The following is a 101,177-nucleotide window of genomic DNA, read 5'->3' on the forward strand; positions in this document are numbered from 1 at the left end:
AAATTTGCTGCATGACATGGTGAGGAATGGAATAAAATGAAGGATAAACAAGTAGACAAGGACAATTCAAAAAATATAGCGTCTTCATTTCCAACCACTAGCTTTATTTTGAGGGATGAATTAAAATGTTTAAATCAGTGGTTTGTAATTTCAACAGAATTAACACTCTTTTTCTTAATAAATATTTTATAACATTCTCTTTACTATCCTATAATGAAATGTATTGATCACATAACCTACCTACACATGATATTAAAACTTTAGCTATATTATACTAACCATAATATGAAGGAAGAATGGAAGTCATTATATCTTTAGTCCAAATATGCACATTGGTGGGCTTGACTGAATTAGGCAACATGGAGAAGCTGTTAGATGCAACGGAACACAGAGGAGTCTGTAACCTGGCAGTGTGAGTGCAGGTGAACAGTCTGTGTCTCTCTTGAAACTCAAATGTCATTGCTTTCAATGATGTGATTTCATCCTGTGGTGAAAATCTTTTTAAAGTTCCAGAAAATATAAAGTTCTACTTCCCCTTAATTTTCATTGTAGCTGCATTTTTGGAAAATTCAATACATACTAAAACAGTACAAAAAGTACTTTGAGTATCTATGAAAAACAGAGTCATGCTCCAGGGCCAGATTTTACCTGCATTTTGGTTTGATGGAATATTTGAAAGCTTTGTAGAATGGAGGACAGTTTCTTGTGCGGCACTGTCCTGGTGACTACAGAACCTCTAGTAGCCTCAACTTCTGTCCACCAAATAAACCACATGCCTGAAACAGACAACCCCAAATACTTCTACCTGTACTTAGAACTTCCCTAGTGTCTGTCCCACTCCTCTGTAGACCCCTATCACACAGGCATGGGTTGGAAGGGCCCTCAGGGGTCTTATGTTTTGCTGGTTACCAAGTGTTTGTCTGAGGAGCAGTTAGCAGCTATTTAAACATACAGATGCCCAGGTAAAATCCAGAGAGTCCATTCAGGAGGTAGAGCTTTAGAAGGTTCAGGAGACTCTTCAGCAGAGCCTGGTATGAGGGCCACTGATTCAGCCATTTCTCTATCTGATTCATAACGGGGGTTTTCCATAACTGGGACTGGTGGATTTGAAGGAGGAGGTTTTTAGTGTTAGTTCTTTTCCCAGTTCATTTATTAGCCCAGAAAGCAAGCCATGAATTTGAGCAGGTGGTCTAAGCTTCTACATAAATCCTTCTTCTGGGTCTTAGGTGGGCAGCCTGGAAGATGATTGGTTGGTAGGTTGGACTTCAGCTTTCTCTGCTTTCCTTCTTCTCACATGCAGACCCCCAACTTTGTCAAGAATGAGAAACACTTTCTCCAGCTCTCCATCTTTTGATATCCCATTAGCTTATTCAGCTTTCCATCTACCTTTAGAAGGATCCAGGACAGGAAAGTTGTCCTAAAACTAATAACCTGCATATATGCATGGATAGGGCATGGTGAGACAAAATAAAAATGGGTGAGAGAACAGATAACTGTTGTGAAAAAGGGTAAAGAAGATAAAGTGTTATTAAATGGAAAGGATAAAACATACTGAAATTAGTACAAGGACTTTCAATGTGCAGATTTAAGTGATTCATTCATTCATTTAGTCAGTCAGTCAGTAAATAATTTAAATGCACTTAGCACATTCAGGCTTTCTTGTAGACAGTGATAATATAGCAGTGAACAAAACAGGCCCAAACTCTCCCCTCATGGTGCTCACATTCTATAGAGATAGATAGTTAATAAACAAGAGCATAAAGTAATACAGTAAGTTAGATGGAGACACATGCTATGAAGGGCCAGGAAAGACTTCAGATGGGGATGTTTGGGCATGTGCATGTGAGTGCACATGTGCATGTGACATCTAATGGCTTGTGATACCTATTTGGCAATGAGGAAAGTAGTTGCTCTGGCAATAGCGATCTGAAGTTTAGCAGTGTAGAGGGATCCGGGAAAGAGATATTGCAGTTGTCAAGACAGGAAATGATTCAAGCATGGGTAAAACTTTTTAACAATGAAAAACAAAAAGAAACAGAAGCACTGTGACATGGTAATAATTAAATTTCTGCATTTGAGTAAGGAATGTTGAGAAACTTCTGGTTGCAAAGTGACCTTTCATTTCCTCTAAGTCTCTCATTACCTCTGAGTACAGTTCAGATTTCAGTTCCAGATGGTCCTTCACAATATTGATTAAGTTCACTGTCCTATCACACAGACACCAAGTTATTTATACATTTTACACTTGGTTACTTTAGACTTGAGTGTTTGTGAAGAAACACCCTGATGTTTAAAAGTGGTTTTGTTTGGTATTTTTGGAATGATGAATTTATCAGGTGTGTTGACTACTGTAACTCTTTTAGCCAGAAATACTGATCCACTCTTTACCAGAAAAGTCCCTATTCCAAAATGACATCACATTAAGAGTTTATGCCTAATAAAATTTCTGTAATATTTGCTTATTTTCATGTTACGCAGTTATAAATACTGGGCAGTACATTGATTATCTGTAATTCTCTCAATAACTCTCCAGTGTAACTGGGCAGGAATTTTTATACCTTGAATAACTTACCCAAATAAAACTAATGTATGAAAAATAATGATCATCCCTGCCCTCAACTATGTCAGACAATGTTTAAATGTTTTTTATATATTAACTTATTCAATCCTCACAACAATCCAATAAAGTGAGGACTACTAGTAACATTTTTTACCATCACGGAAACTAAGACATAGAAGTTAAGTGACTTGCTCAATACTACACAACTAGTACATGTAGAGCTGGGCTCCAACCTGCTGCAGCTCCTATATATTTTAGGGTGTTTTTTTACTTTACAAACAATAACACCACAGCTGTAGAAGGCAGCTGTGTGAGTGGGAAAGACAATCAGCTTTGGAGAGTGAGCTGAGTTACAGTTTGGTTATTTAACTCACTGGATAATCTGAGGCAAGTTCCTTAAGGTTTCTGGAATGTCTGTTTCTGTCCGTAAAACAATGGGATAGTGATACAATTTGTAGTATGGTGACCATGATACAAGATGTCCTATTAAAACATCTAACTTCTTACCAGATATAAAGTAGGTGCTTTGTATTTTTATGTCTCTTCTTACATAAATGATCAATTATTACCATGGGTCAGGTGAATAGTTAGGAATATGTGGTAAAATAAACTAGAAATGGCACTGGCAGTTTTGCACAACATTTGAAAAATTCAGGTGGGACCTGTGCTACAAAAAAGAGCAGTTAAGATCTCCGTGGTGAATTAGGGCATAATCCCTTGTGGGTGAGGCTTATAGGGGTTGCTGTTCTGTGAAACATCACTTCAGAGTCCGGGTAATAGATGAAGCTGCTGGTGTTGGAGTATTCAGCCTTTTTGATTTGCTCTTTGTCCTTGCTCCTGGGAGGATGTTTCCATGAAGTACAGTGGTCTTCAGAGGACTGCAAAAACTTTTTGTAGAACAGAAGTTCTCACACTTTTGATCTAAGAACCCATTTACACTCTTAAAAATTATTGAGAGCTTTAAAAAGATTTGTTTCCATGGTTAACTGTATTGATATTAACTAAATTAGAAATGAAAACAAATTTAGAAGTAAATGTTATTGATCATTTAAAATAACAATAAATTCATTACTTTGAACATAACACCATTTTTATAAAATATGTATTTTGAAAACAAAAAATTAGAAAAGTGCTTCTGCATTCAGCCTTTGAGATATGTATCAGATAGTCTCTGAAAATGACACTTGTGAGGGAATGTGCAGGACGAAAGCACATAATATTTTTGAGTCATTATTAAAGTAGTTTTGACTCCTGGACCCTTGTGAAAGGGTCTCAGAGACCTTTGAGAGCTGCTCATGTAGAACATCTTTTTCTTTTAAACGCTTTTTTAACATTCTTAGAATTTCCTCTCAAATTCTCCTTTTGATGGTTGTATTTAACCAACTAATCACAGTTGCTAGTAATTTGTTCTTCAAAAGTCTTAGGTTTGGCAAACCTGGAGACAGAGGATTGTGTTCTTTGGACTTCATATGTCTTCATCCTTCCCCCCTTTTTCCTTTCTTCCCACCCTTCTCCCTTTCCTTCCTTCCATCTCTTCTTCCTTCTCAATTATTCTTCCTTCCCACTCTTTGTGGTGCACCTCGGGCACGTTTTCCTCCAGGCTGGTGCCTCACAGTGGGTCCCTCTTCCTTTGGGGCAGTTGCTAGGCTGTCTCTTACCTGACATTATTCTCATTTTATTTCCTCAAAAGTCTTGGTCTTGGCTAACATTTATTAATTCTGGGTTATGTTTTATAAATATTTTAAAAAGTTTTCCAAGAAAAATTAAAAGAAACATTTTTTGAAATGTGTAAAGAATTTTAGGCATGTTTACAGACAACTTTGGAAACTATGTAGCCGAATTCTGTTGCCAGCCAAAATTGAGTAATAGGGCCTGGATTTGCTTTCTTACCACAGACAGCCTCCCAAACCATATAAAATACATAGAACTAGAGTGTTTAAGATGCTGGAAATCAGCCAATGAAGGACAGTGATCCCTAAGAGACAGGAACCAAATGAGGTGAGCCCTACTATTGCTCCTTCTTACTGACTTAAAAGAACGTCCAGGCCACGAAAGAGTGTACAGCCATTTCCACAGGGAAGGGGGACCCAGGCACAACTGAGAAATCTTCCTGAATTGATGAGACAGAGCTGAGAGCCAAGGAAGACCAACTGGCTCCAGGTCACAGGATGTATGCTGGATAGGAGAGAGTTGCAACTAGAGAAAACTTCACATATGTAGAGGGTCTCCTTTAAGAATTCAGCAGTGTACCAATCAGTACATGTGGGTGAGGAAACTACCTGAGGCCAGAAAAAGAACTACCCTAAAGGATCAGATAAAATAGCAGACAGTGTACTAGGCCAAGAATAATTTCTATTCCTACCTGCCAGACCAGAAAAGTTCATAATTCACAAGCATTTGGAAGAAAACCAAGAAGAATCATGTTTCAGCAGTAAGACAAAAATGAGTCCTAAAATGCATGCTGCTGTGGGCCTAAAAAATCATAAAAGCAAGGCACAAATAATCATAGTATTTCTAAGAACTCAAATGTATCCCAGAACACAAAAATGTCTACATCCAAAAAGTTAAAGTCCGCAATGTTTGGCATGTAATAAAAAGCTACCATATGTGCAAAAATTGGGAAAATAAGGAGAAAAATCAATCACAACCAAATAAAAACACACACGTGTTAAAATTAGCAGATGAGGACATTAGAACAGTTATTATAATTGTATTCCATATGTTGAAAGAGATAAAAGAAAGATAAAAAACCCTAGACCCACATCTAACTTCTAGAGATTAGACACTGCAGAAGAATAGATTAATAAATTTAAAGACACAGCAATAAAAACTATCAAAATGAAACACAGAGGAGGAAAAAGAAAGCATCAGTAAACTGTAGAACAATTTTAAGCAGCCAAGTACACATGTAATTCAAGTCCCTAAAAGGGAGAAGGGGGAGGTGACAGAAGAAATATTTGAAAATAATGGCCAAAACTTTTCAAATTGGATGAAATTTATAAACCCACAGATCCAAGAAGCTCAATAACCTTCAAGAATCAGAAAGAAAATTACACCAAGCTTCATTATAATCAAATCACTGAAAGTAATAAATGAAAAAAGTCTTAAAAGCAGTTCGAGAAAAAACAGAAGCAGGATGACAAAATAGAAGATTTCTCATGGAAACAATGCAAACTAGAAGACTTAGGACACTTATCTTTAAAGTACTGTAGGAAAAAAATTAGCAGTCTAGAAATCTACACACAGTAAAAATATCCTTTAAAAATAGGGCAAAGTTAAAGTGTTTCAAATATTAAAAAGCTGAATTCATCACCTGCAGATCTGTACTACAAAAATATTAAGTGAAATTCTTTGGCAGAAGAAAAATGAAAAAAGCTCTGGTTCTATCCAGAAGAATAAAAAGCACAAGAAATGGCAATGACATTATTACTTAAGTTTCTTTAAAAGAAAATTATCTCTTTAAATAGAAGTAACAATAGTATAATGTGAGGTTGATAACTTATGTAAAAGGAAAATGAATGACAAAAATAACACAAAGGCCAAGGAGGGAGAAATGGAAATATGGTATTGTAGGGTTCTTATATGTGAACTGATATATCACTAATGGAGAAATTTTCAGCACTAAATATCTAGTTAAAAAAGCAAAAAAGTGTCAAATCAGTGACTTCAGCCTCTACCTTAAATAACTAGAAAAAGAATACATTACACCCAAAGCAAGCAGACGAAAGAAAAAATAAAGACCAAAGAAGAAAGCAATTAAGTAGAAAATAGAAATACAATAAAGACAATCAATGACCAAAAGCTTAATCTTTGAGAAGATCAATAAAATTAACAAATATCTAGGAAGAATGTTTAAGACTTAGCAGGAATTAGGCGATATCACTGCACTACCTACAAATATTAAAAGGATAATAATAGAATCTTAAGAATAAAATTATGCAAAAATATTGAAGCTGAGGTGAAATGGACAAATTATTTGAAAGATACCTAACACAAGAAGAAATAGATAACTTGCATAGCCCTCTATTGATTAAAGAAATTGCATTTTATTTAAAAATCTTCCTGCAAAGAATACTTCAGGCTCAAATAATTTCCTTGCTGAATTCCACCAAACACTTAAGGAAGAGGCCCTAAATTGTCCAGACTCTATTCTAGAGCAACAATGTCTCTTAGAACAGTTGGCAGTGGTGGAGACGTACAATGGTTGTACTGTTCAGTATGGTATCCACTAGTGATGTGTGGCTAGTGGAATTCGGGAACTGGATTTTTAAATTTTATTTAATTATAAATAATTTTTACAGCTTCATGTTTCTAGAGGCTACATGAACAGATAATAGATCTAGAGGAATATGCCTTCTGATAGCCTATACATAAATCACACTCAGGAGAACTAGTGTATTTCCTGACCAAAGTCTGGTCCAATCTGGATCTTGAATCTTTCATGCCATTATTGGGGAATTGTGATCTTAGGCTTTTACTATTGCTGCTCCAGTCCCAGTGGCATTGGTTTCATATGCCAGCTATGTTCTAGACAGTAAACTGGGCTCATCAGCAGATCTAACTATCCCAGAGTAGGAACAAATCATCATCCACCATTCAGGATCTTAATTCAGTGAATTAATATGAGGATCCTGGAGGTGAAGAAGGAATCACTGGTGCCCTGGCCTCTTCTCCCAACTCTTGAAAATAAGATGGGATTATACTCTTGTAAATAACACTGCAGTGAACATAGGGGTGCATATATCCTTTTGAATTAGTGTTTCAGGTTTCTTTGTATATGTTCCTAGAAGTGGAATTGTTGGGTCATAAAGCAATTCCATTTTTAATTTTTTGAGGTAACTTTATACAGCTTTCCACAGTGGCTGTATCAATCTGCATTTCCACCAACAGTGCATTAGAGTTCCCTTTTCTCCATATCCTTGCTAGCACTAGTTTGTTGATTTATTGATAGCCATTCTGACAAGTGTGAGGTGATATCCCATTGTGGTTTCAATTTGCATTCCTATGATGATTAGTGACATTGAGCATCTTTTCATATGTATATTGGTCATCCATATGTTCTCTTTAGAGAAGTGTCTATTTAGGTCTTTTGCCTATTCCTTAATTGGATTGTTTGTTTGTGTTGAGTTTTTTAAGTTCTTTATAAACTTTGGATATTAAGCCCTTATCAGGTGTATTGGCCCATTCTCCTGTATATGTTCTCCAGTATATTCTCCCATTTATTGGGCTGTCTTTTCATTTTGTTGATGGTTTTCTTTGCTGTGCAAAAATGTTTTAGTTTGATGTCTCATTTGTGTATTTTTTGCTTTGTTTCCCTTCCCTAAAGTGATATATCAGAAAAATTATTGCTATGAGAAATGCCCAAGATTTTACTGCCTATATTTTAGGTTAAGATTTTTATGGTTTCAACTCTTACATTTAAGTCTTTATTTTGTTGTGAGTCTATTCTTGTGTATAATGTGAGAATGTGGTCTAGTTTCATTTCTTGCATGTATCTGTCCAATTTTTTCAATACTATTTATTACATAGACTGTCTTGGCCCCATTGTATGTTTTTGCCTCCTTTGTCAATACTAATTCACTATAAAGATGTAGGTTTATTTTTGAGCCCTCTATTCTGTCCTATTGATCTATGTGTGTGTTTTTATGCCAGTACCATGCTGTTTTGCATACTATGGCCTTGTATATTTTGATATCAGGTAGCATGATTCTTCCAACTTTGTTCTTTCTCAAGATTGCTGTGGCTATTCAAGGTCTTTTTTGGTTCCATATAAATTTTTGGAATAATTTGTCCTAGTTCTGTGAAATATGGCATTGGTATCTTGATAGAAAGTATGTTGAATTTGTAGATTGCTTTGGATAGTATGGACACTTTAATGGTGGTATTAATTCTTCCTATCCACGAACATGGTACATGCTTCCACTTATTTGTATTGTTTTCAATTTCTTTCTTCAGTGTCTTATAATTATCTGAGTACAGCTCTTTTACATCCTTGGTTGAATTTATTCCTAGGTATTTTATTCTTTTTGAGACAATTGTAAATGGGATTGTTTTCTGAGTTTCTCTTTCTGATAGTTCATTATTGGTGTGTAAAAGTGCAACTGATTTCTGGATGTTTACTTTGAATCCTGCTACTTTACTGAATTTATTTATCAGTCCTAGTAGGTTTTTTTTTTTTTTTGTGGAATCTTTAGGGTTCTCTATATTCAGTATCATGTCTTCTGCAAATAATGACAGTTTTACTTCTTTTTTTCCGATTTAAAAGCTTTTTATGTCCTCTTTTTATCTGATGGCTGTGGCTAGCACTTCAGTACCATATTGAATGAGATTGGTCAAAGCAGGTATTCCTTTCTTTTTCCCAATCCTAATGGAAACACTTGTAGCTTTTGCCCATTGAGTATCATGTTGGTTCATACTCAGTGGTTTGTCATATGCAGTCTTTATTACATTGAGATATGTTCTCTCTATTCCCACTTTGCTGAGAGGTTTTATTATAAATGGGTGCTGGTTTTTATCAAATTTTTTTTTTCTGCATCTGTTGACATAATCATGTGATTTTTATCCTTCATTTTGTTTATGTGGTATATAACATTTATTAATTTGCAGATATTATACCAACCTTACATCCCTAATAGAAATTCCACTTGGATCATGGTGTATGATCTTTTAAATGTATTGCTGGGTTTGGTTTGCTAACATTTTGTTGAGGATTTTAGCATCTATATTCATCAAGCCTATAATTTTCTTTCTTTGTAATGTCTTCAACTGTTTTTGGAATTAGGATAATGTGGACACATGAAATGAGCTTGGTAGGCTTCCCTACTCTTAAATTTTTTGGAATAGTTTGAGAAGAATAGGTGTTAGTTAGTTCTTCATCGAATTTTTGGTAAAATTCACCTTTGTAGTGATCCTGTCTAGGAAATTTGTTTGTTGGGAGTTTTTTGATTACTACTTCAACATCACTAGTTGTAATTAGTCTATTCAGGTTTTCTGTTTCTTTCTGATTCAGTTTTGGAAGATTATAACTTTCTAGAAGTTTAACCATTTTGTCCAGATTGTCCAATTTGTTGGCATATACTTGTTCATAATATTTTTTTACATTTTTTATTTCTTTGGTGTCAGTTGTTACTTCTCCTCTTTCATTTCTAATTATTAATTTGTGTCTTCTCTATTTTTTCCTTGAGTCAGGTTCAATGTTTGTGAGTCTTATTTATCTCTTCAAGGAACCGGCTCTTGGTTTAATGGAATATATATATATATATATATATATATATATATATAGCACTCTTTTTGTCAATTTCCAATCTGATCTTTATTGTTTTCTTCCTTCCAGTCACTTTGGGCTTTTTTTTGTGTGTTGTTCTTTTTCAAGTTCCTTTAAGTGTAAAGTTAGATTGTTTATTTCAGATTTTTCTTGTTTCTTGAAATAGTCCGGTAATAGTATGAATTCCCTTCTTAGGACGGCTTTCACTGTACTACATAGATTTTGGGTTGTTTTGTTCTTACTTTTATTTATTTCAAGGTACCTTTTGGTTTTTTCCTTGATCTCATTGTTAACCCATTCATTGTCCAGTAACATGTTATTTAGCTTCCATGTCATTGTATGTTTTTCAATTTTCTTTTCCTGTGATTGATTTCTAGTTTCATGCCATTATGATCAGAGAAGATGCTTGGTATAATTTCAACTTTTTCAATTTTGTTAAGACTTGTTCTGTGTTCTAACATGTGATATATCCTAGAAAATGTTCCATGTGCATTTGAAAAGAATGTATATTCTGCTGCCTTGAGGTGAAATGTTCTGAAGATATCAATTAAATCTACCTACTCTAGTGTGTCATTTAAGGCCACCATTTACTTGTTGATTTTCTATTTGGAAGATCTACTCATCGATGTTAATTGGGTGTTAAAATCCTTTATTATGAACTGTATTACTGTCAATCTCTTTCTTTTTGTTCACCAGTATTTCTTTACATATTTAGGTGCTCCTATGTTTGGTGCTTAAATGTTTACAAGGGTTATAGCCTCTTATTGGATTGTTCCCTTTATCATTATGTAGTGTCCTTCTTTGCCACTTATTATAGTCTTTGTTTTAAAGCCTATTTTGTCAGATATACTATTACTACCCCAGCTGTTTTTATTTCCATTTGCATTATATATCTTTTTTCATCCCTTTACTTTTATTCTGTGTGCTTTAGTTCTGAGGTGGTCTCTTGTAGATAGCATATATATGTATCTTACTTTCTTATCCATTCAGCTATGCTAGGTCTTCTGATTGGAACATTTAAGTCATTTACATTTAAGGTGGTTATTGATAGGTACATATTTATTGCCATTTTATTCTTTAACAACTTTCGTCTACTTCTTCTTCTTTTTCCCTTTCCTCCTCCTCCCCCTCTCCTGCTGCTTCTTCTTCTTCTTCTTCTTCTTCTTCTTCTTCTTCTTCTTCTTTCTTCTTCCTTTAAGAAGGCTCTTTAATATTTATTGTAGTTATGGTTTGGTGGTAACTAACTCCTTTAGCTTTTTCTTGTTTGGGTAGCTCTTCATTTCTCCTTCAATTTTAAATGATTGCCTTGCTGGGTATAGTAGTCTTGGTTGTAGGTCCTTGCTTTTCATTACTTTGAATATTTCATGCCAGTCCCTTCTGGCCTTTCTGTTGAAAAATCAGCTGACAGCCTTATTGGAACTCCCTTGCAAGTAACTAACTGCCTATCCCTTGCTGTTTTTAATATTCTTTCATTGTGTTTAAGCTTTGACATTTTCATTATGATGTGTTTTTGTGTGGGCTTCTTTGGGTTTATTTTGTTTGGGACTCTCTGTGCTTCCTGGACTTGTGTGTCTTTTTTACTTCAGCAGGATGGGGAAGTTTTCAGTCATTATTTCTTCAAATAGGTTCTCAATCATTTGCTCTCTCTCTCTCTTTTCCTTCTGGTAGCCTTATGATGTGGATATTGTTATGTCTTATGTTGTCATAAAGGTTCCTTAAACTATCCTCATTCTTTTAAATTCTTTTTTCTTTTTGTGGCTCTGATTAGGTGCTTTTTCCACCTCATTTTCCTAATCACTGATTTGATATTCTGCTACATGCAACCTACTGTTTATTCCTTTCAGTCCATTCTTGATGTGAGATATTGTATTCTTCATTTCAGATTGGTCCTCTTTTATGATATTTATGTCCTTTTTCATGCTGTTGTATTTCTCACTAAGTTCCTTGAGCACCTTATAACCATTACTTTGAATTCTATATCTGATAAATTGCTTGCCTCCATTTCATTTAGCTCTTTTTCTTGAGATTTCTCCTGTTCTTTCATTTGGGGCCTGTTTCTTTGTCTCCCCATTTTGGCTGCCTTTTTATGTTTGTCTTTATGTATTAGATAGATCTGCTATGATAGCCAATTTCATGGGGGTGGCCTTACATAGTGGGTGTCCTGTGGGACACAGTGGTGCAGTTTTCTGATCACCTGAGCTAGGTGCTCCAGGAATGTCCCTTATGTGGGTTATATGGGCCTTCCTGTTGTAACTGAGTCTTGATGGCTATTGGCCCATTTGTGTGTGGGATCGACCTTCTGGCTGGCTGACTGTGAGGCTTAAACCCAACCATGGTATGTGAGCTGAACACCCAAAGTGGAATTCACTTCAGCAGAGTTTGGTGCCTGCCAAGATCTTCCTTTGGATATGCTACTTGTGAAGCTTATTGGATTCTGCTCTGATATTGTCTGAATTTGGCCACTGGGTGTGTTGGTTCTGGGACACTTAGGAGGGACTCTGGTGCAAGCCAATGTCAGATGCTGTCTGTACCTGCTACAAGCAGTCCACAGTTTGTGGCTGCCTCTGCTGGGCTTGGTTGCATTTGGGAAGAACCAAGCAGCACACCTAACCTAACACACCAGGTTTGGGAGCAGCTCTGCAAAGGTCCCAAGACACTCCAAGATCTGCCTCTTGCTGCCTCTGGCTGCCTCTGGCTGCCAGCTGCCTGTTAGTTTCTGTTACTAAAAGAGCCTCTGATGGAATTGGGAGGGTGAGGCTGGTGGATCTCCCCTGAGGGGAGGTGCTGGTCAGGCTTCAGGGAAGGAACTGGGTGTGGTCTTCACCACAGAGCCACACAACTCAAGTCTGACCTAAAATTTGTCCAGGCCTCTGCAGGGCAGAGCTGCTAGGAGTCAGGCAGCTGGGGTCTCTGTTGTTTGGAGGCTGATTCTACCAGATGCCAGGATGGTGGTTCTGTTGGATCTCCCATGAGAGGAAACTGACAGTCAGGTTCTTAGGAAAGTGGGGAGCCACAACTCAGTCACTGACATCCTCTGAGTCTGCCCAGACCTCTAGAACCTGGGCAAGACAGCTGACTCCTCAGGAGGGCCTAAGCTCTTTAGAGTGGGGTGAGAGGGAATTCAGATAGTGGGGCTATTGCTTTCTCCCAGGCTGATGCCACAGAGAAGGGAGTGCTCCACCCAGGAAAGATGGTGACTGCAATATAGAAAAATTACTCAGCACAGGGATCTTGGTCCCTCTAGGTTTGTCCCCAGAGCCACAAACCCAATACTCTCCTCACGCAACGCTAGTGTGCTTTGTCCACCCCATGCTGGGACCCAGGGTGAATGGTGGAGAGCCATTTAGGGTGAAGGGCCAACAAAATTTTGTGTGCTGGCCCTTTAAGAGGGTGCCTGCGTCTCCAGTGGACTCCTTTCACTTTCTGGTGGATAGAAATCCTGCTGCTTTTCATAGCCAGATGTTATGTGGATACCTCTTCCTGGCTCTGGTACTCTGGGCTGGGAAGGCTAGCTTGGGGTTTAGGCCCCACACCTCTCAGGATATCCCCTGCAGCTCAGATACTCCTCTGGAATCTCAGCTGCTGCTCATAGAGCAGAACCAGCCTTTTTCAAATCTCCACTCTTCCTATCAGTCTCAATGTAACTTCTTCTGTAAATACTTGGTTATAAGATTCCTCTTCATCTAGTCTTCAGTTGGCTACTCAGGATGATTGTTGTTTAATTTAGTTGTAATTCCAGTTTTGTCCTGGGGGAGGTAAGTGAAGCTCCCACCTACACTGTCACCATCTTGAAGAAGAAAAAAATAATGGCTCATAAGCCTTTTGGATGGCAGTGGATGATTTGGTTATTTGTTCTTTTCATTTCATGTGTTGAAGCAATCGTTATATCAAAGACATTTGACAGAAGAGAGGGTCTACCAGTCCGGTTCTGCTAGATGCAGCAGTTCTTAGAAGTTACTAATTCAGTTTCCTCTGGAACTTGCTGTGCTATTTCTGTGTTAGCGTGGGACAAAATCAGGTGCAAGAAGCCTCTTCCAGTCATTTGCCACATTGAGCATGATTAAAGCTGTAATTAGAATAACATATTATCTGGGCTTCCCACCATGTCCATCTTTTCTTCCACTGCTCCCAGAGGAGGTTAAGAAAAAGTTTATTGCCCATGGCATTCTTCTCATACTTTATAGTTCCTCAGCAGCTCTCACCTAGTTCACATGTGATTTTCTGATTTGTTGAGGTCTTGACAATCAGAAGAGCCTAAATAGAAAGATGATCATAGAAGCACACATACAACTGCTTAGAGAGAGGGAAGGTGATGAGCTGATTAAAACTGAGAATTTGCAGTGATAAAAAACTAATAAAAGGCACAGATTCAAAAAGTGGCTATTTGGAGGTCAGCAGATGGAAAATGCATGAAAGGAGCAGAAAACTAGGCTGTAGAAGGAAGTCCTTCTAGGACAGTGGTTTTTAAATCTATCTCAGGGAACACTGCAGCTCTGTGAGTGGTTACTAGCAGTCCCATAAACAACAAAAAATAGCTGTAGCAAGAATCACAGAGGCCCTATGAGCAAAAATGTTATTTTTATTTTCCACAATTAAAGGCAACTTGGCTCATGAATCTTCATTTCCATCTGGTGCCAGGAAAAAAAATCTTGCCTGTTCAGAATTGTTTAGACTCCACTGGTTCAAGACCCAGCCTCCTTAGGGCAATATCACAATCTATTCAAAATTCTTTCCTTTCCAAATGCCTTCTTCCTCTGGATGGTAACTAGAGTTCTTTGTGGTTGGTGGAAGAGAAGGGCATAGTCAAGGCTTAAGCCTTGTGCTGTCTGGCATCCAGGGAAGGGTTATGTTCATAGGTCATTCTCTGGATTTACTGACTTCAGCTGATATCACCATTGTCCCTAATATCACCATTGCCCTATAGTCCTCAACTATAGGAGCTCCCCTTGGCCTTCTCAGCCCCTTTGCAACCCCTTTGAAAATTTGGGCACTCTGAGTACTCTGGGATGCGCTCAGACTCCAGCAGTTCTGTTGTCAGCACTGTGCCTTTGCATGGGCCATGCTGGACACAGGGCTTTTGTATGACATTGGTGGTGTCTAAGACTACATCCCGGAAGCCCAGCAATGCTCCTCCCTTCCAAGATTCCCATTATTCCTCCCTCTCAGGAGAAGGCCAGTGTTTCTCTTATTTGGTGGTGATGAAAAATGAGGGAACTATGCCACATCTCAGACACCTTCTGGGGTCAATAAACACTAGTCATCTCCCCTCTGCTTTTTTCCTCATCCATTGGTCAACTCTGCTCCTTTGAGTAGGAAAAGCAATACCTGTACATCAGCATACATTTTTCTGAAGTCAATAGTTTATGATATAAAGTCGAAGCTCAAAGTTCTTCAACACCTGGCTTTGGGGAATTCAAGGAAACAAGCACAGCAATGTTTCCTCTTTAAAGTTTTCAAGCCAGTGTTCATGTTTATAACAAACAATCCTTCAAAATGTTCTGCTACATAGACCACAGGAAATGTTTTATTTTTCAGGTCGTCAGATCAGGTGGTACTTGTCAATGTGATTTTATTTCTTTTTTTCTTAATGGTTAAAATCTGTAATTTATTTATTTATTTTAAAATTTGTATTGTTATTCAATTACAGTTGTATGCCTTTTCTCCCCATCCCTCCACCCCTCCCCAGCTGAACCCACCTCCCTCCCCCACTTCCACCCTCCCCCTTGGTTTTGTCCATGTGTCCTTTATAGTAGTTCCTGTAATCCCCTCTTCCCACTGTCCCCACCCCACTCCCCCCTGGCTATTGTTAGATTGTTCTTAACTTCAATGTCTCTGGTTATATTTTGTTTGCTTTTTTCTTCTATTGATTATGTTCCAGTTAAAGGTGAGATCATATGGTATTTGTCCCTCACCACCTGGCTTATTTCACTTAGCATAATGCTCTCCAGTTTCATCCATGCTGTTGCAAAGGGTATAAGCTCCTTCTTTCTCTCTGCTGCGTAGAATTCCATTGTGTAAATATACTATAGTTTTTGGATCCACTCGTTTGCTGATGGGCACTTCGGTTGCTTCCAGTACTTGGCTATTGTAAATTGTGCTGCTATGAACATTGGGGTGCACAGGTTCTTTTGGATTGGTGTTTCAGGATTCTTAGGGTATAATCCCAGCAGCAGAATTGCTGGGTCAAAGGGCAGTTCCATTTTTAGTTTTCTGAGGAAATTCCATACTGTTTTCCACAGTGGCCTCACCAGTCTGCATTCCCACCAACAGTGCACTAGGGTTCCCTTTTCTCCACATCCTCTCCAACATTTGTTTGTGGATTTGGTTATGCTGGCCACTCTGACTGGTGTGAGATGGTACCTCATTGTGGTTTTAATTTGCATCTCTCTGATGGCTAGTGATGCTGAGCATCTTTTCATATGTCTCTGGGCCCTCTGTATGTCTTCCTTGGAGAAGTGTCTGTTCAAGTCCTTTGCCCATTTTTTAATTGGGTAGTTTGTCTTCCTGGAGTGGAGTTGTGTGAGTTCTTTATATATTTTGGAGATCAGGCCCTTGTCTGAGGTATTATTAGCAAATATGTTTTCCCATACTGTTGGTTCTTTTTGTAATTTGGTGCTGTTTTCTTTAGCCATGCAGAAGCTTTTTATTTTGATGAGGTCAATGTGATTTTATTTCATGTACATTATTAGGTTTCCTCCCCAAAAGGGTTCCATGATCTGAGCAGCTTGTCAGATGAGAGATAAACTGAAAATCCTTAGGGAACACGGTCTCTCTTAAGGAATGTAGTCCTAGGGATGGCAGACAATCAGGTCTTCCACTTGATTAGAGTTTCAGAGGTGGGAGAGTAGTGAGGAAGACACACTCCAGAAGGTGTCCCAAGGCTGTGGAAACTCTTTCTGTTTCTTGTAAGTTTTTAGCAAACACATCTGTCACCATCTTCATGAAGTGGTGTGTTTTACGCAGAAGCACACACTTGCATTCAGAGCATTTGTGCAGTGCTGGAAACACAGCAGAGAGTGATATAGGAGTGACAGTATGCCCCTCATGAAACCTCCAACACAGAGGGTGGAGCAAGGCAGGTGGACACCTGTGTTACCTAGGAAAGGAAACAAAGGGAGGAGAGAGGGAAAGTGGTCAGCATGGCTGAGTAAGCGAGGAGGTAAATTCGAGGTCTCAAATAGAACAGTGGTAGAATGTGAGAAGGGGAGGTCTTCATATCCTGTTTCTATATCTGGGAGTGTTTGAGAGTCCTACTTGAATCTAGGGGCCCAAATGTTTAGCGGGGCATTTGGGGTAGGGGTAGGTGGTAGGTGTCAGAATGAAAAGAAAAATGAAAGTATAATTTCAACATTATCACACAAATCAATTTTACTTTCTACTTGTAAACTTTTCAAAAACCTTCATTACATAAATGGTAAGACCAATGTATGTTCATCATCATATGGCTTCCAGGCTAGTTCTGCAACATGGAGCCAGGCTCACCTGTTTCAGGGTTCACTGACTGCAACTTGGACACACATGCTGAGGTAGCTTCAGGTGGAGGGTTCTGAGTAAGGGTATCACTAGGGAGCTTATAGGAACAGTTGTTCACAACCCTGGCTGGACTGTGGAATCTCCTGGGAGCTTCACGAACACTGATGTGTGTGCCTCAGTCCCAGAGATTCTGAAAAGACTGATCTGGACATTGGTGGTCCAGATCTCCCTGGTGCTTCCAATGTGTAATCAAGGTTGTGAGAACCAGCATTCTAAGAAGGGATACTAAGAGATGATACTTCTGATGAATTATGATAATATTGTATTATAATATAATATGATAGTATATTATGGCTTCAGATTTGAGCCTGTTCCCCTGAGAAAGAGCAACCATACAAGCTCTGGAATCAGATTTTTAAAACATGGGAAACTGTCATTATGCCAGGCTACACAGCAGTGTTAGGGCTGATGAATTACTGCTGCTTGTTCCTTTACATTTTTCTCCAGCCCAGAATTTCTGGGGCAGCCAAGGTTAAACTCAATTCTTGAGTTTCTGATGGGGATATCAAGGCGTGGGGTAGGAAAGCAAGACCCTGCCCAGCCTGGAAAGGATACAGGAAGGGAAGGTGTACTGTGTTAGGAAGGAAGCAATCATTTACTCAGTGCCTCCTGGGAAGATGGCCCAGTAAGCCCTCAGAACAAGCGGGGCTCCAGTCACTTGCTGGAGTGGCCTGAAAAGAGCAGGTTTCAGGCTCTGCCAAGACTCCAGCCCTTCCTGCTCTGCATGGAGTTTTTAGGTGTGACCTTGGCCATCCTTTGCATTTCTCTGAGTAAGAACTTCCTTTGCAAAATGAGTCAGTGGGAGTAAGTGGGTTTTAAGCTTAAGAGAATACCCGGTCTGGCAGAGAAGACTGGTATGAAGACTGTGCCACCTGCAAGTTGCTTTTTCATATGGAATATACTCATAACAATAAAAGTATCAAGTGTGTGTAATAACTGTTTGCACAGGTTTACATTAGTTGCTCATTAAATCTCTCCAATCGCTCCGTGAGATGGGAGCTGTTAGGATCCCTTTTCACAGAAGAGGGAACGGAGTTACAAAGAAGTTAGTGACCTATCCAAGTTCACAAAGCGCTGGGGACAGGCTCTCCCTCAGGCTCCGGGAACAAAAGTGTGAGTTTTTCCCTTCGGCCCGGACTCCGGTCCAGGGGCCTCTCAGTTCGGTGGCAGCCCCATTGCGATTGTCTAGGTGAGAAGTCCCAACTCTCTTTGATGGGGGGCACAGTCGCTGCCCTCCAGGCTGTGGTTTGGGAAAGCGCAAGCAGCCCCCCACGGTCCCGGCAACCGGAGGGGTGCGGGGATGCCTGTGGGGCGGTGGCCGGAAGGGGTCGGTCAGGGGGTGTGGCACCAGGCCACCTCACTGGCTGTCCGCGGTCTGGCGGGGCCTTGCAGTCTCCGCCTTCCGCCCGCCCCCGCGCCTGCGGAGTTGGAACCGTAGTCGGGCCCTGCAGTCCCGGTGGGCAGGTTGAGGTCAGCTCGTCCCCTCTGCCGGGAATCTGCCCGGAACTGGCGCGGCGGCCGCTGGAGGAGGGGTGGGTGCCGGTCGGCGCCTCCGGGAACGGCGGGAATGTGACTGCCCTGCGCTGTGTCCGGAGCACCCTCTCTCTGCTCTCAGGGTGCCCAGCAGGGCCGGCCGCGACTCAGCGCGCCCCACGAGGCTTGCTCAGGTAGGAAGCTGGCTGGGCGGGGGTCGCAGGTGGAGGACAGTTTGTGGCTTCGCTGAGTCACCTTTCCTTTCTGAAGTGTGGGGAAAGCGTCCTCTTACCCTTGGTCTTCAATTTGTATCAGTGGGGTTCTTCTTTGTTTCTATTCCTGTCTGAAGCAGGATAAAGGTTCAGATCCCTTTTGGGGGAGGGGACTTGCCGATCTTTCTGGAATATTGTTGTAGGTATCTATGTGAGGGGCGTGTGTGTGTGTGTGTATAAAAACTGCTTCCAGGCGTTGTAATCCGGCCAAGTTCAACTGGTTTAGGAGTGTCCCTCTTAGGGGTACAGGAGTTTACCTCTGAAGCGTTTTTAGGATCAGAATGATCAGGCTCCTTAACAAAATGAGGGATGAATGCCCTGACCACAGTGGGGTAGGGTAACTTGTGCATCTTCCAGATCAAGGATGATGCTGGGTGATATAGCTATAGACACCAAGAAGACTTTCATTATTCACAACAGGCGTGTCCAGCACTAAATTTTATAAGGCCCTTTACACTTGTTGCTCTTTAATCCTTCAAACAGTTTTGTGAGAGAGGTGCTGTTAACAGGAGAATGGGCACCCAGGAGAGAGAGAATTCTGAACTTCAAACACCATGCCCTCTACTTTATGGCAGAATGCTTCCCAGTTGTTCCTGTTTACCAGGCTTTTTCCTCTGTTCAGCTGGGAGGGAGGAATGCTGCCAGCAGGGTATGCAGATTCCTGCCGGGGACAGTTGTCCGCAGAGTTTCCTAGATTCAGGGGATGCTGGTCAGATGGGCATGTTCCAGTGGTTTTAGCTCCAGAGCTTAGAAACCGAGTAAGGGCCACTGATGCCATGGAGAAAAGATAAGCTGAGATGCATCCAACATGGAATGTGATGTCTGGGTCACCTGGCTTGGTGCCAAGCTTCTGGAAGGTGCTTGCTGGAGTGTACAAAATGGGAGACCCCTCTGTGCTTATTGATGAACTGAGGAAAGGCAGGAGTGGTGCTATGGAATTTGATTACCCTCCCCCTCTCCCAATTGACTATGCAGATATGGGATGGGGATTTGATGGGAGCAAGGATGTGGACCCCTGGTCTGTTTCCTGTCTCATTTGGCTCACTGACATTCGGCTCTGTGTGAAGATCACCTGGACCTGTCCACCTTTGGGTCACCTCCATGTGGTCCCAAAAAGGATAACTGACTGGCATTCTCACATAACCAAACACTCCATTTATAGTAGGCTTTACTGAGCCTGGTATGGCACAATATGGCAACAAGTCTGTCTTTATGGCTTTGAGACAAGTACCATCTTTTGAGTAATTCCTTTATTATTAGTGAAACACTTCTTAGTATTAGAATCATTTATTTATTTAACCAATGCTTATTGAATGTCTGCTATATGCCAGATACTGTTTGAAGTGCTGAAGATAGAGCAGTGACTAACATAGGTGAAAATCATACCCTCTAACAGACATGAGTGCTCTGGGTTAAGTCACAGGACATATGCAGTTGCTCTGCATAAGGGGGTGCTAAGAAGTTTTCCCCTTTGAACAGGTTGTGGGTATACTAGAGGTTCACAGGCAGGATACTACTCAGCATCTCCAGTGGAGAGAGCAAGAAGACAATGGACAGATAGCTCCTTGATTCCCTAAAAAAACAAGAGGGATATTGAGACAGACTGTGGCTTGGCTGTACACCTAGGCCAGGACAGATGGGAAACCTGTGGCTGGGATGTACCAGGGGGAGTTGGGTTACCACCTGGAAGCAGGTAGAGATGTTGAGAGAATGTCCCATTTTCAAAGTGGCAAAACTAGATAATTGCTGTGAAACTGCCATAGCTTTGTGGGTATGGAGGTACAGAGATTTTATTATTATGCTACATGACAAACCTACTGTGTACTTGTGGCTTTCCAGAACAAAAGTCATCGGGGTGCACTGTGACTTCCTGGCCATAGCCCAGCCCCATGTTTCCCATCTGTTGCTATCCACAGGTGCTTGGTATATGTTTTCCTCTCTTTGAGGCTATCAGGTGGGCTGACAGGACCTGCAATGTCAGCAGCTTTGTTTCCCCTACTGACTGCAGGCTGTGGCCAAAATGAGCTGCTGCAGCCTCCTGGACATGCCAAGCACGTGGGAGCATGCAGAGGGGCTCTGGCACCAGAATGATCCTACCAAGTATGAAAGGGGCTGTGGTTACTCAAGGCCCCTGGTCACCCACATGCCTTTGGATTCTACACTGTCTCCTCTTTTCATGCACGTGGTGGAATAATGGAGACAATTTTTTTATTCCCACCTGTTCTGGGAGGGATTTAAGAAATGTCATAAATGGATGGAACTAGAGAGCATAATGCTAAGTGAAATGAGCCAGGCAGTGAAAGACAAATACCATATGATTTGACCTATAAGTGGAACCTAATCAACAAAACAAACAAGCAAGTAAAATATAACCAGAGACACAAATAAAGAACAAACTGACAGTAACCAGAGGGGAGGGGAGAGGGCAATAATGGGGAAAGAAAGGGGAGGGTTATCAAGGAACATGCATAAAGGACCCATGGACAAGGCCAAAGGGGGGAAGGAGTGAGGGTGGGGGTTGGGGGTGGGTGGGGCAGGGGAAAGTGGTGGTGGGAAAATGGAGACAACTGTACTTGAACAACAATAAAAATAAATAAATAAATAAATAAATAAATAAATAAATACAATGAAAACCAAATCAAGAGTAGAGACCAAATGGAAACAAAGGGTAGAGATAAAGCAGAGCCTGAGTCTAGGAATGAATACAGTAGTCCACAGTTTTACTCTTCATGGTTTCAATTACCCATAATCACCCACAGTCTGAAAATATTAAACGCAAATTTCCAGAAATAAATTTTAAGTTTTAAATTGTGCACTGTTCTGAGAAGCATGATAAATCTCTCACCATCCCACTCACTGGGCTGTGAATCATCCCTTTGTCCAGTGTCTCCATGCTTTATATACTCCATGCCCATTAGTCATAGTCACTTATCAGATTGACTGTCATAGTATTGCAGTGCTTGTGTTCAGTTCATCCTGATTTTACTTATTAATTGCCTAAAGCTCAAGAGTAGTGGTGCTGGCAATTTGGGTATGTCAAAGAGAAGCCATAAATTGCTTCCTTTAGGTTAAAAGGTATGTATGTAGAGTAAAAAACATACTGTAGAAGAGGTTTAGTATCATCCACGGTTTCAGACATCCACTGCGGACCTTGGAAAGTATCCCTCATGGATAAGGGAGGACTACTGTAAAGTGTAAACCTCACTGACTGAACTATGTATGTTGCCAAGTGGGGCTACAAATGAGGAGACGAACCTGGTGCTCCGATCCTGTCTATCTTGGCACTCTGGGAAATGCCAGGGCTGGATCACAGAGGAAACAGATTAACATCTCCAGGGGTGTGCCCAGGCGCTGGTATTTTTAAAGCCCCCAAAAGGTTCTAACATGTACCCAAGGTTGACAACACCAATACACATTCTTGTAGGCAGTGGGAGACAGGAATCGTGGCTGGGTACAGTTGTGGTGTTTTCAAGATAGAAAAGAAGTACTCAGGAGAAGTGAAAGCATTCCTGGTACAGAGAAGCCAGAATTTTCTCCTGAAGGTCCCCTTTTGAAAACAAGTTTGAGTCTGCCTCCTGGAATGACTCCCAGTGAAAGTAGAGTTTGGTAACTGCATTTCAGCTAGAAGCAGGGTGCTAATGTGGGGGGAGGGGGCTGTCGAGGTCCCCTGGGCCCTGCACATGTGACTTCCCAAACTGGAGAATTTGTGATCCTTGAAAATGCAGCCACTGATTCTTGACCAGGAGTTAAATTAAGAGTTAGATGCTGTCACTTTAGTTTAGTGCTGTGCACCTTGTTCAAAACCCAATACCCCCTTTTAATGCAAATATTTTAAAACACCATTGTAAAAATTCTGAAGTAATGTAATAAAACTTAACTACAATATATAATTAATATAATAGCTAGACGTAAAAAGTATATAGAAGTAATTTGTATTGAAATTGTGTATTTTGGTGTGTGGATGCTTGGGCTGAGCCAAGCTAGAACCGCACGAGATCACCAGGTGCTCTGTGTTGACTGATTGTAGGATGGCCACAGTTGCAGTGTGAAATAGATGAGTCCTGGTTGAGATCCAGATACCACTGAATGATTAATGACTCTTGGTCAAAGTCTTAATGGTATTCAAAGACCAGTGTCTCAATTTTCACAGTGCATTTTTGAAAGGTCAGTTTGTATGAAAAGTGTGCCAACAATACAGGGGTGGGCAAAAGTAGATTTACAGTTCATATGGCAAATACAGTTATTAATTAATAATACAAGATTGAACTCCGTGTTTCATGTACTCACAACTATAAACCTACTTTTGACCTACCCTGCATATATTTTATATAAGTGTAGGATGGAGTGAGCTGCTGGGCTCAAAAATGATAAATGATGTTTTCCATTGGCATGAGTGTCTGTGCGATGCCTGGAGTCATTCAGGATGAGGGACAAGTCTTTACTGGGCAAAACTGCCTTTCCGTTGTTCTAGAAATGTAGCATCCCTGGCTTTCAGCACCAAATGCATTGTTGTGATGACTCTTCCCTACAATTTCCAAAATGCTTTCTCAGGGGCCATACTGGCCCTTTGAGAACCAGTGCTTTCCTCACATCACTTGCTAGGAAGTGAGTAAAGCACTAACCAACATGTGTGCCTTTAAGAAGCAGGGTATGGATAGGGTGTAAGCTAGTCCAGGGTGACTCATGTTCATTGTCAAAGTATCATGAAAATAATGATGGAAATGAAAACAGTGGGGGTCAGGTGCAATGGGGGTGACAACTAAGGCTCACAAGGTAACTTTAGGGGGGCTGTAAATGGTTTATATCTTGAAAAATATTCCTGGTGTATACAGTTGTCACAGTAAATGGAATTGTGCACTTGAGATTTGTTGTGTGTTTACTGTATGCATATTTTACCTTAATAGAAAACCCACAGAAATGAAAACAATAAAAAGGTTTTTTTGGAGGATGCCTAGGTTTTTGAGATTACCTTAGATCTACTGTTCTCACCTGATGGAGGGCAGTGCTTGGGGGAAATTCTGACAGTCAACTGTTTGACAAGTCTTCTATAGCAGGGACCTTGAGTGGAGTTGTGTGGAGGGAACAAAGGAAGCTGTAAAGGGCAAGGCAGAACATTGAAAAAAGGACTGGAAACCAGAGACCAGAACTGTTCTTGTCTCTCAGTCCAGTTCCTGTTGGCCAGGGGCCCTAGGAGGTATCAAGGGGCAAAATGGGGACCTTGTTGAACTCCAGCCTCGTAGTTAAGAGGCTTGAGTGTGCCTATTCCTCTCTGTATCCCTCTTGTGACAGTAATCCTCTCCCTCTGAGCTTCATTTTCCCCTGTGCACTTGAAGCCCATGTGAGACCACCCATCTGGTGGCTTCATGCCTTCTAATACCTGAATAACTTAGATCTCATGGAAGCACTAAAAGCTCTGTGGCTATCTTTGCTTTGTCTTAATATCCTTATGCATACGATCCTTTGATGACTAACAAACACTCTTTCCCTCATTTGTACAGGTAAATGGTCACATCAATCTACTGTGAGCCAAGCTTTGGGATCCATCTGCTGTTGGAAGATTGCCAAGCTCTCAGTATTTCTTGGGATTTCAGGATTTCTGAGATATTGAATGTTTCTCTTGCTTCTGTCTTGGAGTAGTTTTGTTTGCTCATATTTCTGTAAAGTTATTTCTGCGGGGAAAATCAGTGAGAGCTGGTGAATACACAGTTGGATTTTAGGATGTCTGTGTGGTGGAGTGTATGTTGCTCATCTCTGCAGAATGGAAACAGCCATGTCACATTTGGAAACTCCTCTAGGGTCACTTCAATGTTCTCCTTCCCTCTTTTCCATTCTGGAAGCCTCCTCAGTAGTTAGGGTTAGGTGTCCTGTCTGTCTGACCTCATGGATGTGAGTTTGTGGGACCCTGGTGCTAACATTTCTCACAATTGAGACAAATAGAGATGACTGAGTGTTGACAGAAGGCAGTGCTTCTCAGATTTTCCCACCAAAGCACTCCTCTTGGGAAATGAAGAATAAATGCTCAGCTGAGTACCTCACTTTAAGAGCTGTTTCTTTGATGGTTTATGTTTTATCTCTTGGAGACTTTTCTTTTCACTTCAAAATATAGCCAATATATCACTCAATATAAAAGTGATAACTCTCCCCAGAAAATCTTTGGGTAAAGACACAGACTCTGAGTTCTCTGGCTACCTATAATTTCTCCTTGGAGATAAGTACAGAATTCTCAAATGTTTTCTTCAAGAACTTTATAAGTAAGTTTCTTTATGCCTACTCTTTAAAACTGATATTTTGGTTTTAACAATATTGGAGACTGTTTAATAGCTGTTTCAATCCTTGTAACAGGTGAAGGTCATAATTTTGGGTATTGTTTTAATGCCATAACCTATTCTCCATACATGTTTCCACTGATTCTTAATGGAAAATGGAGGTTGTGACATTTCATAAGCTAAAGAACCTGCTTCAGTCCTTGCTTCAGGGACTCATCCACAGTTACTTCTCAGTTACAGTCAATCAGTGGGAGCCTAATTTTCTGAACATTTCTTCATCATGCCAACTATACATATATGCACATGCTAATTAATGTTTGAGATGTGAAGCTTATTGAACTATGCTGTGTATTTATTTTTGAGGCACTCAGTGTAAAGAGTGAGTTGGTATAAGGTGGAGTATGGAAATTACCATTAGGATTTCCTTTTTAGTTGCAGAGGTTGGACTCTGCTGCTTCTGGCTCCTGGAAGAAGGAGGAGTCACCTACTATTGTGTCTCTCTTCTTGGGTTTCTACAGAGGTTTGGCTGCTTCACCTTCCCTCAGACCAATGTATGAGAGGTTCCACCCAGGCCCCGGAGGGTCCTGCCCTGCTCTTTAGCCAGTTGCATGCCTTGGCATGCCAGGAGTCTGAAGGTAAAGAGCAGGTGCCCACTTGGAACCCACCGGCACCTCCCTCTTGACCATGACCCATGGACACAGAGGGACAGCTGGAATTCCCTGCTCAAAGAGCCTGGACTCTGATTTTAGGACCTCTGCAGGCCTCTGTCCTGGGCCATCCCTCATGGAATCCACTGTCTGTGTGCCTCTCTGATATGCGGAGTGGGCAGGGCCTTTTTGGGGTGATGGATGTGGACATGTGGATTTGGATGTCTACCTCTGCATGCTCGAGACTACTCATTATGTGGGATGTAGCTGGAGGCAGGCTGAGGCATCAGGCTTGGGGGTCAATGTAGGTAGAAACAGCATGGGACACTGCTGTGTGCAGATGCATTGTGGAACAGTACAGCCTGTGCTCACTCGGACACTGCCCCCAGTGCCAGGTGTCTCTGTTGCCACTGGCCCCACACTTGTGCTACCTGTTCACACATCCACAGGATGTTGGGGGTATGTCTGATGTGTGCCACTCTGTCCCATGCCTGGCTTCTGTCTTGGAAGGCAAGATTCACAATGTGGGGGAAATTCCTCAGGCATAAGAAGGAAGTTCCTCAAGGTTGTTGGAAATTCCTCAAGAATAAGAAAGAGAGAATAGGTGCCATATAGTCGCAAGGAGGAACAAATGCCCCATCCCCCTGCACTGGGGCCCTGGGGTCTTGAGGAAGCTGCCTGGGTTCTTGTTACACTACTCTGTTCCCCAGCGGTCACTTTTCATGTGTATGCACCGAGTATTGAGTTTCTTGAAGAGTAACAGGACAGTGCTATAGATAAAGTCAGTCCTTCCTGGAAGCGGGGGCTTCTTTTGGGGGCCAGTTTGTTCATTGTTAATTCTTTTTTTTTTAAAAATTTTTATTGTTATTCAATTACAGTTGTATGCCTTTTCTCCCCTTCCCTCCCCCCCACCACAGCTGAACCCACCTCCCTCCCCCACCCCCACCATCCCCCCCCCCGATTTTGTCCATGTGTCCTTTATAATAGCTCCTGCAATCCCCTCTTCCCACTGTCCCCACCCCACTCCCCCCGGCCACTGCTCGACTGTTCCAACCTCAATGTCTCTGGTTGTATTTTGTTTGCTTTTTTCTTTTGTTGATTATGTTCCATTTAAAGGTGAGATCATATGGTATTTGTCCCTCACCGCCTGGCTTATTTCACTTAACATAATGTTCTCCAGTTCCACCCATGCTGTTGCAAAGGGTATAAGCTCCTTCTTTCTCTCTGCTGCGTAGAATTCCATTGTGTAAATATACCATAGTTTTTGGATCCACTCGTTTGCTGATGGGCACTTGGGTTGCGTCCAGTACTTGGCTATTGTGAATTGTGCTGCCACGAACATTGGGGTGCACAGGTTCTTTTGGATTGGTGTTTCAGGATTCTTAGGGTATAATCCCAGCAGCAGAATTGCTGGGTCAAAGGGCAGTTCCATTTTTAGTTTTCTGAGGAAATTCCATACTGTTTTCCACAGTGGCCTCACCAGTCTGCATTCCCACCAACAGTGCACGAGGGTTCCCTTTTCTCCACATCCTCTCCAACATTTGTTTGTGGATTTGGTTATGCTGGCCACTCTGACTGGTGTGAGATGGTACCTCATTGTGGTTTTAATTTGCATCTCTCTGATGGCTAGTGATGCTGAGCATCTTTTCATATGTCTCTGGGCCCTCTGTATGTCTTCCTTGGAGAAGTGTCTGTTCAAGTCCTTTGCCCATTTTTTAATTGGGTAGTTTGTCTTCCTGGAGTGGAGTTGTGTGAGTTCTTTATATATTTTGGAGATCAGGCCCTTGTCTGAGGTATCATTGGCAAATATGTTTTCCCATTCTGTTGGTTCTCTTTGTGATTTGGTGCTGTTTTCTTTAGCCATGCAGAAGCTTTTTATTTTGATGAGGTCCCATTTGTTTATTCTTTCCTATATGTCCCTTGCTTTAGGGGACATGTCTGTGAGGATGTTGCTGCGTGGAATGTCTGAGATTTTCCTGCCAATGTTTTCCTCGAGGACTTTTATGGTGTTACAACTTATATTTAAGTCTTTTATCCATCTTTTTTTTTTTTTATTTTGTGTATGGCATAAGTTGGTGATCGAGTTTCATTTTTTTTCACGTAGCTGTCCAGATCTCCCAACACCATCTGTTGAAGAGGCTGTTTTTGCTCCATTTTATGCTCCTGCCTCCTTTGTCAAATATTAATTGACCGTAAAGCCTTGGGTTTATTTCTGGGCTCTCTGTTCTGTTCCATTGGTCTATGTGCCTGTTTTTATGCCAGTACCAGGCTGTTTTGATTACAGTGGCCTTGTAATACAGCTTGATATCAGGTATTGTGATCCCTCCTGCTTTGTTCTTCTTCCTCAAAATTGCTGCAGCTATTCGGGGTTGTTTATGTTTCCATATAAATTTTTGAAATGTTTGTTCTATATCTGTGAAATATGTCATGGGTACTCTAATAGGGATTGCATTGAAAGTATAAATTGCTTTGGGTAATATGGCCATTTTGATGATGTTAATTCTTCCAATCCATGAACATGGTACATGCTTCCATTTGTTTGTGTCTTCCTAATTTCTTTCTTCAATGTTGTGTAGTTTCCTGAGTACAGGTCTTTTACCTCCTTGGTTAGGTTTATTCCTAGGTACTTTATTTTTCTTGTTGCTATATCAAATGGGAATTTTTTCCTGATTTCTGTTTCTGCAGTTTCATTGTTGGTGTACAGGAATGCTTTTGATTTCTGAGTCTTGACTTTTTATCCAGCTGTTTTGCCAAATTCATTTATTAGGTCAAGTAGTTTTTTGGTGGAGTCTATAGGATTTTCCATGTACACTATCATGTCATCTGCAAACAGTGACAGTTTCATTTCCTCCTTTCCAATTTGGATGCCTTTTATTGCTTTTTCTTGTCTGATTGCTGTGGCTAGGACTTCCAATACTATGTTGAATAGAAGTGGTGACAGCAGACATCCTTGTCTTGTTCCTGATCTTTGTGGGAAAGCTCTAAGTTTTTGTCCATTGAGTATGATGTTGACTGTAGGTCTCTCATATACGGCCTTCATTCATTATGTTGAGGAATGCTCCGTCTATTCCCACTTTGCTGAGTGTTTTTATCAGAAATGGGTACTGTACCTTATCAAATGCTTTTTTTTCTGCATCTATTGATATGATCATGTGATTTTTGTCTTTGCAGTTATTGATGTGATGTATTATGTTTATTGATTTACGAATATTGTGCCATCCTTGCATCCCTGGGATGAATCCCACTTGGTCATGGTGGATGATCTTTATAATGTATTGGTGGATGCGGTTTGCCAATATTTTGTTGAGAATTTTAGCGTCTATGTTCATCAAAGATATTGGCCTGAAGTTTTCTTTCTTCATTGTGTCTTTGTCTGGTTTTGGGATTAGGATGATGCTGGCTTCATAAAAAGAGTTTGGGAGTCTTCCATCAGTTTGGATTTTTTCGAATAATCTGTGAAGGATAGGGGTTAGCTCTTCCTTAAATGCTTTGTAGAATTCTCCTGTAAAACAATCTGGTCCAGGGCTTTTGTGTGTTGGGAGTTTTTTGATGACTGCTTCAATTTCGTCTGCTCTTATTGGTCTGTTCAGGTTTTCCACTTCTTCTTCATTCAGTTTTGGAAGATTATATTTTTCTAGAAATGTGTCCATTTTACCTAGGTTTTCACATTTCTTGGAATATACTTCTTCGTAGTAATTTCTTACAATTCTTTGTATTTCTGTGGTATTAGTTGTACTCTCTCCTCTTTCATTTCTAATTGTGTTTATTTGGATCCTCTCTCTTTTTTTTCTTGATGAGGCTATTTAAAGGCTTGTTGATTTTATTTATCTTTTCAAAGAACCAGCTCCTGGATTCATTGATCCTTAGAATTGTGCTTTTAGTCTCTATGTCATTTAACTCTGGTCTGATCTTGGTTATTTCCTTCCTTCTGCTTGCTCTGGGCTGTCTTTGTTGTTGTTCCTCGAGTTCTTGTAGGTGTAGGGTTAGGTTGTTTGTTTGAAATGTTTCTATCTTTTTAAGGTAGGCCTGTATTGCTGTGAACTTCGCTCTCAGGACTGCCTTTGCTGTGTCCCATAAGTTTGGGGATGTTGTGATTTCATTTTCATTTGTTTCCAGAAAGTTTTTGATTTCTTCCCTAATCTCGTTCTTGACCCACTCATTGTTTAATAGCATGCTATTCAGTGTCCATGATTTTGAGTGTTTTGGGCTTTTTCCTTTGGGGTTGGTTTCTAGTTTCAGTCCCTTGTGGTCAGAGAAAATGCTTGATATGATTTCAATTTTCTTGAATTTGTTGAGGCTTGCTTTGTGTGCTATCATGTGGTCTATCTTTGAAAAAGTTCCATGGACACTTGAGAAGAATGTGTATTTTGCTTCTTTGGGATGAAAAGCTCTATATATATCAGTGAAGTCCATTTCCTCTAGGGTATTGTTAAATGACACAATATCATTGTTGATATTTTGTTTGGAAGACCTGTCCATTTTTGATAGTGGGGTGTTAAAGTCCCCTACTATAATTGGGTTGCTGTCAATATCTTTCTTGAAATCCTCCAAGATTTTCTTAATGAATTTGGGTGCTCCTATGTTGGGTGCATATATATTTACAATGTTTATGTCTTCTTGCTGGATTCTTCCTTGGAGTATTATGAAGTGACCTTCTGGGTCTCTCTTTATGGCCCTTCTTTGGAAGTCTATTTTGTCTGATATGAGTATTGCTACCCCTACTTTTTTTTCCTGTCCGTTTGCTTGGAAAATTTGTTTCCAGCCCTTCACTTCCAGTCTGTGTAAGTCGTTTGTCCTGAGATGGGTCTCTTGTAGGCAGCATATGTGTTGGTCATGTTTTCTTATCCATTCAGCTATTGTATGTCTTTTGATTGGAGCAGTTAATCCATTTACGTTTAAGGTTATTATTGATAGGTACTTATTCATTGCCTTTTTTCCTACCTGTGTTCCTCTCTCTTTCTCTTTTCCTTCCTTTCCTTAAAGCAGTCCCTTTAGCATGTCTTGCAGAGCTGGTTTGGTGGAAGTGTATTCTTTTAGACTTCTTTTGTCTGGGAAACTCTTTATTTGGCCTTCTATGTTGATTGAGAGTCTTGCTGGGTAAAGTAGCCTTGGTTGGAGGCCTCTGGTTCTCATTATTTGGAGTATTTTTTGCCATTCTCTTCTGGCTTGGAGCGTTTCCATTGAGAAGTCAGTTGCTAACCTTTTTGGGGCTCCTTGTACGTTACTTCCTTTTTGTCCCTTGCTGCCTTTAAGATCCTCTCTTTGTCTTGACATTAGCCATGTTAATTATGATGTGTCTTGCAGTGGGTCTCTCTGGGCTCCTCTTGCTTGGGACTCTCTGTGTTTCCTGGATTTGGGTGACTTTTTCCCTCTTCAGATTAGGGAAATTTTCCATCATGATGTTTTCAAACAGGTTTTCTATCCCTTGCTCTTCTTCTTCTCCTTCTGGTATTCCTATTATACAAATATTGTTACATTTCATGTTGTCCTGCATTTCCCTTATTGCGTCTTCATTCTTTCTGAGCCTCTTTTCCTTTTCTTGCTCTTTCTGGGTGTTTTTTCTACTTTGTCCTCCAGCTCGCTGATCCGATCTTCTGCTTCATCAAGTCTGCTTTTCATTCTTTCTACTGTGTTCTTCAATTCAGAAATTGTATTCTTCATTTCCTCTCGGCCCTTGTTGATAGTTTCTATTTCCTTTTTCATGTTGATATAGTTTGCAGTGAGTTCATTGTAGTTTCCCTGTAGTTTCTGGTAGTTCTCTTTGAGCTCAGAGAGCTCAGTGAGCTTCCTGATAACCATTGCTTTGAACTCAGTATCTGATAGTTGACTTGCCTCTTTTTCATTTAGCATTCCTTCTGAGGCTTCCTCCTTTCCTTTCATTTGGGAATTGTTTCTTTGTCTTCCCATTGTTTGTGAGACTCTTCTTGGTAGCCTCTGCTTCTTAAATTGCTCTATTCTGACTCCCTGGATTTATGGTATGAACTTCTATGGTAGAATGCCAGTGGGATTCAGTGGTGCTGTCCCCTTAATCTCCTGTGCTCACTGGTCTTGAGCTGATGTTTATGGGTGTACCACGGTCTAACTCTGGTCTTTTCAGCACTCCAGGTTTTCTTGTCTCACCTGTGGGGAAAAGAGAAAGGGGGGAAGAAAAAAAAAAGAAGGAAGGAGGGGAAAAAGGAAATAGAAAAGGAAAGGAAGGAAGGAAGAGGGAATAAAGAAAGATCGGAGGCAAGATAAGAAGGAATTTTAACAAAAATTAAAACATAGGAATAAATAAAAGTAGGCAGGAAGAAGGCATAAAAAAGGTAAAGGATGGGAGGAAGAAGGAATGAAAAAAAAAAAGAAAGGAAGAAGGAATTCAGGGGGAAAGGAGGAAAGGGGGAAAAAAAAAAAGTCTTCTGCTGGCTTTAAACCGGTCAGGTTAGTTCTGCTGGTGTCCTGTCTGTGGATCGGGAGGGGGTGCTTGGAAGGATTGGTTTCACTTTTCTCCCTTCCTGGGCCACACTCTTCGCTGTTGTTCAGCCTGCAGTCTCCGCCAGCCCTGCAGCTCCCCTCTGCTGGGTGTTCTGCCTTTGTCCTAGAGAGCCAGTAGGCCCTGCATGGCTCTGTGTGCAGGTGTTAGGTAGGCGTTGTAGGTGTGGTCCCTGGCAGGCAGCCAGGCAGTTGATCAGCCAATCCAGCGGCTTTGGGCTTGAGTCTCTTGGGTGGGCGGGGCCGCCCTGGGACTGAGTCAGCAGCCCTGGGATCCGCCGTTTTGGGCCTGTGGGTGGAGCATCTAGCCTCTGCTCCAGATGCTCACCCACCTGAGGTTTCAGGTATGGGCGCCCCTGCGGGGTTTCACGTGTGGGCCCCCAGTTCGCTAATCTGCGTGCGCGCAACCAGGCTTCAGGTGAGCGCAGGGGCTGCTTATCCCACATTCACAGTCCAGGGGTGGAGCAGGGAGGGATGCCAGGGGCCGTGACTGCTGCCGAGAGTTCTCTAACTAGCCCCTGAGTGCCTCTATTTTCTTTTTCTTTTTGAGAAATTCTTCCTATTCAAGCCCCCCTGGTCCAAACAAGCACCTGGCTGCTCACAGCTCAGCCTGGCCCTCTCCCAAGAATCCTGCAGCAGCCCCTGCGCCTGGGCTGGGGCTTCTGCTGCCCCTGTCCCTGTGCGGGTCCAGGGTCCGGGTCCCGGGTCCCGGGTCCCGGTGACCTTATTGTCCTTAAGCACTCTTCTTACCGTCAGATCTTTCAATGTCCTCTATCTTTGGTCTCTAATCTTCATATATGCTGGAATACTGTTGGCTGTTCGCTCTGCTCCTCAGATCAGCTAGGTATTTCCCTGGCGTTGAGGGGAAGTGGACTCTGCTCCCACCTATGTTGCCGCCATCTTTCCATCAATCATCATTGTTAATTTTTATACCTAATCTCTGCTTTTGTAAATTAGTTCATGCTGAAATTTCTCATTCTGGGTCTAGTAGGAAATTGTCTCAAACCTGCATTTTCATTTTATCTTTAATAAACAAGTAGCTTTGTAGGTAATTTCAATGTACCAAATAGTCATATTGTCATATACTGATGTTTGATAATATGTCGTAATTACCCAAAAGTAATGGGAACTATACTTGGGAAGTTCATAAAATCCAGTTTTTTCATGGGATTGTCACAGAAAGCTGCGCTTCCTGTTTCCACACCTGATATCTTGCATTGAATGGACCAGACTGCTGGAGGTGGGGGTCACTGGCCCAAGGTGACTGCTCTGGGCTGGGTATCAGTACCTCTGTGCATCACCTCACATGTGCGTGTCAGCTGGAAGCTGCTCTAGAGAGGGTGTTAGGGAATCCAGGAAATGTCATAGGTAACATAGGTATTACTACACTTCAGGTAGGAAGGCAGAGCAGTATGTTAGTGCTGGTTAATTTCTGGTTAATTTTATGGAGGGGTTAATCTTTTAATTGCTTTTCTTTAATTGTTTTATGTGGAAGGAAGATTCATCCCCAAAGTCACACAGTGAAATAATTCTGTGACTTTTTATTATTTTCAATATTTTCTTTTTCTAAATTATATTTTATTGATTATGCTATTACAGTTGTCCTAATTTTTCCCCCTTTGCACTTCTCCATCCAGTACCCCCCACTCCCTCAGGAAATCCCCCCACCAACTGTTCATGTCCATGGGACATGCATGTAATTTTTTTGGCTTCTCCATTTCTTATACTGTACTTTACATCCCCGTGGCTATTCTGAGACTACCTATTTGTACTTCTTAATCTGCTCACCTCTTCACCCATTCCTCCACATCCCCCTCCCATCTGGAAACCAAAAAAACACTCTCCGTATCCATGATTCTGTCTTTTTTGTTCTTCTTGATTGCTTAGTTTGTTTTTTTGATTCAGTTGTTGATAGATATGTCTTTTTTGCCATTTTATTGTTCATAGTTTTTTTTTAAAGATTTTATTTCTTTATTTTTAGAGAGAGGGGAAGGGAGAGAGAGAGGGAGAGCAACATTAGTGTGTGGTTGCCTGGTGCATACTCCCAACTGGGGACCTGGCCAGCCACCCAGGCAGGTACCCTGACTGGGAATTGAACCAGCGACCCTTTGGTTCGCAGGCCGGCACTCAATCCACTGAGCCACACCAGCCAGGGCTGTTCATAGTTTTGATCTTTTTCTTTTCCTTAAATAAATCCCTTTGACATTTCATGTACTAATGGTTTGGTGATGATGAACTCTTTTAGTTTTTTCTTGTCAGGGAAGCTCTTTATCTGCCATTCAATTCTAAATGATAGCTTTACTGAGTAGAGCAATGTTGGCTGTAGGTAGGTTCCTGCTTTTCATGACTTTGAATATTTCTTGCCAATCCCTTCTAGCCTGTAAAGTTTCTTATGAGGAATTAGCTAACAGTTTTATGGAAACTCCCCTTTACAGAACTAACTTCTTTTCTCTTGCTGCTTTTAAGATTCTCTCTTTATGTTTAACCTTTGTCATTTTAATTATGATGTGTCTTGGAATGGGCCTCTTTGCATCCACCTTGTTTGGGACTCTCTCTGCTTCCTGGACTTGTATGTTTATTTCCTTCACCAAATTAAGGAAGTTTCTTCCATTACTTTTTCAAATAGATTTCTAATTTCTTGCTCTTTCTCTTCTGCTGGCACCCCTATGTTGCAAATATTGGACCTCTTGAAGTTGCCCCAGAAACTGCTTATACTATCCTCGTTATTTGGATTCTGTTTTCTTCTTGTTGTTCTGATTGGTTGTTTTTTGCTTCCTTATGTTCTAGATCATTGATTTGATTCTCGGCTTCATCTACTCCACTGTTGTTTCCCTGTAACTTGTTCTTTATTTCAATTAGTGTAACCTTTGTTTTTCACTGGATCTTATTTGTGCTGTTGAGGTCCTCACTAAGTTCCTTGAGAATCCTTATAATCAGTGTTTTGAAGTCTGTATCTCAGAGATTGCTTATCTCCATTTTGTTTAGCTCTTCTGGAGATTTGATCTGTTCTTTCATTTAGGCCATGCTTCTTTGTCTCCTCATTTTGGCAGCTTCCCTGTGTTTGTTTCTATGTATCAGGTAGAGCTACTATGACTCTGTGTCTTGGTAGTGTGGCCTAATGTAGTAGGTGTCCTATAGGGAACAGTGGCACAGCCTCCACTATCACCCAAGCTGGGTACTCGAGGTGCACCCTCCATGTGGGCTGAGTACACCTTTCTCTTGTAGTGGAGCCTTGGTTGCTGTTGGCAGATGAATGGGAGGGATTTACCTAGGCCGGTCAGCTGCAAGGATTGGCTGTGACCACTTACCCCAACCTCCGCCCTCTGTAGAGGATCAGCTGTTCAGGGTCAGGGTGGTGGTGCTCTGATGTGGTCTGTAGCTATCCACTGGGTTTGTTGGCCCTGGGGTTTCCTGTGTGGTGCAGGCCAAAGTCTGTCCTCATTGTGTCTTGCCTGGGGCCACCCTGCCTGAATTAAAAGCAATCTGAGATGGATGCTACTTATGCTGGGTTTAGAGATTCCCAGGCAAAGTCAAGGCTGGCTAATCTAGGCTGACTGCTGCTAGTACTGAGCCTGGGATTCACTGAGGCCAGCTGTTACTTGTTTGAGAAGATTTAGGAAGTTGTGTAGCAAGAGTGAAGACCAACCATTCATATGGAAAAGCAGCTTGGGTGGGCCCATAAATTGGGTGGGGTGGAGTCTCTAGGGATCTCCAAGGTGGGTCAAACAGTGTTTGCCAGGTCAATGGAATCTCAGACAGGCACAGCCTGCTGGCTCAGTGGTTGGAAGGCCCAGAAAAGGGACAATGCCCTCTACTCACCTTGATGCCAGACACCTCAGCCTTCCCCTACATTCCACTGGTGCCCCTTAAGCCACCACCCTGGCACCAGAGCCCAGAGGGAGTGAGTCTGAGTAGGTGAGTCCATGCGTGGGTCCTTTAAGAGGAACTGCTTGGGGCTGGGGCAGTTTCTTCCATCAGCTCAATCCTTGCGGGGTTTTCCAGCCAGAAGCTGTGGGGGCTTACCTTCCTGGTATTGGAACCCAGGGCTGGCGGACCTGGTGTAGGGACCCCTCTCTCCTGAGATAACCCTCCCAAATTTTTATCCACTACACATATGGGGGACCAGCCTGTTCAGTGTCTGCTCTCTTCCTACCAGTCTGGATGGATGTGATTTCCTTAATTCTGGAGTTGTCAGACTTCCATTCAGCTTGATTTCTGATGGTTTTGAGTGATCGTTGTTCTATGTTTCAGATGTAATTTTGATGTGGTTGTACGAAGAGGTGAGCCAAGTCTGCATATGACAACTTCTTGATCAGAAGTCCCTATTATCATTGATATTTTCTAAAATAATATTTTGAATTTTACTATAAACCAATTTCAAAAATCATGGTGGACTTTGCAAAGTCACCTCTGAAGAGTGGAGGTTTTACTTACCCACTGTTCCTTCTGGCATTGATAGCTTCTGTCTCTAGTTCTGCTCTTCCCTAGCCTTTTGGCGATGAGCCCTTTGTCTAACTTCTTTGGTTTTCTACCTTCTCCAGAATGATTCCTGGCCATCTCTGGATTCCAGTAATGGCTCCCTTTGCTTTTCTGTTTTCTGACTTACACTTGGTACCCATAGTTCATCCTTTACCCCCTTGATTCTAGGCCAGGTTTTTGTCCTTATATCTAATGCAAAGGTGGTAGGTGGTTTCCCTTCCTCCTTTTCCCTTCCTTCTTTCCTTTTCTTCACGACTATTTATTTTGCTCTTACCATATGCAAGATGTATTAGGATGGGGCTTTCTTCGTAGGAGTGTGGGAAAGGAGAAGTGCTGCCCTTTACCTTTCCCTTCTGGCCCAGGTAGGGAAGGCTGGCAAGCAGGGGAGGCACCCATTGCAGTCAGAAGGAGAAACTGTGTGACTTGGCATTCCTGGCAGTGGAGGAAGGCATTTTACAGGGGTCCCTAGGAGAGGCTTCTGATCAGAATCTGCTTAGAGCTGGAGAGAGTCACAGAAGAAGCTGGCCAGCTAGGATGGGTAGAATGAAACAACAGTCCTGAGAAGCAGCATGGAGGTCTTGTAGAGGCAGAATGGCACAGTGTATACATACGGGCAAGTGGCAGAGCTTAGAAGGCCCCCAGAAGTTGGAAGATGGAGGGTGGCGAATAGAAGAAGAGCAGGGTGGCGTGGCCTCATCCCAGGAAGTCAGATAGGAGGGAGGTGGTGGGTAAGGCCAAGAGGGAGACAGAGGGCCCTTTGCATTGAGGGACTCTGAGCTGGTGGTGGCCCAGCAGTGTGTCTCAGAGGAACAATGAGCAGATGAGGAAGCTGGCAGTGTTGTTTAGCAGTAGACAGGAAGCGGAGGAAGGGAGTACAAAGTTTCTTGTGAAGAGGAAGAGGAAAAGTGAAATGTTTAGGGTGACATAGGGTGTTAACTCCTCTGAAAGGTTTTCTGGGTCTTCCAAATAAACTCATTCCTCATCCTTGTCCTCCTCCTTCCCCAATCTATTAATTTTTCTGATGTTCTCCGTGTAATTCCCATCAGCTGCAGTCATTTCTGAGGCACACTATGGGAGGTTGGGGGACACTGTGCTGGTACTGTGAACAGGCAGATCACCAAGTCTTCTCTTTGATTCCATGGTCTGTTATGAGTCATGTTCATGAGCCACTGTACCTCTGGAACCTTAATGTTTTGCTGTGTCCTTTCTCATAAGTCTAAAGTGAATAATAAAATGGTATTTAGTTCATTTTGTCTAAGCAAAATGTTAGGCTGTTAAATGGATTGAGCGTTAAAAGGCCTTACGCTTAGGGCTTCCTAGCTTTTCCAAGGCCTCAGGAAATGATTCAGACCTCAAAAAATATGAGACACCAAAGTACTAATGGTAGACTGCAGAGGCAGAGAATAAATGGTGAGATGTCTCCAGGACATAATGGGAGGGCAGACAGCTAACCCATTTTGAAAGTATTTCAGATTATGTAATTTGCAATGCAGGTGTAGTCTGTGCTTGTTATAAGGGAAGGTGAGGACTCAGAGAGTGTGCCTGTTCTTTAAAAGGGCTTGTTCATTTTGTTTTGGCATCTGGTGCATTTCTTTGAGCTTTATTCTTCAAGTGCATTAGTCTGTGAAGTCCCCAGAGGTATTTGATTCATTTCTGTGTATCTGTGTCTAGCAGAGTCCCAGGTATGTGTATTTAATCAGAAGGAGCTGGTGGTGTGGAGCTCTTAGATTTCTTTGCCCTGTGACTAGATTTTCTGAAACTGTGTACATTCCTTAATGTATACTCCTTAAACATCTGATTCATTTTCATAAGCTTTTTTTTTTTGATGCCTGTTGAGATCTGTGTTGCAGTTGATGACTTTAAGATTCTTTATTTAAACTTACACCCTTATGTCCTCTTCCTTCCCCAGGTAGACGTGCTCCTTAAAGATGGTGACTCTCTCCTGAGCAGCAGGACCACTTTCTACAAGTAAGGCCTTCTTGGAGGTAACAAGGCTGGTTCGCCCCAGGGGTCCACCGTCAGCTGAAGTCTTGCAGCCTCAGTTTTAGGTGGTCCCAGAATACTTCCCATTGAATACAAAGTATGTTATTTTTTTGGTACATTTTTTCTTCGGGAAAATTCTGTGATTTTATCAGATTTTTGAAGGTGTCTACAACCCATTAAGAGCCACTGCTCACCCACTTCTCCAGGGTTACTTTTCCTAGAGCCACAGCTATAACCTGTGTGATGATAGGTCCAGTTCATGGTCTGTACCCTCTCCAGTTCTAGTGCATTCCAAACCTTTCTGTCCATTTTACTTACCTTTCACCTCACACTGAAATTCTTGATTTCATTTGGAGGCAACACTGCTCACCTAGTCCCAGGACACCCAGGCCCAGGATGCCAGGGTGATACCCTCTGGGCATCTCCTCTGGCTATCTGGATGCCAGAACCTGCCCTCCTTACCTAGACCTACACACGCTGGTCCCCACTTGAGTGAATCAGGGCCGATGAGTCCCAGACCCACTTGGTCACCCCTCCTCTGCTGCTGAGAGGTCTGAGCTGCACCCCTTCTGTTTGTCTTGTGCTGTAGCCGCTCACGTCTGCATTCTTTCTCATTAGGACCTCCTGGTGGCAGCCTGCCCTCCCTCCTCTTGTCTTCAGTTTATATGCCACACATTAGGTGCCAAAATTTCTGAAGAAAATGAAAGTTTGATTGTATCCCATCCCGTGGCTTAAAACCTTCAACTGAGTTTTTGGCCACCTAGAAAGTGCAGTCCCAGTGTCCCAGCAAGGCTTTTCCTGTTCAGGGCACTTTCAGCCTCTCAGCTTTGCCTGGTGACACCCCACCTTTGGTTTGTACACCAAACCGACCTTTTCCATGCCCTCCCTACCATCCCAATACCTCTAGGGGCCCCATCCAAGCTGAGTTAGGGCCCTACCTCCCTCATTCCCTGGGCACTTCTGTTCCCATGGACACACTGCCATTACCATATAATTCTCTGTGGACATGCCCATTTTCCCTATGAACTGATGAGCTCCTTGAGGCAGGCCCTGGGTCATCCATTATTCCTGTTTTTATTCCTAGGGCCAAGTGTAGATGCAGGTATGTAGTAGATAGTCAATAAACAAGTGTTGAATTTGGCAGTGAGTGAATAAAACATGAATGTCTAAAGGCATTTTATCAAAACCTCTATTTGTCATCAGAGCGTGGGGTGATTTATAATAGCTAACATTTGAGTGTAACCATTTGCCAGACAATTTTATTAGCCCTTAAATGAGGACAACTCATTTAATTTTCACAAGAAATGTCAGTGAATACTGTTATCATTCTCCCTGTTTTGTCAAAAGGGGGAACTGAGGCAGAGAGGCTGAGTGCCACTGATGGAGTGTATGGAACATATCTTGCAATCCCATGTGGTCAGATGCCTAAATTGTGACTCTCTTGAGAAGAAGGTTCTCCTTTAATATTTTATTTTGTTTATTTAATTTTTTTTACTACTCTTGTCTCTGGTACTAGCACTCTGCCTGGCATACAGCAGATCACAAATGTTGTGGGACCTTCTGACGTGGCTGCCTCTCAACAGCTGGTAGTATGAGGGTTGGGCAGGTTTGGCTTCACATTTGGAATTTCTGTCTTACTTTAGAGTATAATGTGGTTTGTATTGATTTTTGTTGGTAGCACTGTTTGTTTAGTCTTGGCTGCATCTTTCCCTTTTTCCTTTCCACTGTCCTTATTCTCTTTGGTCATGCAACCCTAACTCCATCCCCATGGCCTGGAGCTGACCTCCTGCCCTTAGGGTCCTGGGACTGATACGGAATCAGAAAGTCTCCTGCTCTGGGGGAAGAAGACACTTTCCCATCCTGCTTTTTTGAAGATGAGTCCTGGGGTAGGCTAAGTAAAACCTGGACCCATGGGGCTTGCTTTCCACATTTCATGGGCTTTAAAACAGGAAGGGGTCCAAGATCATCTGACTCATTGCTCACCTGTGCACATGAGGGAATTGAGGCCCATGGAGGAGTCATGTCCAAGGTTACACTGCCCTGTGGCAGCAGACTACTGACTTGAACTTAGAATTATGAAATGTTCTTTGCTCATAGTTAATTTGAAATTTTATTTCGAAATGTGCTCTGTATGAGTGCAGCCTTTCACTTGCCTGACTAGTAATCAAACAGGCCTGATCTTGTTACTAAGTGAAGTAACAGCTGGCATGTTCATTATCTTTATAGTTCCTTTGTTTTGCTTTTGATAAACTAACACAAGTTATTGACTGTCCTGGAACTAGTGATTGGGAAACATTTTAACCCTTTATTTTTTTTCTTCTCTATCAGAGGGACTTAAAACACGGCAGTAAAATGTCAAAACCTTCTATCTTATTTTAATAAACTGAGTATAGTTTAAAGGTAAATATGATAATACAATGAATCTAGGCTAATTTGGGAGAAGGCCAGTTTATGGGTGTAAAAGTAAAAATTACAGGACATGTAAGGAATGCAGTCTTACTGCTCTGGGTAGGTGTCCAGGCTTGAGTCAGGCATATGGATCCTTTTCCTCGCACTGAGGGTAATCTGAGGAGAACACGAGTGGGGGTATCTCTCATAATTGGAGCCTTTTTTTCTACATTTGTTTGAAAAGCACATTATAACATTTTTATACCTTTTAATGTCACTTCTTAAATAGAACATTTTTTAGCTACTATTCAAATAATTGCATGTCATTATAGTCTAAATTAGTGATGTCTTGGTTAAAATATTTTGTTTGTAATTAACGTATAACTACTGATAAGAATATAGGCCAATGTAATCTCCTATAAAAAATCAAAGGGCAGGTTTTTTTAAAGCATGAAATTATCAAACCATGGTCTGCTCTGGACATTGCTGTGTTTAGTGAAATCGGGTAGAGGATAACTATTTCTTTTGGTCATATTTTTTATTCATTCCATGAGAACTTATTAAGGGATTCTGGGTTCCAAGTGCAGTGCCAGATGCTGTGGGCACAGTGGTTTCTGCCCTCAAAAGAGGTGGTGGGTACAGGGCAGTGCTGTGTCTGTCACTGGGGTCGGGGAGTCAGTTTGGTGGAGAGAGTTTGGTTTGGGGCCTGTTGAGTTTGAGGTACTCAGGAGCCCTTGAATAGATTTGTGCAAAAGTTCCCTGCAGGTCCAAGACTGGAACTTATTGTACATTAAGGTCCCCTTTCAGGTGCAACTGACAGGAACACTCAGAAAGGGAAAGAGGTTATACTGAACATTAGCTTAATTTGGGCTTGAGGAGTTTAGAAAGGTAGGCAAGATTGAGTTTTTTCTTTTTCACATTCAATTGCTATCTTAGTGATCTTGTTTTTGTAGATAAGGCATTGGTATGGTCTCCTTCCAGCATGAAACAAGTGCCTAATCTGATTATACCTCTGCCTGTATGTGGGCAAAGCATTATATAATTAAGTTACTAGGACTCTGGTTTAATATGTAGTCCTAACATTGATCTATACTGTTGTGGCTGATCCTATGTTGGTATGCCTTCTAAGCCACATGGAGGGAAGGGGAGCTGTGGAGGTTTAGCTACTTTGTGATACAATTAATGCTTGCTTATGGTAGAAATTTTATATAAAAAGCTCCAGAGAAGGGGAAACCACCCAACCACAAGAACCAACCCAATTTTAATATATTTTTATTAACTTTTTTAGTCATTTTTTGGTGTATTTTCAGGTAGCTATATAATTTTATACAAACGATTTCGTGTCTTACGTTTTAAGATGAAGGTGTGACCTTTGAGCTGGACCTGGAAGTGTGGGGAGACTTTTGCACGTGGGTCCTGTTAGTGGGGTACATTCCAGGTAGGAAACAAATCCATGTAAGAGTCACAAGCTGGTTTAGGGTCTAGTAAGTAGTCACTTTGGATGTAGTTTAGAAAAGATTTGTGGGAAATGTAAGTGGTATTCAAGACAACAAATGAATATAGGGACAGATGATAGAAGTTTTACTATTTTTAAGTTGTTTGAAGTTATTCTCAATTCTGTTAAAAAAATGTTTATCCCCCCCAATCCCCATTTTATATCCAGAAACATTATTACATTAATGATGTAGAGAGATTTACCCATCATTGTGACTTGGGGGTGAGGGTGGGGACAGGTATATAGTTTTAGAGATTTTCTAGAACAGTAACATTTTCATTTTTTGTTTTTTCTTCCATTCCTGCTTTTCCAGGAGAATATGAAAGTGTTACTCAGATTTGTTTGTTTCATAGCTCTGCTGATTTCTTCTCTGGAGGCTGGTAAGTTAAGCATTTCCATGTATTATTATTTGCTAAGAGAATCTATTATTTAGAAACATGAAATACTTTATTTAACAGACATCTTTCTTAAATTTTCTGTGGAATTCCAGGACACAGAGCCTCCTGGTAACAGAACTGTACTGCTGGGTATTCCTTTCAGCATCTTTACTTCTCATTCTCTTCTTTACATATTAGGAAACTAAGGCCCAGTGAGGTTAAGAGCCCAAGGCCATGTCACTAGTTGCAGAGCAAGAGTTAAGATCCAGGTTTCCTGTGCCCAGTCCAGGCCTCTTTCCACTGTATTGCCAATTGAAGAGTATGATACAGGAAATCCTGACTTTTATTCCAAAGAGGTGTTAAATGTAGTCCTTATGAACCCACAGCTAAACACGATCAAGTGGCAGTTCTTTGTTTTCTTTATTTATTGATTTTCACTCTTTCCCTGTCCCTCCATTACTACAAATGCATTTAGCCCTTACCATATGCCAAGCACTAGGTACAGGGGATAATGAAGTAACTAATCCAGACAGAAATATATGCCTGCAGATGGTTTACATTTCGGTAGGTTTTTAGAAAAGTAAGTATTTATTGTCATATGGTGATAAGTCTAGAGAGAAAAAAAGCAGGGATGGAAGATACAAAGTTTTGAGATTGCGGTGGGTGGAAGGTTAAATTTATTTTTATTATTGCTCAGTTATAGTTGTCCCACCTTTTTCCCAATTGCTCTCCCTTACCCTGTCCTGTCCCCATGCCCCCACAGTCAGTCTCCCCATTGTTCATGCCTATGAGTCCTCTATTTGTGTTCCTTTGTTTGCCACTTCCCTTTCTTTCCCCTGTTATCCCCCTCCTCCATCCCCTCTGGTCACCGTCAGTTCTTTATTTCCAAGTCTCTAGTTCTATTTGGCTCATTTGTTTGTTTTGTTGATTAGGTTCCACTTACAGGTGAGATCATAGGGTATTTGTCTTTCACTGCCTGGTTTATTTCACTTAGCACAATGCTCTCCAGTTCAATCCATGCTGTTGTGAAGGGTAGGAGCTCCTTCTGTACCAAAGTTTTTTAATCCAATCATTTACTGATGGGCACTTAGGTGTTTTCAGCACTTGGCTATTGTAAATAGTGCTGCTGTGAACATTGGGGTGCACAGGTTCTTTTAAATTGGTTATTGAGGATTCCTGGGCATAGTCCCAGCAGTGGGATCACTGGATCAAAAGGTTGTTCCATCTTTAGTATTTTGAGGAAATCCCATACCGTTTTCCACCGTGGCTGCACCAGTCTGCATTCCCACCAACAACGTACTAGGGTTCCCTTTTCTCCACAACCTTGTCAGCTCTTGTTGTTTGTTGATTTATTTTAATGATGGCCATTCTGACTGGTATGAAGTGGTATCTCATTGTGGTTTTAATTTGCATCTCTCTGATGGCAGGTGATGTAGAGCAATTTTTTTATGTGTCTGTGGGTCATCTATATATCCTCCTTGGAGAAGTGTCTGTTTAGGTCCTTTGCCCATTTTTTAATTAGATTGTTTGTCTTACAGGTATGGAGTCATGTGAGTTCTTTTTATATTTTGGAGGTCAAACCCTTGTCCCATGTATCATTGGCAAATATGTCTCCCCCTATGGTTGGTTCCCTTTCCATTTTGTTGATTTTTTTTTTATTCATGCAGAAGCTTTTTAGTTTGATGTGGTCCCATTTGTTTATTCTTTCCTTTATATCCCTCGCCTTAGGGGATGTATCAGTGAAAATATTGCTGCATGGGATATCTGAAATATTCCTGCCTACATTTTCCTCTAGGACTTTCCTGGCGTTACACCTTATATTTAAGTCTTTTATCCATCTTGAGTTTCTTTTGGTGTATGGTATAAGTTGGTGGTCTAGTTTTATTATTTTTTTTTTTGCATGTACTTGTCCAGATCTCCCAACAGCATTTATTGAAGAGGCTATTTTTAGTCCATTTGATGTTCCTGCCCTCTTTGTCAAATATTAACTGACTGTATTGACATGGGTTTATGGCCTTTGTTATATTGAGGTATGCTACCTCTATTCCCACTTAGCTGAGTGTTTTTGTCATAAATGGGTGCTGTACTTTATCAATGCTTTTTCTTCATCTATTTATATGGTCATGTGGTTTTTGTGTTTCATATTGTTTATGCAGTGTATTACGTTTATTGACTTGTATATATTGTACCATCCTTGCATCCCTGGGATGAGTCCCACTTGATCATAGTGCATGAAATTTTTTTATATATATTTATTGATTATGCTATTACAGTTGTCCCATTCCCCCCCCACTCCACTCCATCCTGCACACCCCCTCCCTCCCACATTCCCCCCTATAGTTCATGTCCATGGGTCATACTTATAAGTTCTTTGGCTTCTACATTTCCTACACTATTTTTACCCTCCCCCTGTCTATTTTCCACCTATCATCTATGCTACTTATTCTCTGTACCTTCCCCCCCTCCCCCTCCCACTCCTTTATTGACAACCCTCCATGTGATCTCCATATCTATGGTTCTGTTCCTGTTCTAGTTGTTTGCCTAGTTTGCTCTTGTTTTTGTTTTAGGTGTGGTCGTTAATAACTGTGAGTTTGCTGTCATTTTTACTGTTCGTATTTTTTATCTTCTTTTTCTTAGGTAACTCCCTTTAACATTTTATTTGAATGTATGAAATTCTTAATGTAATGTATGGATCTGGTTTGCCAATATTGTGTTGAGGATTTTAGCATCTATGTTCATTAGTCATATTGGCCTGTAGTTTTCTTTCTTTGTTATGTCTTTATCTGGTTTTGGAATTAGGGTAATACTGGCCTCATGACAAGAGTTTGGGTGTCCTCCCCCTTCTTGGATTTTTTGGAAGAATGTGAGAATAATCAGGGTTAGTTCTTCTCTAAATTTTGGTAAAATTTTCTGTGAATCTGTCTTGTCCAGGGCTTTTGTGTGAGAGGATGTTTTTGATTACTGCTTCAGTATCACTAGCTGATATCTGTCTACTCAGGCTTTCTGCTTCTTGTTGACTAAGTTTTGGAGGATTATATGTTTCTAGGAATTTTGCATTTTGCCCAGGGTTTTCAAATTTCTTGGCATATAGTTGTTCATAGTAATTTGTTACAGTCATTTGTATTTCTGTGGTATCAGTTTGAATTTCTTCTCTTTCATTTCTGGTTTCATTTATTTGAGTCCTATCCTCTTTTTGCCCTTGATGGGTGTGGTTAAAGGCTTGTTGATTTTGTTTGTCTTTTCATAAAATTGGCTCCTGGATTTATTGATCCTTTGGATTGTTCTTTTAGTCTCTATGTCATTTAATTCTGCTCTGATCTTGATAATTTCCTTCCTTCTACTCACTTTGAGCTTTGTTTGTTGTTGTTCCTCTAGTTCTTGTAGATGTAGGGTTAGGTCTTATTTGAAATATTTCTATTTTTGTTAGATAGGCCTGTATTGGTATGAACTTCCCTCTCAGACCTGCCTTTGCTGTGTCCCATAGGTTTTGGGTTGTTTTGTGTTCATTTTCATGTGTTTCCAGAAACTTTTTGATTTCTTTCTTGACCTCATGGTTTACCTATTTATTGTTTAATAACATATTAATGAGTCTCCATGTATTTGAATGGTTTTGAGTTTTTTCCTTGAGATTGGTTTCAAGCTTCAAGCCATTTTGATCTTAGAAAATGCTTGATGTGATTTCAATTTTCTTGAATTTGTTGAAGCTTGTTTTATGTCCCGTCATGTGGTCTGTCTTTGAAAATGATCCATGTATATTTGAAAAGAGTGTATATTTTGTTTTTTTGTGGTGCATGGTTTTATATATATCAGTTAAGCCTATTTGATCTAGCATGTTATTCAGTGCTACAATGTCCTTGTTAATTCTTTGTTTGGAAAATCTATCCATTTTTGACAATGGGGTGTTAAAATTTCCTACTAAAAGTGTGTTGCTGTCTATATCTTTCTTGAAGTCATCTAAGATTTACCTTATATATTTGGGTGCTCTAATGTTGGTTGCATATATGTTTACAATGTTTATAGCTTCCTGATGGATTCTCCCCTTTAGAATTATGAAATGACCTTCTTTGTCTCTTTTTATGGTCTTTGTTTTGAAATCTATTTTTTCTGATATAAGTATTGGTACCTTGGCTTTTTTTTCCTATCCATTTGCTTAAAATATTTTTTTCCAGTCTTTCACTTTCAGTCTGTGTTGGTCTTTTGTTCTCAGGAGGGTCTCTTGAAGACAGTACATACAAGTCATATTTTCTTATCAATTCAGCTACCCTATGTCTTTTGATTGGAGTGTTTAATCCATTTACCTTTAAGGTTACTACTGATAGGTACTTATTCATTGCCATTTTTTCAGAAGGTTAATTTTTTTGATAGTGTGATTAGACAAAGCTCACTAAGAAGTTGACTTTTGAGTCAAACCTGAAGGAGAGACCTATATAAATATGAGGTTGGTGATAAAGAAAATATTCCAGGCAGCATGTACCAAGGTCCTGAGGACAACAGTACTGACATGTTCCAGGAACTAAAATACCACTATGGTTGGAGCAGAGTGAAAGATGAGGGAGGTGATAAAGGAATTGGTCAATAATAGTGTCAAATGCAGATGTGCTAAGTAAAGTGATGTCTGATAGTTGTTTATTTGATTTAGAAACGTAAAAGTAATAGGTGACATTGATCAGAATGATTTTGACTGAGTGGTGGGGCAAACCCCAGATAAATAAAAGTGTATGTATAGCTAAGACCTTACTTTAGGTTTATGCTTTTTATCACTACTATTGCTACTGCTACTGCTATTCCCATTGTCTAAATACTTAGGAGTCCTTGATCTGCACAGATAGTATGCTGACTGCCTGGCTATTTATTTTGATTCTATGTTTTTTAAACAGCTTAATTGAGGTTAGAATTGACACACAGATGTTTAATATACAATTTGGTGTGTTGACATACATACCTACCGCTGAAATCATCATCACAATCAAGATAAAAAATACACATCCATGTTCCTGAAGTTTCCTGTTGATTGGTGTTTCCTGTAGTGTATGGTACTGAAGTCTCTGCTTGGTCATCTAATGATTGGTCAGAAATTTCCTTAGACTATTTAAAATTAATTAATTAATTAATTATTTGCGAGAGGGAGAGAGAGAGAGAGAGAGAGAGATCGATCGATTTATTGTTCCACTTATTATGCATTTAGTGATTGATTCTTGTGCCCTGATGAGGGATCAGTCCTGCCATGTTGGCATATTGGGACAACACTCTGTAACCACCTGAGTAACTCGGCCAGGGCTCCTTAGACTGTTTGACCCAATAAGTCTTCTACCCTTTGCTGAGGGACCCTGTGTGTGTTGGGGTATGCCTTCAATACTGAAGCTGTTCACAACTCTGCCTGAGTCTTCACTTCCTGCTTATGTGTAACCTTCAGGTCATCCATATTTAACAGACCAGTGACTTCTCTGGTCCTCACTGGGCATGTACACAGCTGTGCATACATATACACTCTTAGATTATCCAGGAATGTATTAGAGCTTTTCAAATCTTCCTATGGACATTTAGTTCCCCAGATCTTCCTTTTTCTTTTGGCCAGACTCTTGTCTCATTTGGTATTGGGGTTTTAGGCAGCTGCAGTTGTAAACAGTTGCCACTGATTGATTTTTTTTTTTTTCCTCATGAACACTCTGGGGATGGGGCTTTTTCTGTGGACCTCTGAGTCAGGATAATAACACCACCACTCTGTGAGTGTGACTTTTCCACAGTGCTGCCAGTCAGGTAAAATTGTGGCAGTGCTCTGGAATGGGACTTTTTGAGGGACTGCAAACTTGGTTTGCTCTTGCCAGCCTACTGGATTTCACAGTTACTGTGTTTGTAAGACTGCTGGTTTTCAAGTTCAGAGTGGAGTTGGGAAGAGAGGAGGATGAGCGGCATAGTTTAAGTAACAGAGCCACAAATTCTGCTGTTCTACTGAGATTCACCTGTTGCTGGTGTTTTGTTTTTTTGTTTGTTTTTATCCTCACCTTAGGACATGTCATTGATTTTAAAGAGAGGGGAAGGGAGGCAGAAAGAGAGGGAGAAACCACAAATGTGAGAGAGAAACATTGGTAAGTTGCCTTTCATACACACTCTGATTGGAACTGAACCCGCAACCTAGGCATGCTTTCTGACCAGGAATTAAAAGAGCAACCTTTCAGTTTGTGGGACGATGCCCAACCAACTAAGCCGTACTGGCCAGGGCACTGATACTTTTTAAAATAAATGTTCTGCATTTTGCAACCCTTTGATTTAGAAAAATTTCCAGTTTTTTGTTGTTTTTGTGGAGGAGTGAATTGTATGGAGACTCACTTGGCCATTCTGCAAATCCTGCGCTAAGCGCTCAGAAGTTGTTTTTTGTTGTTGTTGTTTTACACAAGGATTTCCAATTTGTGGAAAGACTGTCTTTTCTCCACTGAATTTCTTTTGTGTCTTTTAAAAAAATCAGTTGAATATGTTTGTGTAATTTATTTCTGGAACCTCTTTTCTGTTCAGTGACTTATTTATCTTTATGCCAATACTACATTGTCTTAATTCATGTGGCTTCATAATAAATGTTGAAATAAAGCAGTGTAACTGTTTTCATTTTGGTTTTTTAATCAGAGTTTGTTTTGAGTAATTATATATAAATTATATATAAATTTTAGAATCATCTTGTTACTTTATACAAAAAGTCCTTTTCAGATTTTGATGGGGATTGAGTTGAATATAACCCAATTTGGGGACACTTAACATTTTAATGATATCGAGTGTTCTGATCTAAGAACAGAATATATATTTCTTCATTTATTCTGATCTTATTTCATTTATGTAAGCACCATTTTATAATTTTAATTGGATAGGTCTGATGCATGATCTTTTATCAGTTTTATCCTCAATTATTCATATCTTTTGATGTCATTGTAAATAGAATTTTAAAAAATTCAGTTTTTAAAACCATGGTACATTTACATAATGTAATACTATGCAGCAGAAAGAAAGAAGGACCTCCTATCCTTCCCAACAGCATGGATGGAACTGGAGAGCATTATGCTAAGTGAAATAAGCCAGACAGTGAAGGACAAATACCATATGATCTCACCTATAAGTGGAACCTAATCAACAAAACACACAAGCAAGCAAGATATAACCAGAGACATTGAAATAAAGAACAAACTGACAGTAACCAGAGGGGAAGGGGGAGAGGGATAATGGGGGAAAATAGGGGAAGTGTCATCAAAGGACATGTATAAAACACCCATGAACAAAGCCAAAGGGTATAGGTACAAGGGTGGGAGGTGGGGGTGGGTGGTGTGTGGAACGTGGTGGGGGGGCAATGGGGACAACTGTACTTGCACAACAGTAAAAAAATGAAAAATATAAAAATAAAAGTACAACATTAAAAAATTCAGTTTTTAATTGTTTTTAATTAGTGTATGCAAACACATTCAATTTTACATACTTACATTACAATTTACTAATCCATCTAGGTCTATTGTAGATTCATAGTATATTTCCAGCACAGGACTGCACTGCCCTCTGTCATTGTTTCAGGCTTCAGTCAGGCAGGGGAAGTAAGGCAGCCAAGAGATTAGGAGACTTCTTGCAGACAGAATGAGGACTCAGGCTATGTCAAAGCCGAGGGGCGAGGGTCCATCACCCCCTTTTTCTATAGCCCCCTAAGTCCTTCCCTGTGGGCTTTTTTCGTGACCATGCCTGTCTTAGGTTGTTCCTCCCTTGAGGAATCTTACCCGTCATTGGCTAACTGGTCAAGCTCAGGGCCAAGCAGGGTGAAGTAAAGTGGGCAGGGGCAGTGCCCCTGCCAGGGAGATAAGCTTTGTCTCCTTAATGGCTCATGGGTCCAAGGTCTCTGACTCAGCCTTAACCATGGGGGTTTACAGCTTCTGAAACCAGGCAGGGTGGTTCCCAACACAGCTTTACATTTCTAGGGATGTTAGGTACATTATAATGTGCTATCCTTTTTTGATATATTGTAGGATTTGGTTTGTACACTGTTTTAAAGAAAGTTTGTGTCTGTGTTCATGATGAAGACTTTTTTTTCTTATAATGTCTTTGTCTGGCTTTGGTATTAGGGCAGTGCTGACCTCAGAGAGTGAACTGACAAGGTTACTGATTCTCCAGTTTTCTGGAAGAGTTTCTGTAAAATTGTTGTTTTTCCCCATGCATATACCAGTGAAGCCATCTAGGCCCAAAATTTTCTTTGTTGGAAGGTTTTTAGATCCAAATTCATTTTCTTTAATATCTCTACGGCTATTCAGATATTTATTTTTTCTTGAGGGAGCTATTATAGTCTGTGCCTTTCAAGGAATTTGGTCCTTTCACAATAAGTTGTTGAATTTATTGGCATAAAATTGTTCTTAATATTCCCTTATTATCCTTACAAGAGTATTTTTTTTAGCCTCACCTGAGGACATTTTTTTTCATTGTTTCTAAAGAGAGAGGAAGGGAGAGAGGGAGGGTGGGAGAGAAACATCAGTGTGAGAGAGAAGCATCAATCCGTTGCCTCCCATACATGCCTGGACCCAGGATTGGCACCTGGACCTTGGATTGTACACGTCCAGACCAGGAATCACACATATGTGCACCCAGGCAGGGGATCAAACCCACAACCTTAGACAAATGACCTGACTGTGGATCAAACCCGCAACCTTTTGATTAGGGGGTGATGTTCCAACAAACTGAGCCACATGGCCAGGGCTTAAAGTGTTTTAATGAGAGAAGTCACCTCTCTTTTTTTCCTGATCAATTGGGCTGGAGATTTTATCAATGATACTGATTTTTTGAAAGAACTGGCTTTTGGTATCTTTGATTTTTCTGTATTGTTTTTCTGTTTTGCATTTCATTGATTATCTGTTGGATCTATATTATTTTTTATCTTCTGCTTACTTTGGGTATGATTATTTTCTAATTTATTAAATGGAAACTGAAATCACTAATCTGAGATATTTTTTCTTATATAGGCATTTAGTGCTGCAGGTTTTCCTTAAACACTGTTTCCATTGCATACCATCCATTTGACATGTGTTTTCCCTCCCTTTTTATTTATGGGTTATTTAGACTTATGGGTTATTTAGAACTATGTTTTTTAGTTTTTTTAATGAATATAAAAATAATACTTTTTATGATTGCATTCTGCATACTGTGGACGTTATGTTCAAATCTGCTGGTACTTTATGGAACTGATAAATTAGAACTGTATGGCTTCCCAGCTAACAGTGTATTTTATATCCATTTAAAATGTTTTCTCAGATATATTGGGAATTCCTAGTTATCTTTCTGTTATTGGTTTCTAATTGAATCCCATTTCACTGGAGAATATAACTTTGACTAATTTGAGTCCTTTCAAATGTATCAATCATTGGCTTACGAGCAAGAATATTGTATATCTTGATAAGTTTGTTGTGTTTACTTAAAAAATATGTATCCTGCTATTGTTGGGTAGGATTTTCTATAAATATCAATTATGCCAAATTGGTTGCTATGTTGTTCAAACCTTCTATATCATTAATGATTATTTATCTAATTGTTCTACCTGTTCTGTCCATTATTGTGAGTAGGATATTGGAATCTCTGACTATAATTGTGGGTTTCTCTATTTCTTCTTGCGGTCTAGCAGTTTTTGCTTCAAGTATTTTGAAGCACTGTTAGTAGGTGAGTAAACATTTAGGATTACTGTGTACTTCTTGATGAATGACTCCTTTATCATAATGAAATGACCCTTTTTATTCCTGATGATATTCTTTACTGTAAAATCTACTTTGGTTATTAACAATATAATAACCATTTAAACCTTCTTTTGATTAGTGTTAACATGGTATCCTCCCCCATTTGTATCCTTATATTTAAAATGTGTGTAAGTAGTGTGATAGCACATGTGTGTGTACGTTAGGCAGCATACAGTTGGGTCCTTCTTACTTTGTCTATTCTGACCATCTCTGCCTTTCAATTGGGGTGTTTAGACCATTAAAATTTATAAATATGATTAATAATATATTTGGGTTAATTTTAGGATCTTATTATTTTAGTTTCTATTTGTCCCATCAATTCTTTGTTATTTTTTCTCTTTTTGGTTTGATAAGGATTTTTTTTTATTGATACGCCTTTTGGATTGGTTGAGGATTTTCACAATTCATTTTATCTCCTTTGTTGGCTTATACTAGTAACTTTTTGTTTTTTTAAATAACTGCTCTCAGGTTTCTAGTATCCATCTTTAACTTATCACTGTTTATCTTTACATGATGCTATACAATTTCACATATAGTATAAAAATCTTAAAACAGTATACATCTTTATACACCTTTTAGACTTGACCTTATTGTTTCTATGTATTTTGCTACTTTATATGTTATAAATCTCACAATATGCTATTATTTTGCTTTAAACATGAAGTTATTTTAAAAGAGATATACATATTAAGAAAATTATTTTATAATTACACATGTAGTAAACACTTCTGGTATTTTTATTCCTCTCTGTAGATTCATTTTTGTCTGATACTATTTTCTTTATTTCTGAAGGACTTCTTATATTTTTCAGATAGTACAAGCCAACTGGTGATTAATTTTTACAGCTTTTATGAATAAATGCACAAAAGTTCATTTTGCCTCTATTTTTGAAAGTTACTTTCACTGAATATAGAATTCTAGGTTGATTATCTTTTTTCTTTCAGTACTTATCTTTATTCCACTTTCTTCTGGCATGTATTTCTGGCAAGAAGGCTGCATCATTTTTTTCTTTGTTTGGTAGAGTTTTCTTCATGGTTCTTTTGCTTGGGGTTCATTGTGATTTTTGGATCTGTGAGTTCCTCATTTTCATAAAAGCCTTGAAAAATTTCAGTGTATAGGTCTTAAAATATTTTTTTTCTGATTCATTCACCTTTCTTCTTCAGGAATTCCTATTACATGTATTGAAGTTGTCCTGCAACTAACTAATGCCTTGTTAATTTTGTTATGTTATTTTTCTCACTGTGTTTAATTTTGTATAGTTTCTAATGCCATGTCTTAAAGTTCACTTATCTTTTCTTTTGCAGTGTCAAATCTGCCATTCTGTGTTATTTTTTAAGGCAACATTGTAGTTTTCATCTCTGGAAATTTTATTTAGGTTTTTTAAAAAAGCTCTCATGTCTCTTCTTAACATGTATGATCTAGTATATCGATCAAGTGAAATGCAATAGTAATAACTATTTTAATTTTTCCATTTTATCATCTCTTTTCCTGTGTCAGTATTGATTATTTTCTGATTATTATAATATATTAATTCTTTGCATGCCTAGTAATTTTTGATTAGATGCCAGATATTGTGATTTTTACTATGTTGGGTACTGGATGTTTTTGTATTACTAAAAATGTTCTTGATTTGTTCTGTCACAGGTTTGTTACTTGAAAGTAGTTGATCTTTTCAGGTCTTGCTTTTAAATTTTATTAGTCGTGTTCAGAAAAAAGTTATTCTAGGCCTAATTTTCCCAAGCTACTAAGTCAAATCCCTCTGGGTATTCTACCTGATGCCCCATGATTAATGAGGATTTCCACTCTAGTTATCAACACAAATATTTCCAGAATTGTGTGCACTCCAAGGATTATTTACTCTAATCCTTATGGCATTTCTCACTGTGGCCTTGGGTAGTTTTTCTTATATCCTAACACTAATCAATACTCTGCTGAAAACTTGAGGGAGACTCTCTGTTGATCACCAAAGCACTTGCTTCCTCTTTCTCCCTCTCCCTCTTCCTGCCTGTCTCTCTCTCCATGCAATGCTAATCTCTTTGGCACTTGGCCCTGTGAACTTTTGATTTACCTGGATTTCCAGCTCCATTTGCTCAACTCAGAGAACAATGGACATTCCCTACATTTCCTCCTTGCAATACCATGGTCTTGAATCTCTATAGGCAGTAATTTGGGAATATTATAGGGGTCACCTCCTTTGATTCCTGCTTTTCTGATATTCTTGTCCTTTGTTTCCTGATGTTCAAAGTCTTGAACACTGTTGTTTTATATATTTTGTCCATTTTTCAGTTGTTCAGATGGGAGGATAAATGCAGACCCTGATACTCCATCTTGTACCCTAGTAGATCTCTCACCTGATACATTTTCATCAATGTTTAGATGATTAGGAGGGGATAAGAGGTTAAGTGACTTGCACAAGGGCACTCAGGTAGTAAATAACACAAATGGATTTGAATATTAACCTTTCAAACTTCCAAGATAATGTTGTTAATAATAAGGCTGCTAAAACTCTCATATTTAATAGGAATTAAGATACTGAATAACTGATGTTTATATGTAGATATTATGTTAAGAAGCAGTGTCAGATTTCATATAGAATTTGTTTCTTTCCTCCCTTTTAAAGGTAAATGTGAGAAACGTAAAGATCAAATAATTTTAACTTCTTCTGCATATGAAATAGATGTCCGTTCATGTCCTCTTAACCCAAATGAAAACAAAGGCACCATTAATTGGTATAAAAATGATAGCAAGACATCTATATCTACAGAAAGAGACTCCAGGATTCATCAGCACAAAGATAAACTTTGGTTTGTTCCAGCGAAGGTAGAGGATTCAGGACATTACTATTGTGCGGTAAGGTAAGAAAGTAGTTAATGTATTAAAAACATGTGTTCCCTGTACCTATAGTACTTAAAGACATAAAAATCCTTTAATAATGCTTAATTGACCTATTTTGATTTATTTTAGAAATTCAACTTACTGCCTCAAGATTAAAATAACTGCAAAGTTTGTACAACATGAACCTAACTTGTGTTATAGTGCACAAGCTATATTTACACAGAAACTACCTATTGCAGGAGATGGACAACTTGTGTGTCCTTACTTGGATTATTTTAAAGATGAAAACAATGAGTTACCAAAAATACAGTGGTATAAGGTAATATCATATTAAATATGGTATTTTACTTTTCCAGCAAATAAAATAGCTTTCTGTTGTAGACAATATGTTGAATCCGAAAAGTACTTTTCATTTGGCACATAGTTGGCTTTTTTTAAAAAATTTTTATTGTTATTCAATTACAGTTGTATGCCTTTTCTCCCCATCCCTCCACCCCACCCCAGCTGAACCCACCACCCTCCCCCACCTCCCCCCCCCCTTGATTTTGTCCATGTGTCCTTTATAGTAGTTCCTGTAATCCCCTCTTCCCACTGTCCCCACCCCACTCCCCCTGGCTATTGTTAGATTGTTCTTAACTTCAATGTCTCTGGTTATATTTTGTTTCCTTTTTTCATTTGTTGATTAGGTTCCAGTTAAAGGTGAGATCATATGGTATTTGTCCCTCACCGTCTGGCTTATTTCACTTAACATAATGCTCTCCAGCTCCATCCATGCTGTTGCAAAGGGTATAAGCTCCTTCTTTCTCTCTGCTGTGTAGAATTCCATTGTGTAAATATACCATAGTTTTTGGATCCACTCGTTTGCTGATGGGCACTTAGGTTGCTTCCAGTACTTGGCTATTGTAAATTGTGCTGCTATGAACATTGGGGTGCATAGGTTCTTTTGGATTGGTGTTTCAGTGTTCTTAGGGTATAATCCCAGCATCGGAATTGCTGGGTCAAAGGGCAGTTCCATTTTTAGTTTTCTGAGGAAATTCCATACTGTTTTCCACAGTGGCCTCACCAGTCTGCATTCCCACCAACAGTGCACTAGGGTTCCCTTTTCTCCACATCCTCTCCAACATTTGTTTGTGGATTTGTTTAGGCTGGCCACTCTGACTGGTGTGACATGGTACCTCATAGTGGTTTTAATTTGCATCTCTCTGATGGCTAGTGATGCTGAGCATCTTTTCATATGTCTTTGGGCCCTCTGTGTGTCTTCCTTGGAGAAGTGTCTGTTCAAGTCCTTTGCCCATTTTTTAATTGTGTTGTTTGTCTTCCTGGAGTGGAGTTGTGTGAGTTCTTTATATATTTTGGAGATCAGGCCCTTGTCTGAGGTATCATTGGCAAATATGTTTTCCCATACTGTAGTTCTGTTTTCCTTTTAATGCTGTTTTCTTTAGCCATGCAGAAGCTTCTTATTTTGTTGAGGTCCCATTTATTTATTCTTTCCTTTATGTTCCTTGCTTTAGGGGACATGTCTGTGAGGATCCTTTGTCAAATATTAATTGACCTTAAAGACTTGAGTTTATTTCTAGGCTCTCTGTCCTGTTCCATTGGTCTATGTGCCTGTTTTTATACCAGTACCAGGCTGTTTTGATTACAGTGGCCTTGTAATACAGCTTGATATCAGGTATTGTGATCCCTCCTGCTTTGTTCTTTTTTCTCAAAATTGCTGCAGCTATTTGGGGTTGTTTATGTTTCCATATAAATTTCTGAAATGTCTGTTCTCTATCTGTGAAATATGTCATGGGTACCCTAATAGGGATTGCATTGAAAGTATAAATTGCTTTGGGTAATATGGCCATTTTGATGATGTTCATTCTTCCAATCCATGAGCATGGTACATGCTTCCATTTGTTTGTGTCTTCCTTAATTTCTTTCTTCAATGTTGTGTAGTTTTCTGAGTACAGGTCTTTTACCTCCTTGGTTAGGTTTATTCCTAGGTACTTTATTTTTCTTGTTGCTATATCAAATGGGATTTTTTTCCTGATTTCTGTTTCTGCAGTTTCATTGTTGGTGTACAGGAATGCCTTTGATTTCTGAGTCTTGACTTTGTATCCAGCTGTTTTGCCAAATTCATTTATTAGGTCAAGTAGTTTTTTGGTGGAGTCTATAGGATTTTCCATGTACACTATCATGTCATCTGCAAACAGTGACAGTTTCATTTCCTCCTTTCCAATTTGGATGCCTTTTATTTCTTTTTCTTGTCTGATTGCAGTGGCTAGGACTTCCAATACTATGTTGAATAGGAGTGGTGAGAGAGGGCATCATGTCTTGTTCCTGATCTTAGTGGGAAAGCTCTAAGTTTTTGTCCATTGAGTATGATGTTGGCTGTAGGTGTCTCATATATGGCCTTTACTATGTTGAGGAATGCTCCCTCTATTCCCACTTTGCTGAGTGTTTTTATCATGAAAGGGTGCTGTAACTTATCAAATGCTTTTTCCGCATCTATTGATATGATCATGTGATTTTTGTCTTGGCTGTTGTTGATGTGATGTATTATGTTTATTGATTTGCGAATATTGGACCATCCTTGCATCCCTGGGATGAATCCCACTTGGTCATGGTGGATGATCTTTTTAATGTATTGCTGGATGTGGTTTGCCGATATTCTGTCTAGAATTTTAGCATCTATGTTCATCAGTGATATTGGCCTGAAGTTTTCTTTCTTCGTTGTGTCTTTATCTGGTTTTGGGATTAGGATGATGCTGGCTTCATAAAAAGAGTTTGGGAGTATTCCATCAGTTTGGATTTTTTCGAATAATCTGTGAAGGATAGGGGTTAGCTCTTCCTTAAATGCTTTGTAGAATTCTCCTGTAAAACAATCTGGTCCAGGGCTTTTGTGTGTTGGGAGTTTTTTGATGACTGCTTCAATTTCGTCTGCTCTTATTGGTCTGTTCAGGTTTTCCACTTCTTCTTCATTCAGTTTTGGAAGATTATATTTTTCTAGAAATGTGTCCATTTTACCTAGGTTTTCACATTTCTTGGAATATACTTCTTCGTAGTAATTTCTTACAATTCTTTGTATTTCTGTGGTATTAGTTGTACTCTCTCCTCTTTCATTTCTAATTGTGTTTATTTGGATCCTCTCTCTTTTTTTTCTTGATGAGGCTATTTAAAGGCTTGTTGATTTTATTTATCTTTTCAAAGAACCAGCTCCTGGATTCATTGATCCTTAGAATTGTGCTTTTAGTCTCTATGTCATTTAACTCTGCTCTGACCTTGGTTATTTCCTTCCTTCTACTTGCTCTGGGCTGTCTTTGTTGTTGTTCCTCGAGTTCTTGTAGGTGTAGGGTTAGGTTGTTTGTTTGAAATGTTTCTATCTTTTTAAGGTAGGCCTGTATTGCTGTGAACTTCGCTCTCAGGACTGCCTTTGCGGTGTCCCATAAGTTTGGGGATGTTGTGAGTTCATTTTCATTTGTTTCCAGAAAGTTTTTGATTTCTTCCCTAATCTCTTTCTTGACCCACTCATTGTTTAATAGCATGCTATTCAGTCTCCATGATTTTGAGTGTTTTGGGCTTTTTCCTTTGGGGTTGGTTTCTAGTTTCAGCCCCTTGTGGTCAGAAAAAATGCTTGATATGATTTCAATTTTCTTGAATTTGTTGAGGCTTGCTTTGTGTGCTATCATGTGGTCTATCTTTGAAAAAGTTCCATGGACACTTGAAAAGAATGTGTATTTTGCTTCTTTGGGAGCAAAATCTCTATATATATCAGTGAAGTCCATTTCCTTTAGGGTATTGTTAAGTGACACTATATTCTTGTTGATATTGTGTTTGGAAGACCTGTCTATTTTTGATAGTGGGGTGTTAAAGTCCCCTACTATAATTGTGTTGCTGTCAATATCTTTCTTGAAGTCCTCCAAGATTTTCTTTATGTATTTGGGTGCTCCTATGTTGGGTGCATATATATTTACAATGTTTATGTCTTCTTGGTGGATTCTTCCTTTGAGTATTATGAAGTGACCTTCTGGGTCTCTCTTTATGGCCCTTCTTTGGAAGTCTGTTTTGTCCGATATGAGTATTGCTACCCCTAATTTTTTCCTGTCCGTTTGCTTGGAAAATTTGTTTCCAGCCCTTCACTTCCAGTCTGTGTAAGTGTTTTGTCCTGAGATGGGTCTCTTGTAGGCAGCATGTGTGTGGGTCATGTTTTCTTATCCATTCAGCTATTGTATGTCTTTTGATTGGAGCATTTAATCCATTTACGTTTAAGGTTATTATCGATAGGTACTTATTCATTGCCATTTTTTCCTACCTGTGTTCCTCTCTCTTTTCCTTCCTTTCCTTACAGCAGTCCCTTTAGCATGTCTTGCAGAGCTGGTTTGGTGGAAGCGTATTCTTTTAGACTTCTTTTGTCTGGGAAGCTCTTTATTTGGCCTTCTATGTTGATTGAGAGTCTTGGTGGGTAAAGTAGTCTTGGTTGCAGGCCTCTGGTTCTCATTACTTGGAATATTTTTTGCCATTCTCTTCTGGCTTGGAGCGTTTCCATTGAGAAGTCAGTTGCTAACCTTTTTGGGGCTCCTTGTACGTTACTTCCTTTTTGTCCCTTGCTGCCTTTAAGATCTTCTCTTTGTCTTGGAAATTTGCCGTTTTAATTATGATGAGTCTTGCAGTGGGTCTCTTTGCGTTCCTCTTGCTTGGGACTCTCTGTGTTTCCTGGATTTGGGTGACTTTTTCCCTCTTCAGATTAGGGAAATTTTCCATCATGATGTTTTCAAACAGGTTTTCTATCCCTTGCTCTTCTTCTTCTCCTTCTGGTATTCCTAATATACAAATATTGTTACATTTCATGTTGTCCTGCATTTCCCTTATTGCGTCTTCATTCTTTCTGAGCCTCTTTTCCTTTTCTTGCTCTTTCTGGGTGTTTTTTCTACTTTGTCCTCCAGCTCGCTGATCCGATCTTCTGCTTCATCAAGTCTGCTTTTCATTCTTTCTACTGTGTTCTTCAATTCAGAAATTGTATTCTTCATTTCCTCTTGGCTCTTGTTGATAGTTTCTATTTCCTTTTTCATGTTGATATAGTTTGCAGTGAGTTCATTGTAGTTTCCCTGTAGTTTCTGGTAGTTCTCTTTGAGCTCAGAGAGCTCAGTGAGCTTCCTGATAACCATTGCTTTGAACTCAGTATCTGATGGTTGACTTGCCTCTTTTTCATTTAGCATTCCTTCTGAGGCTTCCTCCTTTCCTTTCATTTGGGAATTGTTTCTTTGTCTTCTCATTGTTTGTGAGACTCTTCTTGTTAGCCTCTGCTTCTTAAATTGATCTATTCTGACTCCCTGGGTTTATGGTATGCACTTCTATGGTAGAATGCCAATGGGATTCAGTGGTGCTGTTTCCTTAATCTCCTGTGCTCACTGGTCTTGAGCTGATGTTTATGGGTGTACCACTGTCTAACTCTGGTCTTTTCAGCACTCCAGGTTTTGTTGTCTCCCCTGTGGGAAAAGGAGAGAGGGGGGAAGAAAAAAAACGAAGGAAGGAGGGGAAAAGGAAATAGAAAAGGAAAGGAAGGAAGGAAGAGGGAATAAAGAAAGATCGGAGGCAAGATAAGAAGGAATTTTAACAAAAATTAAAACATAGGAATAAATAAAAGTAGGCAGGAAGAAGGCATAAAAAAGGTAAAGGATGGGAGGAAGAAGGAATGAAAAAAAAAAAGAAAGGAAGAAGGAATTCAGGGGGAAAGGAGGAAAGGGGGAAAAAAAAAAAAGTCTTCTGCTGGCTTTAAACCGGTCAGGTTAGTTCTGCTGGTGTCCTGTCTGTGGATGGGGAGGGGGTGCTTGGAAGGATTGGTTTCACTTTTCTCCCTTCCTGGGCCACACTCTTCGCTGTTGTTCAGCCTGCAGTCTCCGCCAGCCCTGCAGCTCCCCTCTGCTGGGTGTTCTGCCTTTGTCCTAGAGAGTCAGTAGGCCCTGCATGGCTCTGTGTGCAGGTGTTAGGTAGGCGTTGTAGGTGTGGTCCCTGGCAGGCAGCCAGGCAGTTGATCAGCCAATCCAGCGGCTTTGGGCTTGAGTCTCTTGGGTGGGCGGGGCCGCCCTGGGACTGAGTCAGCAGCCCTGGGATCCGCTGTTTTGGGCCTGTGGGTGGAGCATCTAGCTTCTGCTCCAGATGCGCACCCACCTGAGGTTTCAGGTGTGGGTGCCCCTGCGGGGTTTCAGGTGTGGGCCCCCAGTCCACTAATCTGCGTGCGCGCAACCGGGCTTCAGGTGAGCGCAGGGGCTGCTTATCCCGCTTTCACAGTCCAGTGGCTGAGGGGGGAGGGGCGCCGGAGGCTGTGGCTGCTGCTGAGAGTTCTCTAAGTAGCCCCTGAGTGCCTCTATTTTCTTTTTCTTTTTGAGAAATTCTTCCTATTCAAGCCCCCCTTGTCCAAACAAGCACCTGGCTGCTCACACAGCTCAGTCTGGCTCTCCCCCAAGAATCCTGCCGCAGCCCCTGCGCCCCAGCGGGGCTTCTGCCGCCCTGGTGCTTGCGTGGGTCCTGGGGACCTTATTGTCCTTAAGCACTCTTCTTACTATCAGATCTTTCAATGTCCTCTATCTTTGGTCTCTGATCTTCATATATGCTGGAATACTGTTGGCTGTTCGCCTCAGCTGATCTCCTCAGATCAGCTAGGTATTTCACTGGTATTGAGGGGAAGTGGACTCTGCACCCACCTATGTTGCCGCCATCTTCTCTCACCATCTCCCTAGTTTTTCCATTGCTTGCTTTTTATTGGTAAAATTTAATAGGCACATTTTTTAAAAGTTGTAAGACTACATCTATTTAATTTGCAGCTTAACTAAAATCTTACTTTCTGTTATTTTTATTTTATTAGATACAGCTGAGAAGAGTATAGTAAGAACAAAAGTTTAAAGATAAGACTGAGTATAAATTTAGGGTTTTCAAGAGATAACTGTTTGTGACAAAATGTATTATTTTGTGTTTTATTTAAATTATCTTGTGGTCCTTAAATGAGTTAGTAGTTTCTGTAGCTGTCTCAAAAGTGATTGGCTAGCACTGTATAGAGAACACATTATGTTTGGATACATTTGATCTACCTAGGTTGTTGGAGCTTACTTGGAGAATCATCCTGTACAGGGTAAGAAACACAAAATAAATAGTATCAGTGAAGAAAGGAAGTACAGCCTTACAGAGAAACTATAGTGTGAGCATTCTTTCTTCAAATGTGTTGTTTTAATTGCCAAATAAATTTGTTTTCAAAATGCAAGGCTCATAGGCCTAAACATTTAATACCCTAGGAGTATTATGCCTTTTGCCATAAAAATTACAATATTAAAACTTGTATGCAAGGAACCTTTCTTTTCTTTTTCTTTTGTGTGTATACATAAATTCATATAAAATATAATGTATATATTATATATCTATAAAACATTTGCTGATATGAAAAAATAGATTTTTTTCCTGGCCGACTGGAGTAAGTTATTAATTGGTTTTCAATACTTCCATCCTGTCCCTCTATCTAGGACTGCAAACCTCTACTTCTTGACAATATAAATTTTATTGGCGAATCAAGTAAGCTCATTATCATGAATGTGACTGAAGCGCATAAAGGGAACTATACTTGTCTTGCATCCTACACATACTTGGGAAAGCAATATCGCATCACCCGGGTTATAGAACTTCTAACTCTAGGTGAGTCACAGTTTCAGTCCTAGTAGTTTACGTCTGGGAAAGCCCACAGACCACAATTCTACTATTACCTTCATTGTCCATGGAGGAATTAAATCCATGAGAATCTTGATGACTTGCCAAAGGTCACATGGTCTTAATTTGTTGTTAAATACTATGTAAATGGCTTTCATTCCTGCTTCAGATGCAGAGCTAATTAAACAGACAACATGAGCTGCATTTTCCAATTGAACTAGGAGGCTCGTTCTTTGGGATGGCTAAAGATGGTTCTTCCTGAGAACTCTGGGGCTGGTGTATGAGGACAGTTCTGGGCTCCTTCCCTTGGGGAATCTGAATGTCTAGCAATGAGGATCATTTGCATGATGATGAGGGTGCTGATGGGTTTTGGAATAAGTTACACCCCCATAATCTCCCTCTTGTTAGTTCCCTGTTAGCCCAATTACCTTACCTCTCTAAGCCTGTTTCCTACTCTGTATGAAGATGATGCAACCTTCCCAGGTTGTTGGGAAGATTAGAGATCAATTTTGTGGTCATGTATCTGATGCAGAACAGATGAGCAATGAATAGGTTTATGGTGATTATTCTTGTTAATTCCCCGAGGCTTTCAATTCTCTATTAACCATGTTTCATATTAAAAACTATTTTACAACAAAGTGCACTCTGACAAGTTATCTGGGAATGGAAGAATGCTTGATCTTACTGTAAATATCAGAGTTTTAAGTTTTGTCTAATGTACAAAGAGTTACTCCAATGAGGAGTTTGAAAGTTAAAGAGGTTTTTATTAATAATTATGCTGGGACAACAGGCATGAGTAGGAAATGTCACAGGTCACCCAGAACACCATCACCCTACATATAGTTGAGCTACCTCAATTCAATAGTAATTTATTTTTTACAAAGTGTATATTATTGAATCAGAATTAATTCCTACAAGCAATAGTGAATTGTAATTTTCAATAGTCACAACCATCTTGAGTTTTTAGCATTCTCTCTCTGGTCATTGTCTAACTCTGGTTTGTTTTTCCTGAGATCTATCTATCTATGTGTGTATTTATCTGTGTGTCTATCTATCTATGTGTCTGTCTACCTATCATCTATCTATCTATCCAGCCAGCCAGCCATCTATCTAGTAACTAGACCAGCAGACATATTCTTCATCTCCTTTTATGATCCCTTATATAGAAATAACATACTTAAGCAGGGGTGAGGTCATTTTTTATTTTTTCTAAAGGCAGATTCAAAATTATTTATTGAGCATCTACTGGGTGCCAGTCACTGTTCTAGGTATATATTAGCAAACAATAAGAAAATATCCTGCCTTGATGGAGCTTACTTTTTTTTTTTAATACTTTACATTCAAGTTCATAGTTTTCCGGGGTTGGCCACAGGTTACCCCTTGAAGACAATCTTCTTATAAATAAAAGCCAGATTACTTTCTGGAGCTACTTAATATTTTTATTCCTGTTTTAATAAATTATGCCAAATTTCTTGACATTCTAGTCTTGGGTCATTATTAAAGTTACTGAATGTAAGCAGATCTAGCATTGGATGGTCTTTCTGGGGAATAATGCTCCACCAAGGGAAGTGCCTTTCCATGACTGCTCATACTCCTGGATTCACTTTAAGAGAGGCACTTGTCTGGAGCCTCGGGACCTGGTGTCATGTGTGTTTTTTTGTAGCACCAAACTCCATGGGTTCAGAAGGGTGCAGGCTTTTTAGTGGGTATTCACGGTTTTGCTATGGCTTTCATGTTAGCCTCCTTCCTTCACCTCTTGCCTTCCGTCTCCTGCCATAAATGCTTCAGTCACTTAAGGGAATATCTGGCAGGATGCTGTATAGTATGTTTTGGTATATTTAGCGAAGTGTTGTTGTCACTTGAGATTCTGATCTATATGAGACTGAGAAGCCCTGTGGATGTTTTTCTTTCAGAGGAAAATAGGCCCATGAGGCCTGTGATTGTGAGTCCAGTTAATGAGACGATGGAAGTGGTCTTGGGTAAGTGGCCTCAAATTAGGGTGTGCTGAAATAATTATTTTGAATTCAAGAGTAAGATAAATTGTACCTTTACTATGCATAGTAGTAAACATAAGTTGTTTACTGGATATATGTATATTTAGAAAGAAGGTGGCGTAGATTGTATGTTAAATGTTTCCTTGGATTTCTTGCCTCTAACCAAGTCTGATTTGCCCATCCTTGCCTTTCTGTGGAAACCTATTACCCATGAAAACACCAGCCAAAGGCCAATTTCGATAGGCCTAGGAATAAAAGTGTAATTTATTTGGTACACAATGAATTTCTTATGCCCAGGGTGTTAAGCTTTTAGGAAGAAGAGTAAGACTATAGGTCAAAAAGATAGTCATTCTAGAAAAATACTTTTTTAAGTTACTGAACATTTTTTATTTCAAGAATGAAGAAATCTTATAAGCATTAGACCTACATTGTACAATGCAATAGCCACTAGCCACATGTGGTTATGTATATGTAATTCAAATTAAATTAATTAATATAGTTCAATTGAAAATTAGTGTCTCGGTCAAGAGCTTAATAGATACGGGTGACCAGTGGCTGCAGTATTAAAACAAATATAGGACATTTTCACCATCACTGAAAGTTCTGTTAGAAACCACTGGTCTAAACACAAGAACAGAGAGATCTGAGATATCTATGAAGTAAGTGGAAGCTACACACACCTGGTCCCAGGGCCAAACCAGATTTATAGCTAAATTACAGAGCAATCAACCTGAGTGACCAACTGAAGGACAGCTGAATAGGAGTGTTATATCCAAGGATTTATAGAAGTTACACAGAGACTGGTAAAAAGGGTGGAGATGCAGAGAGGGCTGGCCCCTCCACCCAGGTGTGACAGCTGAGAAGCTAGAAGGATATCTTGGCTATAAAAGTTCCCCCCGAGGTTGCATGGGGTCTCAACCCCATGCCAGGAACCCCAAATCAGAGCGCCAGAGCCAGGAAGAGGTGCCTGAATAGCATCTGGCAGTGAAAATCTGCAGGGACTCTGTTCACTGAGAAGAGGAGGGAGTCTGCTAGAATCCAGATGCTCTCTTAGAGGGCCAACTCACAGAGGCTTACTCTTGGGTGCTCATCCGGGCCTCTGGTAGAAGGAAGGAGACACACAGCATACAGAAGTCATAAAGAGAAGATCTAGGTGGTGTGGCTCTGGATAGAGATCTGGAGTGTCAGTTACTGAGGTCCCTGTTCTGAGTCCCTATTCCACACCATCCTCAGGCACTGTCTCCCAGTATCAGGCACTCCTGTTCTTATAGGGCCAGCTGGGGGAGTGTACTAACCCTCCAAATAATGGTGACACAACTCTGTTGAGCTCAAGTCTGGCAGAAAGGACTGTTGGCTACACCCAACAGGGACTTGAGGTATGCTCTTTTTCTGGAGAAACTACAGACAGACTTTCAGATGGTCATTGAGCAGTGTGTCTTTGGAATGGGAACCAATCTTTTCCCCCTCCTGAAGGTTTGGCAGGTGCCACCCCCAACAGAAGACTCCCTTGTCAGGGTCTCTAGTGGCCTGGCTATGAAGCTGAGGGGAAGCATGCAGCTCACCCCACTCCCACATCCCCACTGGCATTACTCCCAACAGAGGGCTTTCTTGATCTGTTTTCGAAAGTTGTGGTGGCCCTGTTTTGCCATGCTTGCTCCTGCAGTGGGGATAGCTGGCTGCACCAAACTTGAACTTGTGGTGTGCTCCTCCTGAGGGAACTAGAGTTGGAGACTAGCAGAGACTGTGTGGTATAGCTCTGGAGTAGGAGCCACATTCTCTCCATTCAGTGTCTGACCACACTGTCCCCAAGTATGGGACCTACTAGCTGTGTCTTCCCAACCCAGTCACCCTGCCCTACTAGGCTTCAGCCCTGAGAAAGTGTCAGAGTAGCATGGCCAGCTTAAGCCCATTCTACAGCCTTTCTTCATAAGACTGTAGGAAGTCCGGGCAACGTTGGGGTCAGGGTGTGGAAGAGTCACCAGGAGGACATTGACCTCAGGGAGCCTTGAACTTTAATTAATCTGACCTCAGCTCAGAGCTTCAGGAATCCGATCCTCCCACATACATCCAAGGCCCAGTATGTGGACCCACAAACAGTGAATAGCATGGTAGCTCCAGACAAGTGACCTAAGGCCAGTTACATACACGGTCTGACAGTGATGTGCACCGGTGCCCTGGCCAAGAGGGCCCAAAACCAATACAACCAGCTGTGGAGAGCTGCATCCAACTAGTCACACAAATGGCACAGCCAAAGGAGGACTTTGGCACACACCAAATCCTGCTGGCAACAACTCAGCCTCAGGGGGCAGCCTCTGAAGAGCTGCTCTTACATGGTGAATAATGTCTATCTTTAGAGTCAGCTACTGTGAGGGTTAACAGTACCCATGAATGGGCCAACAGCATTCAAGACTGAACTACAAAAGGAGGGAGCATGTAAACCACACAGTATCATTTCCGGAGCACCTAACTTAGGTGATGTAGAAGATTGCACCACTGCGACCCATAAGGCGCCTATTTCAGAAAGCCCTCATACAAGCTGGGGACTCAGCAGGTCTACCTAATACTCAGAGACAAACATAAAGTGAAGATAGATGGTGTAAAAAGAAATGTGCCCCAAACTAAAGAACACAAGAAATCCCTCGGAAAAAAATTAAATGACATGGATGCACCCAAAATACCAGATGCAGAATTTAAAACAATGTTTATAACCATGTTCAAGGGCATTAGGGGAACAGTGAATGATCTCAATGAGAACTTAAATAAAGAGATAGTTAGCATTAAAAAGAACATAGAAATCACAAAACAAGAACCAGACAGAAAGGAATAATACAATATCTGAAATGAAGAATACACTAGAAGGAATCTACAGCAGGTTAGATGAAGTAGAGTATTGAATTGGTGATTTAGAGGACAAGATTACATTAAGCACCCAAGCAGAACATCTAAAAGACAAGAGAGATTTTTAAAAACTTGAGGGAAGTCTAAGGAGACCCTGGGACAACATTAGGTATAACAACTCTGTATCATAGGGGTACCCCGAGGATAGGAGAGTGAGGAAGAGATAGGGAACTTGTTTCAAAAAGTAACATCTGAGAACTTCCCTAACCTGATGAAGAAAAAAACTCACCCAAGTTCAGGAAGCACAGAGAGCCCCAATCAAGACAAACTCAATGAGGCACACACCAAGACTTAAAATGGCAAAAGCTTAAAGACAAAGGATCTTAAAAGCAGCAAGGGAGAGGCAGTTAATTACCTGCAAGGGAGTTCCCATAAGGCTGTCAGATGATTTCTCAACAGAAACACTTCAGGCCAGAAGGGATTGGCATGAAATATTCAAAGTGATGAAAAACAAGGACCCACAATTAAGACTATTTTACCCAGAAAGGCTATCATTTAAAATTGAGGGCAAAATGAAGAGCTTCCCAGACCAAAGAAAAAGGGTTAAAGGTGTTCACCACCAAACAAAAATTGCAAAAAATGTTAAAGAGGCTGCTTTAAGAAGAAGAAATAGAGAGGGAGAGGAACATATGTACAAAGAATAAAATGGCAATAAGTACCTACCAATAATAACCTTAACCATGCAGTGGTTGCAGCTGATCTGAAGGATACAAACAAACTCTTTTTAAAAATATTGTTACATATTATCAGGTGCATAGATTCAAGGTCATGACTAACTCTGTGTTTGAGATTAATATTACGCCATACCTTTAAGCCATCAGTTTGGTTATAACACGTTAGTATGTGATATTCGATAGGAAATAGTATCTGAGAGACCACGAACTCCGAAGTCAGTGTTAGTGTAGTTGTTTTTATTCACAAACTTCGAAGTGAGCATTGTGTTTTTTTTTCATATACCATTGAAAATGGCAGGAAAAATGTATTGATTCAATAGTCCAAGAGATGTTGAACTTCAGCAAATTCTATTTGAGTCTGATGATGAGAATGATAGCGTTGAATATGAAAATGAAAGTGATTTAGAAGATGAAGATTTTGTGGAAGTTTGTTCAGAGGATTTGGATACTGAGCAAGACATTCCTAGTGAAGAAAGTGAAGATGAATTAGACATGAATGAAGAGTGTTTTTTTGGAGAGGATAAAGGAAAAAATGGAGGAAAAATCCAATAAGAAGACAAATTAGAAAAGAGTTGCAGAATATTTTGTGTCAACTTCATTAGTTTGGCCAAATGCAAAAAATGCCAAAAAAGAACTTGAAACTTGGAACTGCTTTATCACAAATGATATTTTAGATTTAATCTTATTATATACAAATAAATACATCAGTTTTATCTCAATCCAGTTTTCAGCAATCTTGAAAAATAAGAACAAAGTTGGAGGTATCATATTACCTAATACCAAATGATGCTACAAGGCCATTGTAATCAAAACAGCCTGGTACTAGCATAAGAACAGGCATGTAGATCAGTGAATAGAATAGAGAGCGCACAAATAAACCCACACCTTTATGGTCAATTCATATTTGACAAAGGAGGCAAGAGCATAAAATGGAGTCAAGACAGCTACTTCAATGAATGTTGTTGGGAAGATTAGACAGGAACATGCAAAAAAAAGAAAGAGAAACTCGACCACCAACATACAAAATTCACAAGAATAAACTCAAAATTGATAAAAGACATTTATGCAAGTTGTAAAAGCATAAAAATCCTAGAAGAAAACATGCTCCAGGTCAGACATCTGCCCTGGTTAGGTGTATTGGTTGGAGTGTTGTCCCATACACCGAAAGGTTGGGGGTTCATTCCCAGTCAAGGCACATACCTCGGTTGCAGGTTTGATCCCTATTCGAGTGTGCGTGGAGGTAACTGATTGATGTTTCTCTCTCACATCTCTCCCCCCTGCCCTGTCTCTCTGTCTCTCTTGCTAGCCCCTCCCTCCCTCCCTCTTTAAAATCAATAAACATATCCTCAGGTGAGGATTAAAAAAACCTCAAACATTTCTTGTAGCAATATTTTTGCCTATATACCTCCTTGGGCAAAGGAAACAAAGGAAGAAATTAAACAAGTGGGACTACATTAAAATAAAAAGCTTTTGCACTACAAAAGAAATCATCAACAAAATGAAAAGGGAACCCACTGAAGGGGAGAACATATTTGTCAATGATACGTCTGATAAGGGGTCAGTTTCCAAGATATATAAATAACTTATGCAGCGCAACACCAGAAAGACAAACACCCAATTACAAAATGGGCAAAAGACCAGAATAGATACTTCTCCAAAAAGGACATAGAGATGACCAATAGACATATGAGAAAATCCTCAACATCACTAATCATGTGAAAGATGCAAATTAAAACTGCCATGAGATATTATTACCTTACACCTATTAGAATGGCTATCATCAAATCAACAGACAAGTGCTGGTGAGGATGTGGAGAAAAGAGGATCCTTGTGCATTGTTGATGGGAACATTGACTGGTACAGCCACTCTGTGAACAGTATGGAGTTTCATCAAAAAATAAAAAATGGGCCCTGGCTGGTGTAGCTCAGTGGATTAAGTGCCAGCCTGCGAACCAAAGGGTTCTGGGTTTGATTCCCAGTCGGGGCACATGCCTGGGTTGTGGGCCAGGTCACCAGTAGGGGGCGCACAAGAGGCAACCATACATTTATGTTTCTCTCCCTCCCTTCCTTCCGCACTCTAAAAATAAACAAAATCTTTAAACAAAAACAAAAATGAAAATGGAACTTACCTTTTGACCCAGCAGTCCCACTTCTGAGAATACATATAAAGAAACCCAAAACAGTAATTTGAAAGAATATTTGCACCCCTATATTCCTTGCAGTGTTATTTACAATAGCCGATATCTGGAAACAGCTCAGGTGTCTACCAGTGTATGAGTGGATAAAGATCTGTGGTATATTTGCACAATGGAATACTAATGGACTGTGAAAAAAGGAAATCTCACCTTTTATGACAGCACGAGTCGATCTGGAGATTATTATGCTTTATTATGCTAAGTGAAATAAGCCAGTCAGAGAAAGACAGATACTACCATAAGATCTCACTTATATGTGGAATCTAATGAAGAAAATAAGCTGATGAATAAAATAGAAACAGAGGCATAGATACATGGAACAGATTGACAGCTGTCAGAGGGGAGGGGCTTGGGGGAGCTGGATGAAGGAAATTGAAAATATATATATATTTTTTTTGCTTAGCTTTAAGTTATGAAAACTTTGCTTTTTGCTTTAAGCAAAAAATATATATATAACACATAGACACAGATTTAAGTGTGGTCATAGCCAGAGGGAAAGGGGCAAGAGCTAGGTCGAGGTGGGTAAAGGGAGGAAATACTGGGATAGAGAGAGACTTTGCTTGGGGCAATGGGCACATATTACAGTGTGCAGATGATGTTTTATTGAGTTGTACACTTTTAACCTAACGCCCTTCAATAAATTCAATAAAAAAGAAAATAAATAAACATAAAAACAGATTTTTGAACCAGAGGGTCAAAAATCAAGTTGGCATACAGCATTATTTTCCGTAATGGTAACTACATGAAGACAGAGGTTAGAAGATAAGAGTTTGTTACCTGTGGATTCTGTACTTAGCCAAATTGTTATTTACGGAGGAAGGTAATAGAAAGACATTCTTAGTTATAAACTAACAAAGATGTGAAAACTGAACATTGAATACAGGCCAGTATAATCTAGAGCAGTATTTCCCCTTTTTTGTGTGTGTTACGTTCCCTTTCAGAGCCGAAAGAGGCATTTTTCCTAAGTCATTGTCTTCTTTACACATTAATACCACAGATAATATTGTTTGTCTTTTGATGGCCTGTGATACTTTGAAGGGCCACAAACCATTGCAACAGCTAAAATTTTTGTGCCCCCTTAAAACTATAAAACAGTACAAAAGTAAAAGTATTATTTGCTCCAAATAAAGTGTACATGGATATTTTCTTGATTTGATGGTAGGATTTTAGAAAAAAATAGCAAAAACAGATAAAATAAACTAATAAATTTGACCAAACAAAAAATAAAAATATCTGTACCAAAGAATTATAAATAAAAATGAAATAAATGTGGTTAATGCTGAAGGATTTTTGGAATAAATATCATGTATGATAAAGAATTAATACCCTTAATGAATAAAGAACTCTTCCACATTAGTAAGTTTAACATGAGAATGTGATTAATGGATAGTAGGAATAATAAGCAGTTCTTAAAGGCAAATGAACACTAAACTTACGAAAAGCCTGTCAATTCACTATTAATTGAAGAAATGAAGGTGAAATTTAAATGATGTTTTTTTCTTTTCTGAATTGGCAGTGACTGGTCTGGGAGTTGGGGACGGAAATGACAGCTGCACACACTGCTGGGTGCAGTGTGGACTTGCAGTCTCATTTGGGAGAGGGTGGTCAGCTTTTAAAATGTGTATCACCTTTTAACTGAAATCTACTACATTTTCATTTAAAGTAGTACTTACGGGTATGTATAATATTGATGTACAAGAATGTTCATTGGAATAGTAATGAAAAATTAAAAACAAATTGTATTTAGCAATAGGACAACAATTAATCATATTGTGTTTGTATTGTGGAATATTAAGCAGCCCTGAAAGGCTAATGGTGTGAGTCAGCATTCCCAATGCAATCATCATTACAAATAGTATACATTGTACCTCATTTTAAAAGGTGCATATGTGCATAGAGAAGAGAAGATGTGAGATAAATAATGTTACTAATAGTGGTCACTTCTGGGTGGTAGGTTTAAGGGTGATTTTTCTTTTTCCTTGTGCTTTCATATAATTTAAAATTTTTATTCAGTAGTCATTTGTTAATACAGATAGATCACATAAAATCAATTAACACTATGATTAAAAATACATTGCTTTGCAGGATCCCAGCTACAATTGATATGCAATGTCACTGGCCAGTTCAGTGACTTTGTCTATTGGAAGTGGAATGGATCGATGATTGATGATGATCCAGTGCTGGTGGAAGACTATAGACTGTAAGTATGCTGAAAGCCGACCTTACCAAAGAGAAGTTTTGGTGCTAAACTGCATGTTATACTTTATATAACTTTGACCTAATAGGTTTAACCTAATAGCAAAAGTTAGTTGACAGTTGATTGGTTCTTATGCCTTTGCTGCCCACACTGATTTTTGCAAAGCTAAACAGAATTTCTGAGGTCTTGTATATTTAAAATAAAAATACATGTCATTGTGGTGCAAATTCAGGACCACTTAGAAGACTTTCTCTTAAATTAGTTATATATGTTGCAACAGTCCAATGAAGCAATTTTCCTGAATAACCTTCATATTAATCTATTTTTTAAGTAGTCTAAAAAAGACGCATTAAATGGGGTCAGGAATCATGCATTCCACTTCTCAAGTCTCCAGTGGCTACCTGTAAGCTCTCTAGTGTTAAACTCCTGACTCCTTAGCATTACATTCTGACTCTCTGTCACCTGCCCACTCTGCTCTTGTTCCATGTATTCTTCTTTATGCCCCATGGAGACCAAAGTGCACATATCTCTTTTTCTTCTTGAAAGCTGGTGATTTTAATTCAGTTTCTCTACTGCTGAGTCTTTTACTGGCAGTGGCCCTAGGGCTATCACATCTACCCTCAGTGTGGCTGACAGCCTGATTATCACACCTGTTCTTAGGGCTGGTGATTACTTCTACTGCAATTTATGCAACAAATTAAGAGATGAACCATGCACATGTGTCTTATTTGTTGTTAATGCAGTTTACTTAAATAACTTTATTTACTCTTTCTCTTTTGAACAGAGTGGAAAATCCTTCATCCAAAAAAAGGAATACAATCATCATAATGCTTAATATTTCAGAAGTGAAAAGTAAATTTTATCTATATCCATTTACCTGTGTAGCCAGGAATACATATGGTATAAATGTAGCATATATCCAATTAATACAACCAGGTAAACAACAAAACTATATATTGGAAATGTAATTTTGTTTTTAGCATGGTAAGATTCTGTGACTTTGAAGTTTTCAATGCTATTTCCTCTGCCCACAACACTCTTGGATTCCTGTTAACCTGGATAACTTCTTTCCTTTTTTCTCTTCTTGTCTGAACTATTTCTTCTGTTAGGGAGCTTTTCTTCCTGCTCTCTGCCAAAACAGATGTACTTCCATAGCACCATATGTCCCCATCACAATATTTATCATACTTAGTTTTCTTTACTTGACTGTAAATTCCATGATGGTACAGACCATTTATTTTACTAATTATTCTATTTCCAGAACTAGTAGCAACTTAAGTCTGGTCATAGTAGGTACCTAATGAATGTCTTTAGGTGAATGATGGATGCACAGGGGAAGTCTAAATATCCACGTTCTGGAGAGGATGTCAGAAGTCATTGATTTTCATCAGTTGTATAATCTTTATACACAGTATTAAGAGTATTTGTGAAATACTTTAAGATTAGTTGTAGTTAAAATAGGGTATTTATGAATGCATATATGAAACAAAATCTAAACAGACAAACTGTTAGAACTGTAAGTGAATTTAACAAGGTCACTAGTCTACATATACACGTAGTATTACTATGTATGTCTGTAAGTACTAACAACAAACAAATACCAGTAGAAATTAAATTGAAATGATAACCTTTAAAGTGGCATCAAAGATTATCAAAGTCATAGGGAATAAATCTATCAAGAGCTTTTCAAGACCTCTGTAATATAAACTAAAAAACAAAGAAACAAAAAAAATTGTTGAGATAAATTGGAAAAGACCTAAACAGATGGGGGAATATACATTGTTCATATATTGAAAGACTCAATGTTACAAAGATGTTAGCTGTCCCCAATGAATTTATAAATTCAAAACCATTCCACTAAAAATCTCAGCACAATTTGTGCAAGTATGGGTGTGTGTGTGTGGGGGGGGGTGTGGTTGTAGGCAGGCTTACTCTAAAAGTCATAGAGAAATGTAAAGAGCCAAAAATACTCTCAGGGGTGTCCAACCTTTTGGCATCTCTGCGCCACTCTGGAAGAAGAGTTGTCTTGGGCCACACATTAAATACATTGTGACACATAACCACACACAGAAAATCTCATAATGTTTTAAGTAAATTTATGATATTGTATTGGGCTGCATTCACAGCCATCCTGGGCTGTGTGCAGCCCATGGGCCACAGGTTGGACGCCCCTAATGGTCTTGAATAAAAACAGCAAGTCTGGAAGATTTATACTAGAGGTATAATGATCTTGTATGAAGCTACAGTTATGAAGACTATAAACATCAATATCAATTTAGCCAATTGGCTGTTGGTCTGGAAGGTGGTATATCTTGATTTCTACTTTATACCCAAATCGATTGCAGATGGATCAAAGACCTAAATTGAAAAACTAAGAAAAGAGAGCTTTTAGATACTCTCTCCTTGATGCATTTAGGAGTCACTTTCTTCTTTCTTCTTTGTTCTTCTTCTTTACATCCCCCCTTTTTACCTCCCCTTCACCTTCCTCCGTTGCTCTGTAATCAGTCACTGGATGAATAATTAGCAAGTGAAGCCCGGGAGAACGGGAGAACGGGAGAACGTGTAAGTGAGAAACATTTTGTGTGGCATCCCTAATCCCTTTTTTCTTTCTCCCAGCTTTTACCTTTTCCCACCTTACTCTTCTACCTCTAGGAACTTTTGTTGGCTTTTGAGTGACTTTGACTCATTTTACTATGGAGTACTCTATCCTATGATCTTTGTTATTTTTCTACGAGATTGTATATTATACTACTTAGGTGGAAAATTAATACAATACACCTTAGTTTTTTTATATAGCATCCGTTCTAGATGGCCTTGTACATTAATATTTATTATTAAGTGATAATGAATGGGTTAATACTATCTGGGATTTGGGACCACAGGCTAATCCCAAATATTGTTTCTCTGGGATGATAATGTTTAATTTGCTATGCTCAAATTTTAATTCTTTTGATTCTAATAATTTTTTCCTCTTTTTTGCCGTAGTTCCCAATTTCCAGAAGCATATTATTGGTATATTTGCCATGTTAACAGTAGTAATTACAAGCTCTGTTTTCATCTATAAAATCTTCAAGATTGACATAGTACTTTGGTACAGGGATTCTTGCTATGATTTTCTCCCCCAAAAAGGTACAATTTTGTATTCAGTGGAATGTTTTCTTGTTGAAGAGAGGGGGTAGTTAAGAGGTGCAGAAGATAACTAAGGGATTTACTTAAATTTTAAAATGAAATGTGACATACATTACAATAGTAGTTATTTTTATATATAATTGTAGTTTCATAACTGAACAGACTGAAAAGCATTGTTTTCCAAGTTACTGCCTTAATGTTTGTAATGGTTGGATAAACAGGCACTTAGAGCATGTGTTTATAAGTCCAGTTATTCAGAAACCACTGTTGAGGACCTTCTCTGTGCTGGGCAGGACACAGATCACCCAAGATTTGACATCAAATCAAAGATAAGACTCAATTTTCAGGCATCAGAGAAGCACTCCCTTTTTTAAACCTTGTAAAACAAAAAGTGAATACTACAATAATATATAAAAGGGAGAATGCTAGAATTTAGTGCTGTGACATTTGGGGGAAAAGATAAGAATTGGAAGATAGTTCCCATACAGAGAGGTAAAGAACTCTGCATGTGAGGTGACCATCAAACGGTAGAAGAACACCTTGGTAGTAAAACAAAATAAGTAGAAACTTGTAATAGTAGAACACTTTTAAAAGGTATGATCCATTTGGTATTACAGCTTCATTCATACCATTTTACAAAAAAAAATTAATAATTCATTCTGAAACGCATGTTTGCAATATTGACTTTGCCAAATTTCTTTCTTGTTGTTCTAAAATATAACATTTTCCCTTTAGCTTCAGATGGAAAGACCTATGATGCATACATACTATATCCAAAGACCCTTGAGGAAGGGTCCACCTCTAACTCAGATATTTTTGTATTTAAAGTCTTGCCTGAGGTCTTAGAAAAACAGTGTGGATATAAGCTGTTCATTTATGGAAGGGACGACTACGTTGGGGAAGGTATGAACATAATGGAAAGAAGTAAAAATCTTGTTTTGAAACAAATTTAATTATTAAATTAATTGGGTTAAGTTGGATTTCATCTTTCTAGAAAACTGTGGCATAGGCACACATATTTGGCAATTTCAAGAACCTCTTTAGTGGTGCATAATGATGGTTTTCACATAATTTAATGTAAAATATTTACTTCTCATATTTTGTTGAAGTTAATTAACTAAGTTGTATTTCATTTTGAAAAACTTCACAACTACTTAGATCTGAAAATTGCTTTAAACCAGTACAATAAACAGAAGTGGTATAGATCAACTGGTTTAATAAGGGTTTTAAATTTCTACTGAAAGTGTCCTGAGTCCCAAGTGAAATATTCAACTTTAGTGAGTCAGTTTTTTTTGAGCAGGTCTCTAAAATGAGAACCTACTTTAATCTTAAGTAAGGCAAGAAAAAAGTGTTAGAGATATGGGGGATGGTATGGGAAGAAACTTTTGGGGGGTTTGGTTCTGGAGAGAATGATTATAAACAGAAATTTTACTTACTCTGACATACTTCATGTTTTCCAGACTTTGTTGAGGTCACTAATGAAAATATAAAGAAAAGCAGAAGACTGATTATTATTTTGGTCCGAGAAACATCTGTGTTCAGCTGGCTGGGGAGTTCATCTGAAGAGCAAATAGTGATGTACAATGCTCTCATTCAGGATGGAATTAAAGTTGTCCTGCTGGAGTTGGAGAAAATCCAAGACTATGAGAAAATGCCAGAATCCATTAAATTCATTAAGCGGAAGCATGGGGCCATACGCTGGTCGGGGGACTTCGCAGAGAAAAGGTCACAGTCTGCGAAGGCCAGGTTCTGGAAGAACGTCAGGTACCACATGCCAGCTCAGCACCAGCCCCCTTCATCCAAGCCCCAGTTGCTATTCTCGGCCACCAGGCCAGATTCCAAGGAGAAACTGCAAAGGGAGGTGCACATGCCTCTTGAGTAGCAGGGAGGACCTTGGCCAAGAGTTCCTTGGGTGACTTCTGTCTTAGGATGTTGCACCTTGGGCCATGCCTCCACTGACTTGTACAGTCAAAAAATGCACCTGTGTAATCCCTTATCCCCTAGGTCACCTGGAATCTGATTGTTAAGGGGGCAGGATGTGGTGACAATAGCAGGCCAGGGCAATTCAGGGCAGAGGGCTTGGGAAGGTCTTTAAAAAGGCAACAAATGCCCTCTGTGAACATTTGAACTTCTGAGAAAAGGCACTGGGAGAGCAAATGAGGGGAAAGAACATCGAGAAAATATATTGTCTAGAGATAGTTTTGTGAAGTCATTTATAGTCCAAGGGTGGGACTGGCCCAGTCTGGGGATTACAGGGTCCCTTGAGTGGCCAGTGAAGTCCCAAGATGATTGATACTTCTCAGGAAAACAAGTATTCTTGGAGAACTTAACACTTGCCTTGCATTCTTCATACACATCTACAGCCAGCAATCAGTTTCCAAAGACTGAATCTCATTTATAGACCTTTAAAATTGTCAATTCAGTGAACAAAGGGATTCTCTCCAGGATTCTAAGATTTTGAAATAACCTTAGCATTACGCTGGAGAGAGTATTTCAAAAATAAGGGTAGCATAGAACTGATCACCTTTACCACATTTCCCCCTGGAATGACCATTCTGATCTACCTTATTCCTCTGCCTTTCATTTGACTGATTATTTCTTCAGAAAGACAGCTGTCAAGTCACTTCCTCTCTGCACTGTGTCATACACATGGCCCACAGATTAACCATCCTGTGTGAAACACTGCTCCCATATCATCCCACTCTTGCTAAAGACAACTCTACCTCCATGGGGCTCTCCTGGTTCAGGAGTTAAAGCCCAAGTTCTCCCATTAATGTTTCACTGATGCTCCCAAACCTGCAGTCTGTCCACACAGCCATCTGACCTGCTATATGAATTCCCCGCTATGTGAATTCCCAGGTCAGCCCATGTGCCTTTGAGCCTGCCCTCAGTGCTCCTGTATCTCTGCCTCCTTCCTGTCTTCTCTGAGAAGAATGCTTTCTGGAATTTTCTCTAGCTGGCCAGAATTCAAAACTTATTCCAACTCTGTTTTCCCAAAAGATGCCTCTCAGTCAGTCTGATGGTACTTACAGTTGGCTGTCACTATGTGAGAAGTCGCTGTGTCTGCTGCTGAAGCCCTGCTCCCTGAAGCCTTGCTGTCTACAGTGCCTTCACAAATAATTTGCACATACGACATAGATTTGTGTAGTACTTTGTCCAAAAATGTCCACAGATTACCTTATTTCATATTTTCAATCATCTTGACTTTATAGTGAGTAAGTACCTGTGGAAAAACAATTACACTCTCTGTCCTGGGCTTGCACCTCCAGTGCTGGCTTCTGGACAGTGTTTAGAAGATGTGGTCTCTGGCCTATATATTTCCCTTTCACCCCGACGCCAGCACTTTGGTTGGAAGAAATGATAGTTTTCTAGGATGGTGGCTGAGTCAAGGCATGCTTCTAATTAAAAAAACAAATTCTAAACTTTTGAATGCTGGAATTTACAAAAATTATGTTAGATTTTATGAAAAATTTTCTGCTTTTATTTATTCTTTCCTAAAGATAAATGTATCTTGTTAAATTAAAAATGAGAGCAAGTTGGGTTTTTCTGATAAAGAAAAATATTTTTTAAAACTTGATAATAATCCTTAGGATAATTAGAGAAAAACCCTGGAAAACTGAAATGCCACATGTATGTGCCATTTACTGAAGTCATATGAACATGGATAGGCTTTCTTTTTTTCTTGTATTTTTAATATTTATTATAGTTGAACACAAACTTTTATTTGGTCATTTTTCCCCCTTCAAAAGTACTAAGAACTAGAGAGAAACAGAATTTAATACCTTGGCTCTCCTCTTCCCACCTCTTTTCTCTTGGATTCCTTCCAGCAGTCTCAGTGAGTGACAGTGCTGTTCCGAAATTGCTGTTTTTAAAGAAAGTGCCTTCTTTTCATCTGGCAGCAAACAGACCCTGCAACTTTGTGGGTGTCTCCTCCAAAAAAGGCTGATCAGAAGCTTTAAGTCATGCTGAGCATTTTTAGTAGGTCATCTGTAAAATATATTTGCATGTGTAGTTCCAAGAAAGCTAGTTTTGAAACTGAGAATTAGTGGCAAAATTGGCCAGAAAGTACGAGGAATCAAAAGTAACCAGGAATGAGCAGTGGCATTGCCAGCATTGTACCTGGAATTTTGAGAGGGACTAGAATTAAGGGATATGCCTGGGCAGAGGAGGGGCCCTAGTAGGAAGGTGGGATGTCACACTGTCACTCCCATTCCCTGTGGAGGATGCCAGATGAAGGAAGTAGCTATACTCCTGGGAACTTCCTTTGTTTTATTGTTTTCCTCAAAAACCTCTTCTGAGCTCTTCCTTTCAGGACTCCCCTGTTAATTAGATTTTTCTGCATTTTCTGATTTTATACACACACACACACACATCTATCTATATATATATATATAGACTGAGTGTTTAACAAGTTTGCACATACACTAAAGAAGTGTTTCATTTCAAGTCGTTAACAACACTGGCTTAGCAGAATTTATAAATTTTAATCTCCTGACTCTATTTTATTTACAATTAAAGGAAAAGTATTGAGCCAGTTTTTTAAAGGACGTTTTTGGTTAATTATATTTGTACTGGTTAATGAAGAAGGGCTTTTTACAAACTCATGTGTATAATTCTGCAGCAAATACCAAATATTTTTATGTAGTATAAACATCAATTCATGCACTGCATGTATCATTGATCAATGGACTATACTTGTTTTCTAATAAAATTGTGAAAACCTGGTATTAAGTATTCTCATGAAAATCTTTCCTTACCCACCCTCTCCTGGGCTTACCTGCACATGCCCAAGTCTGATGTTTTGGGGTGGGGGACCTTCTTCCTGGGGAGGTCAGGGGTATTAGCCAAACATTGAGCCCTAACTCCCATTTGTAGCCTCAACCATACTCACTCTGCTTGCTTTTAAATGGATGATAATATACATCATATTATTATGAACCCTTTACTGGGCCAACAAATAAGGACAAAATTTGTATAGACTTTTACATTTCACAAAAGGTTTGACCTAGGAGGTAAACACAATTGGCAGACTTGGTGGTAGACTCTGCAGAACACAAATCCTAGTGATCAATGAACCTTTTATACCCACCTGATTAGTGCCTTTTTATTTTGCCTCACAGCAGTTCTAACAAGCAGACAATGGTGTCGGCACCTACTAAGGTGGCAGGTCAACTTAGAATTGGGGTGGGAGTCAACTATAAATCCTGCTTCCACTACCTACTTGGTGTGAAAACTTGGACAAACTATTTGAGCCCCAGTTTCATCACCTATTAAATGGTTATAATACCTAATTCATAGCATTGTGTAAGGATTAAAAAGATGAAATGGATTATGGCAAACACAGTGCCAAGCATACAGCAGGTCCTCAGAAAATGGAGCAATTCTATGAGCAATTCTATGATGCGGAGTAAGCCTTGTTATCTCAGGTCATAGTAGAATCTGCAAAAGGCATGGATAAAACTAGAAGTGGCTATTGACACCAGAGAGGAAGCAAAGGAATCCTAAAAATAAGGACAAAGTACAAGATAACCAGGTGAAGTTGTGCGATGAGGAATCTTGGAGCTTGCTCTTGTCTCTCCTCAGCCCCAGGAGTTTCTGTGTCACTAACCACTGACGGCCAGCAACTAATGTTCACCGTGACCCTCTGCCAGCCCCAACTTTAAAGGATGTTTAGTGGTTTAAATAAAGAAAGAGGTTCGTTTAACACATTCCTGAGGGACTTTTCAATAGAAATAAAAATGTCAGCACTTATAAAAATGTTAGAATCAGCTCTTAGGAAAGCTTACCCATACAGAGTGTTTCACTGGGAAAGTTCATAGAGCTTTCAGCAGACTGTATTTTGGTTATTTTACCAGCTAGTGTATTTTTTTAAGGTTTTATTTATTCTATTTTTAGAAAGAGGGGAAGGGAGGGAGAAAGGGGGAAAAAACATATGAGAGAGAAACATTGATCAGTTGCCTCTCATACATTCCCCAACAGTGAACCAAACCCACAAGCCAGGCATGTGCCCTGACCAACCAACTAAGCCACACCGGTCAGGGCCAGCTAATGTATTTTTTAACAAACAGAAAATCAATACTAACAGCCATATAAATACCTTATTTTTGTCATGAGGATTTTTATTCCTATTTCTACCAGTTAACTTTTCCTCAGAACAGCTTTTATGTTACTATTTTATTTTACTTTTTTACTTTACTTCTTTACTTTACTTATTTATTTTGTCTGTGGAATAATTTCGCCAACTGTTGCCAACTGGTGGAAAGAGACCTGAGTATAAATTCTTGCACTGTCACAGTTTGGAAACTAGAGCAAAGCACTTGGACTTTTTGAATCGCAGTTTTATCTGTAAAATATGACTACCAATGTTTCAAGGTTTTTATATGTGAAAAAGTCTCTGTATAATAATTAAGATAGAATTTCAAAACAAAATCTATTTTTAATTGATTTTTAGTGTGGGGGAGAGAGAGAGACATTGCTTTGTTGTTCCTCTTACTGATGTATTCATTGGTTGACTCTTGTATGTGCCCCGACTGGGGATCAAACCCACAATGTTGGCATATTGGGACAATATTCTAACCAACTGAGGTACACAGCAGGGCCAAAGTATATTTTCTTAATTTTTACCTCTTTGTCAGTACAGATAAAATGCAAAAATATATTTATCCAAAATATTACCTTTTTTCAAATTCTAGGGTTTTGGAGGGAGTACAAGGCATATAATCTTGGTGTTAACATTTAAAAGAGTGATGATAGCGTTTACTTAATACAATTTTAGCGAGTCAAATCTGTCTCGGTAATTTTGACATAGTGGCTTTTCCAAATATTAATTGAAGAACTGTAAAGTATAAGCTTGTACAATTATAAAATTAGAGATTTCCTTAAGCTAATTTGTCAGAAGAAAATCTTTTCACTTTTGAGGCAAGAATATGTGAGCCTAGTGGACTTGGCTTATGTGGAGGCCACAAAGAGGGTGGCAGGTGGGGAAGAGAAAGATCTGGGGTTGGAAGGGAAAAGTTGTTCCTTTTTTACTAAAAATGCACAAATGAATCATGACAGTAGCAAGTATTTATAATATATGAAAAATAGATTACACTTGAAAAAAATGTACATGGGGAGACAGGTGGGTAAGAATTTTTTTTTGGTGTAGTAACATTTATTTTATAACCAAAATATGAAGGGGTTTTTGGATCCACTCATTTGCTGATGGGCACTTAGGTTGCTTCCAGTACTTGGTTATTGTAAATTGTGCTGCTATGAACATTGGGGTGCACAGGTTCTTTTGGATTGGTGTTTCAGGGTTCTTAGGGTATAATCCCAGCAGCGGAATTGCTGGGTCAAAGGGCAGTTCCATTTTTAGTTTTGTGAGGAAATTCCATACTGTTTTCCACAGTGGCCTCACCAGTCTGCATTCCCACCAACAGTGCACTAGGGTTCCCTTTTCTCCGCACATTTACACAATGGAATTCTACGCAGCAGAGAGAAAGAAGGAGCTTATACCCTTTGCAACAGCATGGATGGAATTGGAGAGTATTATGCTAAGTGAAATAAGCCAGGCGGTGAGGGACAAATACCATATGATCTCACCTTTAACTGGAACCTAATCAACAAAAGAAAAAAGCAAACAAAATACAACCAGAGACATTGAGGTTGGGAACAGTCTAGCAGTGGCCAGGGGGGAGTGGGGTGGGGACAGTGGGAAGAGGGGATTACAGGAACTACTATAAAGGACACATGGACAAAATCAAGGGGGTGGGTGGAGGCGGGGGAGGGAGGTGGGTTCAGCTGTGGTGGGGTGGAGGGATGGGGAGAAAAGGCATACAACCGTAATTGAATAACAATAAAAATTAAAAAAAAATATGAAGGGGTGTGTGTGTATGACAGATTTAGGAAGAAGAAGAGTTACAGGAAACAGATGACACTATTTAAAGCGAATATTAATCTTTCAAAACAAAAACATACCCATCTTATCACACATTGCTCAAGTTTCTTTTAAGGCTTGGCTGTTTAGAATAAATAAACCCTGTACATTGAATATCTATATCTGAGCCCAAATGTTATTACAGCAGTTACTAAAATTTGCAGCAGGTGGGCCAGTTGAACCTATACTGCATGAATCTAGATTCACAGGACCCTCTTCACTTATCTTGCACTGCGTTCAACCAGTTGGGAGATTAATTTACTCAAGAGGGAAAGTCAATCAAGCTTGTTTTTCTTAGAACATTTGACCTGGAAGTGATCCCAAGTGTCACTTGTTCATGTTTCTGAGTCTGGGATGGGTTACATTGATATCATTCCACAGTGTTCATTGGTTTTTGCTCATTAAACTTATCCTGAGATGAGATTCCTCCAATGTCTTTAGTGGGAGAGTATTGCATGTTTAACAGTCCTTGTGGGAACCCACTTCCCCTTTTGCCCAAGTGATAATTCAATTTGGCCACCACTTTTCTCTCTCCTCAGGATACATTACTTATCCTGCTTATTCTGTGACAGAGTGTAGCTTTTTGTTTGCCTTCATGGCTGTGGGCAGTGGCCATCTGTCTGAACACTTTTTTTGTTACATGATATTGCATAATCCTGCCTTCTACACTATGCTTGATTGCTTCTGAAATCTTTCTGGACCCTGGCTTTGCCTTCAAATTCCAAAATGTAGGGGAAATATTTTTGTTTTTAAGTTTACTTTTGAGTTGTTCAAAAAATGCTAACCAGGTGCCTAGCATTATACTAGACGCTGAGAAAATGACAAAGTAAGAAAAAACTTAAATCTAGCTATAGAGAGTAGTGTGAACAGAAAGTTGTTCAGGAAACAAACTCATCTGTTATAGAATCTTAAAATCCCTGACTGAAATATGTGGACTTTATCATTTGGAATTGGTATATGGGAGTTACTGGAGGCTCTTGGATGGGAGAACACTGGGAATAAAGGAAGCCGACTGAAGGGGCACTATTTTCCATGGGAGTTAGGAAGGAGTAAAAGGTTAGAGAGGGAGGCCATCAGGAAGCTGGTATATATAGTAATCCCTCTGTGAGTTGATTGTATTAGGAACATTATTCTTAAATAACTTGAAAAAAACATTTTGTATTATGGAAGCACTATTATTTGGAGAGAATGCAGAGATTTCTGAAAACTATAAGGAAAGGAACTGTTACTCAACCTCACAAACTAAAGGTAATCATTAACACTTCATTGTCTTTTTATAAGTATAACTGAGATCATATAACATCTGGAGGTTAGTGCCCTTTTTTACTTAGTAAATATATTTGCTCACATTACTATTATTGAAATATGATCTCTGAGTGATCACTAAGTCTATCAAAATGGATGGTACATAATTTAGATTGTCTGCTTTGGTTGACATATTTCCAGTTTTTAGCCCTCAGTGGTCAAAGTGAAATAGTCATCAAATATCTTTGTCCACTTCTCTGAGCATTTGCTTAGCATAGATTACTATAATCAGTAGGTAGGAGGGTAATAGACCTTTTTGGGTCCTCGACTGTGTTTGTAATACTCATTTTAAATCTTTGCCAATTTGATAAACAAAAATGTATCCTTAATGATAGACTTTTTTGTAAGTTAAATAATTTGGTTGAAAGTTTCAATTAATATTGACTTTTCCTAGGGCCACCCCTTGCCTATAAATTGTACATTGTTTTCGTATGACCATTGGGGTGCATAGGTTCTTTTGTATTGGTGATTGAGGGTTCTTAGGGTATAATCCCAGCAGAGGAATTGCTGGGTCAAAGGACAGTTCCATTTTTAGTTTTCTGAGGAAATTCCATAATCTTTTCCACAGTGGCCTCACCAGTCTGCATTCCCACCAACAGTGCACTAGAGATCCCTTTTCTTCGCATCCTCTCCAACATTTGTTTGTGGATTTGTTTATGTTGGCCACTCTGACTGGTGTGAGATGGTACCTCATTGTGGTTTTAATTTGCATCTCTCTGATGGCTAGTGATGCTAAACATCTGTTCATATGTCTCTGGACCCTCTTTATGTCTTCCTTGGAGAAGTGTCTGTTCAAGTCGTTTCCCCATTTTCTAATTGGGTGTTTGTCTTCCTGGAGTGGAGTCATGTGAGTTCTTTATATATTTAGGAAATCAGGCCCTTGTCTGAGGTATCATTGGCAAATATGTTTTCCCATACTGTTGGTTCTCTTTTCACTTTAATGCTGTTTTCTTTAGCCCTGCAGAAGCTTTTTATTTTGATGAGGTCCCATTTGTTTATTCTTTCCTATATGTCCCTTGCTTTAGGGGACATGTCTGTGAGGATGTTGCTGCGTGGAATGTCTGAGATTTTCCTGCCAATGTTTTCCTCGAGGACTTTTATGGTGTTACAACTTATATTTAAGTCTTTTATCCATCTTGAATTTATTTTTGTGTATGGTATAAGTTGGTGATCGAGTTTCATTTTTTTGCATGTAGCTGTCCAGATACCACAACACCATTTGTTGAAGAGGCTATTTTTGCTCCATTTTATGCTCCTGCTCCTGCCTCCTTTGTCAAATATTAATTGATTGTGAAGCCTAGGGTTTATTTCTGGGCTGTCTGTTCTGTTCCATTGGTCTATGTGCCTGTTTTTATGCCAGTACCAGGCTGTTTTGATTACAGTGGCCTTGTAATACAGTTGGATATCAGGTATTGTGATCCCTGCTGCTTTGTTCTTCTTTCTCAAAATTCCTGCAGCTATTCACAGTTGTTTATGGTTCCATATGAATTTCTGAAATGTCTGTTCTATATCTGTGAAATATGTCATGAGTACTCTAATAGGGATTGCATTGAATCTATAAATTGCTTTGGGTAGTATGGCCATTTTGATGATGTACATTCTTCCAATCCATGAGCATGGTACATGCTTCCATTTGTTTGTGTCTTCCTTAATTTCTTTCTTCAATGTTGTGTAGTTTTCTGAGTACAGGCCTTTTACCTCCTTGGTTAGGTCGATTCCTAGGTACTTTATTTTTCTTGTTGCTATATCAGATGGGATTTTTTTCCTGATTTCTAATGAAACAGATTTCTGATGTTTCATTCATTGTTGGTGTTCAAGAAGGCCTTTGATTTCTGAGTATTGACTTTGTATCCAGCTGCTTTGCCAAATTCATTTATTAGGTCAAGTAGTTTTTTGGTGGAGTCTATAGGATTTTCCATGTACACTATCATGTCTTCTGCAAACAGTGACAGTTTCATTTCCTCCTTTCCAATTTGGATGCCTTGTATTGCTTTTTCTTGTCTGATTGCTGTGAATAGGACTTCCAATACTATGTTGAATAGGAGTGGTGAGAGAGGGCAAGCTTGTCTTGTTCCTGATCTTAGTGGGAAAGCTCTAAGTTTTTGTCCATTGAGTATGATGTTGGCTGTAGGTGTCTCATATATGGCCTTTATTATGTTGAGGAATGCTCCCTCTATTCCCACTTTGCTAAGTGTTTTTATCATGAAAGGGTGCTGTAACTTATCAAATGCTGTTTCCACATCTATTGATACGATCATGTGATTTTTGTTTTTGCTGTTGTTTATGTGATGTATTATCTTTATTGATTTGTGAATATTGTACCACCCTTGCATCCCTGGGATGAATCCCACTTGGTCATGGTGGATGATCTTTTTAATGTATTGCTGGATGTGGTTTGCCAATATTTTGTTGAGAATTTTAGCGTCTATGTTCATCAGCGATATTGGCCTGAAGTTTTCTTTCTTCGTTGTGTCTGTATCTGGTTTTGGGATTAGGATGATGCTGGCTTCATAAAAAGAGTTTGGGAGTATTCCATCATTTTGGTTTTTTTCAAATAGTCTGTGAAAGATAGGGGTTAGCTCTTCCTTAAATGCTTTGTAGAATTCTGTGAAATCATCTGGTCCAGGGCTTTTGTGTATTGGGAGTTTTTTGATGACTGCTTCAATTTCGTCTGCTCTTATTGGTCTGTTCAGGTTTTCCACTTCTTCTTCATTCAGTTTTGGAAGATTATATTTTTCTGGAAATGTGTCCATTTTACCTAGGTTTTCACATTTCTTGGAATATACTTCTTCGTAGTAATTTCTTACAATTCTTTGTATTTCTGTGGTATCAGTTGTACTCTCTCCTCTTTCATTTCTAATTGTGTTTATTTGGATGCTCTCTCTTTTTTTCTTGATGAGCCTACTTAAAGGCTTGTCGATTTTGTTTATCTTTTCAAAGAACCAGCTCCTGAATTCATTGATCCTTAGAATGTGCTTTTAGTCTCTATGTCATTTAACTCTGCTCTGACCTTGGTTATTTCCTTCCTTCTACTTGCTCTGGGCTGTCTTTGTTGTTGTTCCTCGAGTTCTTGTAGGTGTAGGGTTAGGTTGTTTGTTTGAAATGTTTCTATCTTTTTAAGGTAGGCCTGTATTGCTATGAACTTCGCTCTCAGGACTGCCTTTGCTGTGTCCCATAAGTTTGGGGATGTTGTGAGTTCATTTTTATTTGTTTCCAGAAAATTTTTGATTTCTTCCCTAATCTCGTTCTTGACCTATTCATTGTTTAATAGCATGCTATTCAGTGTCCATGATTTTGAGTGTTTTGGGCTTTTTCCTTTGGGGTTGGTTTCTAGTTTCAGTCCCTTGTGGTCAGAGAAAATGCTTGATACGATTTCAATTTTCTTGAATTTGTTGAGGCTTGCTTTGTGTGCTATCATGTGGTCTATCTTTGAAAATATTCCATGTACACTTGAAAAGAATGTGTATTTTGCTTCTTTGGGATGAAAAGCTCTATATATATCCATTAAGTCCATTTCCTTTAGGGTATTGTTCAGTGACACAATATCCTTGTTGATATTTTGTTTAGAAGATCTGTCCATTTTTGACAGTGGGGTATTAAAATCCCCTACTATAATTGTGTTGTTGTTGCTATCTTTCTTGAAGTCCTCCAACATTTTCTTTATGTATTTGGGTGCTTCTATGTTGGGTGCCTATATATTTACAATATTTATATCTTCTTTATGTATTCTTCCCTGGAGTATTATGAAGTGACCATATGGGTCTGTCTCTATGGCTCTTCTTTTGAAGTCTATTTTGTCTAATATGAGTATTGCTACCCCCGCTTTTTTTTCCCTGTCCATTTGCTTGGAAAATTTGTTTCCAGCCCTTCACTTTCAGTCTGTGTAGGTCTTTTGTCCTGAGGTGGGTCTCTTGTAGGCAGCATATGTGTGGGTCATGCTTTCTTATCCATTCAGCTATTCTATGTCTTTTGATTGGAGCATTTAATCCATTTACATTTAAGGTTATTATCCATAGGTAGTTATTCATTGCCATTTTTTCATACCTGTGTTCCTCTCTCTTTCTCTTTTCCTTCCTTTCCTTAAAGCAGTCTCTTTAGCATCTCTTGCAGAGCTGGTTTGGTGGAGGTGTATTTAGACATGTTTTGATAGGGAAGCTCTTTATTTGGCCTTCTATCTCGATTGAGAGCCTTGCAGGGTAAAGCAGTCTTGGTTGCAGGCCTCTCATTCTCATTACTTGGAATACTTCTTGCCATTCTCTTCTGGCTTGGAGCGTTTCCTGAGAAGTCAGCTGCTAACCTTTTTCGGGCTCCCTTGTATGTTACTTCTTGTTTCTCCTTTGTTGCCTTTAAGATCCTCTCTTTGTCTTGGAATTTTGCTATTTTAATTATGATGTGTCCTTATTGTCCTTAGGCACTCTTCTTACCATCTGGTCTTTAATGTCCTCTACAATCTTTGGTCTCTGATCTTCATATATGTGGAATACCGTTGGCTGTTCCCTCTGCTCCTCAGATCAGCTAGGCATTTCACTGGTGCCGAGGGGAAGTGGACTCTGCTCCCACCTATCTTACCGCCATCTTCCGATCTCTTATCCAGATTATATATTTCTTACCATATTATTGTTATTCCAAATCTCACACAAAACCATTCCCTGGTCTTAATCCATTTCTCCAATTTCCTGGGCTTTACTACTGTTGTGGTTAACTTTATTTTCTCACATACTATGCCAAGTTTCTATCCCTTACTCTCACTATATCTCACCATCTAACCTCACATAAGTGCTGTGATTTCTAAAGTCAGCTCACATTCTTTTTCCCTACTGATAAGAGTCTTCCCTTCTAATAAGAGTGTTTCCACATTTTATAAAAAGTGGCTACTTCAGTGAAATATCATGGTTAATGCTGTACTTCTCCGAAGGATCTCCTATCTGTTCTCTACTTGTTAGTACCATAGAATACTCTCCCACTGTCTTACTCCATTTTGCTTTGCCTTGCCCCTGATCACATACAAGATGAGGTGGGAGTTGTGAATACCAGTAAACCCTCTCGACGGGAGAACCCATTAACAAAGAAGCAAATAACAGGTAAAGCCCAAGTACAACAAGAGAGCCCACACAAACAGAAGAAAGGTCAACCCTAGAGCATCCAGACAAGGAGATCAAGGAGACTGTGCCACTGAGTCCCACAGAACCCCTAGCACAGAAACTCACACTGTGAAGACAGCTAGCAAAGCAGAGCATTGGGAATCGCAGAAACAAACAAAAAGAGTCACCTAAAATGGGGAGACAAAGAACCCTCAGTTGAAAGGAATGGAAGACTCCCCTGGAAAAGAGCTAAATGAAATGGACCTAAGCAGATATAGGATTCAAAATGGCGAAAAGGATGCTCAAGGAACTCTCAGACAACTCCAAGGAACTGAGTGGGAACTACAACAGTATGAAAAAAGAAATAATAACTATAAACAAGAACCAGGAAGAAATGAAGAATACAACTTCTGAAATTAAAAAAAAAAATACCATAGAAGGAATTACAAGTAGGCTGGATAAAGCAGAGGACCGAATTAGTGATCTGGAAGACAAGGTAGAAAGAAACACCCAGGTAGCAGCTACAAGAAAAAAAGAGTGAAAAAATATGAAGATAGCTTAAGGGAGCTGCAAGATAACATGAAACACAACAACATTAGAATCCTAGGACTACCAAAAGGAGAAGAAAAGGAGCAAGAGATAGAAACCCTGTTTGAAAAATAATGACAGAAAACTTCTTGAACCTGGAGAGGGGAAAAGCAATGCAAGCTCAGGAAGCACAGAGGGTCCCAATCAAGACAATCCCAAAGAGGCCTACTCCAAGACACATCATAATTAAAATGCCAAGTTTTAAAGACAAAGAGAATCTTAAAAACAGCAAGGGAGAAACAAGAAATAACATACAAGGGAATTCTGATGAGGCTAGTAGCAAATTTCTCAACAGAAACACTACAAGCCAGAAGGGAATGGCAAGAAATATTCAAAGTAATGAAAAGAAAAGGCCTGCAACCAAGATGAGAAAAAGAGCAAGGTACATAAAGGAAAGAATAAGAAGATGGGCTTCATCAAAATAAAAAGCTTCTCCACAGCTAAAGGAAACATCAGCAAAATGAAAAGGGAACCAACCATATGGGAAAATATATTTGCAAATGGTACTTTGGACAAAGACTTGATCTCCAAAATATATAAAGAACTCACATGACTCCACTCCAGGAAGACAGACAACCCAATTAAAAATGGGCAAAGGACCTGAACAGGTACTTCTCCAAGGACATATGGAGGCGTATGAAAGGATGTTCAGCATCACTAGCCATCAGAAAGAAGCAAATTAAAACCACAATGAGGTACCATCTCACACCAGTCAGAGTGGCCAACATAAAGAAATCAACAAACAAGTGTTGGAGAGGATGCGGAGAAAAGGGATCCCTAGTACACTGTTGGTGGGAATGCAGACTGGTGAGGCCACTGTGGAAAACAGTATGGAATTTCCTCAGAAAACTAACAATGGAACTGTCCTTTGACCCAGCAATTCCTCTGCTGGGATTATACCCTAAGAACCCTGAAACACCAATCCAATAGAACCTATGCACCCCAATGGTCATAGGAGAACAATGTACAATAGCCAAGTCCTGGAAGCAACCTAAGTGCCCATCAGGAAATGCGTGGATGAAATAACTTCGTACATTTACACAATGGAATTCTATGCAGCAGAGAGAAAGAAGGAGCTTATACCCTTTGCAACAGCATGGATGGAACTGCAGAGCATTATGCTAAGTGCAATAAGGCAGGCAGTGAGGGACAAATACCATATGATCTCACCTTTAACTGGAGCATAAGCAATAGAAGAAAAAGCAAACAAAATATAACCAGAGACATTGAAGTTAAGAATAATCTAACAGTAGCCAGAGGGGAGTGGGGAGGGGACTGTGGTGGGAGGGGTTTGCAGGAACTACTATAAAGCATACATGGACAAATTCAAGGGGGAGGTTGGAGGCAGGGGAGGGTGGTGGGTTTGGCTGGGGTGGGGTGGAGGGATGGGGTGAAAATGCAGACAACTGTAATTGCATAACAATAAAAATTAAAAACAATATATAATCTGAGTAAAAAGTGATATACCAAGAGTTGTGTGTTATTGGAATATGAGTGAAGTGAAAGGAGAAAAATTAGAATGCAATATGAAAGGGAAAATAAAGAAAACTAATCAAACAATGAAATGAAACAAATAAATCAAACAAAAAAAACCTAAATGGAATGAGGAAAAATTTAAAAAATATAATAAAATGAAAATTAAAAATAATATAAAATGCAAGTTCTAAAGGATAGCAAAGTGACATTTGTCTCAGCTGTTGGTATTGGCCTTCTGACTTCTTTTTGTATCTGTTTTTGGTTTTCTCACAGCTCCAGGTCTTATTGTCTTACACTTGGAAAAAAAAAAACACCTCCTGCTGACATTAAATCTGCCAAGTGGGTTTGCTGTTTTTCCTGGATGATGTAGGCGGAGGTGGCCTGGGCTCTATTTTTTTTTTCTTTTTTGTTTGTTCACGAGGATGTGAGCTCAGTCTAGGCTACAATATTCACGTGTCCAGTTTCCATTCCACGCACTCAGAGCATTGCGTGGCCCACACTGTCTACTGCCCATATGCGCCAGGCCAGCACCTATGGTCCACCTCATTGGGCAACCCTTTGATTAGTCTATGAGCTGCACTGAGTGGTAGCAAAATGCACCCCTCCTTCTCCCTCTTCTCCCTGCACAAAGTTTCTTCAGGGCAGTTTAGTTCCCCTATTGAATTAAGTATCTCTGGTGAACCACCTTTCTGAGCCTCTTCTGCCTCTTTTTGATCAATCCCTGAGGCTCCCTGAGTGGGAGCAAATCACAGCCCCCTCCTCCCTCTTCATAGGTCCAGCTGCATTGTGTGAGCGGTCCTTGCACAGTTGCTGAGAGCCTTTTTGAGCGAATTCCCCTTGTTTGTGGCAGGCCATTCCTAATGAGTGCCCAGCTTTCCATGCAGACCAACTCTTTGACCAGCCCAGAAATATCTGGGTCATGGCCAGTTGTGGACCATATCTTCTCCCATCTCCAGGTGTCACCTGGTTCTCCAATTTCTCTGGTACAGCCCCAGCTGGGTATGCCATCAGCTGTGTGTCCATTACTGCATCTTTATTCCCCCAGCAACTTTAAGCATCCAGGTATCTTCTGGCGTGGGTCTGTGAACTGGCTGCTCTGAGAGGGGAGGGAGCCGCCAAGACACAATCAATGATCTGGTTCTCCTTCAAAGCTGCGGCAGCAGCCGTGGTCACAGGTGCAGGACTCAGGGATCTTCCCTTTGGCCTACAAACTCTCCCTACCATCTGTTTTTAAATGTCCTCTGCAACCTTTGTCTTCCAAACTTCATATCAGCTGGAATTCTGTTGACTGTTCACTCTGATACTTGGAAGATCAGCTAGGTGTCCATCCCAGTTGGGTGCACCAGCAAGTGGGTTCAGCTGCCACCAACCTCGCCGCCATCTTCAGAATCCCCAGTTTGGTGGTTTTCCATGATTTTTTTTCTGTTTTATGTTTGTGTCTATGGATTTTTGGTTTTTTGGTTACCATAAAGTTTGTATAAATGTCTCATAGATGAAATAGTCATTTTCCTTTTGGTAGCATCTTATCTTCATTCATCTGTGTAAGTGTTGTCCCTTTTCCTCCTCCCATTTATATGTTTTTGTTGTCACATATGCTCTTTTTTAATGTTGTTTGTTTATTGCCAAATTGAAGTAGCTATAGTATTTTAATGCTTCTTTCCCTTTAACCTATATGTTATAATTAAGTGTTTAACCCCTTATCCTGAAATATGGTTGCTATTTTCTGCTTCTATCTGTTTGTCACCTTACTCAGTTTTGTATATTTTTGTCATTTTTGTTTCAGGTAGAAGAGCTCTTTTCAACATTTCTTATAATGCTGAACTTGTGGTAGTAAAGTCCCTCAGCTTTTGTTAGTCTGGGAAAACCTTTATTTCTCTTTCATATCTAACAAATAATTTTGCAGGATATATTTCTTGGCTAGTGATTTTTATCTGAATATTTTGAATATATCATTCCACTTTCTGTCTTGTAAAGTTTCTGCTGAGAAATCTGAGAAAAGCCTGATGGGGTTTCATTTGTAGTTGCTCTCTTTCCCCACCTCCCCCTGGTTGCCTTAAGAATTCTTTCATTATCGCTGCCTTTTGACAGTTTTAATATAGTATATCTTGGAGAAAGTCTTTTTGAGTTGAGATGATTAAGTGTTCTGCTAGCTTCTTGTACTTGTTTGTCCAGTTCCTTTCCCAGGTTTAGGGAGTTCTCAGCTATTATTTCTTTGACTAGGCTCTCTGTTCCCTTCTTCACTTCTTCTGATATATTAATTATTCTTAAGTTCCCTTTTCTAGTGGAGTCAGATAACTCTATTATGTTTCTTTATTTTTTTTAAAAAAATCCTAGCTCTCTCTCCTCTTCTACCTGAATCAATTCATGAATTTTGTCATGAACTTTCACATGATCTGGCCCATCTAATTTACTGAGTTCGTAAGCTTCAACATTGTTTAGTTCTTTTTTAGATTTTCTACATTCTTGGTAAACTACTCCTGTGTATTAATTTTATTCCTGATCTCATTGAACTGTCTTTGTGAATTTTCTTATATTCTGTTAAGTTTCTCCATTACTGCTATTTTGAATTCTCTATAATTTCTATCACAACTTTCCATGGCTTTGAATTTGGTTTCTGGAGAACTGTCTTTTTTTTTTTGTAATATCCATGTTACCTCGTTTATTTACAGTGTGCTGCTATTCTTCTGTGAGTACATTTGAAGTAGTGAACAGTTTTCTTATTTAGGTACCATTTTGTTTTTAACAGTTCAGTAGGTTCTAAGGGACTTCTGGCCAAGATGGAGGCATAGGTACATACACTTTGTCTCCTCGCACAAACAAAAGAAGGACAACAACAAATTCAAAAATAAAAAATAACCAGAACTGCCAAAAAATCTAACTGTATGGAAGTCCAAGAACCAAGGAGTTAGAGAAGATACATTTATCTATACTGGTAGGAAGGGCAGAGATGGGTAGCTGGGTGGAGACTAGCAGCAAGGCAGTAGCTGGAGGACCAGGGTGAGTGAGGCAGCAGCTGGTGGACTGGGCAGTCCCACATTTGCATGCTGATAAACTGGGAGGAACAATTGGGGAGCAAGACAGACCTCACAAATCAGGGTTTCTGTGGGGACCAGTGGGGAAATAAAGCCTCAAAGCCTCTGACTGAAGAAACCTGTGGGGGTTGCAGTAGCAGGGGGTTTAAGCCTCACAGAAGAGTTTTTTGGAGAGACCCATGGGGTCCTAGAACATACACAAAACCACCAACCTGGGAATCAGCACAAAAAGGGCTCAGCTTGCTTGTGGGTAGTGGAGGAAGCGGCTAGTGGAAAGCCCATTGATAACTAAGTAAGTGGCATTGTTCTGTCTTGGACCCCTCCCCCATATACAACACCACAATGCTGAAGCACCACCAACAGCGAAGGGAAGGAAACTGGGACTCAAATCAAATGTTTGGAGCAGAAGTAAGAAATAAACATTCAACCAGAACAGAATGAAGAAACAAGAATTGAAAAAAATGAGGAGAGGCTTAGGAACTTCTGGGACAACTTTAAATGTTCCAACATCTGAATAATAGGGGCACCAGAAGGAGAAAAGGAAGAGCAAGAAATTGAAAACTTATTTGAAAAAATTATGAAGGAGAACTTCCCCAATCTGGCAAAGGAAATAGACTGCCAGGAAGTACAGGAAACTCAGAAAGTCCCAAAGAAGTCGGACCCAAGGAAGAACACACCAAGGCACATCATAGTTACATTACAAAAGATTAAAGGTAAGGCGATAATCTTAAAAGCAGCAAGAGAAAAGGAGACAGTTAACTACAAAGGGGTTCACATACAGTATTTTTAGGACTATAAGATGCACCAGATAATAAGACACACCTAGATTTTAGAGGAGGAAAATAGGGGATAAAAACCCTGCTCCACCCCCACCCCCCACCCCAGCGAGCCAGGTAAGCTACATTTGGATTATAAGATGCACCCCTATTTTCCTCCCAAACTTGGGGGGGAGGAAGTGCATCTTATAGTCTGAAAAATATGGCAAGTCTCTCAGCTGATTTCTTAAAAGAAACCTTGCAGGCAAGAAGGGACTGGAAAGAAGTTCTTGAAAGTCAAGGACCTTTTTCTACTCTATCCAGCAAAGCTATCATTTAGAATGGAAGGGCAAACAAAAACAAAAACAAAAATGAACTAAGCAAACAACGAGAACAAGAACAGATTCATAGAAATGGAGATCACATGGAGGTTAGCAGTGGGGAGAGGGAGGGAGGGAATGGGGGAAAAGGTACAGGGAATAAGAAGCATAAATGGTAGGTACAAAAATAGAGAGGGGGATGTTAAGAATAGTATGGGAAATGCAGAAGCCAAAGAACTTGTGTATATGACCCATGGACATTAACTAAGGTGGAGGAATAATGGTGAGTGGGGGGGTTCAAGGCAGAGAGGAATAAAGGAGAAAAATAATGAGACAACTGTCATAGCATAGTCAATAAAATCTGTTAAAAAAATACCCAATTCAGTAGGTTGATAAAGGACTTTTTGTTTATTGACCAGTAGATGGTGCTATAGTTCAACCTTTCTTTTCTCCTACCTGTGTGCTACTGGTGTCTCTGAGATCCATGGTGCCCTGTGGTCTTTAGAGTTGCTGCCTGGGTGACCAGGGTGATAGGTGACCCAGCTAATCTCCGGGTTGTCTTGGAGCACCACCAAAAGAGGGGCGGGGATGTGACAGTTGTGTGTATGGAGGAGCCAAGTTTGCAAGCCTGCCTTGTTGCTACCTGTTTTACCATAGCCACTCGTGCCACTGTGCTGTGGACTGGAGTTTTGACATTCATCTCTGCTGCTGCTACAAGGCTTTCTGGTGATATGAGCACCACTGCAATCAAGGGAGGAAGCCAGATTCTTCTTTGATGACACCGTGCTGCCCTCCTTATCCTTTTTTGGGCTGTGGTGTGGGGGTTGCGTACCAACTCCTTCACTAACACATTTGCAGGGGCTAGGGCTGGGGCTGGGGCTGGAGCTGAGCCCAGAGAACTGGGGATATGGGCTTTATCTCTGTCCTTCCCCCATTTTGCCTCAATTACATGTGCCAAAACACCCACCTTCAAATGTATTGATGTGTGGATTAGGTGACTCAGTATGCTGAGCAGAGGAAACTTTGTTGGGTTATAAATGTCCTAGTTGTAGATCAAGGGGAAGATACAGAGGAGTCATCTCACTTCCACATGATGGTGATGTCATTCTGTCTATTCTATTGTTGATGGCGATTTGGCTAATTTTTAGTTTTTGAGTATTATGAATACTACTGCTATGACCATTCCAGCAGATATCTCTTTTGGTGAACATGCATATGAATTTCTTTCTGAGTTAGCTGTAGTATATGATATGATTCTTTCTGAGTCAGCTGTAGTATATGATTTTCTAAGTGTTGTAAATGTCAACTAAAGTTGTTCCACATTCTGTAAATCTTGGTATTGCCAGGTTTTGTAACTTTAGCCATTTTAGTGGGATTTTAATGGTTGGCATGGTATTTCTTAGAAAATAAATTAGATTATATCTCTTTTAGGCTTTAAGTTGCCTAACAATTTTTAATTTTGCCTAGCATAAAATTCAATCTTCTTGTTATTGCCCACAGGTCTCTGGACTTTTTCCTGTCTCAATGACTTTATTTACTGTACACTCCTGCTTATTCACTGTACTCCACTGACTTCATTTCTGTTCCTTTGAATTTTCCGAACTCTTTCTTCCTTCAGAGATTTTTCTTGTTTCTTGTATGAGGAGAGTCCTTCCCCCAGATGTCTACCTCTCAAAAACCCACACAAGAGGATTTGAAACAACTTAAATGTCCAAGGAAATGGAAACATAAATGGGGTATATTTATGCAGTGGAATACTATAGTGACCTTGAGTGAATGAGAGCTACACTTCTTCAAAGTATTTGAATCTCACAAATATAACGTTGAGTGAGAAAAAGCAAGTTACACAAGTATAGAGTATAGTGCTTTTTATGTAAAGGCTAAAAGATCCTACATGTGAGTACTTTCTGTTACTTAAGGAACACACTCACACACACACATACACATAAGGATAATAAGCACTAAGCTTAGGACAATGAGTCTAAGGAGTGGGGGAGGTATACACAGAAAAGTTGCTAACTAATATTTCTGTGGCTGGGTCCTGTTTATATAACTTATGCTTTGAGTTATTTAGCTCTTAAATATCGCAAGATACACATTTAAAAATACAAAAAGTGAAAATTAGAAAGTAAGGTAATTCAATTTAGGAAATTTCAACATAAAAGAGCATTTCCTTGTGTTCATAACAAAGCAAATGTGAGCATTTTTACCTGGAACTTCCATAAACAAATTCTGTTTGAATTCCTTCCTTCCCCTTTCTCCTTAGCAAACAATGCTCTCCAGTTTCTCCAATTTTCCAAGGTGTTTGAGAACCTGCATTAAATTGTGGGTTTGATTTGTTAATTGCAAAGTTCACAATCCTCAAATCACTTGTGTTTTCAAAGCCAGTGGTTCACTTTCCACATATGAGGAAACAGATTTAGTGTGGAAACCATCTTTGCAAGTATAACTGTTAGGTCTGAAGCCTCACCAGCAAAGTGAAATGTCAGAAATATCCAATAAGATGCTGAAGGGGGTTTGGCATGACACCTCTTAACTTCATAAACTTTGGGGCAACTGATTAGACTTTGGGTACTGATTGGGCTTGGCACACATACTGATACTAAAGCCATAAAAAATGAAATAGGGAATACATTTGTCTATTCATAAGGTAGAAACTGAAAAAGACAAAAATAAAAAGATTTAGAAACAACTTTCAACACTGCTTATGACAATAGTTGTAAATGCTAGTCACTTGACATTTTTTGTAGTAACACGTTTGTTTTGTTTTGGGTAGAGTCAACAACCTTGTAAAGTGTGTATATGTAAAAGAAACTCATTCAATGGTGATGTGAGGGGAACATAATGAAGATCTCCACTAACAGCTTACCAAAGGGTTTCTCTCCAATGGATACAGGACTTTTACAGAGGCTACATGACATGTTCCATCATAGAAATTAAATGCAGAAGCAGATATGAGAATCCAGCTGTTTTTGTTAAGCTGGACATTGAAGAGATTTCCAAATACTGAATATATGTAGTGGTTCATGGAACAATATCACTTTTCTCAGTAAGTCTGTTTGTTTTGGAAAGTATCGTTATTTTTCATAAAATGTCTGATTTGTTCATATATACTGAGTTTATGGACTGGCACATGCAAAAAATGAAGCTAGACCACCCACTTACACCTTACACAAAAAATAAACTCAAAATGGATAAAAGTCTTGAATGTAAATTACAAAAGCATAAAAATTCTAGAAAAAAAACATAGGGAATAAAATCTTAGATATTCAACATAGAAATATTTTTGATGATATATCTCCTAAAGCACTGGAAACAAAGCAGAAAGCAAACAAATGGACTCCATCAAATTATAAAGCTTTTGTACAACTAAAGAAACCATGAGCAAAATGAGTAGGGAACCCACTGTATGGGAGAACATTTCCACCAATGATACATCTGATAAGGGTTAAATCTCCAAAACATACAAAAAGCTAATACAACTCAATGCCAGGAAGACAACCAAATTAAGAAATGGGCAAAAGACCTATATAGACACTTCTCCAAAGAGGAGATTCTGAGGGCCTCTAGGCACAGGGAAAAAATGCTCAACATCATTAATTGTCAGAGAAATGTAAATTAAAACCTCAATGAGCTACCTCCTTATACCTGTCAGAATTGCCTACCATCAGTAAGTCAACAGACAACAAGTGGTGGCAAGGATGTGGAGAAAAGGGACCCCTAGTGCACTGTTGGTGGGAATGCAGATTGGTGTAGCCACTGTGGAAAGCAGTATGGAGTCTCTTTAACAAATTAAAGATGGAGCTCCCTTTTGAACCAGCAATTCCACTTCTGGGACTATACACCAAAGATCCCAAAACACCAATACAAAAAAAAAAAGCACTTCTATGTTTATAGCAGTGCTATTTACAATAGCCAACATTTGGAAAGAGTCTAAGTGCCAATCATTCATAAGTAGATAAAAAAAATCTGTGGTACATTTACACAATGGAATACTATGCAGCAGTAAAAAAGAAGGAATGCTTATATTTTGCAATGTCATGGATGGACCTGGAGAAACTTGTGCTAAGTGAATTAAGCCAGTCAGTGAAAGAAAACTACTTCATGATCTCATTTATATGTGGGATCTGATGAACAAAATATACTTACACACAAGAT

General features: G+C 39.6%; 1 protein-coding gene across 6 annotated transcripts; it reads left to right on the forward strand.

Annotated features, from left to right (window-relative positions):
* Positions 1-18,767: 18,767 nt before the first annotated feature.
* On the forward strand, positions 18,768-81,271 carry IL1R1 (interleukin 1 receptor type 1). 6 transcript variants are annotated; one of them, XM_045204739.2, is made up of 14 exons: positions 18,768-19,024; positions 38,875-39,045; positions 43,145-43,211; positions 49,216-49,294; positions 52,840-52,874; positions 55,569-55,803; positions 55,913-56,102; positions 63,277-63,445; positions 65,371-65,436; positions 73,304-73,418; positions 74,200-74,351; positions 76,401-76,544; positions 77,280-77,447; positions 78,005-81,271. In XM_045204739.2, exons 3-14 carry the CDS (start codon positions 43,151-43,153, stop codon positions 78,424-78,426), a joined length of 1,836 nt encoding a protein of 611 aa, XP_045060674.1. In that variant the 5' UTR covers positions 18,768-19,024; positions 38,875-39,045; positions 43,145-43,150; the 3' UTR covers positions 78,427-81,271. The 6 variants fall into 6 exon arrangements, with proteins under 6 accessions (XP_045060674.1, XP_053780227.1, XP_045060676.1 ...); XM_053924252.1 differs by having other exon boundaries at positions 38,875-38,933; XM_045204741.2 differs by lacking the exon at positions 76,401-76,544.
* Positions 81,272-101,177: the final 19,906 nt, after the last annotated feature.

Source organism: Desmodus rotundus, chromosome 5 (genome assembly GCF_022682495.2).
Source record: "Desmodus rotundus isolate HL8 chromosome 5, HLdesRot8A.1, whole genome shotgun sequence".
NCBI lineage: Eukaryota > Metazoa > Chordata > Mammalia > Chiroptera > Phyllostomidae > Desmodus > Desmodus rotundus.

Excerpts from the sequence above, each read along its gene's own strand:
- IL1R1 (XM_045204739.2), top strand. The coding sequence starts at position 43,151 with ATGAAAGTGTTACTCAGATTTGTTTGTTTCATAGCTCTGCTGATTTCT. Across the intron at positions 55,804-55,912 it reads CATTACTATTGTGCGGTAAG|AAATTCAACTTACTGCCTCA; the intron begins GTAAGAAAGTAG and ends GATTTATTTTAG. Across the intron at positions 73,419-74,199 it reads CTGGTGGAAGACTATAGACT|AGTGGAAAATCCTTCATCCA; the intron begins GTAAGTATGCTG and ends TCTTTTGAACAG.